The sequence below is a fragment of the Melozone crissalis genome, unplaced genomic scaffold (genome assembly GCF_028551555.1).
Source record: "Melozone crissalis strain CALT ecotype California unplaced genomic scaffold, PUWL_Pcris_2 ptg000004l_1, whole genome shotgun sequence".
NCBI lineage: Eukaryota > Metazoa > Chordata > Aves > Passeriformes > Passerellidae > Melozone > Melozone crissalis.
Window position 1 is genome coordinate 32,543,894 of NW_026535782.1, and position 144,179 is coordinate 32,688,072.

Consider the following 144,179-nt stretch of genomic DNA (forward strand, 5'->3'; position numbering starts at 1 on the left):
AATGAGATAATATGTATTAATGTGTGTGTTTTCTCTCTGGAATCAATTACAAGTGAGAAAAGAAAACTGTGAATTTAATAACTTTCCCATGGACTGAAAGTGTACAACTACTTCATCCATCTATGCAATGCAATTCTAGAAGTAAGCATAGTAGAAAAAATGCAAAATTAAAAGGTTTGGTCAAATAAGGCATGCCTTATGTCATATAATACTTTAAACCAGAGGAGGGGGAAAAGGGTTGCAATATTGTTGCAATCTTCTTTACAGAACCTGGTAGAGGATCTGAGAACAATATTCTTGAGCTGTCTTAGAAACAAGGATTAAGAATGGCTACTGAGTTTGTGTGTCTGGTGCAGTGGGAGAACAATTATTTCTTCCATCCTGATGTTATGCATGTATTGAAAACACCAAGAAAGGTGATTGTTATGCGTGCTATGGCTCTATGATGCTGTGCAAAAGGGAGTTACTCTCGTGCATATGTTTGCTCCAATTTCATTTATGATGTCTCATCTTAATCACATAATTTTGCCTCAGGTTTGTAGTCTGAAAGCAGACTTGAGTCTCTTTGTGTTCCATAATTTGCCTGCACACAGAAATTTAAGAAGGAATTACAAGTAGATTGTTGTGATTCAGAGTTTCTGTTCTTAAGTGTTTCTGTTCAAATCTAATTCTGAGTTTCATCACCAAATCTTACTAAATATGAAAGTCTGACAAGTCATGACAAGTCATACCACTGACATTTTGAACAACATAATAGGTTTTAATAGCAAATGTAATTAAACAGAAGAGTTTAAAAAATAGCTTAATCTGCTCAATAAAGTACAGGATGATTCCCATATGGAAACACTTCTTTTTCCCCTTAAGCATAAAGTAGAATTCTAGAAACAGTATTTTCTTCCTATTAAATTTACTTCTATTTCTTCTCAAAATGTGTTTTTATTTGATAAATTTCTTATCTATGAGGTGGTTGAAAGAAATTTTTCTTTTGCTAGGCCTGAAATTTGGTTGAGATCTGAGTTTAAATTTATATAACCCTTTGCAAGGTTTATATTGAAACTAAACTACACTGCAGTAACAAAGAGCACTTCTTAAAACTGAAATCATATTTGCACACTAGATAGTTGATAATTGGATCAAAGGGTGCAAAAGTATTTAGTCCTGTTCACAAATTTACAAAGTGCAAATTTAGATGTTATTTCAATTTTTTTATCCTCAGATCTTTACATTAGAGCTTAACGCTAAAGATATATTAGTAAGTAAAAAGTAATATAAAATATGTTTTACAAAGATGCTTGGATTGCCAGCCTTTCATACTGTATTACTAAGTAATTGAAACAAATCATTAAATGGATCAGCAGCTAAGCCTGTGGGAAGGGAGAGGTGTTGGCACAGATTGTTACTTTAATTTAATTCAATTTGTTAAAGTATTTTATAGAACATGCAAGTTCTAATTTATAATCGATGACAAACTTACAGACTGAGAGTCTTATTTTTGAGTGCATTGATTAACTTTCAGTAGAGTGTATGTGAAGTATTAACAGCTTGAACATGATCTCTTGACCTGGAATATTGGTTAAAATTATGAGACACTTCAAACTGACTTATTTCCATAGTTGATAGATTTACAGAATATCATGACATAAAGATGACTTGACTGGTCCGTTGGTAATGCTCTGGTAATGCTGGTAATTAAACAGCTGGAGAGGACAATACTGTTCAGTGATGGCACTTATTGTGACACCTCCTTTTGGCTATTTGGAGTCAATTTTATTGTTGCTGTTGCACCCTTGATCCAGATCAGTTTGACAATTTTGTCTTGCTCAACCCAAAACATGTTTAAATCTGAAAGTGTATCTTTTTTTCATATTGCACTCTTATTTTTAACTCCTCCTATGTATTCCCAGAAAAAATAGGACTGTAAACTGAGAATTTTTCTCTTCTCTGCTCCCTGTGTGTTTGCCTGCCAATGTGATTACTTAGATTGACTGAAGAAGCAACATTCAGAATTCTTAACTTCATCTATGGTTTTATAATTCTTTATCAGTGATACTACAGTATTTTTTTTAAAGAAAAGCAGAGAACCTAGTGTAACTGAGTTGCATACTGTTCATTTTTTAAACTTTCCTGTGTATCATTTCATATTTGACATTATATGAATACATAAAATGGATATTTTCAAACTAATTTAAAAAGAGATTTAGAATGCAAAGGCATATCTTGAAATTCAATAATGCTATTTTACAGATGTTTTTCAGATTTGAATTGAGACTGAATGTATTTATGAAAAAAATTATGTAGATTAATGTTCATTGCAGAAGCTAAGCTAATATTCTAATAAAAAGTGAAATCGTGCCTATTTTTAAAGTAATCAGTTATGAAATATATTTTTTTGATTTTGGCAAATAAAACTGGGTGTTGCTTGCAATGAACAGCAACAAATAGCTAGGGAAGGCAGTCTATAACTGTAGTGTCTAATGACCCCAATTTTTATTTCATAATAGCCTGTGAAATAGACCAATATTCTTTTTTTGTACGACAAGATTAAGGTACATTGATTATGATCTGGCACAATTCTCTAAATGAAGCAAGACTGAATCTTTCTCCATTTAGAATTGAAACAAAATCAGCTGTCTTTCCAGTTACCTAAGAACTGTTTGAACAGTTCTTGAGAACACACCTTATCAATGTGAAAGTGAATGGATCAAGACACAGAAATATTAGTAGTCACGTATTTTTCGAGAACCAGTTGAAACTACAGAATAATACAAATATCAGTGGAGGTGAATAACTTACAGGTTACATCCCAGAAGAAATAAATTCAGATAATTGTTACTCCTCAGTGAAAATTATAATCTTTTTTTCACTTAAAAGGGCTAAATTCTAGTGTGGGGGAGGCACCACAGCACAGTCATTAATTGACTGCTCAGGGTACAGTCTGAAGATATACAGAGAAATAGCTTGAACCTGCATCTCTGGCCCTTTGTACTTTTCTGCAGCTTCTACATTTTCCACTGGCTGTTGGGATTCTAGGAAGAACTTTTATGAATGCCTCCGGTTGAAGCACTTTTGTTGACATAAGAAATTAAATGTTCAGTAAACCTCAATGATTTTGGTTGACTTTGAGTTGGGGTACAAAGTATTCTGTTATATTAATCCTAAACAGTACACCAAAAAAAAAAAAAAAAAAAAAAAAAAAGCCTCAGGAATATTGTGCCTGATAAGGAGATGATTTCTCATACCTATTCAGAAATAGAGTAATTTGAAATGATAAATAATTTCTCAAAGTTTCTGTGTGTACATAGCTATGTACTTAAGAACAGATAAGATAGAAGTATTTCTGATGGAAAGGAAATACTGCTTAACCTGCTGTATCTTAACAAAATACCTTTTTTTTTTACCTCCTGACCTTTTCCTCACCTCTGGATTTTTCTGCACTGTTTTCTCGTTTCCACTTGAGTAAACCTTTAGCTTTTTCTGACTTTAAAGCATTCTTCTCAAACTTGCAAAGCAGGAGGTTAATCTCAGAGTGAGATGTGTTTTCAGCTTCTTTACACAAAGTAAGATTCAGTTCTTTTTAGTAGTCTTACAGGATTAAAAGCTCACAGCTTGGAAACTGCTCCAAAAGTGAGCTAAATGAGAAAACAGCACAAGGTAACTCAATGCATTTATCTAAACAGCTTTCCTCCTTTGAAAGGATTTAATTTTACTTCAAGAATAAATGAGAAGTGTTTCAAACATCCAAAGTCCCAGGGGAGCAGAAAAACTAAAGACTAAAACTAATATATCTTTTGATACTGTTGGCAGTGTCTGCAAGAGCAATGCCAGGAATGATCGTGTTTGGAGACTGAATCAACCTTTCATCACTAGAAGGGCTTGCAGTTTATTTGTATTATACTTCTAGGGAATCCCAGCTAAAAACTATAACATCATGTTGTAATTAGCCAAGGAATCAAAAACTATTATCAGTCTATCTTGTTTCACACATTTACATCTAAAACAAATATTATTCATAAATTTTAAACTAATAAATTAAGTAATGGTCTGCTACAAGACTTAATTGTTTTCACTTCAAAGCAGGACTGTACACCCTATCTTGGTTTTAAAAGTATGAACCATGTATACTTAAATATAAGAACCATAATAGGCTGGTTTTGGTGACTTTTATAAGTAGGTTAGTAGGCTTCTGCTGCATTCATTTCCCAGCATACAAGACTTATTTGCTTTTGGAATCTAATTTTCTTATAGTCACAAATAAATTTAAGAAAGGTCTCTAACAGAGGAAGCATCTGAAAGCATTCATTTATCTTGCTCTGAATTCTGTCACAGAGATTGAATATGTCTTAAGAAGGCCAGGCTCAAGAAGATGATGGTATGTTTCTGTAGCTCAAGCCTTTGACATAGTGTTGACAGTATGCAGAGTAAGCTGTCCCCAGGAGTCCACTTTTCAATAGGAAATACAGAGAATCTAATGTGCAGATAACACAGAGAAGTGTTCATGCTTTCTAATTTGAAATGATTTCTTTTTGGAAGCCTGTGAAATGAGAGGCATAGTTTTGTCTATTGTTACAATTAGAATCTTCCAATGATCAGTTTCAACATTGTTGTGGTGTCTTTCATTTACCTTATATGCAGTACAATGAGCATCTCACAGATGCTCACAGATCTTTCATCTCCACAAACAAAATGTTATTCATAATTCATTTCAGCAGATCTACTTCTTTTTTCCCCCCCTGAAACTGTATTTATACAATTATAATTGTAGAAAAGTTAGAAATAAAAAAGAGAAGAAAAAGGGGCGATGTTACAGATTCTGACAGGGAAATTTGATTATCTATGACAAATGTCTATGGCCATAAAATTATATCTGACTGTTCAGAAATACTTCGCTCAAGTTCAAATGCAGATGAATATCCAAAGAATTTACAAAGTTTATTCCTAGATTATTTTCCTAGTAGTGACATCAATGAAATCAAAACTAAGAACCAAAACATAAGAGTGTAATTTCATTTTTGAGATGACAGAATATATATATATGTTTGACAAAATAATTGAAAATTATTAAGCTGAGTAATCAAAGAATCAGTCTTATTTAAGACTTACCAATTCAAGCAAGTAGGACTTGCAGTTTTGCCTTCAAAAGGCTAGCCCCCTCTAGAAAGTAAGGGAAGTAATTTACTAACTCAAGTGAATCAATTGATTTGAGATTAGAGAATTAAACTAAGATAGGAATTTATTTAAAACATTAATGATAAAAGACTAATTAGAATTGGTATCTCAGACAAAGGGGACATACTGTAGAACAGGACTTCAGAAAATGTACTAAAAACCAGCAAAGAAGAGTCTGTCTTCAGGGTCAGAGGTCAAGAAGTTTAGAGGAGTCAGACCCTGCAGAAAAAATTAAAAGCAAAACCTCCTTAGCTTTAGAAAATGATTACAAAAACAAGAAAACCCATGGTAAACCAGCAGTTTTTAAAACTACTAAACTTAAAGGAAAAGAATTGTCATAAAAATTATAATATCTCAGTGCTCCTAAAAATAGAGGCATACTTTGCAAGAGATTTGTATGGAAATGTCCATTACTAGACAAAAGTGAAGAAAGCTACATGTAACAGTGGAAACTCAAAGAAAACAGTGTGCTTGTGCTATTAAAGTCAAGTATTCTACATCACAAAATTTCCAAGAACTGTGAGAAAAAGTTGCAAATATATAATATCTGGAAAATTTATTCAGTCCAGGTCTGAAGAGTCTTGTTCTTTTACTAAAAAAGAAAAATTATGGGGAAAGTGGGTTAAAAAGAACAGATTTTCCTGACCTCAATATGATATAATATTTCTAAATAGTGGGGGATAAAATGTAAGCAAATTCAGATAAAAATCCGAGTTTAATTTACAAAGAAAAAAACCCCTAAGCTACAGAAAACATTTTTAATTGAAGAAAAGGGGTACACTAGAAGAATTGATAAGAAAACACTTTTCCAAATCAGGTTCCTATTGTAGAATCTGGTCCTTCTAGCAAAGTAACACAAACAAGCACCCAACTTACATCAGCAAAAGCTTATCAGCAACTTTTACAAAACAAGTGGCAGTGGAAGATTACATAAGAATGGGAAACAACCAACACTTTTAAAATAATGCAAATTTTTTGCTGGCTGAGGACATGTTAGCACTCTAAATCAAAAAGAGAAAAATTGTGTGGATATTCAGACTGGGCATAATAGTTTGATTTGCACTGATAATTCAATTTTGATAAATGTAATAATGGAAGTAGAATTTATTATTTTCCTTGTGTGATAAATTGAATTAATCTATCTAAAGTACTTTTACCTTAGGAAAGCACAGCCAAATTGTCTTATATATCAACTCAAAGAAACCTTACTTGTGACTAAAGCTCTGTATAGAACAAACAATAATTCACACTATAGGCAGTTCTGGTAGATTGGATGGTCCCTCCTCATGCTTATACTTCAGTTTCAGTCAGAAAATGTCAGATTGAGACAGCAAATCTTCTCATGGAAAAATTCTCAGGTCTGTCTTGGTTTTAGTTTTGGTTTTGGTTTCGATTCTGGCTTTGGTTTTGGTTTCTGTTCTGATTTAAATTTTGGTGGATTTTTTCTTGCTTGTTTGGTTTTTGGTTTTTTAGGTTTTTTTGTTTGTTTGTTTTGTTTTTGTTTTTATTTTGGTTTGGTTTTGTTTGGTTTGGTTTTATTTCCTGGAAATGTCTCAAAGCTATGATGAATTTATTTTACTTTACTGTGTTTCTCAAGCAAGTAATACTTCAACAGGTAAGTTTTTAGGTCCCTTGCATAGAAGGCCAGTATTTTAAGTTTCTCTTTCTCCTAATTTGAACTTGATTTCTTTGACTTGCTATCCTAAGTGGAAACAGAATGAATTCACAGAATTCACAGAATGACAAAGTTCAACCATCAGACTGTTGACTGTTGAAGCTAATTATACAGCTCACTCTGCGTAAAGATATTGGAATTGGACTAAAAAAGCAAGCAAACAAAATATAGAAGATTTCAATCTTGCCTCAAAATAGAAAGAGAAAAAAATGTTTAGGCTGGATTATTAGTCAGATCTTACTACAGTCTTTTTTATCATTTGCTCTTGTTAAAGACTATAGTATGACTCATTTTCTACGGTCCTCTTTGAGTATGAGCTCACGTCCTTCCTAAAGGATAGAATATGATGATTAATTTTTTTAGTCACACAGCATATTTCGAGCAGTATGTCTAATAAAGACATATCCTCTCCTGGTCATCTGGTCTATTTAGATAGTGGCAGTTCATTAAATTGATGCTGGGAAAACCTGTGCCATTGGGACTCTTTTCTATTCCTGGGCAGGGATTTAGTGCCTGTTCACAATTTTTCTGTAATTAAGATCCATATCTAAGCCCAAATGAATTGTTAATAAAGAACTGCTTGCTCAGTATAAGGTGGGAAAACAGAAAGAATATAAAGAAAAGAATACTCTTGTACCAAAGCAAACTGTAAATACAAGAAAAGGATTTAAAGAGTTTTGTCATTGGATATCTTTACCTTGATTAGAACTGCAATTTTGGTTAAATAAGAAAAAGGAAAAAATAAGAAAATCATCTTGTATTAAGCATGCTCTGACAGAAATATTTGCCTTCCAGAGGCCAGATATGTAAGTCTGAATGCTTAAAAGATGATTACTTTTCTCACATCTAATAGAAACTTGGTACACATGGATTAAAAAAAAATAAAATACAACTATTTATGAAAATTTTAGGGGAATGATATTAAATTAGTCCATCTGGACTTTTTGTTTGTTTCATTGTTAAAATTCTGTTAATATCTTCTTTTGAATGTTTTTGTGATTAATTTCCATGTGGAGAAGTTTGAAACAGTATAATTGGGCTTTTAGATAGGATTTCAGAAAATACTGTGACATTCAACTACTATGGGAACTCTGATGACAGAATTTCTGTCCAATGGCTTCTAGAGATAGATGCTACCACCAGGGGAAGAATAACAAGACTAATTTAACAAAAAATTGTTTGTTGCATCTATACTGTGGTGCAGCTGCCTTCAGGTCTTGGATCAAGACTTGTCCGTTCTTCAGCACCTGTGCTCAAGTGCTCAACTTCAAGATCAAGTCGCATCCTCTTGCATATCAGAGGCAGAGGATGATGGAGCATGGAAGGAGGGAGTTTATGTTCAAATGCAGGCTTGAACCTCCCAATCCAGCAGTACAGAGTTCTGTGCTGCACCCAGGGACCAGACGCACTGAAATCAAGGCTCAGTAGTGTTTCTGAAGTAGTTCCAATTTGTCAGGTGCTGTCTCTTGCAAGAGGTCAGAAACAAAAAAGGAAGGAGAAAAAAAAAACCAAAACCAAAAAACAGCCTGCATCTGCACCAATAACCATCTAGAAAAGAAATGTCTTGAAAAAGACAAATGTCTCAAAAATGTCTCACAAATGTCTCACAAATGTCTCAAAAGAGTGAATATTTTCAATAGCTCCTAGCAAATGCAAGAAAATTTATTTTTCTTTTCTCATTCATTCTTCCACAGTGACCCTTTTCTCTTGCAGAAAAGTTCTACTGATATTATCTAGAGGTTTTTACTCTTCATATTTTCATTCTTTAATGACTTTGCAGTATTCTTTTAGGATCTCATTATCATGAATATTACGTTTTGTTTCTCTAGTTCCTGTTCTGATTATTACTGTGTGAATATCCCCCTGTGCATGAAATTCTCAGGTTACCTCAATTCTGTACATTGCAATTTTTAAATTAGCTGATGGAAGGATTTCACTGACTGCACATGAACTGTTCAGTATTGGATATGGGGATTTTTTTAGCACAACCTCATGCAGGACATTCAGCAAATATATTTTCTCATCTGGAATAAAGCTAATGTGATTACTAACATCTGTACTGGTTCAGGTGAGTGCCATAATTTATTTATTTTTTTTAAATGAAGATGGATCTCTTTTCCAAATATCACATCAGCCTAAGTCATGTCTTTGTGATCTTTTAAGCAGCTGCTAAGGTAATGAAAACCTGCTTTCTATGCTGCCAGCTCTGCACAGATGATGTGGACAACTACTTTGGGAGTAGAAAAAAATCCTTCAAATTGCTGAAAAATCATATCTATAGAGCAGTGAGGAGCTGAAACTTCACAGGATAACTGCTGAAATAACATATGTAAGAAGTTCAGGAAACACAGACAAGAAGTCTACTATATTCTTTTCTTGTACTGACTTCTAAAAATCTTTCTTTTGATCCCTTTTTCTATAAAGTATCTCACTGATTAACAAATATATGAGGTATTTTTAGTAGTCAGCAGACTAAATTCCAGGTTGGAAGCTCTATACGTACTTGTTTAATTTTTTTTCCTCCCAAGTCCATGACCTATTTTATCGAAGAGCTGTGAATTTGTTGTCTTTGACATTTATAGCTGTCTCCTACAAAACTTCATTCCAGGCAACTCATTACTTCTTGAACAAGGACATTCCACTTCAGCAGCTAGAGCTTCTCTAGCATTATCTGCAAAGATAACTTACTACTGTACCACACTCAAGTGTTTCATATTTGACAAGAGCAAAGAAGCATGAACCATAGATTTGGTGTATATGATCAGTGTCCCTACAAAATTTCTGAATGCAATACAAAATTATTTTGTTATAGCTTCCCAAAGAGATGGTCCCTTGAAGTTTTGTGGCTTTGTATTGTCTTAATAACAAACAAAAGAATCTTTGTAGGCATAAAAATTACTTACTGTGTGAAACTGATCAAAAATTCTGAAAAAATGATGAAGCAGTGCAAAGTACTAAGCAGGTCTAAAAGCTCTTTCACTCAATTTTTTACAGCAATGGCATACTGAAAGTGTACTTTGACTATAAATGTGTAATAACCACAAAAGTGTTTTTCTGTGCATCTCTGGTAGTGATACAACATGCCTTTCATAAACGAGATTTTTACATATTGGCTAATAAGGTCCAAGATAAAGAAGAATGTCTATAGAAAACATGGATATTTTGCAGCAAGAGAAGGAAACGATGAGCGAAAAAGCAAAGAAAAAAAAAGACAGTTCAGCTTTCTAAGAATAGATATTGAATTCTATAAATATTTTACAATTCTTTTTAGGGAAAAAAATGGATGAAAAGACAGTCAAAGCACAAAACAGTGCTTAGGAAAAGATGTTGTCTTCCTTAAATTCGTTACAAAGGCCATATTGGCTTTACATATTGACATCATCTGTCTAAAATTCAGTTTTATACATTATCCTGCCTGCTGCTCAGTGACAAAAATCATGTTCTGAAGCAGTTAGAAATTGGTAACATAGCAAACTTTTCACCTTAATTCACAAGTAAGCCACTGAGCCACAGCCTAATCAGTTGCAAGTGTCACAGTGCTAATATCTCATATTAAATGCAACTTGCCATGAGGAAGAAGCAGAAGAGGGGAAGTCGTAACTGGTAGTTTGGGTAGAGTTTTTTTAAAATGTCTGTGATGATTGTAACAATACAAAGCATTGTTTCAGGTTCAGTGAGGTTAAGTTTAGGTAGATGGAACATCCTTATCCCACTGCACAGTACTTCAGTATATTTCTGTCAGAACATAGTGATGGACAGGCTCACTGCTGAACATAATCATCTTTAAAATGGTTTTATACTGAAAAAAGGTTCAAAAGTTTCAGCTGCTGGCCTAATTTCCTGTGAGGAGAAAATGTTAGCATCTTCTGTCACCTCCTGTATAACTTTAAGCACAGGGACTTGGTATAAGCATTTCCATGACTGACAGCTTCTTTTGGATTCAAGGTTCTGTACCCAAATCCAGACAGGATATAACCTCTATAATGACACCCAATTAGTGGTTGCAGTCCTTCCCTGTGTTGAATCTGGTGCAGGCTTTTTTGCACTGTCCTGGAATGGTGTGTATTTCAAATATGTACTGTGCTGGAACAGTTTTCTGCTTTTGGCTGTGGAGATTCTGCACTTGTTAGAACAGGAGATCTATTGTAATTAGGGGTACTCCCTTTTACTGAGTAGAAAAAATGTATACATTAGCATTCTAACCAAGAGACATTCTTGCTTTTACTCCAAATCTAGAGCAGATGCATGTGAAGCATGACATTCCCTGCTCAGAATAATTCTCTTGAAACCTCATCAGGAATAATGTATGGTACTTGAATATATTATACTTGGAGCTCCATCATCCTAAGATTACAGTAAAGAGCATGTAATACATGTCTAGATAGCCACTGGAGATAATCTATTCCACATTCAGGAGTTTTGTTATGTTTATAAAGGCAAAGATTTTGGGTCAGGACTGATAAAAAAATCCTAGGAATTTTTGTCCAGCTTGAAACAATTTAATAGCCCTGATTTTTAAAAGATGCCAACTTGAAATGTCTCTCAGTATATATCCCATAAAAATGAGCACCTAAAGTCATTTGAAAAAAACTTGACATTGGTCCCTAAAGTGAAAAATTTTGTTTAACTCAGATGAAAAACTGAAAAAAAAAAAAAAAAAGCACTCAGGCTATAATGACTGTCTAAAGAAATATTTACTTGTTCAGATATTTCAAAACCATGTGTGAGTATTGATGCTTCTGATTTGTAAAATACCTTGGACAGTGTTGCAAAAATAAGCAACATTATTATCAACTTTAATATGCATAAATGATGTTCTAATGTTAGTATTTTAATTTAGCTCCTTATTTTCTCATAAAATGTGCCTTTATGCAGATTTTTTGCCTCACTTCCATGGGCTTTTGTTAAATTTCTAAAGGCAAAGAGTCAGAAAAGAGAAAAATTCTAAGGGGAAAAGAAAAGTGAATAGGCAAACCCATTCCTAAAATATTAAGAATTATTAAACACATTCTGTAGGGGCCTGGTAGAAAAGTCTTTAGTCTCAATTAAATAATTACATAATTAAAACAACATTGCAGAAACTGGGTTAAATCTCTTTAATGGTCCTTCCCATTTAGAATAAAATAATATTTAATGTAATTTAATGTCTTGTACTCAAGTCTATCCTACGAATTGTGAAGATCTCAGCCACAAGTAGAAACCTATCTATGGCTCCTATTGTAAATAAAATTTATGAAATTAAATACTAATATGTACTTGTAGATCCTCATTGGAAGTGAATTAAGTTAAAATCCTTTTAAGTAACTTTAAAACTGAACAAGAACATGATGTAAATAGTTAATTGGCTTAACTTAGCCACTCTGAAATTCATTAGTTTTTGTGACTAATTCTGTTAAAACAATTGTCACTAAAAGTTTCAGGATGCGACTTACACTGCTATTGTCCCTGAATTCGTGATTTCAGTTAACACATGAAGAAAAATAAAAATTCTTGTCAGGACAAAGCTGTGTAGTGGATAGCTCTGCAGTCATAAAATATATGGTACATACTGGAAAGTGGATAAAGTGTATTTTGACTTTGAAGAATGTAATATATTCTTGATAATGTAGTATTGTTAGATATATTACATTAATATATATATACATAATTTGAAGAACATTAAATATCATTCTATTTGGGTAATGGAATACATGCACATGGGCACTGTGATTTTTTTTCAGAGAGCTGAGGCTGACATCAGTGGTGACAACATGATGATTCCCTAGGAATGTGATTTATGAGCCTGTGGTACATGGATTCTAAGGGCAGTTGATTCAGCTGTTGTCTGAAAAGATTTACTCCCACAGAAGGACAGGTGGCCTCTGAACTCCCATCCTTTAACAGCTTGTGCTTGAAAAGGATATTTTTCAAGTGCACCTGCACATAAGCCTTAATTCAAAAGACATGCTGAGCTGCTGCATTACTTGATAGATGCTATTCATGTTTCCTCCTTTGTTCCTTTTGACTTAACAAGAGTTTGGTGCTGCAGGTATTTGCAGATACATTTTGCTGATTACTTTATTCCTTCAAGAGGAAGTGTCTTTCTACAATGACCAGACACAGAGAATATAATCTTCACAGCAGCTCAACCTGTACTAAAACAACAGGCAATGCACCCAAGGGAACCATAGAAAGGATTGAGTATTTTACTAAAACTGTAGGAAAAGGACACTTCCAACCATTAAACCAAATAAAGATAAACAACATTACTCCAACCAATTCCAAAACCAGGGGAGGGCAGTGGAAGAAGGGGAAGCACTTCGCCCAACCCCAGAGCTGATTTCCCCTGGAGAATTCTCTAATGCATGTGGGGTTGGGCTGCAAGTGATATCCCTGGGCTATGCTCCTCTGTGACCAATTTAGTGCAGAGCTATAGGTAGAATTAATCTGTATCTGTGAGAGAGATGTTAAAATGACAGCTGAATATGATGCAAGCTCTTTTTCTACTTGGAAAACATACTGAGCATAACAACTATATTGTTAAGGAAGAAAACAAAGGAAAAGCAGAATAGGGAAGACAAAATATGTAAAGCAAGAACTTCTACTTTATGCTCCCTTTAAAGAATTCGTTCATTTGCAGAACAGATTATATTTCTGGTCAGTGAACTAAATATGAAATGTCTAATGTTATATATGCAGATTTTCTATCTGGTTTCTTGCCTATCAAGCACAAAAAGTCACAACAAACCTGTATCTTTTTAAAACATTACATAATAATTCAAATGGTATTATAGGGAATGGGACAGAAAGGGTGAATTAATGTCATTTTCTTTTTCAAAACCAACACAAAAAATCTATAAAAGACATTGCCATTTTTAAGCAGAGTCGATCTTCCTTGTTGACTTCTAAAGGAAGAGAAACAAATAGGTAGCTTTGCCTAAAATCTTTAGCTCATTTTCAGAAGAAAACATAATTGCATAATAAGAATGTGTACTGGGTCTTGTAAACCTGTGCCAGACAGTGTAGAGAGCAGAACCAAGCTGCTGCATAGATTTCCCCATACACAGATAGTTTCTGTGATTTTTCTTCAGCGATTTTATAGCTTAAAGTTATTATATGCTTTTTAAGTAGATGCTTTATACATAAGTGAAAAAAACCCCAATTATTCCAAACAGAGAGAAGGCTTTAACAGAATTAATATATTTAAAAAGATGAGATTCTGTGAAAACAGCTGAGTGTGTAGTAGTCAAAAACGAAGTCCTTCTGTTTGCCCTAATGTATTGCACATAGCAAACCAGTGATGGTTATTTAACTGATGAGGGCACATATTGTGCGCTGCTGAGATTGGCAAAAGGATCAGAAAGGATTCCATCCTGGACAAGGAGCCCATGGGTACAAGGGCAGGCCCCAGGTGTGCCAGGAGTGCTGGCTGGTTCTCAGGCCAGCTGGCTGTGAGTGGCTCATCCATCGTGGCACCAATAAACTCCCCTGGCCCTTCCAGCAGTGTGAGTGCATTCTGCTGGGAATGACCTTTGCAATGCAGCTCTGTTTGGCAACTGCTGGGAGAATGGTGCCCGACATGGGCCACAAGTCTGCTAAGGACCATGATAACAATTTAAAACTACAGATGGTCATATTTGGGTACTTGATGACATTTCTAGATGCTATTTAATTTATTAGTGCAAATGCAGCCTCTAGGTCTCTATCCATAATCCACTACTCAATATCAGAATTCTCCATGAGAGAATTCAACTACACGGAAGTGGTGCTGTGTTCCTAAAGCTATTTCAATAAAACGGTATATTTGTCTTGGAAAGGCAAAAGAACATGCAGATGTCATTCATTCAGAATGTAATTTCTGGTAAGAAATATATGTGGATAATCCACTACATCTGCAAAGAGTCTTATATTTTTGTTTTCTCCATTAATGTTTCTTTTCAAAAAAATCAAAATACTTTTTCCCCCCAGATATCCATTCTACCCTAAAAAATAAACATCTCTGTAAAACTTATATATGTGAAATGCTGAATGCAGACACGTACATACACTGCAGCCCATACACACACTTACATGTATAATTATTCTCTATATGAAAAGTATTTTTTGCTACTGACACTAGTGGTCAGAGGTTTTGCACTTATGTGTTGGGTTCATTTCATTGCTTCTTTTTTTGTTTTTTTAATGGGAACTGTGCCAAAATATTAATCCTTCAGTTCCTTTCTACACCATACACCCATGTCACCACAATGTCAGAAGTTTACTGCACAATTTGTGGATTTTTATTCAACAATCTTTAATTTCATCATGCAGAGTAATCACTTAAAATATATTGCACTTTAAAATATTTATTCTATTTAATTAATGGCAAATTTCAAAAGGGTAAAAAAAACCCACTTCTGTTTTAGATCAAATAACCTTCATGGTGAATGTAGGGAATATTTAAATTTTAAAATATTTAAAAATTTTTAAGAAGCCTATAGAATAATATCATTTATAATTTTTAAATAGTCATCTTATAAGATTATTTTACCTTTTTTTTTAATTACTGAAAGTATAAAGTCTGGATTAAAAGATTTAAAAGTGGTTAGAGTCTTAATTTCTATCACAAGTGCTGTTAATATCTTCAAACACTGATTTTTTATTATGTTATTCTAGTTCATGTGAATAGTCATGCTTGTGCTTCTGTTTGTGTCATGGATTTAAGTACAACAAAATTAATCAAGTTCCATCTACATAAAATTACAACAATGATCTTAGTTGTGTATTTCAGTAGGTGAGAACAGGATAATTTGGATAATTAACACAACTTTCAGTTTTTTCACCTACGTAAATAATGTAAACCAGTGCTTTAGGTACATTAGTATTTGGAATGCTTTCTTAGCTATAAAATCTATCAAGTAATTCTGACTCTGTGATATGTGTTGCATTGGCTAATCAAATTAATTCCTAATTCAATAAACATTGTACAGAGTTTTCAACAGTTTTAAATTGTCTTGTGAAAAAAGTATTTTTCAATTTTTAGCATATGGGGTTTTTCAAAATGTCTAAGCATGCAAGCTGAAATGTGAACGTATCATCCATATATATTATATAGTGGTGTGTACTAATACTAAGAAATGAATGTTACATTTTACTGGGTGTATTAAAAATAACACTGTGGTTCTGATACAGACCTACATAAAGGCAGTGATTAATTGTCAGTGTGGCATTTCTAAATTTTTTGTGCTTTCTTTAACCTACATTTAATTTGATGCAAGAACTATTTCTTATTCTTCAAACAGTTAAAATACTTCAAAACAAAAAACCCAACATAACTGTTTTAGTCATTATTCACTGTTTTACTCTGGTTGTCATTGTAGTTCAAGTGTTAGAATTTTACACAATGGAAATAGGTCAGAATGAAACAACAGAGAGTCAGAGAACCAAAGCACAATGTAAAATAAGCAAACTCCAAGTTAAACATCTCTTGATAGTTAGCATAGAAGTTCTTAACCTTTGGAGTGTGAAATTATGACAGTTAACATTTTGGGGGGGCTTCTTAATATATGTTTGGCAATAGAATGGCCTATTTTCATAGCATCCCTAGTGCAAAATATATGCCTGTGGTGTTTTTGGTCCAAATCCAGACTTCAGATTTCATGATTCAACTTTCAACACCTCTCAATGTAATAAATCATAATAGGCAGTGAGGAATTTACTTATAGTGCACGAAACCAAGCCCTAACCCATGGAGACACCACAGAAATCTGAAATTTCCACATCTGAGAAGCAAAACAAATATTTTTTAGATTGCAGATTCATGTTAGCAAATGGTGTATTAGTAACACTAAAACAAAAAAGCCCTGTTGTACAACGAAGTACATTGAGCTGTTTTTACCATAGCTAAATTTGACAGGTTAATAGGAAACAGTGAAGATTCAATGTAAAAAAGTCTAAATTTACTCAAAATCTCAAAATTACTACAAGTGTGCACCACAGGACTCTTTTGGGAAACTCAAAAAAAAAAGCTTTTAAAGTTAGACTTTCTGAAGACATAATATGAAAAAAATATTACAAGGAAACCCCATTTGATATCAAAAGTAAAGTGAGTTTTTTTCTCTCAAAAACATTGGTTCAAGGAGGGGGAAAATTAAGACAAGAAACCAGATTTTGATTGCAGAAGATGAGAATCCATACAGGATGCAATGTGTAGTGTCTTCTTACCTATTCAGTGTGTGAAGTGCTGGAAGCTACTGTTACAAAAGTAACTTTTACATTATTTTGACTGCACAAATAATTTGGGGGACTGATAGGGACAAGCTGCCTTGAAAATTGTTGTCCTTTTCCAGCATTAGAGACTTATTCATCAGAGGACATTTTCAATAGCAGTAAAGGAAGGAAAATGGTATATACAGGGTCTCAGGAGAAGAGATGCTTGGTGGGGCTTCATGATCCAGATGCAAACTATTAAATATTTTAGTTAGAAGGTCTTTTTGGAGTGATGTCTGAAAGATATAGAAGAACCAGGAAGCTGTAACTCAGCATTTAGTATTAAGAGATAAACTTCATAAAGAGGCCATAAAGAGTCCTTAGTTTACTGGTACTAATGTGAATCTAAACAGATTGAGTATAAATTATAAATAATTTTAATTTTATGGCCTTCTGGCTAAGCGATACTTAGTTGTAGCAAGTACAAAGATGTGAAAACAATTATTAAGTGGAGACTGAATTACATAAGTAAGCAATTATTTATATAACTATAAATTATATTTTTTAGAAAGTAGAAAAGGACTTTTCACTCACAGTAAAAGGCAAACCAAACAACTGTAATTACACAGTATTCAGCAGACAAACCTTTATTTAAATCTTGCTTTGAAAGGACATTTGAAAAACATTTTGACAGTAACATATTGTTTATTCTTATTCTTAATAATACTTCTCATTTATGCAAGACATTAGGCATCAGAAATATGCCTGTGTTGGGATGACACGTACAAGAGGAAAGAAAGACACAATTGAAAGCTGTCCCCCAGGGATGAGTATTTTCATAAGGAACTTCCTTCAAAAAGCAAAGTAAGGCAGAACAGCTTCTTCTGTACCTTGCCTTCCATATAGCTGCGAGTTGGAAAATGATGAAGCTGTCAGGACAAAGCACCACACAGTTGCTCTCCCTCTTCCAATAAAATTCTTTCCCAAATAACTCCCTCACCCTGAATAAACCCTTTTTATGTGAGATCAAAATAAATCTCTGAAAGGACCCAACTGGGAAACTGAGATAGGAAAAAGGTGGTACACTATTGTCTGAGTGTTATCTCAGACCTAGGGGGAGGTTAATAGGCTGGAGGAGAAGAATCTATTACTGATAATGGACATAAAGAATGCAGAATTTATGGGTCACAAGGAAAGCAAATTCAGCAACTGTGCTGAAAACAGCTTGGACTGGGGAAGAGGTAGTTCCAGCAAGGGCAGATAGTGACCTAATCACAGTCCACTGACTCAAGAGAAAGATTGAGCATGGGACTAATTAGCCCTAGAAGCAGGGAAATCATTTAACCAACAAAATAAGAGAACAGTGTAGCCAATGAACATTAGTTCCTTGTTTGCTAATGTGTAAATAGTGAAAATTTTGAATCTCATTGGGACCTCCACCACTGAGAAGGCCAGAGTGGAGATGAGCCAAAAGAATTCTGCTGGATATATGGGTGATGACTCTCTTCTCCTTGATATCTCAAGGTGTCTCTCTCTCTCTCTCTCTCTCTCTCTCTCTCTCTCTCTCGCCTCCCCCCTCCCTTCTATTTCTTTATCTCTGATTCACATTTATTGTTTAATCTAATCCATGTCATTGACTTCGGTATATGATCCTGTTTGCACCTTGGTTTGGACAGAGGCATCTCTCACTAATCAAATCCTATCACTGGGTCATGTGACCCCAAAGGATCCTTGATTCTACCCACATAACTGGGGAAAATCCCACAAACTGAGAGGTTTTGTATTTATAGGAAGAGTGTTATTCACAGAGCTTTTGTTTTAGCTCTTGCAGTTTGCAAAGAGCTGAGGCCACTCTTTATTTTACATATCTTTTGGCATTATGTTTGTTATGAAACTATCAGTTTAATAAACAATGTGGAGTGCTGCTTGAAATTTAATATCTTGTCAGCTTTTGATGTAGATATCAGCAGTTACAGATTGTTATTTATACAGTTTCATAGAAAACAGCTATTTATCTTCTACAAACAAATCACTGATGCCTTAATAAAAGCAGGCAAGATTTTAGTACAAATTTCATAAAAATTATGCAATTTATGAGAGAGGTGAAACTCAGAGAGAAAGAGAGCACACATGTCTTTTATACATTCTTTATTATCCTGACAATCTTTGACATATTTTTTTTAATTATGTTTCTGGATTTCTGCATGGTGTATTTTTATCCTTATAGAAAGTATTGCATTTGATGGTTGATGTTTGGAGAGACCAATACCTAGATCTTCAAATGTATTAGCAGATATATAGGTCAAATATTAAAAGAATATTACTTCATAACTCAGATATTTGAAGACAAAGTGAGGAAAGAAAATAATAATGCTCATGTACCTGTCAAAATTAATTAAAATCCTGAAATCTTACGATCATTTGAGACTTTCACTATCTGTCTTTGATTATTTGGTAATTTATCCATAACACAATATAACTATAAAAGGAACAAGAATGTCAAGGGATTTTGAAAACTAACTTTGTGACCTCGAATAAACAGGATTTCTCCATAAAAAGGACTGAAGACAGGGCTGCGAGTAAAAGGAAAACTGATATTTGAGGAATCATGATTAACCAATCTAAATTTGGTTAAACCTAATTTTTTTTTTAGTTCACAAAGTATTGTTGAAAATTACTTATGTCCAAAGCCAACATTATAAAAATAATTTTGTCAAGGATATTATCATTACTGCTTATATGAATCCAGCAAATAAATGTGTTGTGGGCAAAAAAATGGAGGTATTTTCAAGCCACTGACATGCAACTGGAAATTTGACAGATAACTAAACACTGACTGCAGTGACAGAACCATGTTCAGCAATATGAGATGAAAATTATGACCAAGTCCCCCAGTATTACCAAAGACTTTCGCTCCAAGTCAAATTACTTGAGACAAGCTTTGGGAAAAGTGAACGCAGGTCTCTACTGGGAACTCCTGTTGAGGACTTTGCCCTCCTCTCTAGGAGGAATGTGATGTAGAAGCTTTTTTCCACAACACTCTGGAGTTCTGCCTGAGTCTCCCTTATACATTTCCTTCACAAAGGCTGCTTCCTACACACCTCTTACCTCAAAGGCTGAAAGAGTTTCCCCCGGTCTCAGAGGAGGCAAAAGGATACTCTTTGCTTTGCAGTCATCTTGTCTGGGTTTGCCACACCTTTGCCAAAGGCATTCACAGGTTTTCAGCTAAAATAGTCAGGGTGATAGGCACTTGGCAGAAGGACAGCAGATAAAGTAAGGTAAAACAAGGTCAAGCCCACTTAAGTCCTGAGAACCTGCACTCAGGAGCCCAAATGACCATAGAAGCCTGTGGCTATTGCCAGTAATGACAAAGGAACATTCACTGGGGCTACAAACAAATTATCACACTTTAAAATTACTTTATAGGAACTTTGAATGAAGACATAGAAGTTATTATCAGCTCATATTTTGATACAGTTTAAATTACAGTTTGTTATATGAGAACATCACAATTAGCAGTAGAGACTTGAAACCCAAGTAGTAAAATTAAAGCATGCTTTCATTCTAAATGTGAAGGAACCATCAAGAGATTTAAAACCATTTGTGTAACAACTTTTCATTAAAATCTTTATTTAATAGCATTAAAAGTCGTCTTTTTCTGTCCGTCCAGAACAGGTCTAATAGTTAATATTCTCAGTTGTGGTAAATACTATTGGGAGGGAAGAACACCTAAGTATTCAAATTGCTTTTCTGGGAGAGAAGTTTTACAAAATTTACCATTCCACTGAGGCCTAATGGAAACCTACCATACCTGACTGTGATTTTGTCAAGTGGATACTAGCGCCCCAGAAGGCAATAGATTTAGAAAGCTGGAGAGGAGCAGCTGCTTCTCAGTGGAGTGGAAGCCAGGCTCATTAAAGATAAAAGAATTACAAGAGAAAGAGAATCTGAGATTGATTGCTGCCATTGACGAAAAACATCTAATATACAAGGTCAAAAAAATACTTCTGAAAAGAACTAAGATACATGAATCCTAGAAAGGCATTAACTTGAAATGGCAGTATTAACAACTAATTTGTATCCTCCTTAAAAAAAAATTACTTACAGAATGGATTCCATCACAGCCAACATAAATTTAGGCTTTGAAAAACAAAAAGATGTTACATTTTTTTGTGTTATACTTTATATTCCAAGATGCCTATTTCTTCGTCTTTTTTTGATTCACCTCCTGAAAATAAAGCTACAACTTATTTAAATATAGATCAGTGAAAAAGATCTGACAAGAAATCCCTTTTTGAGGTCCTAAATATTTCCCTGCTTGGAATCTAGGAAGCAAATATCACCTACCTAAGCAAATTTTCAATAGCCATTTTGGACACAATATGGCACCCAATCTGGTCTTCAGCTGTTGCTGCAAAAAGACATGTCTTTATGTAATGCATCCTTGTGCAGGAAACTCTGGGACTCTTCAGGTGCCTAAATTGGTTCTAGAGAACTACTTTTAAGTAGGTGAATTGTCATTTGTGTTCAGGCCAGCTACACAGAGTAAGTCAAATATAGTTGTGTCTGAAAAATATGAATTTACTTCCACGTGTTTTAAAAGGTCCCTGGGCTACTACTCTTGATGTAGGTGTGTACACTGAATCTTTTTATTGATGTCCTTTAGCAGATTGAGGTCTTACGTCCTATAGATCATTCTGAAGAGATGCAGTTTTATTGACCATTCAAGAACTCCTGTAGGGTATTGCAGTGTATATCTAATGGGGATGTTATATGTTGAGTCTATCTATGAAAGATTCATTATGGATCCCATGAAAAATTCATTATGTTTTATGCATTTGTAAAAGTGGGACACAAAAAAACCCCAGACCAACCAAACACAAGAAAAAACAACCAAGCAAGAGAAAAAACAAAGCAAAGGCCCAAGCCTCCCCAAACTCATTACCATATGATTATCAGAACCCACATTATAATTGAAATATAGTGGTTCAAGATGAGGGAAATTCACAATTTCTGGGAAAACTCTTTGGCTAGCAAAACCTTTTTAACAAGGAATGTGAAAAATTAGTCCCACTTTTTTTAAAGTAAAAATGTTTCCATTGTTTATGTGTCTGAGTCAAAGGTATGTATATAATTTACTATAAACTAATCAGGTAAGCATTTGAAGTATTCAAAGCAAATTTAGAATACTGCTATAACTCAATGGCAGATACACTTCTTGGCATTTAATATAATTATTAAATTAACAGCAAAGGAGCATGAACAAGTGATTTTTCATAAAACATGGGATCTTCAGGTCTCACTGGTAAGAATAAATCTATAAACTACAGTCTGCTTGAAGTCTGAGGGATTTTATGCCTTTTTTCTTTATTCAAAACACTACTTTTTCATCTTAGACTGAGTCAAGGTAAACAGGACACAGGAAACTTTATCAGCCTGTTGAGCCACTATTGCTGAAACAGCATATACAGAGGAAAAAGACAGCATTTCAGCAACCTAGCAAGATAATTTAGAAAGAAACTTGCCCAAAAATTTCCTGGGGACCCTGTAGTAATGCTTACAGCTATAGCTTGGGTGTAAAACCTTTTCCTGTGGGTTTAAATGTAAACTCTAAGAGAAGCCAAGACTAGTCCTTTGTACTTTCAGCTTAAGTAAATATAAAAGAGTACAGATGTGCAGAATATAAAACCTTTCTAGACATGAGAAACAGGGGCAAATACTTATCAGGGCCTTGAGTGAACAGAAAGGCCTTAATGTCTCTGAGCGCTCCCAACCCTGCTTGTGATGCCAGGATCCCCCCTTCAGCTCAGCTCTGAGCAGAGGCCCTGCTGTCTCCAGCCCAGAGGTGATCCACGTTGCATCAGCCACGATCCTGTCTCCAGCTCTTGCTCACTGAGCTTCCAGTTTGGACCTTGGAGGAATGATGGACTTGATTTATCACTTCACCCTTTCTGGGGCTGTCATTAAGCACTACTGCCAGCCCCCAGCTCTGCTGGCAGTGCTCAGGCCCTGTGGGGGCCCATTCTGATAGTAGCAGCACAGCCTATGCGGTGTTTTCTGCCTCATTTCCCTCTTGAAGCAGACCTGCACACAAGGAGAACACTGCATAAATAGTCTGATCATCCTAAACTGTTGTTTATTGCCAACACTTTGTTCTTGTGTTTGGCTGATGCAACATTTTGCTGGTAATTATGCATATGCAGCAGAATGAAGGGTGTCACAAGATCTTTGAAAAACCCTCACACATTTTTGTGTCTTGTCTGCTGTGATTCCCAAGGATGTCATTAGAACCTGTGTAACAGGTAGAGGGGTAATTGTACAGAGTAGGTAGGACCAGAACCTTAAATGTACAAGCCTATCACACCAGCTGAAGCACGATGTGCAGATATCAGCTATTCTAGTTTATGCACAGAATCATGACCCTCAGTTTCAAAGAAAAGCAATTCTGTTGTGTCAGTCAGAAGTTGAGACACACAATTAACTCAACAGATTCAATGAAAGCAGAAAACTGGGATAATTACTGCACTTAAGTGAGCCAATGTAACTCATGAGTTTCTCTTAGGCCTGATGAGAACTTGCTTGCATAAGGTCTTTCACAGAGATTTTAATTAACAACAGGTTCTGGTCAGATGTATTGCCATTCAATTAATGGAAAGTAATGCTAAAATATCAAAAGTTAGTGATGAAAAGATAATTTCTACAGATAAAAATATACATGAACAATTTAACATTGGTTGTTGGAAACCTACTATCTTTTATCTTTATCATTAGACCCGCTTCACATATTTCAGTCATATCCAGATTTTTGTAACTGCAACAAATTATAATGGAGTCTTTCAAAATGTGGATGATTTGCTTATGCCTTTTTGATGAGAATAAAGTTCAAACATATAATAGTGTGACCAGTGGGAGGTGTTTAGAAAATCGTAAAGACAACTAGTTGGAAGGTGCTTTCCATTTGTCTCTTGACATAATAGGAAAAATGTTGTTGTACGTATCTTTATTTTTTATATATCTCTACTTATCTTTATGACCCATTCCTGTTGCATAAAATTAATATGGTTAGAAGCAGCACTTAGAAATATCCCCTGGTAAATCCTATGCATATCAATAGTACATTACTGAACACTTACGGTTAAAGGTGACCTCTAAAAGTCACTTGGTCTGTTCATCCACTCTCCACCATCAATGTCTTGGTTTATATGCTATTTCTAAATTTTAATTTAAATGAAACTATCAAGAAGTGTAGTATAATCCACGGGGTTTGCATCCAAACAGACTCATGCATACAAGATCAAGACCCCTCTACCCTAGCAAGTTCTATACCTAATGTGAGACTCCTAGTCCTAACTGTGTTTGGAGAGGTGCTTAGTTTTGAGGACCCAATTAAACTTGTTATTTTAAGACTTTTCAACCCTAAAACTCAGGAAAAAAGAAAAATGTTTGATGGTGCTTTGGTTCCATCTTTGATTTTTGATGATTTATACATTACTCCTATTTTGGCGAGTGTTCTGAGCAGTAATGGAAAGATTGGGAATAACATGCAAATTTCAAATACCAAGGGACAGGCCTGGAATAGATGCTTTGCTTATGGTTCCTGAGCAATTGCCAAAGATAATATGTTATGGGTTTCTCAAGCCAAAAAAGCAAAGAGGACAGCGGGAAGTGACATGTACAGAGTAAATTAGTGTGAGAGATGGTTTCTGCTTCAGTGCTAGTTTCAGGGATACCTTCAGTCCCTGAACTCTAGGCACAGCATGAATACACACAGAACTGAAATTGCTGAAAACCACGTAAGCAGAATTGTTGATTTCGTGGAAAACAACCTACATGGTTATAAAGAAAACAAGAAGAGAATTTAAGTTTTGGGCATTTTGCCTTACCATACTTGCAGTATACTAAGCCAGATAGCATTTTAGGAAAGAATCAGACGTTATTTTTTTCTAATTTTCTTCAAAAGAAGAAGGCAGAAAGATTTCTAATGTAATGTATAACCAAAGTGCTGTTACCTTTAGCCATCTGTTGTACATAAAATAGCATTTTGCACTTCCTCTGTATGAGAGAATTTGTGGTAAATTCTCCTTGCCATGTTCCTCTATGAATGAATTAGAAACATTTTTAGAGCAGGCTGATGATCCATAAACCTCCAGAGTTCTAACACCCATGGTATCTACACCAATATCCATCACTAGGTTGCTTACCTATATTCAAGACCAAATAAGTTCAGACTGAAAGAGAGTAAATGTATATATACTTCTTGTGGCAGTAAACTAGAGTACAGTAAACTGTGCACATAAGGAAAAAAATCCCATTTTTTCCATCTAATTCCACTGCCCATAGGCAGGAAGGATCCCGCTTTTTTTCCCAGCAAGTTTGTAGTACATGTACTGAACCAATTACAAGTAATTTGAAACTAGTATATGAAAATTGAGTAGCTTTGTTGTGGAACACACAGATTTCAATGGAGTCTTTTCAGGGGACCACTTTGGGAGACTACTACTAAAATTTAGTGACATCAGTTTAAGTCCCACCATTGATGACAGACTTTGGAACAGGTTCCTATCACCTTAATCCATAAAATGCTAAAAAATGGGGGGGGAAATATTGCTTTTTGAAGAAATTGGATCAAAGGAAAGATTTTTGAAAGCTTTGAATTTTCATGTTTTCAGATTTGGCTTCCCTTTCCCCCTCCTCCTGAAATTAGGCTACACCAAAATTTCGAGCTTCTGGCAATCATGAAACATAGAGTTCTTCATTGAAATACCTCTTCCTGGCCATGTTAGCGACAAACAAACTGCAAGAATATCTTTTTTAGCAAAAAGAATTTTCTTCTGTGGAGAGAGAGGCAGATATACAATAGTTTTTGCCCTTTGAGTAAACCTTTTAAAAATATAAGTCCTTGTGATTCTTTAAATGCCATGAAAGCTTCTTCCCCGCACACGCTGTCAAAACCAAATGACCCTCCAAACAAACCAATCTGCTACGTGTTTTAAACAAAGGCCCCAAATGAATGCATTTATCTGAAAGAGTTTCTCTAGAACGCTTTCAAGCAACCCCACTCAGAATGAATCAGACTGTCACGTTGAGAAAATTGTCAGAAAATGAGAATTGTATCTATGTATAAGTACAGCTATTACTTCTCAAAAGAGATCCATAATGCATAAGATTTTATATGCCTTTTTTTCTCTACTGATTTTAACAGTGCTTGGAGGCTATTTTTCAAAATGTAACTGTAATTGTACTTATAAAGATCACAAAAGCACAACATAAATTTGTTCTTAGATTGTATTTGGCCTTTTTGACCAAAATAATTAGATTGTCAACATTAAAAACATCTTGATAAAAGTCTAGGAGCATATAGAAATACTAGATATTACTTACAGTTCAAGATCCTTTATTTACCAACAGAAATGACATTATGCTTCCTGAAGTGCTATTGAAGTAAAAGACATAGTTGACTTTTCTGAATAAAATTTTCTACATCAGAATTATAATACTGAAATTTCTCTAGTCAGGTGACTAGAGTGACTAATAACTGGAATCCCTATCTGTCTTCAGGCTTTTTTTTATCTCACAAGCTGTCCCTCTCAAAAATATCAGTATGAAACATGCTTTCTAATTCAAATAATTGGGCAACTATTTTAAATTAAACTTTCAAGTAAATTTTTCCTCTTTATCATTTGTTTTAAATACAATATTCATGAAAAAATTATTCAAGTAAAGTTTTTTAAATAATTGTAAAAATATGGAATGCGCAGAAAGTATTTTAACAAAACAGTCTCTCACAGTAACAGACATAAATATATGAAGCCTGCAAGTTTCATTTAATTCTATTTAATCCACTTGTCTTTTACACTATCTTTAAAAGGTATTTTATCAAAAGTTATAGTGACATTATTTTGTTGAAATTATAAACCTATCAAAATCCATTATTTCTTTTTTTATCCTTTCTGACATACCATGTTTTGCTGAGCTTCCAGTTTTGGCTGGGTTGTTTGTTCTAACTCTAACATTAACTTTTACTTTGGAAAGTTTAATTGTTTTATGCAAAGAAAATAATCTCCACTGGGAGAGGCAGTAGTGCAATGCAATGAAAACTTGGTCATTCTGATAATTTAATTGCATCTACAGATCCAGCTAAAAGTGAACCCTCGGTGGAATAAATGAATCTGATTTTTTATTAGACCTACTTACTTATATTAGACCTACTTACTTGGTGTTGAGGGGTGGACATATATTTTCATTGGACTTTTGATCTGGATTTAGAAAGTTTTGAAAACATTTGTAATGCCAGATAACAGGCACAGTCTATCAGCTTATTAATATAATACGGGAAGCAGTTTAGAAAATTGTTATATCTCTATTTTCGGAGTGCAGTGCCATTAGTTATGTCAGATTGCATATTGCTTGTATAAAAGGTGATTTAAAACATCTAAATTAATATTAATTTGAAGTATATAGACTATGGGAACCTTCTCAGGCTTAGTAAAATGGCTCTGATCTCAAATAAGTCTGTGACACAGACTGTCTTTTGTAAAAACTTTTTTGGTTTTTTTTTTAATTTTCAGGTAACAGACATTAGTGAGCAGCATGTCGCAATATCAGGAGTAACTAACTCTAAATAAAAAAAAAAAGTTGCAGCAAAAATACCACCCAAGAATACATAAAGAGTTTGATCTCTGATCCCATAAAAAGCCCTCAAGTGGATGAATATCAACAGATTTGTTTAATAAGACTAAGAAAAGCATATAGATAAAATGGTTCCACTGGTGAGAATTACATTGTCTTTAATCATTAAGTGAAATATATTTCATTCATTTCTACACAAATCTAAGAAGATATTTTGAAAATTAGCAGTGCAGAGCAGCCCATGTTTAGGAAAGAAACCCTGCCTGAAGGCTGGTCTATATTTATCTGATTATTTGCTATATGTTGAAATTGCTGGTTGCTTGACAGTGGCAAAGGCTGGTTATGGAGTAACTCTGGAGGTCATGCAGCTCTGTACATTTTGCCTTAGGGTGTGTGTACACTGCAGGACAAAGTGCTTGAGTTGCATCCAGCTGAAGCTGCTCAGGAATTGGAGAAAGTGTAGGAGAGCAGTATAGTTCAGCATATTGCTGGGAATCAGGTCATTAGTGCTGCCTTCAGATGGAGTCAGTCAGCCTGGCCACTAACTACCAGGCTAATCCAGTTTTACTGTGGCCCACACTTGTACCCATATCCTTGACTTCCCTGGGTAAATATGCTGGTTGAGCAGGTAATCTTTAACATAACATTGAATTTGGGCAGTACAGACATGGCCAAAGGAGTGATTTTAAGAAAAACTTATAAACTATGTTTTATAGCTAAAAGTGAATTAAAGAGCTAATTAAATGTCCTGGGAAAAGGAACACAAATATTTCCTTTTCAAGGAACCATTACTAGTATAAATTAGTTCATGCCACCAAAGTCTCAGCAGTGGGATAGTTTAGGAGAGTGAATTTGTTTTAAAGATATAAGGTACCAGTTATTATATCAAATGCTTATTTTCACTAAAATGAAGTGAAAAAATTGAGACATTTGAGATAAAGAAATTAATCTGTGCTGAGTTTACACTAAAACACCTCCAATAGTCGTGTAAATTAAGGGAACTAGGCCCATGCAGTAACATTACTCAAAAAAGAAGAGGATATTAATGTCCATGTGATGTTGTGAGCTCTCACCTGGAGTACTGTGCACAGTTCTGGTGCCCCTAACATCAGGAGGACATGGAACTGTTGGAACAAGTCCAGAGGAGGCCCACAAAGTCGAAAAGAGGGCTGAAGCACCTTGTCTATGACAACAGGCTAAGGAAATCGGGGCCTTTCAGCCCAGACAAGAGAAGGTTTCATGGGCACCTCATAGCAACATTCCTGTAGCTGAAGAGGCTTACAGGGAACCCAGAGAGGGATTCCTTGTCAGGAAATGTAGTCATAGGATGAGAGGTAAAGGGTACAAATAGAATCAGGGGAAATGTAGTTTAGATATTCTGAAAAAAATATTTTACTATGAGTATGGTGAGACAGTGGAACAGGTTGTCAAGGAAAGCTACACATGCCCCAGGCCTGGCAGTGATCAAACCAGTTTGGATGAGGCCTGGTCTAGTGGGAGGTGCCACTGCCCATGGCTGGGGGATGCAACTACATGCTCTTTAAGGTCCCTTCCAACCCCTAGCATTCCAGGATTCTATGATCCCGCAGATCTGTGCTCAATTCTGTACAAAAGAAGCATTACTGATAATTGTTTTAAACAATAACGCAAAAGGACTGACACTCATTGTAAAGTGTCTTGAAGCTTTTAATCTTTCTGGTTTTGTCTGCTATGGACACTTTGTTTTTAATTGAGATGCACTCCTTCCCTATTAGAGCACTTTCCTCGTACCTGTCTTTTTCTTGATGTTTTACAGCTCCCACAAACTAAAAAAAAGTAAGAAAATCAAAATCAAGCCCCCTTCCAGACTCTATTTCTCCTCTGGTCTCTAAATAGGTAAGTAAGAAATTTTTTTATTTCATTTACATGACATGTGCTATAAGTTTGCATTTTTTCATAGATGATAAGGCCCTTGTGGCATTTTTCTGCTAGTGACACTAATTACGGTAAAATATCTAACTCTTTGAAATACCTCCCTTAGGATCCCAATCCATCTTGTGTTAATAGGGTTTCAAAGTTTATGGTTGCTACTGTTTTCTTAGATTTCTTAAGGAGCTTTCAGGTAAATCTTACTGGCAGCAGATTGTTGCATAAGCTGTAGATAAGTCTCTGTAAAGAGAGTCTACTCATAAACCATAGGTAGTTGTTTAGATCTTATGGCAACATACACTATTGGCTGTAAGTAAAGCCCATTTTCAAAAAAATCCATTTCTGTCAGCTACTTTGTTAACTGAGGGGTGTAGGACAATTTGCACTTGTAGTACTAAATAAAAATATGGAAGATGTACGTTCTGACCCATTTAAAACTGCAAAAATATGGTGAGGTCAACAAACTTGAATTTTGCCATAACTATATGATGAGAGAGAGTCTTCAATCATCTTGTTAGACACTAATGATGACTTAAGTGATGACTTAATTTTGCCATTGTTGAAGACTAATTGTACTATTTTGATCCATGTGTAATTCTCAGTAATTAAATTCTTCCAGGCTGTGTCTCAAAGAGAAACAAATGTGTCCTGGATACCTTTGCAGTATCTCTGATGTAGCTTTGCAGGAGAAGGACGTGATCTGTAGAAAGACTGATTTGATCAGGACTTCGAAGCAATGAAGAGACAAAACTTTTAACTGCTAGACTTTATCTGATCAGGTTTTCTGTGCCTTCTGCAATCAAAGAATTTCTTCCACTTTCTGTATAATACAGAGAAAATCTCTTGTACAATCATCTCATCAGCTTTTCTTTCCCACTGATTACTCTGTACTTCCATCTGTTGAAAGGATGTAAGACTTACATCCTGTAAGAATTACAATCTTATATTAGCTTCAAAGCTTACTAATATTCTTCCATAACTCACTGGAAGTTTAAAAAATAATTTTTCTATTGGCTTAAAACCTGTGTTTCTCCCAGTCTTCCAGATACATCTGTGGAGGCAGATCTCTGGAGATAGGAATCAAATATGAGTGGAAGAAGTGGAAGAAGTGGAAGAAGTTCCCTGCATGTTGTACATTTTCAGTATTTAGGACATTGACTGTAATAACATGTTTATGATTGGTTTAATTTGTTTCCTGTTTAGTCACTGGCTGTTTAAATTTTTAAATACATGCTATTAAATTTGGGAAACTGAGGTGAAGTTGGGTCTGCTTTAACAATTTTCCGATCTTTAAGAGAAGCTTGGGTCAAACACTTTTCTTTATTTGGGCTTTTAGGACATTCATTAAAAAATAGGGAAGGAAAAGAGGGGAGGAGAAGGCCGTGAAGACAGAAGTCTGAAGTACAATAAAGATATAAGTAACGGAATGAATAAACTATTCCTAAATTCTCCTGTCTGCCATAAATTGTCTGTTTCCCACTTGCTAATGTGCAATAGTTCACAAGTTTAAAAGCTCCCAATATTTGAAGAAATAAGGATAACAGACCACTTGAAATTCTTCAGAAGGACATAGTAATAAATAACCAAAAGCCCAAGTAGCAGAATTTACGGTCAAATTTGATTCCCTGGCTTGCATTCTTTTTATGATTTTCCACTGATTTACTTTTTGATCAGTATTAAATTTTAAAAATCCATTCTTTGAAGCATTGGTTTGGTGACTTTGAAATTGTAGTCTGTTGTCTATTAAAGGTAATTTTAAAATAAAGTCTTTTGTCTGTTATCTTGGATTTGCTTTAGAGCATAAAACACTTGATAAATGTTTGGAGTTATTCCTAAAAAAAAAATTCTTATTACAACAAATTGATAGCAGTGGTCAATCATGTAATATGTAAACAATAATGTCTACTCAGATGTTAATATTGAATCTGTTAAGTAGTGTCTCAAGCTTTGCCCAAAAAATACTATTGTTCACAACTGTAAAGACAACGACAACTTCTGTGAAAGCAATAGATATTCTTCAAAAATAAGTAAACTGTGTGATATATTTCAGAATTATTAAATTATTGGCTTCACTTGGGCTGCACTGTAATAAAAAATTGCTGAAAAGGCTGTTAGTGAGGAAATTATATTTATGCAACATGTGTCCAGTATTTAGACTATTCCAGGTACTAGGATACTTGCCTGTATTGATGAAGACAATTTCTCTGATTCTTTATCTGTCAGATTTTTTACATTTTAATAATACATAAAACTTTTGAGTTCAATGAAACTAAAAACACCATTCCATATGCTCATGGGTTTATGAAACAGATGCTTTCCTTTGTGGTAACTCTGGCCAATTGTACATGATTTAAAGAAGATAAGTACAGATCATATTTTGTATTATATTTGTGCGCAGTCATGCTGGGATGAGGGACAAGAGACTTGATTGGTGCAGAATTTTGCAAAATAATATTTGCTATTGTTATACTCAGCCTGGCCAGTTTACAATGAACTCCTGCCTATGTATGGTGCCTAGTTATATAGGGAGATTTTTGATGGTGAAAAGAGTTTATCAGAATATCTGCACATAAAATATGTGACTAGAACAATTCAGTTCTATTTCATTAAACAAATGAAAATTTTGTTTCATTTAAATTTTAAAGTAAAGCCTGATAAAATAATAAAATGAAAACACCGTTTTAGAAATAGAGACTATCGTAATGTAGAGTTTCTACACATCATAAATGCCACTGGTAAGTAATAATTGTGAATCCAGTTCTCAATTTTCATTTATATCTGCCCCAAAATGGACAAATACAGGCCAAAAGGGGATGGACTGAATAAGTTCAGCATAGTATTTTAAATAAGCTCATTAAAATATCAGTTCTGTAAGATGTCTTATTCACTTTTCTGTTTGGGACGGAAAGGGTAGGGAAGCTATATTAAAATGGTTCTAATCATGGTGTAAGCAAGGTTTCTTAATGCAGTCTTTGACTTTGCAAAATTTGCATGGATTCCCAGTGGGTGTTCTAAGGGAAGACACACTCATCCAGAAATTTTGAACTGGAAAGTTCTTGAAAGGGTGAGAAATTAATATTCTCAGTGACATATGGAGTTACCTTTTGACATGTACAGAGCTGGTTTCTATCCCTACAATTCCGTCATTCTTATAAGAATAAAATTTTGCCTGCATTCTTGGATTTCCGGCATTACAGTCTAAAATAATTTGCAATAAGTTGCAATTTCTGTTGTATACATTCTTTGTTTCACAGAGAATGCCACAGAGGAATTATCTGGCAGTCAGTAGAATATGCCTTGTCTTTTTGTTTGCTGAATTAAGAAAAAGCCCTATTGAGTACCTCAACCTCATCACCTTTACTGATATAACACTTCCTGTACTCAGATAAGAACACTTTTCTTGCACAGAGGAATAATTGGCAAGCTCACCGTTCTCATTTCTGTCCTGATGCTGACTTACAGCAATCTGGCATAAATGATGAAAAAAATAAAAGGAACACCCAAAGAGATCTCAGCTGCTAAGGGAGTTCATTCAGTGTTAATAGCAGCTTTGTAGAAGTGAGTGATACACAGGGTAGCTGTTGTGTTCATGTTGATATAATTATGAGAGTCTGACATTGATTCTCCACTCCTTAAAGAGCAGTGTCACTGTATTTGGTCTGCATTTCCCATTCTGAAAATCTATGTGTTTGAATGAGGATTTGTTTTCCCACATCAAAAAGAGTTACAGAATGCTTCATGTGGTTTATTAATTTAAGCCACAATCTATGAGGTCTTATTTTACAAATTTGTAGTAAAAAGACATAAATCAAAACACAAATAATGAAATCTGCATCTGCTGTTTAGCAAAGATATTTATTTATACTCTCTCAATTAAGAACAAAATTCAAAATTTAAGGATTTTTTTCTTATTCTTTCTGGGTAAAAATACTATAATTTTACAATGTAATGAAAGTCATGGTCTTATTAAGAATAAACTCATTACTGTGAAGGTGATGGTTGACTCCACAAGCCTTGATCCACTACTACATTGCCAAATATTCAGTTCATTATTATCCAGAATAAATCTTACTCTGTTAATTAGTGTACTTTTTAGAATGACTTATTATAAAAACAAGAAGCAAATAAAAGAAATTACTTCTAAAATAAATAATTTATTTATTAGTAAGAAAAGTAATAAAAATGGAGTAAGGGTTTTATTCTCTTGAGTGACACAAACATACAACTTTAAGGCTTTAAGGATATGATGTTGATGGGTTCCCACAAGTGGTCTTTTTCAATGAATTATATCTGGTGATTTATTTCTTTTTTTTTAATTACCTTAATGATCACCCTGCCACAAATTTATTTGTTATACTTTATTTTCCCACACGTGATAACTTTGTCATATTTGGGGACAACAGGGCAGAGAATGTCTTAATTTATTGGTTTTTTTTTTACAGAAGGGATCATGTTCATAAAACCTCCCCCCCCTCCCTCCCTCTCTCCCTCCCTCTTGTGTCCTTTCCCCCCCCATTTCCTCCCCCATGGCCAACAATACAAAACAAAACAAAACAAAACAAAACTGAAAACACAGCCTCTTCTGAATTTTGCTCTCCAGCTATGTCCATAGTCACTAGCTGGCCATTACTGTGTTATTCTTACAGAGGTTCCTTGTTTCTGTAATTCTAGATTTGTTATTGCTTTACTTTTTCTTTTTTTTCTATTGAAAGATCTTTCCAAAAATTATACAGTGTTCATTCATTAGTCTTCAATCTCTCTTTGGGGAAGTTTTCTGTTGGTGTTGGCTCTACATGCACCTTTATAAAATTTTCCCCAAGTGTTGTGAGTATCTTCACTGCTCACAGCCTACTTTACTGCCATTTCATTGCAGTGATTTTTCCTACATGCCAAAAGTTATTCAGTCTTCCAACATCTGACAAATGGCACAAGTGCCTAGGAGAGATCAAGTTTTACACTGTGACATGCTGGTAATTCTTCTAAAAAACAGGCTTTTCAAAGCATAGAATCCTGTAAGCTTTTTAATATTTTCAAGGAACAGTTCTTTTTCCTTAGCTTATTAGAAACTGGCTGATGAGTTTGCTGCACTACTGAACATAGAACTGCTTCTGGGACCATCTTGAGGACAGGTGGATGTGAGACCAGTGACACATCCTTTTATCATCCTGAATTACTTTCTCTTTCAGGTAATATTGTTATCTGAGGAATCCTCACATGGTTTTATATGGGCAATTAAGGCCCTATACAAATTCCACTGTTTAGATAGCATCCAGTTTAAAGTGTGGATCTAACATTTTACAGATAAACTATTCCTTGATCTTTGGTTTGGTTTTTTAGGGCTTTTTTCCTCCCACTATGATACAAGAACTTCATCCACGTTATCAGCAAATAACATAAGACTATAGCAGATAAATTTCTCTTTCTTTATAGTTTTAAATGGACTTGGAGAAAACCCACACAAACATGTCTACAAACAAAATATTGACCACTTGGGTGCTTAAATTATAGCTTTAGTGGAAAGCATGTTTATGTTTCCTTTCTAGGTTTAGCTCTGATCACCTTTTACAACACAAGAAGATTAAGGTAATTGAATTGGCATCTGCTAAGGAGTCTACTCTGTAAATAAACAGCAGTAAATACTTGAACATATACCAACAAAAACCTCAACTAACCAAATCAAACAAAATCCCTCCAAAATCCTGCAAGTATTTCTTTATTTCAGACCAAAGAATTAAAAAATATTATTTCGAACAGAAAAGGATAGAGCTGAACTCTATGGATTACATGTGATTACTATTTCAGTACTGACAACATTACTGATCATGACTGAGAACTGAAAACAAACTATGACAAAATTAACTGCAAGCTGTTCCAACCCAAAGAGAAGCAATGAGATGAAGATTTTCTTTTCTTGCATATAGCTGCTCATTCTAAAATTACACTGAACTAACACAGAGCAAAGAATAATTGATATAAGAAACAGAAAAATATGAGCACAGTTTAGAGAACATTTGGCATTATTTTTGTTATTATTAAGAAGCAGTAATGTAACTTGAAATGTTGCATAGAATGACAGGTATGTGACTAAAAACAAGTATATCCTTAAATATGTCTTATGGTGGATATATTTATATTTATTACTGGCATTATTGACAAAGTTTTTCACTGAAAATATTAATAAAATAAAATCAACAGTTATCAAAATGTTGTTCAGAAACATATTTTGGCAGTACATTTGGGCTGTCATAGTCATCTCCCAAAGTTATGTAGTAGTGAAAGATTACTGTGTTAGCAAGTTAGTGTAGCAGCCTTTCAATTTTTTTTTCCTTTTTTAAAACTGTGTGAAATCATGGGTCAGACAAAGTTTAAGGATTGCTTGAATTGCTACTAGAAATTAAAATGGTCTGACTTTCCCAAGTATGGCTGGCTGTAAGTCCTATATGCATTCTGCTCCCTGATGCAGAGTTTTCCCTCTATGTATATTTTCTAGTTGTAAATAAGCAATATATTAAACTATTATTTTTAATGGAAGCTATTATAGCTTTGGAACTTAAGGGAAATGAAATGTATAATTTCATTCTGTGGATAACACTAGCAAATTATCTGCCTCCCTGAAAAAGCAGTTACAAATTATTACCAATTTAGGGTAGATGAAGGAGCTACTTAATTTTGACTACTGTTTTTTCTAAAAGCCAACAAAATATTTCAAGGTTATAGGGGGTTATTATGAATCACTGTTTGTAGTAAAAATTCAAGTCTTTAATTTTAAATTTCTGACACAATTGTTCCACAATCTGCAACTCAGCTTCATTTACACTGGACCACTCCTAACTGCTGCTGACACCGTCCTCAATATGATATGGATTAAGTAAACATCTCAAAGACATATTTCTGAAACTAGTCCTAGGAAAAAAAACCATCTTATTTCAGACATGCTCTAAATTCCAGAATGTGGCATTTGCTGATAATTTTTCCATGGTATACATATTTGCATATATATATTTTCCTAGATATACTGCCAGATTCCTTGCTGAATCACACTAATTTTATCTAGACTAAAAAATTTTTAAAAAACCAAAAAAATCCCCCAAAAAACAAAAAAAAACCAAACCAAACCAAACCAACAAACAAAAAACAAACAAACAAACAAACAAAAAAACAAAACCCCAACCCTGAACAGAACCAGTTTGATAGAGATATATTAGCCTAAGACACCTAGGCAAAAGTGGGCCAGACTGAATTCAGACCACAGGAGTACTGTTCTCTCTGTTTCATTCAAAATCTGCATTAATTATCTGTTTGGCTCTCTGGTAACATTAACTGAGGTAAAGTGTTCTCAAAACTGGTTAGGAGATACTAGCAAAGTGTACCACCCTTACTAAAGAGACACTCCAGGAGATCAGTAAAGAAAACCCAAACCCAAGCATTCCAGTTTAATAGACTTTGCATAAAGGTGAAACTTCTGCACAGAACTGAATCTTTGAACAGGTTTGTATGTCCCAGTCTGTATGTTGAAGGGCACTCACAAAGGTTTCTCAGGCTGGATGGGATGAATCTCCCTGCAAATCTGCCTATATAGGTAGCTGACCACTTGGAATTACAGGATCAACGAGATGGGAAAAAAAATTGACATCATTGAGTCTCACTTGTGACATTGCACCACCTTGTCAACTTGATCATGGTACTGAGTGCCACATCCAGTCTTTTTTAAACACCTCCAGGGACAGTGACTCCACCACCTCCCTGGGCAGCCCATTCCAATGTCTCATCATCCCTTCTCTGAAGAAATTCCTCCTAATGTCCAGCTTCATCATTCCCTGGCATGACTTAGGACTGTGTTCTCTTGTACTGTTACTTGTTACCTGGGAGAACAGCCCACCCCCACCTGGCTACACCCTCCTTTCTGGGAGTTGTAGAGAGTGATTGGGTCCCCCCCAAGCTCCTTTTTTTCAGGCTAAACATCCCATCAGCTGCTTCTCATAAGACTTGTGCTCCACACCCTTCCCTAAGTCCCTTGCCCTTCTCTGGACCCCTGAATGTTCTTGAAATGAGTAGCCCAGAGCTGGACCCATCACTCAAGGTGCAGCCCTACCAGTGGTGAGTACGGGGGACAACCCTTGCCCTGCTCCTGCTGGCCACACCATTGCTGACACAGGCTGGGATGCTGCTGGCCTTCTTGGCCACCTGGTCACAGCTGGCTCATGTTCAGCTGCTGTTGAGCAGCATCCTTGGACTCATGCACAGTGCCTGCTACTAGTGTCATAAAGAGCATGCTAAAGCACCTGGGTAATCATTGCAGAGCCTACAGGAACCGTTCCTGCTGACTGTTCACTAGTACTCATCTCTGCTTTGGATTACTTAAGCTGGGTTATATCACCTGAATGAAAAATTCATTTGTTGTTCAGCAATTAGTCAGACATATAATAATGTAAACATAAGCACAAATCACTTTCTGGTTTTTGCCTGTTTCCCTCAAAAGGCCTTATTTCTTTCATTCATTAAATAACAATAGCTGAAAATTAATTTCATGTCAGCATGCATTTGGATGGGAAAATCTTTATTGTCTGGTCCTAAATGACGTTATTAAGGCATCAAATGAAGCTGACTTTCTTCCTGCTTTTTGGTGAACAGATGAGCAGAACAAGGGAAATAAATTAGCACATCAGATGTGAATGGTCTTTTTTGTAGCCTAAAACTCCTTAGATAAGTGTTTTATGCAAGCACCAGGCTTTTAGTGGGAGGCAGAGAGGATATGGAGTTTTGTGAGTTGAGATAATTAAATGAATCCAAAAACTTATAATGCCTATATGATCCTTGCAAAATTTGGAATTATGCACAGAGGAAATTGACAAATGTGGTATCAAATTAATTTTGATAGTTAAAGCAAAGCAAATTTCTTAAGTATTTCCTTGGTTTTGCTAAAGTTAATAACACAAAAGGAAACTCAGTCTCCATAGGGAAATATTTTCAGCACATTGCTATTGATATAAATGAGGATAGAAGAAGCAGAGGTAGAATATAACGCAATAGCACAAGGGGCAGGGTCATTCACTTGGGGACTAAGAACAGTTTCTACTAGAAACTGAGTTCTTACAATTTGGAAAGAGAGGAAGACAGAAACCTCAGCTTATTAGCTGACCATGAGCTACCAATGCACTGTGTCTGGAAAAAATGCAAATTAGATATCTTATAGTGCATCAAACATGGGGTTTTTTAAGCAGTGATAAGATTTTCATGTTGAGAGACATAGAGTAAGTATATGCAGGACTGATCAGAGGGATAAAGATGAGATAATAGAGAATGATTTTGTATAAGGTTGCTTAAATTTTTGCTCTCCTGTGGGAAGCGCAAGAGTGACAAGGAAGAATCTGAAAGTTTTTCAAGAGCTTACCTTTCACACATCTGAATGGATCATGCAAGTGTGATCTTGGGTGGAATGAGACTGCAAGGACACTAAATGTCTGCTGCTGTGGTTGTCTTTGTTTCTACCCAAAATGAAGAAGCACAGAAGCACACTAAGATGAATAGTATTCCTGTGTAACGTATATATCATATAGATTTCTTTGTTCATGACAGAATTTTATGTGGGAATCATGAAAGGAACAGATGTTCTGAAGATTAGCAAGGTCCACTGGAAACAATCACTTCATAGTAATATCTGTGACAAAACATGCACACGGATTTATCACTAAAGAACCCAGAATACTATGCATACTGACTCCAAAACTAGACACTGTTTTCCAGTTCATATATTATTAGGGGTACTAATTGTCCTGTGGAGAAAAAAAATCTGAAGGTAGATAAAGAAGTACAAAATACAAACAGACAGAAAGAGTAGTACAGAGGAGATGGAATAGAATAAATACTGTTTTTCTTCAAACTAGGTAAAAGTTTTTGAGGTAACATAATGTATAAGGAACTTATCTGAAATAAGGAATTCAGTTAATTTTCTTGCAGTAAACAAAATTTTAAGCCAAGATTTCACGGAGTTCTCAAAAACCTTTTGAAAAGCTATCATGTATCCATGCAATATTCATACAACAAACTGGGGATATAAGTGGTTAAGATGCTCTGGCATGTCCCCAAATGCAGAAGAAATTCCTTTTCCACTTCTCTTAAATATAAAACTTATGTGAAAACAGTCTAACAATACTTTCTTCTTATATGAGGGGAAAAATTACAGCTCACCACTTCTGATCAGGGCTGTGAGTGTCCCAGTCTCAGAATTATCCAAAGCTATGTTGGATGGAGCTCTGAGTAAGCTGATCTAGTGAAAGGTGTCTCTACTCACAACAGGGTGGTTGATCTTTAAGGTTGCTGTCAACCCTAGACACTCCTTGATTCTATGACTGCTTTGATTTTATTGCAAATTCTCTAAAAGTAAAAATTAATGTCAAAAAGTGGTTTGTTGTTGGTTTTTTTAATCCCATCTTGAAAATATTTCTTCCTTCCATTTGAAAAAAACCCCATAACAATGGAAATTTTTCTAGTTGTGCCTATTCTAGACTGAAATGTACTTTTGACATCTTGGTTTTGTTACTAATACATAAACTTAGAAGCTAAAAATGTCAGAAGCTGAGGAGAGGACAGAGCAAATTAAAACAAACTGAAGAATCTATTATCTCAGAGTGAATGTCCAATATGAAACATATTCTGGAAAGAACTACAAAGAGAATACTTAGCTGTTTAGCTATGGAAAAATTTTGCAGCCTCATGGAATATAAATAGAGTGCTAAAAAAGTATAATCTGTTTCACATCTAATACTAGAAGTTACGGGGACGTAGTACATAACTATGGGAGTTCAAGGAATTGGGGCTACTGAAAGGCCTGGGTTGGGCTTGCCCCAGATGGGATCCAAATGCCCAACAAAGCTGCTCTATCCTTCCCCTCCTCAGCTGGAAAAAGGACAGAAAATGCAAGAAAAGGCTCCTTGGTTAAGGACAGGGAGAGATCTCTCTTTATCTATAAGGAGAGAGCATCTTTAGGTTCCGTTCAATGCAGGGAGAGCTGGTAGAGCAACCAAAAAGATTCTGCCTTCACTCTGCACTATGCCTTGTTTTTGTAGAATAATTTTTTCCTTCTGAAAGGAGGCATACATGGTTTCAAAATCCTTTAGTTGAGAAAGTGGTTTGCAGAATTTCAGAAATCCCCATCTAATTAGAAAGGTTAGATTTTTTTCATTTACTACAATAAGTTACCTCGGAATAACAGAACATCTGATCAAGCTCCCAAGAAGCTATCCCCTTTAAAAATAATTTATTCTAATTGGTAAGATTTCTGTTGCTCTATGGTAACTATTTTTTCCAGTCAGGTCATAGGCAATACCTCTAGTCCTTCCATGTGCTGCAAGATTTGGCTGAGAGAAGGAAAATTTATTACAATTGTAAACAGGGGCTAACGATAAGAAAATCTGTCCGGCTGCATAAATGCAATTATGTCATAGCCTGTGTAGGAGTGCATGTTTCAGTGACCAGTGCTAAAGCAATACTTTTTCCTCTGATAAAGTCAAACTAGTTTATTATCTTAACCATGTGTGTACATTGCTACTATCTGCTACTGATAATGTTACTTTAAGATTCTTGAGGGAAAGGGTCTTTGTAGAGTGCTTTACAGATAGATTAAGAGTCAATTAAATCCACATTTCAGATTAATAAATCAACTTAAAATACTCTGTTATTCCATGCCTCACTGGTTCAGTTCAGAACAAAAAATATAATCCCTAATTTACAAATATGAGTTGGTAGTTATTTCTAGCAGCTAAACAGGTTTGTTCTCATCTCGCACTCTGCTTATAATCATTGCTCAAAAGACAATAGGAAAAGCTGTCTGAATGCCAGAAACTATAATTTATATAGAAATGCTCCCTGGTCTGTTGCCAGACACTTGGAAAAGCTAATAAAAATATTAATAATATACTCTACTAGAAAAGTGTGTCGTGTATCTCGAATTATAAACTTAACTTAGTCATAAACTTAGATTATATTTTTTAAGTAACAACAAAGTTTAACAGAGAGTTCAAAATAAAAAATTATATTCTGACAAGGAAAGAAGAATTTATTGGATTGAATTTAATTAAAAACTGCAGTTTTGTCCTCATGGATAGACTGTAAAATAAGAGTTCTGTTTATATAACATAGAATAAAAAGTAAACCAAGAGAAACTAAGATTCTGCACAGTATATACAAATGCTCTTCAACACTTAGTGATATTTTATATGTACATGATACCTGCAGGGAGCGTTTTTAGGATAATTTGAATCATAGATGGAAGAATTCCATCAAGGTCTAATGCAGCTCATCTTACTAATAATGAATAATTATTCCCTAAACACAATTTTAAATGCTTTGTCTTCACCAGTTTTAAGTAAGTTTCCAAAGACATTGGTGCTCCTGCAGTGCTCATCAAGGGAGTCCACACACAAGAGAATCTCACTGTCTGTAAATGTATTCCACCATTCAACTTAATTATTTCCCTTGTTATTAGTTAAAATGTGTTTCCTAATCCTAAATACTTCTTCAGGTGTCTTGGTGCTTAAATATTAGTAAGAAATGGAGCATGTAGGAGTCATATAAACAGCTGACATACTCTTTAGATTTATGCTTTGGAGAGTACAATTTATTTATCATTGCTCAATAGAAGATTTCTGTGACTCTTCAATATACTGCGCAGTTATTTTCAATAACACTACTGATTTCTCCTGGGTGTGGCCTTTTTATAGGGAGGAGACTAGTTTAAGGTTCCTTCATGTTGTCCTAAAATAAACCAATTACTCTGAAAAATTTTTCTCAAGTAGTGAGACAGCATGGCCTAATGAACAAAATACCATATAGTGTGCACACATATAGCTCTTCATGCCACATATCTACCATGCCACATAAACTACCCTTCATGAAGTATAGACTTTCCTCTCTATTAATGACTGTGACCTAGAAAAATATCACCCCTTCTTTGATGCCACCCTATTTTCTACACAGCCTAACACAGGGGCTAAATATTTTTAAATTGCTGCAATTTAACATTATTCAATAGAGTTTGGATGTAGAAATCTGAGGAGCAAGTAGCATTTAGATGGGCTAGCATATATGTATATGTGTCACATATAAGTTAGAACTGTAACTCTAAGAAGCGTGCTCTTGAGCACCTTTTCCCTCAGGACAAAACAGGGAAAGAGGGAAACCCAGGCAGGGTACAAGTTATATGAAAGGAACTTCTATATCACATTCCCCCCAGAGAGAGGAGGGAGAAGTCATCACCATGAGGTCACAGCAAATATCTTAGCATACTAATTGCTTTTAGTGACTTCTTCTTCCTTCTCTTTCAACAAAATCGAAGTGACAGAATTAGGACCAGACAATTTTTGGGAGAATGACTTTGACACCAGAGAAAGGGGGTATATAACTGGAAGTGTTTATACAACTTTTACAGTTGTATAGGACTCCTACATATTATATCAGAAAATTTGATACGTTTAATTAGGCCATAGTTGGCCAAATAATGATTCTTAGTGCCATGTCTTCTCTTTTACCCATAACAAGACTTTGACTATAACATCTATGAGTAATGGAAAACTCAAACATGCTTTAAAGAAGGATATAATCAAATAGCTATATGTAACCAAATAGGAAAAATGGATCAGGAAGAGTCACATTGAGTTTTTCAAAAAAAATATCCAGGTCGAAGAAATTTAATTACAATCTATGAAGGGAAAGTAGGGTTTGTAGGTTGAGACTTCTGATAAAATAATTCAGTTTAAAAAGACACATAAAAGAAGCACAGAAATTTGTGACAGTGGATATTGCAACAGCACAGCAATCTGTCTGGGCTCTGTGTGAGTGCTTTCCTAGGTCTGTCTGAACATATTTCCCTTTGAATGCCATGAGATGTTTAAATCTAAATGGGCTTTTGAGGCTAAGGAAGGGAACAAGCAGGGGCTCACAAATCACGTTTGTGTATGTGACCTCACAGGGTGCTTCCTCCCTGGTGTGTGGATTAGTGGGTTGTGGGGAGCAGCATGGCTGCACACAAAGTTAGAAGGCACCCTTCCATCTCTAACAAAAAATGTAGGTAAGTAAGGGAAGGTACTCCTGGAGGTGGTGGGTAGAATTAGTAATCCAGGTCTCCTGCGAGACAGTAATGGAGAAGGGCGCATAACCAAGAATATTTGGTGAGTGAGGGAGCAGATGAGGGTGAGGATTTCTGGGGATTACTTATACAAGGCTAATGAAATCTGTAGATGTTTACAAATATTTTGTGATGTACCAAATTGATTCTGTATGTATAATTCAGAGATTGCTGGTTAATTGCTTTTGGTCAATGGTTTGACTTAAATCACATGAGGAATTCATTCCAGCATTGCTGATGCTACAATAAGAAACAATAATTTGCTATGGCTGAGACAAAAAGCTACAGGTTTCAATGAAGAAGAAATTCGAGCTATTGGGAAAATCTTTCCAAAAGTAAGATAATGAAACACTGGAGTAGATTCAGATAACTGTCATGAAGTGGGAATTTCTAAGCATTCTGGAAGATTTCTAAAAAGAGATTGCATAAATATGCATTGGCAAAACATAAAGAAAGTGTCTTCAAAATGGGAAAAAATTCCCAGATTCACGTCAGAAGAATTTATACAATGTGTATTCATTTAGCTCACTGTACCTTATATATTCAGGTAAATATATTTCAGTGAAAATAAACAGGAGAGTTGAGAAGTGACTGATAAAATTCTGGTAATCCACACAAGAAGGAATAATAAAAAGGAGCAATTTAGTATATGTAAGAAATTGACAGTGTCCTTGAGCTCATATCAGGGCCATAAAAGTACAGTATGGTTTTTTATCTGTTTTAATGCAGTCAGCATTATTTAGGGTCTTTATCAGTTCATTAGCTCGTTTTAGTCATATACTTTGAGAAAAGCAGACCCTGTCAACCCATCATTAATCTGATGGGCTGAATAGGGAACAATCTGAGAACAATTGTATTCATTAAAATGGTCTTATAACATCATGGTTTCAATTGCTGCAAAGCTGCAGGATGTTTCTGGTTTCTATATTGGTGCTGCATGTGTGAATGAGATTGAAAGTAGCAGATATTTCTAGTGCAGCCATTCATTCCATACTGATAAGGTACTCTAACAAAAGATCATGATCCAGGGAAGTATCAGCTTTAAACTGAAGAGAGCTCACTCCTTTAAGCTGTTCCTAGCATCAATTTATATCCAGACAGAGTAGATAGAAAGCAAGATTACTGTAGAACACAAGTTCAGTCTAGCCCTTGGAGAATTACACACTCTGGCTGTGCTGCTTCCAGTGTTGTTCACACGCTCACAGAACTGAGTAAGAAACTTGAGCTGTTTTAATTTTTCAAGCAGTGACCCTTTTACCTCTTTTCAGTACTATTCTTGATTTTCTTCCATATGCCAAATCTTTCTCAGTCCTCTAGAGTATACAATCACAGGAGATTTTAATAAAGTAATGTTTTTATAGATTCTGCACCTGTAATGAACTTAATTCCATTTCATTAGTGGATCATTTGTAAAGAATATAGGGGTTTTTCCTCTTCATTCAAAGAATATAGATAATTTGTGTGATTAATCTGGATTCTCTTTCCAACTTTTTGCCTTATTTATTATCTGTCCATGCTAAGTGCTTTTGTTGAGGACTCTCAACTCATACACAGCATGAGGGGAATTGGGTATTCTTTTTAAAAGATGATATTTCAATTAATATTCTTCCATTTACTGTTACCTTAAAATTTCCTGCATTTTGTACTGTCAAATCCTTATAATGTTTTTTTGTGCACCTCAAAAATCTCCTGATCCAAATTTTTCCATAAATTTATTTCTGTAGAATCACATGGCAATCTCAACATATAAAATTATTATTTTCATCCTTCCTCATTTCTCATTAGCTAAAAGTGACTGAAAGATGTGATCACACCTAGTTAGATGCAAGTCACGTCACCTTGACTTCTGTAGTCACCTTACTTCACAATGAATATGTTCCTACTGCACAGTGCAACACATATCTTTATTATGCGATAGTATTATATATTTATTTTTTTCCGTTATTATTTATTTCAATACATGATTTTTCATCCACAATGCCTTCCCTGTTCACCTGCTGTGTGGCTGAAGAACTTCATAGTTTCAATAGCAGGAAAATAGCAAATAGTGACAGCAACATTTGCAGCCCAGCTACAAAGTTCAGTGAATAAAAACAATCCAAGTAAAGAACCTTTCAAAAACAAGTGGCAACAGAATGGCAGATTGTGGGGTGCCTGGTGTAAAGTGTGTATTAAATTATCCTCAGATCTGAAGAGTCTTTGAATTCTTTTAAATATCCACTTTTGGCAGATGTTCAAGCCATGAACTTATCTGATCATTTGGATTCTATGTTGTCTATGAAAATTTTATGCAATGTTTCAGTCTGAGGGAATACATTTTAATATTTATTATGTGTTTCTTTGTGCCCTGGTACTGTCCTAGCTGATTATTTTGCACCAGATGACATGCACTGCTAGAGCAGGTTGTTGTATTTATTTTGTTATGAAGCAGCAGTCACAGTTATCAGCAGAATTATGGGAAATATTTCTGCTTAATCATTTGAGTTTCTGGGTTTAGGGATCTCTGGTCTTAGAGGCAGCAGGAGTTGTGTTTCTTGAGAGGTGTCTTCATTGTTCTAGTCATGGACAAATGAGACATACTTGCATTTTATCTAATGGAAATAATTATTGAGATACTTTCACATTAGGAATATTGAGCATACAAAATCAATATGTATTCTGCAATAGTTATCCATTTTTCTGCCTATGTATGGTACAATGAAATAATTCTGTGCTTCTGTTTTCCTAAAGTAACTGAAATTAGTGATTTGCTATGAGTTATCCTCTTCCTTTTGGTGACAGTTAGCAAATGAATTAAAAGTGAAAATTCTATTTAAATCCTAAAAAATAGCTGAAGACACTTTTACTGATTTCGACTTAAAGGAATTGGGGAAATGGCTTAAGCTGAACACTTAAGCTGAATTTAAGAGTAACTCTTAAATTCCTGATTCTTTAAGACTCTTCAAAAAAGCTTCCTTTAATAAATAGACATAACATAACAGTCCTAAACTGTTCTCTGCAAAAACTTTTTCTTGCATGAGGGAAAAAAGTTTTGGGTGATCCCATAAAAGCTATTTTTAAAAAATGGAAGTGTCTGGGCCTCATTGACTGATTTGTAGTTCTGCTTCTAAACTGATATCTTAACCATGATACTTAAAAAAACCCCAATTTGTCTAATGAATTCTTTTATGCATCCTGAACTGTTCTTTTATTATTATATGTTTGGATTTTGGCATACCAAATTTATATTTTTTAAAAATAAAACTAAGAAAGTGAAGTTACAGGTAAACCTTTAAACTGTTTCCTGGGGGGTGTCTTGCAGATAGTATTTTAGAGCTATTATCACTGAAGCATATATTTGAGTAGATGAAGAATTAGTGTGTTTGCCAAAAATGTGATGGTGGGCACCACCTTTTTCAGGTAGCTGTCAGTGAAGGAAAATAAAAGCATGAATGACATAAAATAGGCAGAGATTATATCAGTTAGTAAAATTTTTCTTTTTTATAACAATTAGTTAAACTGAAGATAAGTGAAAAAATTAAATAGATTTTAAAATGACCAGTTCCACTTTGGAAAGAAAATATAAAGATTCTTGGTTTGTTTGCTGCCCAAATCAGATTTTTCTTCTACAATTTAACATTTATTTTCTTTTAAATTTGGATGTATTTGATTTCAATAAGTTTTGGAAAATAAAAATAGGAATATCTGCAACTAAAAGATCTTACATTTTAGGATAAACTCTTTCTAAATAATGAGTTAAGATACTGGTTAGTAAGAGTAAATGGGTGCCTGAATTCTAAGATACAATAAATTGTCAAATGTTCTATATTTAGATCATTTAGATTATTTTTTTTAATCTCTGAATGTGCTTCTAGATTTTCAATATCAAATTTAACAATCACTCTTGAAGTGACCTCATGTAAGGATCTTGTTGACAAGGCATTTTTTACTAGATAAGCAGATGCTTATTAAAGATTTTCAATTATTTGTTTTATTCTTTTACAACCTAGTTGGTAGATATCCAATCTTCAAAGTAAATATAGTCTGTGAATAACCTAATGTGGCCATCTAACAAATCAAAATTTAAACTTTCACAGAGTTTTCTGTGGGAAGCATCATCTGACAGATAGGAAGGAATTGAGGAGCTGAATTTATAGTGGTGAAGGACCATTATGTGAGCAATACCATGTAAAGTTCCATGATGTAATACTCATCATAATAATAGTAAGCATTTTATCAATATATATAGCATATTATATAATATAATTATTATACTATTATATATTATATAATAGCATAATTTATAATATTAAAGAGACTTCTAAAGTCTTTGACATATCATCTTTCTCAAAAATGTTAAACTACTTTTTGTCAAATAATGCTGTTGATAATACCAGTTGATGCAATTTTGTACTGTTAAAAAGGTCTTTATAATTTTTTTTTTAAATTTAATTTATGGTAAGCTTTTTACTTTTCCAAATAATGATGCAAAGTTAGTTAATAAGTAGTTTTAGGGACTAACCATACTTTGAGGTTGTCTTTACAAAGAAGTTAAAGAGGAACTTCTCTGCATGACTTAAACCTTTGCCTGGTTTCCAAATGATCCAGCGTGGTAATTTGTGTTGGGAAGTTAAAATCAGTAGATTATGATGCAAGTCATCCTATATCCCTGTATGCTATTGGTTATGAGGAACAAGTATCGTTTAAGTTTTCCATGAGCTGATTCCATGATCTTTTGGACAGAAGCACTCCATCTTAATCTAGTTTTTCTGCTGAAAAAATCAAATGCTTTTTAAATTGCACCATATTTATTTCATTATATGATAAGAATTCCACTTGATGTTCTTGCACCTCGTGGAAGTATGGTAATAAGATATTTGTGTATATTTGCTGTTCCCCATAACAAAAGCCAGATAAATGTAATAGTGAAGGAAGTAATAAATCTACCTGAGTTTATGGCTTGGCCCTGTTCAAGTAGCAAAGTTAATACAAAAGATTTCTTCAAACATAAAAAGGATAAAATGCGATAAAATGAAATAGCTAAGTGAACCTAGAGAAAAAATATGTCATTGCCTGTTAATTTTAGACAACATATTTTTTCATAGAACACCCTCACTGGGGGTTAATACTTACTGTTTTCTTGAAAGCAATTACTCCACTGTGCAGTACATTAAACTGCAGAAAAACCACACCAATAAACAGGAATAATAACAATTCTTAAAAGTGTCCCCAGTGTGCTGTGATGTATCTATTGCTAACTCACATATTAAATCTAAACTGTTCAACAAACGCTGTAGAATGCATCTGCAGGGCTTAATCCAGCTTTTCTCATTTAGAATTCTTAACAGCAAAAAATTGGCTGCAACACTGCAGTTTCAACAATAACTCTCACAAAGTTTATTTAAATTCTCAGGAAACAATTTTAGAAACTAAGCCCATGTTGAAAGATCAGATACATGACAGAATAATAAAACATCATAAAGCAGAATGGTTGGTCTTTGTCTTGAAAACTATTTTGTATTGCTGCTACTGGGTCATCTGAAGTAAGCAGTCTTCACATTTCAGATTTTTCATTCTAGACCATGAAAAATATTACTATTACTATTTAAATCTGTTAATAAAGTGCTTTATCTTTAATAATCACATACTGTAAGAGAAACTTTCTGGAACTTATTAGCCTATTTGACTAATATAAATTACTTTATTTCCATTCACTGTTAAGAGGAAAGATCTCTATTTTCTATGGTATCTAAAGAAGAGTAAGGCTATTTAGTCTTTGATGATTTTGGATTTCTAAAAAATTGTTGAAACATTACCTCTTTGAAGGATAGATTAAAAAAAAAAAACACCTTCATAAATTCTGAGATCCTCTAATGATTTCAGTATGATAAAAGTACATATGAACTTTGTTTACTGCATTGAACTAGACTTGACAAATAGCCAATAATTGACCATTTTATGGGTGAATAAATTTTTCCTAATATCCAATCTAAACCTTCCCTGGCTTGACTTGAGGCACTTTCCTCTTGTCCTATCACTTGCTACCTGGGAGAAGAGACTGACCCTTACCTGCCTATGACCTCCTTTCAGGTGGCTGTAGAGAACATTAGGGACTCCCTTCAGGCTGGTTTTCTCCAGGCTAAACAACCCCAGCTCCCACAGATGCTCTTCATGAGATTTGTGCTCCAGACTCTTTGCCACCTTCATTGCCCTTCTCGGGATATGCTCCAGCACTTCAGGGACTTGAGGGGTCAGAAATGAATGTAGTATTTACACATAACCGTATTTATAAACTCATGCAAGTGGCCTTGGAGCATTGATCCAGCCTGTCCATATCACTGTGTTGTGCCTTCCTACCCTCCAGCAGATCAACACTTCCACTCAATTTAATGTAATCTGTGAACTGACTGAAAGTGCATTCAACTCCTGATCTGTACCATACAAAGATGCTAAACAGAACAGAGCCCAGTTCTGGACCCCGGGGAATAGGGTCTGTCTCTCACTGTCCCCAGTATTCCCACTCACCTCCTCCTGGGGCAGAGGAGCCCCTTTACATGTGCTCACCCCCACTCTGTGCTGTGTGCAGCCAGCAGGTCCTGGCAGCACAGCCAGGCACACCCTGCGCTGTGCACACCCTGCACTGTGCACACCCTGCACTGTGCCTGTGCTGGCAGCTGCAGAGCCCCGAGGTGCTGTGGATTTCTCCTGAGGGGGCACCATTGCTCACTGCTGGGGCTGGCAGGGCACAGCTCCTGCCCAGCTGTGCACAGCGCCATGCCCTGTTTGCTCACCCTGTGGGTGGCACTCCTGGTAGCTAAACACCTAAAGCCTTCTACGCATGTGGGGGACTCGGCTGCTGCTGGCTCCAGCCAGGTCTCATCCAGCGCGCTCATGTTAGCATGTGGCTCCTGACAGCTCCCATGGCTCCTCCTGAGGTCCCCCCACCTCAGGAAACCCCCTGAGTACACCATGCTAGAATGCTCTGCCGCTGATCATGCCAGTACCTGAGGCACTCATCTTTGGTACTAATATAATAAACATATTTATATAGGCTGATATAGAAAACCCATTTATAACTCCAAAGATGCTCCTCAGGGTTCAGAATTAATGCAGTATTCTACTGCATGCTATAATCCAGCCCTTTTGACTGATTATGTAAAAAACTGAGCATATCCTGAGGTTGCTACCCATCCACAGAAGTTAAAAGTGTTCAGAAATTTTGCATAGAAAATTCTGGTCTGGGTTTGGTTTTTTTGGGTTTTTTTCCTGTTTGTGCACGTGCTTTATAAAACACCAGTGGTGCAGCGAAAATAAAGAAAGTGTTGCATAGCAAAGAATTCATCAATGTCATTTTCTTAGGTGACATTAATTCACTTTTCAATTGTTGTTTTAGGTATTCCTGTACCATTACTCCCTATTGCTGTTTAGGTATTTCTTTCCATATTGAAGATTTCCACTCCTGAATTATGTCAAATATTTGCATGCTTCCATTTACCTGGAAGGCTAAAAACTGATAATGAACAAGTTAAAATATTAACTAGCCTTTGTTTAAAAGGAATGATTTATGATCCAAATTGTAGTTACTCTGAAAGCTGCATATTTTGGTCAGAAAGAATCTGTTTAATAGTAGTTTTCCTCCTAGGCTGAAATCGCACAAGTTTGTCACATTATCAAGGAAAAGATACCCTGTGAAACTCTTTCTTAGGTGTATTCTTCAGACAATTTAACTTAAATTTCATCAATCTATTTCCAATGTCTTTTTATAACTCTTGACCAGCCTCTAGGGATCTCATTAATAACTACATATTAGGTTATGACAATCTTCCTCCCTTTTTTAAACTTACTAAATTTAAAGTATGTAATTGTATAGTCAGAATTCTCAGTATAAGAATCTATATATGATGCAAGCTCAAAGCTATATATAGTGTAGGAGAAAAAATTTTATATATATTGCTATAAGTCTTCAACAACCTTGAGAGTGTGAGTAGAATTATATGATATGTCTCACTTTGAAACAACATTACAACAATAACATAATAAAAAATAATTTTGCCAATTGATTTCTATTGGCATTTTAATCTCAAAATTATCCATGACTAATTGTCTTATATAAAATACTCCAATTTGTATAATTTCTGTGTTTTCTTATGCTTTTGCTTGCAATTCCCTGCTGCTATACTGTATATGGGTTTATGTCACATCAAATTAAAAGAACTGGAAAACTTTTTGTGACTTTAATTTCTTCTCAGATCTCAAATTAGTTGTATTTTATTTACATGAGGCCTGAAGCAAAGCCACTTTCAGTTAGTAAGAGCTGACTTATTATTAAGAAAAATGGGTTTAGATTAAGGTTTAGTTTTTAGGCTAACCCTAGGTTTATCCAGGAATCAATAACCAAGTGATATCATTGATATGAAGGAAAAAAATTCCACCTTTCGACTATATTATGAAAGTCACTCTTTTCCCTCCCAGACAAAATTATTTGGAGCTAATTTGCAATTTTTTGTAGCAGGATCTCACAGAATAACACAGAGTACTAAATATAAGTTACATAAAATTTCTGAATATATCAAGGGGCAATTCAGAAGTTTCATTTGTGTCAGTATTAAATCTAGCTGCTTCTATTTGCACAAAACCCAAGCTTTTTGTCAGAATTGCTGTATCCACCTCACCAAAATTCTCATAGGTTTTGAAAAACAGTTTTCTGTGATAAGGAATAAAGCAGTAACAGCACAATAGCTCAATCTGTGAGGGCAAGATTAGTCTCTTATTCACTGAGTGATTTCCAATTGCCAGAAGGGACTGACTGCTGTAAAGTGCATTTATGAGCAACATCATCAGCGAAATTGAATAGCAATCTTTCTGTGGACCTTAAGCATTTTGTGAAGGATGTGTGTTTTTCCAAACTCATTTCATTTTCATAATCATCAATGAAGTGTCTCAATACAGTAAAACCATTCTGTTTTTACAAATGATCCTGGGCACCTCCTGGGAAACATTTCTTTACACAGAATGTATAAAGAAGCCCCATTCAAGTAAGGAATCTAAGAAGAAAAGGTCTGACATTTTCATAATTTGTTCTCATTTCTGTTCTGAAAAGCTTGAAAAGTAGAAGAAAGAGAAAGCAATCTGAGCACACATGGATTTCTGTGATTAGGCATTTTATATACACTTTTCAACTCCTATTCCTTAATCCTGTTAAACATTATTTGCACTGCAGGTATTTTCTGAGAGTAGCTTTCATTTTAGCTGGAAATTTCTCCAGGGAAAGCTCTGAAAACCTGAAGCTCCATTTGTACCATTTTTTATTTTGTACTTCTCAACCTATGGAGTTGATTGAAAAAAAGCATCTTTTAATGAACACATTCTATATATGAATATTTTAATCCCTGTTGTGAACATTCATTGTCTTCCATTTGATAAACTTTTAAAATATTAATCTGTATTTTTAGAATTAGCAAGCGACAGTGTTCATAAAATCAAAGAACCTCTGGGTTATCAAAGGAAGATGTGAATTAAACTTTATTTAAAATTTCATGTCTGATACACTTCATTAAATAATCATTGCGTTTGTCAGAGGTAAAGAGGAAAAAGAGGATGATATCTTCTAAGAAAATATCTTAACAGATTTCTGGAGTATTCAGCCACAGTTAGATTTTTGCTTCTCGGACTTTCTCTTGCTTCTACATTCGTGAGGTGGTGGAGCACAAAGGAGGGTTTTGTTTGCCTTGTGAATATGTGTAGAACAGTGTCTTCTGGGCTTATGGCAAGCTGAAATACAGGGGAAAAAACAAAAAAAAAAAAAAAGGAATGTCCTGTTTCAGTTTCAGGGAGGAAAAGTTGTCCAGAAAGCAAGGTAGAGTCTCTTAAGTAGAATTTCTGTGTTGCTCTTACAGAGATTGTTCATACTGCTTCCAAGGATTTACCATCTTTTGTGGCTGATTTTCATTGTAAACAACCTGAATTTGGCCTGACAGAAGAACTCATCTGCCCTTTTAGCTGATTAAGAGATGAAACCTTGCAATTTTAGCTACATAATGTCAGCCTTAAAGCATCACAAGCTGAAAAGGGAAGACAAAGCTTCAAGTGTGCTGGCTAAACCTAGGTGTAAACATAGGTTTTTCCTCCCCAGAAGAACAGTATGCTCTGATATTTACAATGGTCCCACATGAAAGCACATTCATTGTATGCCACTGTTAGCCTTCAGTAAATTGTCTAAATTCACTCTAATTGTCCTAAACTAGAGTGGCTTTCATGCAGCCAGCCAGGTTTAGGCTAGACACAGGATTGTTGATGGATAAAGGACAAACAATAGCAGTATATTATAAGCATTAATTAATTTGCTTCCAACACATGAAGATCCTGAAGATCCTGTAACTGGCAGGTGCAAGACTATTCATTCAGTGATTGTGTCTTGCTAGAAAAATGCCTAAATGCTATTAGTAATGGATTTTCAAAACTATCATCTTTAACTGTGCTCTGTTGCTGCAGTTGCATTTGTAGGAACAAACTTGTAGGAACAGAACAAATACTAGCAGCTGTGGTGATATTCTTGAGGTTTCCTGAAAGTTTAAAAATTTATGTTGAAACCCTAGCTGTGCTTTGTTCTAAACCAGGAGTGTAAAAATGGAAATGACAGAGTTGTAATAGTGGTTGATGGTGCAGCTTCAAAATGAAATCCCTCTCCAGTATGCCCACTGTGTTTAAGCTGTTGAGTCTGTGAAGCGAGCAGCATCACTCACAGAGGTAAGCTTCCTTGCTGAGCTCCCAGCAGCATACAGGACCCAATTTTGTTTTATGCTACAAAGCATAGATGAAAGATATCTATCTTGAGAAAGAAGGCTATCAATTGTAAAGGATTTTTGAAAAACATGAATGAAACTCACTCTCCAATGACTTTGAGAATCACTGCAGCAGCTAAAAACCCTGCCTCGGGCATAATACACACAGTCTAGTGTAAGCTGTAAAAACTCCAAGCAAAAAAACCCAAAACTGTCAACATTGCCCAAATCTAACACAGATACACACTGATAGCATCAGACAAGATGCTTCTCTGCTCTAATTTTGCAACTTTTTTCCCTTTGCACTTTCTGCTCTGCTGCTGTGGAAAAACATTACTGAAATGCCTTCAAAGCTGAACAACTGACATTTTTCACTCCAGAAAAACGAAAAAATAAAAGAAAAAGTTGTTCTTTTACGCTTGTCGATTTCTGCTCAATTCTGCTGCTGTCTGCAAGTCATCTGCAATGGTAATTCAGAGCACTAACCAGCCAGTGTGAGCAAAAAATGTCAAAAAGAAACAAAGCCCATCAGGTTTTGTAGCAGGTAATTATTGTACCCAATGTAGCAGTTAATTATTGTCTTATTTTCCATCTAAGCCAAACAAAAGGCTATTGTTTTGAGAAGGAGGCAGCAATTTGAAAGCCATATTTTTTGGTCAGCTTTCTGATTAACTTTTCAGCTTCTAAACCCCTGCCTGCTCTTTTGAAGTGCTGTTTTTCCTAGCTCTTGCAGTTATGAAAATATCTGCACTTCTGTAAATTTCATTTTGCTTTGCCTCGGAAACAGAGTTCTATAGGGTACTAAGTTAATATGAAATAAATCAAATCAAGAAACTGATGAATTTTTTGATCAGGATGAAATTGAAATAAATTAAACATTCTGAGGTCATGTTAGTTTTCAGCATTCACAGCTGCCAGTGTTCTCCAGTCAATTTCTTCTGCCTGTAACAAACAACGAGTTTTTCAAAAGGATAAATCATATCTAGAAACTAAATTATTGGAAGAAATAAATCTACAGAGACATATATAATAATTGCTTGAGTAGGAGCATTACATACTATAGATCAACTTATTAGCAATAAATGTGTCCAAGCCTAATAAAAAATAGATGTTGAATTGTATAGAAAAGACAGCTGGTCATAGCACTCATTTCTGTGTTGTATAGTTTTTATAGGATGGCACTAGGGACTCTCTCAGGTTGCTGTCAGATGCACTCTTGTATTACTTGTCCCACAAGAAGCTTATAATGAGCAATCTAAACCATGCCAAAACAAAGAACTATGTACTAGATAACACGAGAGACCGAAAATGAGGAAAGCTTAGGTTAAAAGATCATCTTGTGCAAAATTTGAGTGATCTTGCTGAATTGAGCAACCCACATGAATTTATTTCCCCATTTATAAAAAGGAGATTATGTTTGTCTAGAAAGTTATGAAGTTCAGCCTAACCATCTTTGTCAAGAATCTTTAAATTCTTGTATACCAGACACTGTATTAATTATTGTATTCCTTCACCTTTTATATATTTATCTATAAAACAAAATTTGAAATGTGAAAGAGTGCAATTTAGATGCTATGATGTATATTATACTGGTTAAATTAATGCTAAATCAAAACTCTTTGACTGATATTTATTATGCCAGGACTAAAACAACTTGGAAAATCTCTTTTGGAATACTTTTCAATGGGAAATGTCAATAAAATTGATGTTTTAAGTCTGCAGTTTTGAAGCCTTTACTCTTTTTCTTTGGTCACGAAAATAAAAGTTAATTGCAAAGGGGTAGTGAGCTAATAGGGACCAGGAGTACTTTTTTTTTTTTTTCTGCCAGTGAGGCTTTCAGCAATTTCACTTGCCACCAGTAAAACTGGCAAGAATTTTGGGCCGGAGTCAAGCCAAAATATTTCTCTTTATGGTATTTCAAACCCAAATTTTCCTGGGAATCCCTTTTCTCATAAAAATTGTATTTTTAGTTTATATCCTGAACCTGAATGACAAAAATTTCTATTATTTTAGAGAGATACTTTTAATTTTTGGTTTCTGTTAAAGAAAAACCCATTAAACAAGAGAGCAAATAGACCTAGGTATTTCTGAACATTCTGCTAGAGCACTATACGTGCACATGTCATTGAAGAGCTTTGGTTTAACAAGAGAAACCAATTTATACCTCTATAGCAAAAGGCAGCAGCTCTGAATAGTGAATTAGAAAATCCAAGCACTTTCTATGTGTGTGACATCTTCAGTGTTTGAATTTCAGTTGCAGAAGATCACAAATGTAAAGTGTATTTTAATAATTCCAGTCACTTTGCAACATATTCTGTTGTCTCTAATATCTGCTCAATATCGTGGGACTTTGTGAAAGTAAGGGAAAATGTTAGAATGTAACAGGATATAACTCAGAGAACATTCACTAATTCATCTTCTTCCAGTTTACATTAAATTGATGTAATTTTTCTAGGAACAGTTGATGAGAAAATTCTATGACATATTATGTAATTGCTCTTTACTTTCACAATATTTCTATTTCTTAGACTGGAAGGACAAGAGGAAAGGTGGCATCTTCTAGTAGCTTCATCCTTGGATTTATGAGACAATTTAAAAATTATTTTAATAGGACCTAAATCCATAGAAAAACTTTTGCACTGAAATCTTATGACAAGGAGTTATATTTGTAGAAAATGCACAGTATTTTATAGAGAAACAAAAGAGAAACAATTTTATAGAGAAACAAAAGACTGTTCAGTTGCAGAAGGTCATAGAAGAACTAGTTCATTTTTTCAAATATTGTACCATCATGGAGATAGGTTTTCCCAAAGCTGAACTTCTAACGAGTTATGTTGCTATGCTAAAGAATATCGGTTCAATTCTCCAGCAGGCACACATAAACCTTGTGTTTTTCAAACTGCAACACTGAAGTCTGTGCTTATTATGAAATCAGATGTGGTCTGGAAAATGTACTTTTGTTATTATAGCTGGGTACTTTGAGGTTTCCAAGGTTTCTTTTCTGTTGAATAGGTGCTCTAAGAAAGTAATTCCCCTCAATTAGGTATGACACATCAGTAGAAAAACAAAAAAAAAGAACAAAAAGAGGTGAATTCGTGGATTGATGGAATATGTAGAGAAATGGGAGATAATGGGAGATGAGGACACAAAGATAAGAATATAAATGTTCTGCCACATGGAAAATACTTTGAACTTCTAGTCCTACATTTACTTTCTGCTGCTGCTCCAAATTAACCTCTTTTGTCTTTCTTATTCCCAGTATCCATCCCAGATACTTTGAGAAGGTTTAACTGCAAACTAAACATTGAACATTACAGCTGCAAAATCCAGGTGCTCTGCAGTGATATACATTTTTCTAGCGAAAGCATCTGGATGCTTGGCTGGCTGCACCATGGAAAGAGCTGGCTCTAGCATTGCTTGTGTTGGCATGCAAGGAAATTGCCTAAGGATCAGTCTGCTGTGGGGCTGGCTGGGATAGGCTGCCCAGCTGGAGGCTGTGGTCCTTTGATAGGTCTGTCATTGTCAAGAATTTGATCAAGTTTATATACTTAAGAAAAGAATCCTGTTCAAATTTCTCATGATCTCTTCCACATGTAAAGCCTTATTACAGTATAAAGGATCTTGTACAAAATCACTGAGTGGAGATATAAGCAAATCTTAAGGACCCACTAGTTTGGCCAGCTCTTTCACAATCCATATACTGCACAATATGTCACAGAAAACTGCATTTCTGCGTTGTGTCAAGCTTTTTTTTTTTGTTTCCAAAATAAAACCATTGTGAGATAACTTATTTACATTTATATATTTTAATCTGAAATGTAAATAACCTCCACCAAAAAGTCCTTGAATTGTTAAATGAAATAACCTGATGAACTAAGTCTGGCAAAGTCTTTCAAACATACCTCTTATGGCCATACAGACTGAAGACTGAAAATATTTCCTTTCATTTAGACACTCAAGAATACAGACAAGAAGTTCAGGAAACCTCTGGTAAAGACATGAAAATAACTGTGACACTGAAAGGATTAATAATATTGGTTCTAGGCACATAATAAGCCTGGAAAATATTTTTTTTCTTCAATCACTAGTAAATTTTTAGAATTTATTTTTCTATGTTTTTCAAAATAAAGACACTCAGTAACAAAAAAGACCAAACAATAGTTGTTAATCCAGAATGAGTGCACAACTAAGAGCTCTTTGTGTACAGTGGAAATGTTGGCAAAACAGCTGAGTGGATAAGATTAATGATCATGTATATGCTTTTCCCCTTCCTCCAATGATTGCTAACGTTTCTTTTTTTCTTCATGTGCTTTCTTCCACCTTCAACAGCTGGAAACTTCTTGTGTATTATCCTAAATCCAGCAAAGAGATGCATCAAATGCAGTTCTACATCACTGGTTTGGAGATGCTCCTCTATAAATCCTCTGAGAAGGCAGAGAAAAGGATACAGAGATCATTTGAATACTCTACAGCAGTTTGCCAGGATCCCAGTTTCATGTAGCCTGTAAGGCAAGTGAGCCTAATTTTAAATTACAAAATGTGTGAATATGGAAAAATATCTTGCTCTGCATATGTTGATGCTAGTAAAAGTATTTTCTTTACAGTAAAACCTTTTTCTTTCCTCAGAAAATGTTTTATTAATGTGACAGGGAATGAAAAAACATCACTACCTAAAGATGATTCCTTTGACTTCCTTTGTTGAAAATCTCCATGCAGATCAGAAAGACTTCCTTCTAGGTCCAATATTATTATGACTTTGAGAGGAGAAACAACTTGTACAAGTTGCCAGACCAGATTTATAAACAATTGCAAATTACGGCTGACTATTTTGGTAGCAAATAACTAGGAACAGGTGCAGGTACTACCTACCAAAATTGATTAATGTTAGGGTATTCCTGGTCTGGAATTATTTATTTGCTGACAATGGGCAATTCTTCCTTTAGTTCACACATTCATATGGTCACTTCTTTTACTTTGCATTTCCGTGATCAAATCACCATAAAAGAAGGCAGGCACTATATTTAGGACCTCTGAATATATACACAGGGCTTATAGATTTCTCTATTAAGTACATCAAGCTCTTAAATTCCTAACAGAATTTATGCACTGCAATTGTCTAGCTAGAAAAGGTATACTCTTTCAGACATTTCAGTATCTAGGATATTTCTTGGTAATCTGAACGAGGTCATAACATCTATTAATTTGATTTCTTCTCAACACTGAAGAAAGAAATTTAATTTGTAGAATCAATGACATTCTAAGACTTCATGCCATGACATTCTCTGATACACCTATAAAATATGTCATTAATTTTTTCCTGTTAGGTAATCCCATAGAAATTGCAAATACTACGTATTATAATATTAGTTATTATTTCTTCCTCTGCTTCTGAATCTGCTTTGAACTTCTCAGGTGAAAAGAAAAGAAGTCCACTCAGCACTGTGCATGGTGTCTTTGATTAAGCAACCATGTGATAATGAAAATATTGTCACGTTTTCATCACGTTAGTTAAAACTTTCTTAAGCTCAGGAAGCAGGGGAGCAAAGGCAAGGGTTTTTTTCTCATGTATTCATATACCCGAAACATTCAATTGGGAGACATATTGAATGCTTTAATGATGCAGTCAGTTGCCCAGAAAGAGCCCAGACCCCCCCCAGTTTAATGGAGGTTCAGAGCTGTGTGTGGGCAGCTGTACTGCTTCCAAGGGTTTTGGGAGCCTATGGATATTCAGCAGGAAAGTGCAGCAAGGAATAAACTCGCATCACATGAAGACTGTCCCTTTTACACCTTGAGGTCCTGGATCTAAGCCTGCTGTGGCAGAGTGTTCCAACACAGGCTCATCCCAATTGGACTCTCTGAGTTGTATAGCCAGGCCAGCTCCCAGGAAATCAATCTTTCACGCTGATCTTTGGTGCCCATTAAGGCAGAAGGAGTGTAATGGCACTTTCCAGATGGCATTCTGGTGCAGTGTTATATATCAGCTGAAACCCTGTGCTGGCAGGGCCAGAGCCTTGCTTTAATGAGTTACTTCTTCCAAATGTGGGTAAGTAAAGCAGAAACCCAAGTGCCTCTGTAGGAGCCAGACTAAGTCTGGCATGACTGTTGCTGACATAAAGTTAACAATCCTGCCTCACCCAAACTGTATTTTGCAGACACACAGAGAACAGAAGCTCTCCATATAGCCCTTTCCAGTAGCCACATAAAGTTTTCTACTGCTAATGGTCTGTGCCCCACAATTACTGGCCAGCTCTTCCAGGGATTGCCTGGCACACTGCAATTTGGAGAACAAAGGCATGCCAGGAGCCATTTGAACAGTTTAATTCAGCAATGTAATTCCAGTGCATGGCAAGGGTACCCATTGCCGCCTAATGTACTACTTTGGATGCTACATGTTTTCTAGGTTTAGTCCTTAGCCCAGCTCCATATTATTCAGGTTAGTGGAAAGTTGATGGCAGTCCACATTAGGCAATAAATACTACATCCATATGCTAATATCTCACTGTGCTATCTTGTTTCTATATAACTTTTAGCACATGCTTCCTTTAGGTCAAATATACTTTCCAGAATTTCACAGGGACTATGGATTTAGAGAAAAAAGAATGAAGGATCATCTCTACATACCTTGTTGCTAGAAAATGCCCTTTTTACTCTAGTCGCAGAGATATCATCAATAACAATATTAAAATACTTTATCCTTCCAAAGTGCTTTACAGAAATACTTAGAAATAGAGTTCAGCAGCTTTGCTGTCTAAATTTGCAGCTTTCTTTTTCCTCCCCCTGTAGAGTGGAAGAAATAATGTGAAAACACCTTATCTGATGTAATCTGTTGACACTTAGTCTTTAACTGTTTAGATACGCATATATTTTTCTGTTATGCTCTTTCAGTATGATAGCAATGGGGAAGGAATGTAAGATCTGAGTAGTGCTTGTGCTTCACTTTCTAGCTTCTTGTAATTAAACAGAAAAAAGAGTGCTTTTCCTATCCAATTTGACAGGTCTTATGCAAATTCTGTGCTCAGCATTCAGTCCATCAGACATGCAAGACTGCTTCAGAATTTCTAAAGGGTGTTGTGCTTTCTTTTTTGATTAACATGATATTTTAGTTAAGAATAATTTCTTGAATGTTTAGGAATGAGAAGAGCTTAAAAAGCACGAGATACTGCAAAACTTATTTGAAATATACATAGGACTAATTTTGATATAATACACAATGCAAATGTTGTATCCAAGGCAGTAAAGTTTTAATGACTAAATTAAGAACTTTTCTATTAATTCTTCAGTAGTTTATAGGATTAAAAATGTGAATTTATATGAGGCTTATTGAATTACTGGTGCAAATTAAAAATGGCTTTTCTAAAATCCTGCATTTACAGATCAATGATGAAATAACAAACCATCTGTCCTACCAGAAGTCTTTTTTCTATGTTTTCTATGTTCATAGTAAGTTAGAGACTTGGCAGCTGTCGACACTTAAAAATTATCTGCAGGAAAATTCAATAATGCATCTATATTGATTTCCAATGAAAAATCTGTAAGACTTCCCTCTGAACTTTTACCAAGAAAGTTATACGGCTGTGGTTTGGTTCACATATTTTAATGTATTTTTGTTGTTGTTGTTTTCTTCGAGTATATTTGTCAAGGTTTATTGTTTGTTTCAGAAATGAGATCCAATTTTAAAAAGCCTAGCCAATGGAAAAATCGTGCAAATGAATGCAAAAAAATTCCTAAGACCTTCTATAGAAAATGAAAATGTTGTCCCATTATTGTGCACCTAATCCCTGCAGCTTTCATCTGGACTTTTGTTTAAAATAACCCTCCATATCTGCATGGGTGAATTGTTCTAAAAAGTAGGTAGAAATTAACATAACAGCAATGGCATTTACTATGTACACAAATACTGACACAGATTATACATTTGTGGAATGTTGAAATTCGAAGAAAAACAATGGAAAGAAATTTCCAAAAAGTACAAATTACACCATGCCTATGTATGCAGCTTACATCTTGATAAGTGTGACAGTGCTTAGAAGTTTTGCTGGATTAGATGTTAATAAAATTATCTTTTTTCCTTGGCTTTTGTTGCAGCAAATAATGAGAAAATTATCAACAGCATGCAGAAACATGGGAAGGCAGTTGAGGGATTGCTGTGTAATAAACCACCTTCAGCAGAGGCTGCTCCTCCCAGGGAAACAGTGTATGAACTAGAGGACATGATGGGACTGATTCTACTATAAACCTTAAAATCATTCAAAGTGGGAAATTCCCAAGCTCAAATCTTAGATTCTTGTGTATAAAACTGCCAGGACCGGTTCAGTCTTCTAAAACATTTTACGTACAAAGAAGTATTTTGCATATCATTTTTACATGGAAACAGAATAGTCATTTTGGTTTCTGCTGAATAAGAAACACATTCAGACTTATGCTGGGTGGTTGAGGGTGTGAGGGTGATGGAATTAAATGAAGAAATAAAATCTTCCCTGATGGAAGATTTCTTTCGGAAAAGGATCAGTCCTTTATATTTAACCTGTAAAAGGATGAATGTAGAATAGTTTATCACTGTAACAATTCTATAGAAAAAATTATCTGCTTTTTACTTTAAGCTGACAATCTGCAGCAGCAAGGAATTTCTCAACCTCAAGGAATAACCTTGAGAGGCATTCCTATTCAAGGGGAGGTCATGGGATGCAAGATCTTAGGGAGAAGGGAAGGGGAATCACACCACCACAATCTTCTAATTGCATAGTAGTACTCAAGATTCTCACTTTTCTATATGTTACTAGATATTGATAGAAGCAGTTGGGCTAAACTGGCAAAAGCAGAGTAAGAGTTGACTCTTAAAACAGTGACATAATTTTAAAACCTGGTTTTGATTTGTGGAAACTTTCATAAAATATTTGCCTTATCTTTTGCATTAAAAAGAATTTTGATGACTTTATATCGAGTATGTAAAAATAAAATCCCTTTTAAAGAACTTTTCAGGATAGAATTAAGCAGATTTTTTTATGTCTGCCTTGAAAAAACTGCAGGAGAGAAAGCTGAGCTTGTCAAAATAAATTAGTATCTTAAGCCCCAAATATATAATATTCTTCTTACAGAAAATAAATTTGTGACAAAGGATCATCACCCTCTGCTGCCTGTGAACAAGATGCAAATATTTCCTTTTGAAGTTAATCAGCTGCATTACTCAGTTTATCTGACTGTTAGGAGATTTCTGACCTTGCTAGCAATGATCTAATTCACTGCCTGTTTTTTAAGGTTTCAGCCATGAATGGATAGCAGTCACACAGGAAGAGAAAGTCCTGGCAGCCATGGAGGAAGCAGAGACTCTTAAAGTTCTGGGGTTCTGACCCGCTGGTTTGGAGAGCAGGTAAATCACTGAGATCTCAAAAGCTTTGATTAGAGGTTTTGGCAGGATTTTGCACACTGTTGTTTGGCAAGGCCATTTCCTCATGGTGCTGCCCTTTCATGCAACAAAGCAAGAAGAAAAGAAAGTGACAGTGTCCTCAGAGATTGATATATTTGGACAAAAGCATCTGAAAGACTTTGTATGTGCTTCTGGAAGTAATCCAGTGGAGTCAAAAGGGTATAAAACTCAGTGCCATCCTTTATCTTTGTGGGTTTGCCAGTTTCAGTGGTTTTGGGCTGCTGCTACTGTTCAAGCTGTTCCTTACACCAGTTAGCTAGAGGCAAGGACAGGTCATAAATGATGTTATTTCTGACCTCTCATCATTCCAGGGCCACAAGTGCAATGCTCATATAAGGATCAACAGTATTTTCCTCTTTTGATTTGTTTTGTGTTTTCTTTAAATTGAGGAATTTGTATTCGGCCTCAACTTTTGGTCAAGGTGATGTGTGATGGGAATCCTATGCTGCATGAGTGGGATTTGTTTTGGAAATTGAGAACAATCTTCAAAACGTTCAAAATTTAAATCTATCTTGAAAAAATAGATAATGATAGAATGATATCAGAGTGACACATATTAAATATACATTTAAAAAATATGTATACTTTCCTCTCACTTTCTGAACAGGAAACTAGTCCTAAATGTGTCTCTTCCTGAAGAAAGAATGTCTCTAACTTTAAAGAAAATGTCTATAGTTTTAAAAACCCACTTTACTTTGAATTTTCCTGGAAGCACTGTGTTTTAAGTGGCTAATTTTCTTCCTTCCTAACAAACTAAGCAGAGCATTTTCAAAAATGCATTTTTTTTCCTTGCAAAACCAGAATAATTAGGTGTCCGTATGTCTATATTTGTATGTAAATGCATGTTTATTCTTAAAACAAAGATGCTGGCTGCCTACTAATGTCCTAGGCTTCATCACAGCACCCCAGTAGTACATATCTGTCCACTGGTTTGAAGATTGCAGTTGGAGTGTTCCAAACCTCTTTCATTTGTTGAAAAGTTGACAGCATGTTGCTGGTAAAAAAGGCCTTTCCCGTCACTCAGCCTCTACTTGTACATGTCTGTCTATAATTTAATTAAAGAAGGAAGATGCCTGTGTTTATTTTTCCTAGTAACAATATTTTTATGATCATTTTCTGAATCCATATTCTCCATTTTGCTTTATAGTCTCAGCTCATTTGATCTATATAACATCAATCTGCCAGAAAAAAATCAAAGTCTAGAGTTTAGGTTTAATCTCCTTTTTTGTTCAGAAGGCCCTACATTTTTCTTCTCATCTTTTAGAAAAGATCTTCACTCAATCTGTGATAAGGAATTTAAATTAAAAATTTACACTGCAGTTTTTAAAGATAGCTTATTTTGGTTCCATTTTAGAAAATTGTTACCTCCTATTTTTATCCCTGAGGGGGAAAAAAAAAATCTTCTTTCAATTTATTTTTATTCCTAAGTGTTACTGTAGAAGTGTCAAAATAATTAGGTCAAGTGGTGGTAATAAGCCCAACAGAAATAAATAACTCATCTTGTTACTTGCCCTAAGATTATTCAACTGCAGTTTGCAGTTTAAATTTTGTTAAATTTATGACAACTAGTTTAATACATTGAAGACAAAAATAGACTTAATTTTATGTAATGCATTCATTAGAGGTTTCTGTCTTTGTTTAAGAAGATATCAAATCATTAGCTCCATCCTCCCTCCTGCTTTTTTCCTAAAAGAGCTGAGGAGGAAATCTGTCTAACCTCAGCAGCCTCTGAAAATTAAACAGAAAAAAAGATGTTGGAATGACTACAAATTTGCAATTACCCTAGCCATAGGAAAATTTTTATTAATCAGATAGGATAATACAATCAGCTAGTATAAATCACACAGCTTTATTGGCATGTATGTTTTTTTACAAGATAATTCTTCATATTTACACCATTTGCTATTAACAATCTAATTCAAAATGGTTTTTTAATAATACATGTAGACATAGAAATGTATGCATATCTGCAAACACACATATTGTGTTTGGCTCATATTTTTAATTTAAATGGCATAAAATTCCATGATGATAAATCACAGTAATGAAGACTATGGTTATACCATTCAATTTTTGACAGGTACCAATATTAAAGATATTTCATAAGTCTATAATTTCAAACTGTGTTCAAATATGAAATAGATACCAGGAATGCCATCTTCTCTGAAGGAGCAATCCTGAAACTGCTTCTCAAACTGGGTAAAGAAAAGACAAACACAGGCAAGTCCTTGCTTTGAACAGGAAAGCTTGATCTTAGTATTTGAAAATCAGAAGGAAAGAACAGGTAGAAAATTTTTTTTCTTGTGGTCTCAGAACCAGATTTTGCAGAGGTTTTATCCATATCTGGCTTGAGGTGTATCATAATGTGAGTCCTATGCCAAACCATTAACATCAAGATGAATTTCTTTCTGTTAGAGCCAACAGGCTTTGGATCAAAATGCAGCAGAGTCAGCACTGCAGATTCTCCACATCATTTTTCTTCACCACTTGTTGGAAGCTGCTGCAGGTACTCTAAGACATTGTTACTGGGATCTACACCTAGAAAAATCTATAGGAGACTACTTTTCCCTCACTCCATCTGTACAGAATCACAGAATATGCAGAGTTGGAAGTGACCCACAAGGATCATCCAGTCCAACTCCCACGCATAGCACCATCCCTAAGAGTCACACCATGTGCCTGAGAGCACAATCCAAACCCTTCTGGAATTCTGTCAGGTTTGGTGCTCAGACCACTTTCCTGGGAAGCCTGTTCCAGTGCCCAATCATCCTCTGGGTGAAAAATCTTTTCCTAATGTCCAATCTAAACTACCCCTGACACAACTCCAGGCCATTTCCTTGGCTTCTGTCACTGGTCACCGCAGAGAAAATATCAGTGACTCCCTTCCCTTCACAGGGAAGTAGTAGACTACAATGAGGGTTCTTCTCAGCTTCCTTTCTTCCAGGCTGAACAGACCAGGTGGCCTCAGCTGCTCCTCATACAGCTTCCTGTCAAGGTCCTTCACCATCTTCATTGCTGTCCTCTGGAAACTCTTTAATGGTTTAAGATCTTTTTTAGATTATGGCACCCAAAATTGCCCCCAGCACCTGAGGTGAGGCTGCCCCAGTGCAGAGCAGAGTGGGAAAATTCCTTCCCTTATCTGGTTGGTGATGCTGTGTCTGACGTCTCCTAGTACAGGGCTGGCCCTCCTGGCTGTCAGAGCACTGCTGACTGAAAGTCAACTTTCCATTTACCAGGAATCCAGGTCCCTTCCCACAGCTCTGCTTTTCAGCATCTCATCCCCCAGTCTGTCCATACACCCAGGGTTGCCCCATCCCAGGTGAAACATCCAGCACTTTTCCTTGTTGAACTTTATACGGTTGGTCATTGCCCATGACTTGTGAAGGCCTCCCTGCAGGGCCTGCCTGCCTTCCAGGGTGTCAACAGTTCCTCTCACTTTTGTATCAGCAAATTCACATAGCATCCCTTCCAGTCCTGCATTTTAAGTAATTTCTTAAGACGTTGAAGTACACAAGGTCGAGAATGGAGCCCCGTGGAACCCCAGTAATGACAGGGCCCCAGTCCCATGTCACCCCTTTCACTGTGACTCTTTGTGGCTGACCTGTGAACCAGTTGCTATCCCATCACATGATGTGTTTATCCAGCTGTGTGTTGGATGTTTTTTTCAGAAGGATACTGTGAGGGACGCTGACAAAAGTTTTACTGAAATTCAAAAGATTACATCAACCAGCTTCCCTTGATCAGCTAGGTGGTTTACCTTGTCATAAAAGGAAATGAGGAAATCAGTTCTTGTATCCTTGCATGCTTACTCAGCTTTTGTATATTCTTCTTAGATATTTTATTCTGGATGATGTATGAATATGAAAAATGTCACCATTTAGTAAAACCACTACATACTTTTTGATAAATATGATTCATAATGAGCCTCTGTGTCAGCAAGTTTCATCATTATTCTTTGCCATGAACTTTTTGCTGCTCAACAGAATTTTGGGTGATGAAAGGGGCTAAAAGGAAGAAAGGAAAAGGAAATAGAAAATTTAAATTAAAAGTGGCATCTTAAACTCCAAAATCTGTTTGAAATTCATGAGTATCTTTGTATCACACTGTGACCCTTCAATATTTAAGCAATTATCTGGTATTATACCTGCATGCACTGCCCATGATTCCTTAGAAATGCTCACATGAGTAAGCATTGACATGGCATTAAGTGTTCTCAAGCAGGTGGCATAAATCCAACCAATTATTGGTGATTGATCTGCATCCACACTCTTCTTGCTGATGGTGGTAGTGGTGTTTAACTGATGGTAGGGTGGGAGGAGATGTGCATGTGGTACTGGGCATAGAGGATGTAGAAAGGTGAAATATTTAAATAGTCATTCAACCTACCAGAAGGCTAGATTTGATTTGTTTTCCATCATTCCTTTCTGCAAAAAGATTTTATAAATATTTTAGATAGTAATCAACGAGTAAGAAAGCAAAAAGTAAATAATATAAAGTAACCAGATGACATTGTTGGAAGCTTTGGAAATGTCCCATGAGCCTCCTATTTTAATTTTAACAGTAAATAAATATTGAGATTTGAGAAGAGATTTCTCTACATTAAAAGAAATGCACTACTCTTCTAAGAAAATATAAGCTGATTTGCAAATCATAGCAAAGAACCAGTTACTATGACATGAAATAAAACTGTATGAAAATTTTCTTTTTCTAGTTATTTCTCAGAGGTTTCACCTGTATGACCTCTTCTAGAGTTTTTGCTCCCTACAAGAGTAATTTTACTTTTTCTTGTGAAAAAGAAATAACCTCTCTGTGGTTGTTATTTCATGAAATGATTAATTCAAATTGTAAAAATATATTAGAGTAATAAGTCTTTCACTGTTGGAGCTTATATCCTCTGCTCTTGAGACCTACAAGTTTCTGATCTGACAGTCTAAACTACAGAGAAAGTCACTTTCCCCACTTTCTTTACAGTCTGGTCACTACCCACACATAAATAGAAATCCTTTATATTATTTTTCTCTTGATAAAAGTCGAAAAAAGGGGGAAAAAAGGGAAAAAAGCAAATATTGCTCCAGACACCTGGAGCTTGTTCTGTATTTTTTGGAAATGGCAATTTATCTGGAACACTTCAAGCATGCTTGAAACCTTGACTAAATAATACATACAAATAATTATAGCACTACAAAGAAATAATGCTAATTCATAGGAGAAATTAAAATGTAAGTACTTTCCTCACAGTTTTATTTTTAATTGTTGTCACTACAAGTGAAAAATATTATTAAAAATATAAATAGGCTTCAAAGGACTTAGAGTGTTCAGCAGCCTATATTTTCTTCAATATTCTCATTATACTCAGAAGACTTTCTGAACCCAGAGTTTTTTAGAAAAAGCAGCCTCCTCTTTCTGGAGTGAGGGGCAATATTTAGAAGCACCTGCATGTATGCCTGAATGAAGAGTGACTGTTAAACAACCCACAGCAGACATATAATTGCAGATTTACTGATGCCTGAGAATTCTGAAAGTTATACTCATAGACTTCTCAAGATTTACTCTCTTTTTGGAGCTCTATACTTGAAAAGGACTGGTGGTGTAACAGAAATGGGGAAAAAACCAGGCCTTCAAGAAATTACTTTAGTTCCTGGAACAAAACAGAAAGCGTCTTCAAGTGCTGTGAGATATCCACCGTGTTCAAGGGCATGGTTGGACCTTTGTGCATTTCAGGTGTGAACTAGGAAAGGGATAGTTGCTCTGAGTCAGACTGTCTCAAAAGGAACAGTGGGGATATAAGCAAGATCTAACAGGCAAAAGAATTTATAAAAGTAATTTAAATATAATGGTAGATTATTGAGCTTCCTAATTATATTAATAGTCAATTAATTCCTATTTATTAATATTAACAGGAAGCTCAAAGTTTTATTTGGCATTTTTTTTCTCTCTTTAAAATGAGAGGCCACAAATAAAATGCCATAGATTCATATCGGAGTGGAATCAAATTGCCTTGGAATCAGACTATCCTAGGTATGTTTTCTGTCTCTTCGATGGAAATAAAGAATTTTCAGTGTTTTATTTTGATACAGGCAATCTGGAAGAAGAAAAAATGGCATGTGAGTCATTCTGAATTATTGCAAACATAAACTTTGTCTCATTTGAGGAATGGAATAAATATGGCAGAATTGTCCTTATTTCAACTGAAAAGCTCACTATCTTCTGAACCATAAAACAAGTGTGTTTTTTTCAACTCCAAATTACACTGCACTAAAGTAATTCCTTCAGAATACAATAATACTTTTCCCTAAGCTGGCAGTCTTAGTCATAGTCATAACAGATTTTAGTACAATTTAGTGAGATGTTGAGACTAGTGCATTTAGGGACTGAGATAACTAGTTTCAGAACTTTAAATCGCTGCTTTGTGGTCATTTGTAGCTCTATAATATGTATTTTATGAAAAAGATATTGCTACTACTGAAATGTTTTAAAACAGTTGTCAAGCTTGTCTCTCTTCAGTTTGAGAATTGTCAACCTGACCACAGGGTATTTCTTACAATATTTTCACCTTAATTCTTGTTAAATTTGCCATATTTCAACTAGGCTAGAAGCCTGCACTCTAGAGGAAAAAGTAGTCATTGTCCTTCCTTTTCTTTATTAATTATTCCCAGCAGCAATGATGTGCCATAGTGGTGCACATTATGCAAATACACTCATTGTTTTTCATAGTCCCTTTGCATTTCAGAAATTGTTGTGAATCCTCTCCTTGACTATTGAGTAAAGGCTACTTTACACGCTAAGTTACTTGGTAATACATATATTTTTAGTTTCATATATTTAGATTTTTTTGTCATTTTAATAGTCTTTAGATGAATTTAATACTTGTATCTTTAATTGTGGAACAAAATGTACATTTAATTTTATTGGTATTAATATTATATTTCTGTGGAGATCTACCAGAAATTCAAGCCCTTTTATTAAAAATTTCATCTGAGAAATTCAAATCACACTTGATATATGAATATTTATTCAAGTATTCATATGCTCACCCAAAAAAAGTAATTTTCTAGAATATAGCTAGTCAAAGTGGAGCTTTTAGCATGACACAAACTTCCATCAGTATGCCAAACCTCAGAAGGAGTGAGGTTGAAGCATTCTGTTCATATATCATGCCAGAAAAACACCACAAATCATCAGTAAATTTTTTTCACATTACTTGTTGAAAAACTCTATTCTTTTTGACTTCTTTCCATAAAATGAAACTCAAGTGGAGAGTAAGGTTTAGTAGCATAGGTCTTTGTTTTGCTAATTGATGAAAAACATGAGCTAGAGAAGACAGATTTAGTTCACTACTTTTACACTCTCCCTGGCAGCTGGTTACAGCTTAGAGCAGTTCTGATGCTACTCTATTGCTTCAGACAAAAATCCCAGGCTGACCAAGGATCAGGAGAGGGAAAACCAGATTTGCTCCATGCAGATGCTCTGAGGTAACTCCATACAGCTGAGAAGTTATCTCCTAGTTTAGGTACATGAGTCATGTCAGTGGCAAGAAACAGACAAGCACCTAATCTCTCTGCAAATCAAAAGACAGTTGCAAAATGTTATTGATTTTTTAAGGCTATTCAACTCAGGTGTCAATGATGGTGACAAATTCAAAAGACGTGTTCTGCACTCACTAGGTAGAGAAATTTTAACTCACCTGTCCATGGAACTATGTTCCACTAAAAAGTCCATCTCCTTATGTGATGCACATAAACTCCCATTTTTATCTAAATGTATTGAAAAAGTCAATACATGTGAGTCTCTTCTGGGTCTTGATTAAGAACTTATGCTGGTGATCTACATTTTTGGGATGATAACTGGACCCAGACTGCTCAGCTGAAATTACAGGTACTGGAGGATGCCACAGCAAGTGTGACATTTTCTCAGTGGATACCTGCTTTAGAAACCTACTGTAGTAGAAATAGAAATGCATCAATTTAAATCAGGACTGTAACTTGGTTTCTGTGCTTATTTTTCATTGTGACACTGGAGTGAATGGTACCTTACAAGAATATAGACAGGTATTTATGAATCCCTTACCTTGGCTGCCAATAAATAACAGCAGGGAACAGCAATCTAAAAACTAATCCACAAGAAAACGAAATGATGAATGCTACTAAAATGAGTGAAAAATAAATCAATATGAAATTTTATATCTTTCCTTATGTCCTTTTTTTGAAGGAATATATCCTTTTTCCAGTCAGTCATAGACAAAAATTAGACTGCACTAATTTTTTTTTTAATAGCTCTTTACAGAAGAAATTGTAGGAGTGAAATGGATGTTTAATGAACAATTCTGAGTGTCAATGCAAGGTATATAAAATTAGACAAAGATTTTGTCAAACATGTCAATTACATGTCTTTTCTAGACTTAGAGATTTTGAGTGTTATTCTGGGTTCCTAAAGCTAAAAAATTTTAGAGAGAAAAATATTTTACAACTGATTAATAGAATTTCTTTAAGATGTCCATTGTTATTTGTAGGCATTGGATTCATAGAGGCTTACCAAATCTACTTTGAAAGCTGTTTAGAGCATAATATCAATTACCCAATACCTTAGATTAGATAAATATGGGTGTGCAGTAAGCAAGGATGAGCACAGGTCTGAGAAGACAGCAGCAAGCACAGTCAGTTCTGAAGGTCAGAATCAGTGCTGTGGTTAGAACAATAACTTGGGAGTGAAGTTGCATCTTTCAGTGTTGCTTTTTAAGTTGTTTAGAAAGTTGTTTTTAAGTGAAAAAATGAAAATCCTGTGAACATTCACAGATTCAGGACTTGTCTAGATGTAATCTTTTTTTCTGCCTGACCTTCACTTCACATCTAGCTCTTTTTCCTTAAGGCTAAAATTATTTCACAATAATTTTCTTGTGCTGATGAAAAAAAGCAGCCCTCTAATAATAATCTCCTAACTAAAATCTATATGTTTGCTCTAGAGAAAAAGATACAAATATGAAATAAATAGTCTTTCAGAGAAAGAGGAAGAGAAACAAGTGTATGTTGATGGTATTTCTCTTCTGCCAATGGACATTTCTTGTAACATTTAAGCCTTGAGCAAAGTCAAATATTTTTATTTTCTGCACTTGCATGAAAACAATAGATCTCACTACTTAACTTTCTGTATGTATGAAATTTATTCATATGAGCGCCAGTAAGCTCTATTTTAAACTTGAACAATAGTTAACATACTCCTTCACTTCTACCCTCTCTCCCAGTTATTAAGGTGATGATCATATATGTCATTAATGCAATCTACTTAAGGAAACATACAAAGTAGATGAAAAGAAAAAAAAATCAGTTAATTTAGGCCAAAAAACTTCAGTGAAAATAACAGAATTGTAGGTAAGTAGGTCAAGCCAATGGTTTCCAACACATTTACAGAATAGACAGTTTCAGTTTGTTGTTTAAAATATAATCAGACTTTAAATAATCAAAATATGGGGAAAAGATGATAGATGAATTCTGTGCTTGTCCATTTATTCTGATTTGTGATAGGTACTAGACAGATAAAATAAAACTCAGACTCTCATGTTGTGGAAGCTGACACAATGTTGAACAAACTCACTCCACCTCCAAAGCCCATCAATACACTGCATTTAACATGAGCTTCCACAATGCAGAAATCAGACGATTTGTTGAATTTGGCCTGGAGGTATTTACTGTATTCGATTTTTAGCAATCATGATGTTATCATATCATAGATTCTTTAGCTAAAAATAGAAGTCTCATTTTTCTGCAGTTCTCTATTATATAGAAACCCCAAATTCCAAAGCAATGATTTATCCTCATTCAGACCCAGAACTGAACCCTTTTGGAACTTTCTGTTTAATTTTCTTTTTTTATTTTTCAAATACTTACTGTCCTGCATATTGGCTATATATTCAAATACTTACAATCCTGCATATTGACTATATATTACCAGTCTTTCTATACAGTATTTTTGTTTAAGTAAATAGCTATCATCTAATTTTTCCTTAAAGAGAAAATTAGCATAGGAGTCTAACTTTCAAGTTCCCTGTCCAATAAAATATACATGTGAATTACATCATAATGAGGCTTAAAATTATTAAATTACCAGATAGAATTCAGAAGAGAAAGCAGAATGAACATCTTTGACTACATGACTTCACGGAATAAAAAATACAGGTGAAAATTAAATAAAAATGAGTTCTGAGACAAATGAATCACAAATGTGCCAGGAAATTTTCTGTAAGCATTATCACTGGGAGTTAAGGGTTAGAATGACATAGTTGTAGAAAAAAAGATACCTCAGGTTTCATTTCCAAAAATACGCCTCTGAAAGGGCAAAAGCAATTTCTGTTTGTATTATTATAGTAGCATTAAAAAACCCTAAAGTGATTAGGCAATAATATTTGTGAATAGAAAGCAACATGGGATTATTTGGTTATTATAAAGAGAGAGAAATGGAGGGAAAAAAAGTAAATCCATTCTAACACACAGTAACCTCAAAGGGCATGTCTGCCTCTGCTGAGACATCTCATGGACTGCTTTTCAGCTAGTCTGTCCCATAGGAACAAGGCCACTACACACTGTCCAAGAAATGTCTCTAAAGAAATCTTTCAAATTTTCTGCAAATGGAGAAATTCCATTTAAGAAAAGCAGGAGGATGTTCTATTTCTCTTCTTCCAAGCCACTGACTGCCATGGACTATGGCATTCACTGTCAGATTAAGACATCTAGACCCATTTGTTCTCATGTGAACTTGAGCTATATGTGAACTAAGTATCTTTCTCATATATTCAAGAAAGATTTAGTTAGTGAAGTTGACAGACCCTGCAGAATGACTTCACTGATAAGAGAAACTTCCTGCAGGTTTACACCAGTGATCCATTTATGCCAGTGCCCTAGCCTTGGTGGGAGTGCTATTGCAGGCTAATAGGGAAGTGTGACACATTCTGCAGCACACAAGTCTGGCTGCTTTTTGTTTGAAGTCCATCTCTCTCCTGTGCCCCTGCAATTCTCTAGTTTAGTATTGCAGGTTTTAGAGAGTGCATCCCTGCCTAATCTGTTGCTATCCTCAGTTGGACATATTGCCCTTGAATTTACCACTGACTTAGAAGTCAGTAGGTGTAGGAGCCCCTCTATAATAAATATTGCAGTTTGCATGCCACCATTTAAGCTCTAGGGACACTTGAGATGCCCTAAAGTGCCACATTTTCTTCTGCTGCTCCAGCCTACTTTGGTCTCATGTGGGTCCACTGCCACATATAATCCCATGTGGAGAATTAATTAATCCTGTGAGCATCTGAAAGGACATTGAACATCTCTGAGATCACTGAACAGTGAGAGCTTAAGAACCTGGCTCAGTCACAGATACATCTGTGCAGACATGAACATTTCTGATTCACTGACACCCCACCATCTGACATATATAATCTTCCCTCAAATATGATAGCTCTGTAACAAATCTGTGAAAGAGCAGATTATTTTTGATTGTCTTCTCAGCTGTCAGAGATAACCAAAAAGTGTGAATTTGCAAGTTTGTGGGACATTGAATACATCATAATGTACTGAAATAGTCCTGGAATGGAATGAGAGTTCATACTGCAGCAACATTTTTCATTGTTTTTAGTTTCCAATGGAAATTACTCCAATGACAGAATATAAAAAATATAGAAAGAATTATACTACACTGTATAATATTGTACTGACTTTTAAGTCACTCCCATCAAACAGTCTCTTTGAAAGGGTAGATTTCTTCATGGAAATTGCAGGTTTTGTTACTAAGTGCTTTCTTCATCATTTATAAAACTGATCTCCTTATTATTTCCCTCCTATATTATAGCCATGTTATCCCCAAAATACCATAGGTCATTCTGCCAGAAATAAATGGACTTCTGTGCCACACAATATATACACTAACCAGGGTGTCTATTCTTTAAGAGAAAAGAAAATTTTGGTCTATGATTACTATGTGGTAATAGATTGAAAGAGGGAAATGAGATTAGTTTTTAAACCAATGTTTTTGGAGCCATAGAATTCTCCAAAACTTTTATTTAAGGTTCACTCAATTTATAACTAAAGATAGAAGAGGGAACAAGACTAAAAAGAAAATAATATAGAAGCTGTCTTATTCTACTTAAAAAATGTTATTTTTCTGAAAATTGCATTTCTGCTGCATAATCATTAACCCTAGTAATCAGTATTCTGTTAGTCTGAAGGCTGTGGAAGTTGAACCTTTCTGCTAAAGCATTAAGAGCCCAAGAATATTAACTATATGCCTCAGTAACTATGCAAATGTGTTTATATCCACTGAAATTATGTGAATAAAAATTGGGCTTTAAGGATAAAGATTTCAATTTCTTTTGCAGAACGTAGCATATGTCCAATAAAGGAATAAAGCCTCCGCTATATATATATATTTAAGATGAAACAAAATATCTTTACTTCCTACTTGCTTACATTGTTCGTATGTCCAGGCTTTTCATTTGTAGTTCATCATTTAATAGAATGATGAGGATCTAATAATGGTCAAATTTATAGGAAGAGGGAGTCTTTCATTTTCCTTCTTAATTCAAGGATGCTTTTGTCATTAATACATGCAGTGCTCCTATTTGCATGTCTTCAGATGCAGCTCAGGATCCAAGGTGGGATGGAGACTGGATCTGCCTGTCTCTGTTGAGCACTCAGCAGTAAGCAAACTTGCATTCTGACCACCAGATCTGGAGTTCCCTACAGGCCAAACATTCTGAAACTACTTAACACTGTGAAACACTGGGAAATGAAGTAAACTTATGCTGAAAAGGGGATTGATATGTAGTCTGTGAAATTTAGTTGTCAGTTATAATTTTATGAAGTAAAAAATAAACATTAGTGTACAAGTTGTTTTGAACAAGCTAGAAGTAAATTATGTACTGAAGGACTGAAACAGAAGACAACTATTTAATTTTCTGAGCAAGATACCTATAAAAAGTGACCCACCTCTCAACTCCTTGTAATTTCTGTATGCTTGTACATAATGATGTGTTACTATTCCAGGAAAGAATAAAAAATAGCTTAAGCTGTCTGCATAAGAGAAAAAGATTTTTAAAAAGTCTTCATTTAAAAGACACAGTAATGCTTATGAAAGTACTTCTAAATGTGAACCATCTGGTTACTTTGACAATTAGGAGGTAATTTTTATTTTAGCATAGTAAGCTCAGAATTAACCATTCTGATCATTATTGATAATAGTAGAACTTGATGTACAGAATTTGCAAAATAAGCTCCATTCCTAAAGTAATCATTACTCCTTTAAGTAAAAGAACTATAATTCAGTGGTGTTAAGCAGTTCAATAGGTAAAATTGGCTATTATAAATATATGCAGCATTTATTTCAATGTAATTACGTATCCACCCAAATCCACCAAGTAGTCACGTGCCATATCTCACAAATTAAGAGCTATATGTCTCCTTCAAGAAATATAAAGGAAACTGAAATGTCTAGAGAAGAATTTTAAATCTCCTTTTCTTTACTGTCCTTGATACCCATCCAAATTCCTTGGTTATTCAGGATCTAATCTTGCAAAGGGAATTTTATTCACATGGGTTGTCATTAACTTCAAAAGGATTTTGCAAAGAGACAAGATAATTGTTTTCTAGGACAGTCAACCTAAAGGTCATTAGAGTCAAAACATCAGAAAGAATAATTGGAAATTATCCAGATTTACAACAGAGAAAATGTTTATAGAGTTAGACTTCTGCTGGTATCTAAATCTCATCTCTGCACATTTTAACAAGTAGGGTTTAAAAAGAATTCCAGTACAGTTCATCTTTACTTAATAAAATTGATTCATGTAGTTCAAGTCCTTGCCAGGGCTCTTAGAGCAGCTAATTTGAAGATAAATCTCACTTTTAAGGAAAGATTTGACCCTTGGATGTACACATGCAATTTTCATTACATTAATGGAAGCCACATTTGTGCATCCAAGGGCAAAATTTGCTTCTTAGAAAATATGATATAAAATAAACAGATAATAAACTGCATCAGTGCAGTCAGGGAAGCTAATTGCATAGGAGGAATTTCCACTGGGATGTGTCTTTGAATGCTGAGAAAGGAAACTTTTGAAATAATACCTATAAAACTCACTAGCTTATAAAATCTAGGACCTTCTAAATATAAAGTGGATTTTACTCTCATCCAAATAGATAACTTTGTAAATAAAACAAGACAAAACAAGAAAAAAATTCAACCCCACAACTAGAATTTCAATATTGTTTTCTTTTCCATGTGGAAGAAGAAATGTAAAAACATGGGAGAGGATCAATCTTTTCTTTTTGGAGACATGCTCAAGAATAAAGAGCACTATGAAAAGACTCATAATCTTTTCTTAAATAATGTCAAAATTACATTTACTCATACCACCTATTTCTTTCTGCAAGGAGTAGAGCATAATCACACAATGATCCAGCATGTGCTAAATTCTGCACAGAAAAATACAGTAATACAGTTTATTTGCTGTATCAAAACAACCTGACATCAGTGGAATGACCCTACTACAAAAGGAGTGTTTTCACCCATGCAATGAAAAAGTACAGGGAAATTATACTGATTGTCTCAAAATGCCAAGGGTTTGCTCTGATTTTTCAGATCAATATTTTTGTTTTCACATAGTATTGAAAGCAAGGAAGTTTTCCTATTTTTTCCAGGATACTCTATCAAAGTCTTTTAATGTTGTTTTTACCAGTTCCCTTCTGTAATGCCACTGATCTACATCTCTTCAGCTGGGCCTCCATTTTTAAGTGAAGCTATTATCCCCTTTCTTTTGGGATTTTTGTCAAGATATACAAGCTGACTTTGCTCAACTGAAACCAAAAGAAAATGAGAAAAAAAAAGACAATAATCAGATTGTTAAAAACAAAAAATGAAAAAGGAAAAAGAAAAGAAAGGGAGAGAGAAGGAATTAGAGAATGGCTTGATATTTGTATTATTTTCATTTCTTGGGTTTTAGCCAGTAGACTACTGCCCCATATCTACTGAGAACATCTTTATTCTTTTGGTCACAAGGAAACTTTCCCCAATAATATTTATTTTGCAAAGGTATACTGATGTGAAATAATTCAGAGGATCAACAGCTACCAAAGAAGACTACAGTAGAAAGAAATGTAATCCAAAAGGAATAAACTATATAGTTGTTTTATAGTTATATATTTTGTTCCTCCAGGGAACAGCTGTAAATTCTTTTTGTCTGGCCAAAGTAGGTAACCTGTTATCATCTTATGCCAATAGAAACTAACACAGAGTACATTCTATACTATATAGTAGAAATGGATAAGGATTTGTTTCTTCCCTGTGAATTTTTTTGAAATTACTTCTAATGTGAGCTCCAATATGATGTTCCTCACACAGCACAAAGTTTCTTAGTCACACCTCTGAACTGCTCTCTTGGGACATCTAAAGCACAGTGAGAATGACCAACATCAAGACCTAGCCCACCAGGATTTCAAATTTTTCTACCAATATCAAAACTATAGCAAAACATACACTTTCAAATCACCCGCAGATTCTAGTAATTTTAATTTTAATCATATATAATCATCAGTGTGATTTTGGTAGTGCAATTAAGGAATTGCTCACTACCATGCTATTATATGTATATCTGCATACTGTTGTACACCCTTCACGCTTTTAAAAAGCTATTTTTTCAGTGAGGTGCTCTGAGGCATCCTCCTGAAATATCTAAGACTAAAATTTATTAGCTGGAAAGTGCTCTCAGAAAGAGCAGCTTTATTCAATGCTGAGTTTCTCCTCCAGGATCCCATAAGCCCTCTAAGAGAATCTTTAAGTTTACTGAAAGAAAATCTTTTCACTTCAGGAAAAAAACTCGGTTACAGTTAGCAGGTTTGATTGAGACCTTGGAGGTTCTCTTTTCTGCCTTTCCTCACATGATGTCTTTTACAGACAGTTAAAAATACTCTCTAGGCAGCTTGAAGGAGTTCATCCAAGTGGTCAGACAAACTAAATATACCAAACCTAGCCTTCTAAAATCTAGTCAGATGGGAATCAAATATTTTTTTCCATTTCTGCCTCATCCTGTTATACAGTTAGTTAGACAGATGCCTTAGAACCAAACAATATTTCTAACAAGATCTTTTTTAGTACTTCATATTGTCTAGGGGACTCTAATCTAAAATCTTGGTCTAGAAGAGTTTTGAACACTGGGAAATTTGGGGAAAGCATTCCTTTAAAAAAGCCAGACTATTTCCAGTTTAGAAAAACAGTTCTGAAGTGATTGAAAAGACTTTTAATGTGTTTGGTTTTGGTTTGGTTTGGAGATTTTTGTTTGGTTGATTGGTTTTTTGGTTTGTTTGGGTTTTTTTCAAACTTGATTTAAATTGTTTATCAGAAAGAAAATATGCTATAATTCAATAAATGAAATGTCTAACTTATATAGTAGTCTTGAAATATTCTTCCATGAAGTCTGTGTGGTGAACTTGATCTTCACGTTTGAGTTACGAAAAGGATGGTTAGACCTCAATCTGTGCATCATTAGCTACAAGGAAGTCCTACATTTTAAGTTATCATCATTTATATATTGGTGCCCTTAACATCTGAAGTGAGATTATAAATATCTTGCCTAGCTAGCCATTTAAGACTTCTCCAAACAGTTTAAAAATATTTAACAGTATTAAAAAGTTATATGCCGTGACATACTATAAAATAAAATTATTTTCTTGTTTATACATGCATATACATATTAACAAATATTTATTTAACTTGTGTTTTCTGTAATGAAGAAACTTCAAAAATCTTAAAGCTGGATTTAAGCAGACACATAAACATCTGTTCTCTTGACTTAAACAATGTAGAGATGGGGTCAACGGCAGATTTTGGCCTAGGCTTTTCCTGAAGATATGGATGCCAAAAAATTAGAAAGTTGGCTTTTTGTCATTTGCAGGTGTGAAAAATTTAATGCATGTAACTATGGTGATTTAATAAATAACAGAAAAATATGGAAAAAGTGTAGTACAGGGAGTTTGACTGGCAGTGTGCCAACAGACTTCCCCTTGTTTAGACAGGGAATTTTTATTATTGTCCAAAATTATAATGGAAAGTAGCTCTTGTAGATCTATGAATATAATTAATTCTCATAGGGAAAAAAAAAAAAAGTAAGAGCTAACATAAATACACTCGAAGAGATAAGTCTAAAGACTTCCTGCATGGTTTTACATATCCAGCTGCTTTAGGAAAGAAGACAAGTGAGATCAGTCCTGCCTTTGAAATGTCACTCTCACACATCCTTCAAAATATGCCCTTTAGGGCTAATGAGTTCAGAAGACATTTTGATCTCCTCACATATACCTCAAGACACTTTCAAAACCAAAGGGGTAGCATTTCAAAGTCATGCCAAATAGTCCAACAGTCAAATAGTCAATATTTGTTTGTCCTGGGCTCATCTGCAATCACCATGCAACGATTAAAATGTAGCACCCCTCCTTTGTCAGAGGAAGGGTTGTCAGTCTGTTTATGGTGCAAGCTGTGTGTTTTCAGTCCCAGTGAAAGGCCATCTCCTGAGCTACTTGATTGTTTCAGATTCTGAGTAGAGAATCTCGCTGAAAATTGAAGATGGAGCCCTGTAAGTGGCATAATGAAAAGCCCATTACAGATGGAAATATCTTCACATAACACTGTTGTTTTGCACTGGAATAAATTAAGCTGGCAGAGATTGGCAACATACTGTGTTACAATTTGAGTTTCCTGCTTTTTAAAACCTTTTTCTTTAGAAAACACAATTTAAATGCCTGCTGCTTATTATAATTTCAAAATATTCATATGAGTAAGTTCACCCCAATAGAAGCCCTGCAAGTTTAAGCAAATTATACTGAAACTGATGCTGACTGAATACAAAGAGGAGAGGATATTGGACATGGTCTTTTTTCAGGTCAATTTTTAAATACAGGAATCATAACATTAGCATGCATAAAGATACTCTAGCTGTGATGATAACACTTTGCAGTTTTTTTCACTGGAAAAGTGATCCATCGATAGCAAAGTTGCTAGAAACTTATTATGCATTAATTTTAAACAGAATTTAACTACTATTTGAATTACAATTACAGAAGGTTTACTTAAATATGAATGACTGCTATCTATCACAGTTCCACACATGGTTTGTTGAATCCAGCTCATTTACGGAAATCTTCCAGTGTTTATTCAGAGAAATATTTGGAGAGGGATTTCTGCAAACAGCTGTTACAAACAGATACTCTCATTCAGGAGAATCACATGCCTACCTATAATTGACAAAGCTGTATGACATTAACATAAGGAAATGCATTCATGATTTTTTTTAAAAAAAATCTGTTATCACACCAAACAAAGCTTTTCATTTGAACCTTTCTGGAACCAAAATTTGTTTTTCCTGATTTGTTTTTTAATTTTGCATTGTATTTCAGTGCAATAACAAACCAAAAGGATGAAACTGAAAAAAGCATTTTGATTGCCCTGAAATATACACTTGTAAATTGCTTCTGCAATGAAATTCTTTTGTTTTGGGTTTTAATAAGGGATTATTTTTCAGAAACTTTTTTTAATTCAGAATTCTCCCTACATTTATGAACCCTGAAAAACTTTAAAAAATGAATTTCTGCTCTGATAGCTGTTTCAGGTTAGTGCTCCAAACCATATTATTTCATTAATATTATTGTTTGTCAAAACAAAAAGGCCATTTATTAGCGACACAATAAAAAACAGCTTAAAAAAGGGAAAACAGAAAGATGTTAACAGATGGGAAGGCACCCTATTTTTGTTGTATACATACTCGTGTTTCTTTCGTATAAGTTGTTTTGCTTGGGAGAAGTTTGATAGCTTGGAGAACTATTTTTATTTTGAGCAGAACAAGTTAGGCCACCATTGTCATCTATTAAACAAAAAACACTTTATCTATTTCTTAGTTATATGCAGCCCACCTGTTTTAATTCAGGCAAAATTCCCACTTAAGTTAGGAATCTTTATATATTAAGGACTTGATGACTTGGCCTTCATTGCCAGCCCAAATCAACATTTATGGGAGCTTCAGATTGCTCAGACTTGTCCTTCTGCACGAGAGGGTGGGGAGTGTTTAGTTTACGCTGATTATATACAAAAGCTGTACTTAGATGTGAAAAATGGCTCAGATTTCATAACACAATCACACCCTAACTCCAAATGTAATCCTGTTAATACCCTGTTCATCCTGTTTTACCACTGCTTCCATAGTTATGCTGTTGAGAGAAATTGGACAGATCAGTAAAATGCACAGATATTTTTAGATGGAACCTGTTTCCTGTTAGTGTGGCTACACTGAACATGTCTCTGGAGATACACATTACAGCCATCTAATACGCCATGATGTCATAGGATAAAATCCAGTAAAACAAAACACAGTAATATTTAAGTTACCACATAGGAGCAGCTGAAGAACTAGTTCCCAAGAAATCCCATATAATTCCTCTATTCAAAAGGCGGGAGGAGAGAAGAGGATCTGGAGCAGACGTGTGAAGAGTGTCAAAACTCAGCAAGCACCATCACAGTTACAACAAAAGATCAATGTACAAAGAATCAAAGCTAGTTAACAGACAAAGCATCTGCAGAACAGCTGGGTTTGCAGTGCTGAGGCGTGTCATTTAACATGGAAATGGGAAGAAGCTGGGCAAATTCATCCCTCCCAAAGATAGGGAGTCTTCCCTGGAGAAGAATTGTTTATTTTGCAATTAAAATGGGCGTATATTTGTTGATGCATATTAACATGAACTTTATATTCATATTTACTTTAATCAGTAAACTGAGAGAAATATCTGTAAACAATATAAATTTACTTTGACTTCATTTAAAGGAAATTGCCTGCTAATCTGGAAACTATCAGAACAAATTTGTCAAGTAACATAGCTTCCCTGTTTCTTGATGGCAAAAAGAGTAGATCACTGCTAATAAACCTGCATTTTCATTAGAAAAGCCCAAAGAACTTTGTGGTTTAATAGTTCAAATCATGTAAAAATTTTATATTTTATTTGTCCCCTTTGATTATCTGACCTTGAAAATTTTGAATTAATTAAACTGTACCTCTCTTGCTCTATTAATACTGTCACATTATTATGCATATCTTTCAGTGACAATATCAGTCTGCTTATTAAAAAAACAACCAACTGAAAAAAAAAAAAAACAACAGAAACAAAATCTGCTGGAAAAATAAACTCAGGAGAAAGGAGAATAAGGCAGTTATGCACACAGTAAAATATATATTAAACCAAAAGAGAGATTCCAAATACAATTTCAGACACATTAGCTTCAAAAGAAAAGCAAAAAGCTGAACCCATAATATGATTGAACCAAAATAAAAGGGAAACGAAATTTTATTTTTGTGAAGGATCTCAGTGAAAATCAATCAAATTACAATCTGGCTTCATAATCTTTTGTTTTTTCTTGAGTGTTTAAAGGAAAATTGGAACATTCTGTGGGTGGAAAAACTTAATTTAGAGGTTGAAATAAAGATAAAATATCTGATTCATTGACTGGGTAACAACAATAGTCATAAACAAGAAAAAAACAAGAAATGTTTAGAGTAGCAGGGCAGGAGACTTGCTGGCCTTTTCTTCATCTCTGGCTAATTTATTTGAGGAGACAGGTGCCTGGCTTCATTTGCTTCAGGTTTGGGCTTGCAGGAGATGGTTCAGGTCACATGCAACAAAACAGAACATCCCTAATGGACCTATAAAGTCTGTTAAATTCAAAAAACAAGAGAAAGATGCTTATCTATTCCTCCATCTTGCCCATCAAAGAACTTAGAACAGTAGCCTCTGACTTTTAACAAATTTTATTTCTAAATTATCATATTTTTTATATTGCTTTTTAGTAGCAGGTGTGATTTTCTTTCCATGGAAAGCAGGAAACTCAGGACTATAGTTATATAATTTTGCATCCAAACAACATAGTCTTCCTCTGTCATCTTTATGGCTGAAGGCAGGTTCTGTAGTCTGTGTTCCAGCATTCATCACCTGTGCAGCTCTAGATGAACTACAGAATAACCAATCACAGCAGTAGACACAGAGCAGTCAGGATCCAGCAGAATGGGTGGAAGGAAAATACCAGAAAGTTCCAGAGAGAGAATGCACGTTCAAGAAGATGCTGCTACTTTGACAAGAGCAGATATCTCTGCAGAAGGGAAGAGCTGGGCAGTCATTTTAATGGTTCTTTCAGCCTTGGCTGCAGGCTAAGGACCATGCTCTTTGTACCTACTGAACCCACACCTCCTGCCTTTGCATCAGCAAAACCTTGTATTAAAAGACAACCAGAGCACCAGCTTCAGGGGTCAGCAAACTCAAGCACATACATCAATCAGTCTTCTATACCTTATAATCACTCAGAAATATGTGTAATTCCTGGTTACCTATCTAGCGACCTATTGACACATGAAATATGAACAACTGGTGGCCAGTATAGAACCTTGTCTCATATTAGCCTGTGGTGAAAGAAAGACTTGGCCTTCCACATAATGAGAATGAAAACAGCAACTGGAGGTTATAAAAGCTGCCAAATCTCTACCTCCCTGCTGTCAGGAATCAGCTGATGTTGCCTTTTTAAGTTTCCAGGCCATCTGCTTGCTTCATTAGCATTTCCTCCCAGGTGTCAGCATACCAAATTTTAGAGCTATATTTAAAGTGGCACCTAAAATTATTCTCCGTTTTCTTTTATTGAAGATTTAGGTCAAGGCCATCATGATCAGTTTACTATTTTCTGGCGTATCAGTCTAATGCATTGCTATGGGATTACCTAATCAAATCAATCATATTCACCTTTCATTTAAAAAGGCACTTCATCAGTGTGACTGTAGATCTATGGCCAATGACAGTTTCATCCATACTGGAGAAGACAGTAGTTTAGACAGACTCTTGCTCATTGCCCCGTGTTCCCTGTAAACTGAAAATTTATCTATCCTTATCAGACTTGTACTTGGAAAGTACAAGATATTTTGATTTGTGGCACGGAGGATACAGATAAGTATGTGTTGAAGACCAAAGACACTATAAATCATTAACACAGTTGACCACACCTTGTCAATTTTACACATTACTAATATAACCTAAGTTGAACTACCAGCTATCTTTGCATTTGGGGTTCATGACAGATAGAATATTATTCATTATTTATTTTATGCCTTTTTTTCCATCTTGGTGCTATCAAAGGTTTTTTGTCAAGAATATTGAAGCTTTTAAAATCTGAAAACCTGGAAAATTGCTTAAGGTTTCAAATACATAGGAAAGTTATATGGACTTGAATTACGTCAGTTAAATTATTCTGGTGACATGTGATTTTAAACTATTACTCCTCTTATGAACATTCTTACTCTGGGCTAAAGAGGCTGATGTCACTTATGTTTAAGCTTAGCCAAAAAGCTACACACCATTTAGTATAAATGTGAATCCACCCAGGAAGACTTACTGAATCTGACTGGCATGAAAGGTCTTTTTATCAACACAGACATGTTTTGCTCTCCTTCTGGAGGCTTTGACACTAATGGATTTTATAAAAACAGCACTTTTCCATTAACGCAGCCTTCCTGGTTTGGTGGCAAGATAAACTCTGTCACTCCTGTTGAAGTCACCCATCAACTTTTTTTTTTAATCACCATTGTCTTTTCAATAATACAAATGACAGTTGGCAAATTTATCTACTGAAACATTTTGATGACCACTGACATGACTGTGTAGGAGAACAGTGTATAATTAGTCAGTCAGTAACAATAAAGATGATTTTTATAGCTACCAGATGGGTAGTTTATGTATGTTTAAATGTGTCCAGAATCTTTTGTAACAAACTGAACTTTGAATTCGTGTTATCCTTTAATATCATCAAGCGTTTTGCAAAATTAAACTAAAATACAGAGGACGGTAATAGTCTTCTGAGATAAAACAATAGTGATCACAATGTAACTTACAATGTGTTTGAAACATGCATCTCAAGTTTTGGCAATGACATGGCGCCTACACTGGAAAAAAATAGGAATACACCTCATAAAAATTGCATTTTCATTGCCTTTACCAAAGCAAAGCTCATACAGATTGCAGTTCTGCAGTAGTATTTTATTCATGTAATTTTTCAGAATATTAAAAGTTAATCTAATACTGCCAAATCTAGCTAAATATTAAGCCTGAGAAATCATATTTCCTTCATGACAAATAATGCTGATTTTACATTTTGCACTGCAAATAAGGGAAGTTAACTTTACTTTTCTTCTTTTGCAACAGGTACAACTAGAATTTAAAAGCTGTAGCCCTGCTCCAAGATTTTACTGAGGCTTAAACTTCCAAAAGATTCTTTAAACTAATCTATTTCTTTTTCATTTTAAACCATTCTGTCACTGTTTTAATATGATGAGTATTATTTTGTGGAAAGTCTGCAAAAATAATCACATAGGGAATTATCTTTCCAGTAGCTTATTAAATTCCCCAAAAGAACACTATTCTGATTTTCATTATCAAGCAGTTTGCTTTCAAAACTGAGCATTTATTGGCATGTAAAAATGAAAATAAAGTTTTTATACAACTTGAAGTATATATCTATATATGCATATTTTTTTTAAACAAGCATGAAAACACCAGGAGTGGCACACAGACTAGCTGCTTGTAATATAACCCAAATTATTTTCCCCACATGAATGCCTGTGTTGGAAGAAGATCTAACAAAAATGCGTTGATATCTATAAATCATAGACAGATGAGGAGGATCTGTCCCTGGTCTTCCTAGTGCCATTTCTATTTCAATGGATGATATATATTATGAGCCCAGTTTTTGAATATCAGGGGTCACAATAATGCATCCACTAGTTTTGGAAATATATTGAACATTATATAGTCAGATTAGCATCTGAGATCTTCTGAGGGAGGAATTTGTTTTCCTAATATGCTGGTCTGTCTTGGAACTGGCTTGCTTTAACAAAATATAAATACAATGTGGAAGGTCAATGGTTTGGAATATGGATTTCTGTCTTATTTTTTCCTTCATAATAAATCTCCATAAAGGTTACAGCTCACTTAATACCAGATACAGGCCAGAAAATCTTCTAAAATAAATTAATAACAATCAAAATGAATTAATAACAATCATTCCATTTTTTCTATGCTTTACTAAACTATTATCTACTTCAATCATAATACATTAAGAAAATAGTAATGATAAAAGAACGTATCAAAATAATAAAATTCCTCATCTTAGCATGAAGAAAAGCCAACATACCTCCCGGTGAGGACAACATGCAATATCCCTCTGAATATTAGCAAAAAGTGAATAAAAATGAAGCCAATATCATAGCAACAGCAAATACGTGTGTGTGCATGTGTATGTATATCTATGCACCTATCAACACACATACAATAATATTTATTGTAGGAAAACATTAGTGCATGGTGTTCACTTATGGATTAATGATTGCCTGGTGTAATTAATGCCACTGACTATACATGCTTCAGTGATGATGTCATTTATGGAAAGCATATGGGATCAATGGTGCCTGATTGATGGAATATTTGCAGATTCAAGTATTCTTTTTTCTTTCAGTTTTAATTTACTTTGAAAACAATGAAAACAGTGTGTTAGTTATATTTCTATTCCATTTATTCTTCATTTGTATGAATACATTTCTACAGAACAATAATCAAGTTCACATTCTATGTCTGGAGTATAATTTCCTTTATATGATAGAAATTAGAGAAGTGGAGTAAGTTAATGCACTAGAAACGTGTCAGATGATTACATTATATACAGGCCTTAATAACATTCAAACACATATAAAATTCTTTTCTTTCCAAGTGAAAATGTGGATATCAAACCAAAAGAAAAATCTCACATAATATGCATTTAAAGTGTCCCTTAATGTATGCCTTGAGATGGTAAGTTTGAAGTGAGAAAAAAGACAGTTCAATATTGGATTGAAATGCATGTAATTTAGGCACATTTTTTTGTTCTAAGGGGAAAAGGGACTCAAATCTTCACTTCTTGTTGACATTATCTGGAATATATGTGAGCCAGTTTACAGAGTGCATGTTGTCCTGGCACATATATTTTTAATACCATTTTTAAAAGGATGTGGAGAGTTGCTGTCTTGAACTCAATGAAAAGAAATTAGAAATAGAGTCAGGGAATGGAATGTACATTCATGAATTTCCTTGAAAAACAGCATTTAGGAGAGATGTCCCTTTCTTTTCCCTAAATAGGATGTTTGCCCAAACCACTGACATAAACCTCTGGCTCCTTCATGAAATAAAATTGTATGAACTTTCCAATCAATAGATCTAAGAGGGCATACTGAGTGCTTCTCCTCAACAATAGACTTAGGAACCTTAAATATCTCTACGCTTTTTTTTTACTGAAACACTTAAATTTGTCCATCTTGTCAAAGCAAGTTTTTTTGGGAGGAGGAAAATATTAACACAGCTGAACTGATCTATTTTTTATATCTTCTTTAAGTGATGCAAAATATTTCAAATTGAAATGCAAAAAAATTTCACATATATAAAACATTCTGTATGTCATGTCTCATATTGTATCTGATATCCAATGATACCTGATAATATATAAAATAGTTCTGTCTTGATTTTTATTAAGTTTTGATTCCTAATGCCAATGAAAGAATTAGGTGTGTTTTATATTTGTTCCCTAGCTGTGTTTTGGGCTGTTTGCTATTTGTTCCCTTAGCATGAGGTCTTTAATTCCAGTAGTTGATCACTATGTTCTAGGTGCCTCACAGAACATTTCAAACACCCGTGTGCACTAATTCTGCTCTTTTATCTGATTTTAGGAACTGTAAGGACAAACTGATCAAAGAACAAAAGGCTTGTCTCTCTTCAATGCAGTCTGCCTGTAACAATGATTAAGAAAAGGACTCAGTAAATATTGAAATTTTCTGAAAGAAAATGAGACTGATTAAAAGTTCTGTGTAAATCAGGACCTCAGCCTCATAATTCTAAGCACTTTTGATTTCTTTATGAAAAAGCAGTGCTGGTGGAAACGCACATTAAGGCTTTTTGATTTTTCATTTCTACAGAACACACATCCAACAGTAAAGTAGCTTCATGAGCATGAGTTCAAATTTGGCATCAAGTACAGTTAGCTAATTATATTACATAGTTTGTGGTGTAAAATACAAAAATTATTCTTCAGTTTTGCAGTGTTCTTAATTACTTTAAAAAACCATAATATTGCTGCAGAGCTACACTGTCCCCTCTCTGCTATCACTGTATAAATAAGTACTAGAGGATGCCTCACAGAAACTATATTTTAATGAATTAGAAGAATAGAATTATGAATTTTAAATTCATGGTCTATTTTTTCTCTCGACATATTTTAAATGCTGTCTGTAATCTAGGGGATTTCAGCTTTTAAATGATTTCTAAACAGTTTCTATAAAAGGCAGCAAAACAAGAAATGTCTGCTCTTGCATTCCAAGGATTATGTTTTGACTTTTAAATGAAACATGGCAACAAAATCTGAAAATCAATTTACATGTATTTGTGGATTTCAAAAGTCAAGGGATATTGTCATTATGTGCCTTAACACAAAGGGCTTTGGAATAAATTCAAGAGAAAAAAAAAGGAAGAAGTCAAACCAAAATGTAAATCCAAGGATAGGGCATGGAATTGTTTTGGTTAAAAAATTAGAAGTATTTGTGGTAAACCATTCATATTATGAAATTATGTTTGGTTAGGAGAATGTTTTTACTCTAGATTAAAATCCTGTCAGCCTTTCAGTGTAGTAATTTGCCTAGATGCCTGGATCCAGCTTGTCAAGTTTCATTTGCTTACAAGGAGAAACTAAATTTGTCATCCATCTGAAACAGCTAACTGGCAAGAAGCAGCTGAATTTGATGGAAGGATAGAGAGCAGAAAATCTGAAACACAAAGGAAAAAAAATTCTTCTTCCTTTAGCAAGTCTGCTTCCTCTTCAAGAGACCTGACCCGTCATAAGGCTTTTGTAGCATAATCTTTGGCAATAGACAGAATATAAAACTCATAAAATCCTCCCATACAAGCAAGTAGAAAACTGCAAAAATACAGCTTGATTATGTTTTTTTTTCCTGAAAAGAGCATAGCATGAAATAAAAAAATGTGTCTTTCTGGGATTTTTGTTTCGTTGCATTCTGATTTTACATGTAAATTTTTTCTGTTTCAGGAGAAAAAAACAAGCAAAAACAAACAAATAAATGAAAGTCCCAGCAAAATCAGTAGGGACCATGTCCTACACATTTTATTTTCCGAGAAAAGACTAGTATTTTTTATGCACATCCTTTTATTTTTGTTGAAATCAACAATGGTTACCAAAGTGTATCCGGGAGAAGATAGCACTTACTGATACTTAGAACAAAATTAGACACTTAGTACGAAAAGGATTCTCCCTGCTGAAACAACTTTGTAATCGTAGTCTCCTCACCTGAGATCAGACCTTCTCTGCTCATTTTAAAGTAAAATAGTCTTTTCCACAGCTCTTGTGGGTTTTTTTGTGTTCAAAAGCTGTGTTAACTTATACTACGTCTTAGTGCACCATACTGTATCTGCCATTCATAATATCTTGCATAGATTTGTCTCCACTTCCCAAGGCTTTTAGAAGAATCTCAGTGTATTCAGTTTCTCTTCATGTCAGAGCCGTTTTTTTGTTTTGAATTATCTGTGTCTTCTTACAGATCTTCATTTCTCTCTGCAATATCCATTTTGAATATATAGCCCCAGTGAATTTTCTTAGTGGTATAGACCTGAGCTTTCAGAGTAGCATTTGCTCAGCTGAGGGTCCTGTCATACACAGACTTGACTATACCTCTGCAGTATTATCTTAGTCTGACACAGAATATAAAAAATAATCCAGAAATAGTGAAGTATCAAGTACAACATGATAAAAAAAAGGCATAAGAGTAATTAAAAATATTCTAATATAGGCAAATTTTCTATGCAAAATATTAAACACAAATATTCAATAATACATCAGAAAGCAGGTACTGGGTATTTGCACCATGCTTATATTGATCAAAAGGGTTTATTTCCAAAAGCAAGTAATACAAATTGTATTAATTCCTGAGATGCTACATCCATGGTTGTGATCTAATAGAATGACTCGAGCACTGTGCTAGTAATGCCAAGATTGTGTGTTTAATCCTTATTTGGGCTGTTCACTTAAGAGACAGGCTTGATGATCCCTTTTGGGTCCCTCCAACTCAGAATACTCTGTAATTCTGTGACTTTTCAGAGATGTGGCTGGGACATGTCAGCCAGGCCTAGCTTATGAAATTGCTTAGGAATGGTAAATGTAAAACTAGCTGGAGATAGTTCCATAATATTTCTTGTTCCATTCACAAAGTTACATGCCAAAAGACAGTAAGAAATGATCAAACTGTTGGTGAATATTTGACATAATGCACAGTTCCTTCGTATGTTGCTCCAGTACCAGATCTTGGCTCCTTATCGAGGTGTGAATATTTCAGTTCTGATGAATAGACACTTTCATCTGATGTTTTTGGTTGCTTCATGCTGAAGTGAAATGCATGACTGAACATTTGCAAGATTTGGCATCAAGAATATAAAGGTCTCCCCGTGCAATCAACTAAGATACATGAAACACAAATGACATCATTCTTGAGCTTCCAGCCAGTTTCCAGATAAATCTTGTGGAACATATCCAGGAAGTGAGTGCCTATGATCAGCTAAATATTCTTTCTTGCCAGTGTTTTTTCTCTGACTATAAAACTGGCAGAGACTCAGGAAGTCTTAATGTGGTTTTCATGTCAGGTGAAGAGAAATAAATAGGCTGTTTGAATGTTTGAGTCAAAGGGCATTATAATGATATTTAAGCAGACTATCTGGGCTATTCCATTTTGCTCCAACTAATGGAATGTTATCTTGTATCTTGAACAGTTATAAAATGTCATTCAGGGACCTAGAGGCACTGATGTACAGATAAAACCTGCTAGGATTCTGACCTCTAAGAACAGGTTGGAAGGAGTCTCACAAAGGCCACAAGAACTTTTTTTCACCAACACCATATGAGAGCTCTTTAAAATAAATGACTTCTCTATTTTCGTCTCTAAACTGAAATAAATGCATTTATTCCTAAATTTTTTACTAAGCCATGTCATTTAAAATTTTGGCTCTTCTTTAAAAAATTTCCCATTTTTTAAAATATCTGTGAGCAATAAGGGTCAAAACTAGACACTCTGGATGACCACACCTGAGAAAACTTGCAGACTTCTTTCTGTACATGCATGTTCTCCAGTAGCGTTATGGAGTTGATTTCATGTATCCCACTACTGGTTTTTTGTCTTATTTACACATACACAGATATTTTCTCTTCTTTGTATTAGTTGATTCAAGTTCATATTCTTAAACATAGCTCTTTAAATTCTCCTTTATGTTGTATATTGTTGGTTCTTTTTATTTGAAGTCTAAATTTTAAAAGATCATATTATCATCCTGTCTTCAATAACTTAGAATTCTTCTAAAATCAGCCTAGTTTGATGCAAAAAGGTAAAATTTTTCTGTCTGCTACAACAACTATGGAATTGTCAAAAATGTTGACCTAAGCATGACCTAAAATACATCTTCACTTTGCCTCTCTGTCTTCTGTGCTTGTGAGGGATAAACTTAACTGTCCTTTAATATTTCAGATTTAGTACAAATCTTGACTATCCTTTACATCATGTCAGTGACTGGGCTAAGCAGGGACTTTCATACTGAACACTCTTGAGCAGTCTGTATTGACTTTGTCCTACCGTTACTATTTCTTTATGGTTTTGGTAATTGCAAATTGTTTAATAACTTGTTCCAAAAATACTGAAGAAAACAAAGTTTTGCCAGCTGGTCTGTTACTTCCAGTGTTCTTCCTTGTTCCTTTCTTTTTTGCTTTCTCTTTCCTGTGAAGGTGGAAGCATGAGGATTTTGAATACTTCAAACATCCTGATTCATTTGTTACCACTTAGGAGTCATAGTAATTAATGAACTTTTCTCTCCCTTTACTTTTATCTTCCTTTTAACATATAAGTAGAATTTTTTCCTGCTTACTTTTTGTATTCTCTATTAATTGAAGCTTAGGTTACATTTCAGTGTTTCTGTTTTTGTCTCTATTTCCTGGAAAATTTGGCTAATTTCTTTTGTATCATACCTTTTTGATCTTTGTGGTCCTTTAACAGCTCCTGATGTCACTACATTTTATTAAAATTTCTTGTGTGATTAAGCTTATAGGTTACATCTTCCTCCTAATGAACAATTTTGAGAATGCCCTGTCACAGATTCAAATAGTTCAGAACTGGATTTGAGGTTTTTTCAAAATTATGAAATATCCTCAGTCTCCTGTTTGGAAGAGCATGTTTGTTTGATGTCTGTGTACTCTGTTGAACAGACAGCAGTGAGTTTTGCAGTCTGCTTACTAAATTTTATTTGCTTAACAAATATTAGCTGCAGAAGAGAAGCACACATCAATTTCAAGTACTTTGATAAGGTCTCCATAGCTTTGCTCCTGTAGACGTTTATAGTGCATTAAAAAAAAACCTAAAAAAAGTTTTTATTGTAGAAATTTATACTGATATAAAATCTGAAAAATGCACAATTGGATTGTTCTTTTCTGGCACAATTTCTTTAAACTAAAAAACATTTTAAAACTTGCTTGATTGTTTGAAAGGGATTTGAGGAGAGCATTATGTTAAAAATACTTAAAATAATGATTAGTATATGTCTATAAATAATAAGAATTACCTGCAGAGATTTCCTAATGTATTTAAACCAATTTCCAGGAAATTCCAGGTAGGAGAAAGCAGTATTTTTTACCGACTTTTATTATTCTGTTCTGCCGTGTACTCTGTGTCAGCAAACAAACACAGATCTATCTTCAAATTATTAAAACAATGCAATCAATAAAAGCTCTTGAACTCCTTTTTGAGTCACCAGTGCGCTTCATACCCCAAATCATATATCCCTCTCAACTGTGCAGACTTCACTGCCAAATTTTGTGAATAAAAGAGCAGCTATTAATTTTACTGTGTTTATTTGTTTTATTATTCCTCCTGAATAAATTTGAAAAAAGAGAAAGAAAACAGAAGATGAACTGAGAAGCAGGTGTGCTCTCTATCTTTGAATGCAATTAAATTAGCATTTAAAAATACAAGGATATGGCAATGTGCAGGAAATTAATTAAATGTGGATCTCTCAAAAGCAATGATTCAGGAGTCTTGAACAAATTTAATAAAGCATTAAATTTTTTTTACCCCTAAATATTGATTTAGCCATCTTATTAAACCATGAAACAATGTACAAGATTTACAGACTGTTTTTTCCCCTTTCCTCACTCCATTTACAAAGTTTACATTTACAAAATTGCTAGAGGAGGTTCCATCTACATAGCAAGTCAGTGCACTTGGTCTCCAACATAAGAGTACTGATCCATATTCCAATTCTTTAAATCCTGATCTCATATTTCCAAAGAGATCGATCAGGTCAGAGTGTGCTCCAGAGTTCATGTCATTCTCCCTCTGTTCTTAATACTGAGGAGTAAATCTTATCCAGAGGAGGAAATAGCAGTTTCTAGAAACATGGATTGAAAGCAGCTGCTTCAGTTCTTTGGTGAGCGCTGTTCCTGAGGCTGGCTCCGTTGGTGAAAGCATGGTGCAAGGCTGCAGGTTTGATCAAGGGTCATTCACTGAAGAGCTGGGCTTCAGGATCCTTCTGTGTCCTTTCCAACCCAGGTTAATCTGTGCTTCTGTGGTGCTAACTGCAAGGCTAGTCTTTCTCATATACATGATTTCTGGCACAATGGACATTGAATTAATTATATAAAATGGGAAGAGTTGGGCTGACATTAGAATTAAAGTATTCATTATGTCCACATTTGAAAGCACATACGGCATGATCACTCTCACATATCTGCAAGTTAATATAACTGTATGTGACCCTCTGTTTCAGAGGAAGAGTGTTTCACTGTTTTATATGTGTGGTGTGAAACAGAAGATGTTAACACAGTGCTTCAGGCAACTTAACTCAGTCAGTTCTGTCCAGGGAGAGATGCAGGTCACAGCACTTCAGGTAAAAGCTGAAATCTAGATTTCCTACTGCCCTGTTAGTGGTCTCTGGGTGAGTGCACTGCAGGAGTCAGACCTAACAGAAACAAACTTTCTATACTCTCTTAAGGAAGAGAACAGGAAGAGAGAGGAGAGGAAAGATTGTTACCTCCTCTCCCTTTCTCTCCACTTTTCTCCCTTCCTCCATAAATATAATATATAATATAGTATGTATAGTATACTATGACTGTGCTTACAAACTGCAAAATTATTTACAGAGAGACATCCTTTTTTGAATACCAATTTGTTTCACTCTTAAATTTACATCACATTCAGATCACCAAACTTGTAAAGGTGAAACAAGAACAGCAGCAGTGCGGAAAAATTCACTTTAAAACCAGAGACTGTACTTCTGTCTGTCTGATGAGGGATGGGGAATGCAAGACCCTTGGATGCTGGTTCCCTTTTCAGATTGAATATCTGGTGCATAAAGTCATGCTTTGCATCTGATACGCATCTTGTTTTGCTTCAGGGAAACTACAGGCTGAGGAGGGCTTTGGAGTACTTCTCTGGTTCACATAAAGCAGAATAATCCACTGGCTTTCTATTATGACCCATGCTATTCCTCAGAGGAGAATATATGTTGTTTCTACACAGGTTTTTCTTAAGTTCAGGTACTGTTATCTTATTCATCAAAAAACCACAAAAAACCCCAAACAATCAAATAAAATACAAATAAAACCATCACTCCCTCATTACCCAAGTCTAATTTATCACATCATCATTATCATCATCATCAATCATCATTTATTTAATTTCTTTTTCATTTTAAGGACTGGAAAATTTGGAAATTATAAGAAAAAAATAATTCCCAAAATAGGGATAAGCATAAATATAACTAACACTGAAATGCATGCTTAATTATGAAATTAATATCCTGAGTTATACTTTTGAACACAAGTTTGACTTTTATTTAATTATAAACAAAAATCATATTGATTTAATTTTATCAACCTAATGGGAAGCATTCTCTGATTCAAGAAGTTTGATCAGTTTTTTGAACGACCAGATCAGCTAGAATCAGATAATATATGAAGACAAAGAGAACACGGATGTAATTTTGGATGCTTCTTTTCTTTTCCATTTTTTTCCTTCAAAGAAAATAATTTTTTTTTTAAGAGAGTGGGCCAATAATTTTAAAAGGCTGAGCTAATAACTTGCTTCTTACTCTGAGCTTAAGTAGAAATTCTGGAGAACTTTTGGAAAAGACTTCTACTGCATTACCTCTTCTCCTCTAGTCCTTTGTAGCTTTCCATAATGTCGCAACAATTCATAGGTATTTAAATGATGAGAATGTTCCAGGTGTTCTGACTAACTTGCAGGCTCTTTGAACATGTACGTACAGAACTAAACCATTTCTATTAAATAACAGACTCTGCTTGCATAGAAAGAAATCTATTTTAAAAAAACTGCCACTGAAGTAACAGAATTTGAAAACTCACATAGTTAGGGATTTTTAATAATTCACCATTATGTGTTTAATTGCAATATATTAATGGATTTGAATTCAGCTTTTACAACTGTTAAGGCTATTTTTAGATAGTACTGGCTTGTAGAACAGACATAAGATATATCCTGAGGTTTCTTATACACTGACATAAACAGCACTCTGATCATCTAACCTTTCTCAGGATAACATATGTCCCATGACAGCTTTCCAAGCTGATGAAGATGACCAGAGCAGCTTTTTCCTCATGCCTGCTGCAGGTGGTGAGTCTCATCTCGTTCCTGCAGCCCTGTCTGCCAGTGCAAGTACCCCAGCAGAAAACAGCTGGGTAAATATGTAGGTGTTACTGCTCCTGGACCCTTCAGGCTTGTGTAACGGAACATAAGCTCCAAGTGGGGGACTGTTTCTGCCAAAGATGTATTTCTTTTACCCCCAGCTTTGAAAAAAAATTTAAAATGTCACAGTGAAAGAGTGTATACTTCCTATTACTAGACTTTCAACTCCTTGTTTATTTGCTTCATATACACATTTGGAAAAGGACCGGACAAGAATAATTCCATTACAGTGATGCAAATTAAATGTAACTTTACTAAAGTAAATGGAATCATGGTATGGCAAAGCCAGTGTAACTACTGAAATCAGGCCTCAGCCAGTACTTTTTTATTGCAAATTAAAGTACAGAGGGAAAAATGAAGGAATACTTACATAAATTTAACTTTTATTCATTCTGAAACCAAACAAACTCTTCAGAAAAAATTTAAGGGCACAAAAAAGAACTTACATATATGATTTAACAACACAATTCAGAAGACAGTAGATTTTGAATGAAACCCATCTCAAAGGAAAATCTTTTTTCTATACTTTTTATTATGCACATGAAAATGCCATATTTCTCTGAAAAGGTAAACATGATAAAAGAAAAGGGGTTTTATGTGTTTGCAGCTATAACTTGGAGAAATGGTGAAAGATCCCAGATGATTCTATTTAAATGTCCTTATCTTGTTCCTGAGCTACTAGCAAGTCCATGAAAATCTTTTTTTATAGAACTAAAAACTGATTTATTTTTGTTTGGAAGAGGATTTTGATACATTGCCAATTTTTTTATTCTACATTTAGACAGTGAAATGTAGAACAGCGGAAAGCTATGTGGACCAGAAGACCCAGATGGTTAGGAAAGGAGAAAGATTTTCACTTTGACAAGGCAGGTAATGCTGTCAGTAGTAGCTGGCAAGAGGATGTAGCATTCATTGAGAAAATTACAGTGGAAAGAGCAGCTGGTTTTATAAAGCAATTAAAGCAATTTCATAGAGATTGTCAGCTTCCTCATCACAGGGAAATAATTTTCACTCCTACATGCACTGTATTTTCTGTATCAGGTGCAAACTTTAATGTTTTACATTTCCTTTTAATGTAAGTTTTGAACCAACTAAATAAAAGGTAAAAAATTACCATGTAAATATGAAAATAGAAATTTTTTACACAGAAAACATTCAGACAGGTACTACTATTTTCAGTGCTGCATGATAAATAGATTTTAGGATACATGTAACTTATGGGCTTACTTAAAATTTTTATGAAAATATTATTTCTGCATTTATATTTTATGAAAAATATTTGCATATAACATTGAAAAATTTTGGACATAGTAAATCCATTTGAATTCTTGACCTTTTTGTGTGGAGATCCATCTTCTAAAGATGAAGAAGCCAAAGGCAAGATGTTGCCTGTAATGTGAAAAATATCAACAGCTAGTTTGCTACTTTGCAGTGGTACAAAGACATGCTCTGATCTAAAAGAGTGATTTCCAACTAAAAAACATTTCTCATTTGCCAGGTTCCTTGGCATTATTTGCTGTTGCCACTCCCTCTGTGTACCCCATGCTGCTGTATTGTCCCTCTACAGTAAATGAGCTACAGCACTCCCAGAAAAACAGGGAGATGTGGCACCAGCAAGCACGGGTGGGGGAATATCTGTGGTTTATATTCAAATACAAAGTAATTTGGAAGATAAAGAACAAGATTATAGTTCTGAAGTTGGAAAAGAGAATTGAAGCTTCTTTTCCTAAGACTCTTTTCATTGGGTGGGGGTTGATGAGCTCAAGATTTATAGATTAGGAGGTGAGCTCAAGATTTATAGATTGGGAGTAGGCGGAAGATACAGAGGACATAAATGGCCCTTAAGGAACACCACCCCCTTGAGGGATCAGAAACACCTGGTCTGGGAAAAGATTGATCAGAAGACCAAATTAGCATCAAATGTGAAGGGATCGATAACCAATAGGAGATCGTATATTAACAACTGTGTAAGATCAATGAACAAGAATTTATTTGGGTTTTTATTCGGCTATAAATTTATTTTATATTTTATTTATTGTATTTGTGTATAAATATGGGTAAAGAACTATGTGTGATGGACTAATTTTCACTGCCCAACCCTGACATATGTGTATGAAATAATTTCCATTGCACATCCTGGCCAGAATAAAGTAATGACTGAATTCCCTAACACTCTGGAGAAGAAAAAAGAAAAGATTTTGTTGGTGAGTCCCTATTTTTCCTGCAGTTGCAGTGACACCATCACACAGAATGTGTAGGAAAACGAGGGAATCAGGCCCGGACAACACAGGGTTAGAAAAGAAGGATTCTGTTTGACCTGCCTGACCTTGATGACAGGGTGATCTGCTTAGTGGATCAGGATTGTCTCAAACAAAATCTTTCACATAAAATTTTTATGAGCTGTTAATACTAGCATTAACTAAACTGATTCCTATTTCAGTGTACTTCAGCTGTAACAATTAGGAGAATATGTTACAGGAATGCCTATTCTTGGATAGGGCACATAGTTAGATCTAATCAGCTCTGAAAAAATGTCTAACTTTGACATTAAGGATTAAAAAAGACTGTTAAAGGTGAAAAGCTATCACCTGTTAATAATTTTATGAAGATTTTCCAATTCCATCATTTAGAATAGAATTGTAATGTACCTAAATTCTTTGAGGAAAACTTTAGATATAAAAAGTGAATTAAAATATAAAACCTGTGGTGGTCTAAATGACACAAAACACTGAGAACAAAAAAAAATTCATAAAGTAATTTTCCATTAATGAGGAAGCATTTTGGTAATATGCAAATTAAATTGATGGATTGTGAAACTGAAATATTAATAGTTAATGGCTCAAGCAATCAGCCATTTGAAAAAGCTGTGTGTATTTTTCTGAGGATGTGCAAAGTAACAGCCCAGGTGCAGAGGGCTGAGCACCTGAGGATGATCAACAAATAAACCTTTGTTAAGCAACAAGCCAGACAAAGACACTAAAATACACTAAAATGTCCTCCCAGTCCACAGACGTCAGCAAGAACAGCAAGGGTACAAAGACCTCAAAGCTGCACAGGTGTACATTGGATGAAAGAAAATTAATCAAATCAGCCTTCACACATATTTTGATCTACAACTCTGAGTCTAAAATGCATTATTCTGTAAGGCAGAATTAAAAGAATTGTGCATGGATATAAATTACTTGAAATTTTCTTAGTAAATAAATGAACAGGTATTTTGCACAAACGTGGGGGGTTTTTTTCTTTTTTTTTTTGTAATTAAATATATGTATAGGGAAATCCATAACATTAAATAAATCTCAATTTGCCACTTGTACCTGTGTGTGGTAGTTGACATTAAACCACCATACTTTAAAATTGAATTATTCTCTGAATTCTCCTTGGTTAATAAAAGTGTCCTTAAAATTCTTGTTATTGCTCAGTTGTACACCCACCCCACCATACTTGTAATTTCTTTTTTTTTTTCCCTAGAGGCCAGCTCAGTTGTATGTCATCTATTGTACTTTATTTGATAATTTAGTTAGTGTATGATTTTTGTCACCCTACTACAGGCAATATTGAAGACTGATTAAACTAAGCAATTCCAGAAGAGCTTGGAATTAATCTAGGATACTTCTCCAAACGGATTGTAGGTAGTATGAAAGCAGATATCTGGGGACAAAGCCTTCCTTTGGCCTTTCTTCTTCCTCCTCTTTCCCAGTGGTCAGCCACATGCTGTGCAGCTGTCTTCTTTACACGATCATAGATGTTTTACAAGTGGTTTGCACAGCATGTGTTCTCAGCTGAGGTTTCCAAGAAATTTTGCCTGAAAAGTGAAAACAACGTACTTGGGACTTCCATCAGTTCCAGAAAAACAAAACGAAAAAACCCCAAAAAACTGAGGAGAAATTCTTTTCATTAGGAGATCATAAGAATTTGTCATGACAAAAAATTTGAAGGGTAATATTTTGGGTTTGGGGTGTATAATCCCAATGGAAGAAACTGTACAGATCAAAATGTAGAAGGGTATTTTCACAATAGATTTATGTTAACTACGTATTATGTTTAACACACAAAAGTGGGGTTTTTTACTTGTGTAGAAGCAGTAGTAATGAAAGAACATTGATGATGTGCATTGTGAATTGTAAGCTTTTGCTTGTATTTTTTGTCTGTAAATTGACTAGACAGATCACCCTCAGAGAAGTTCCTGAGCTCCATTATGATATTATTCCCACTGAAGGAGACATTTTTAATCTCTTTGATCCAAAGTTTAGAAAAGACAATAGAAGTCTCAGTACAGCAACACTTTCCACACAGGAAAAAGTGACATACTGCATATATGCTTTTTCAAAAGATAAAATCTGTCTGTGATAGCTTTCATAAAATGGCACAGGCAAGGATAAAAATACGTTGATATTTAATTGTGGTTTAGTAGATAATTTTCTTCTTCAATAATAGAATTCTCTCTTTTCCATTTGTTTAATACTTCTTCAAGATTTTCAGATAAATTAGATAATTACAGAATAGATGGAGCAAATCAGTATGGCATTTTTCATGTAATGATACGATGCTAGTCATTTCCCTTAGTCAGATGATGATTCTGATTAGCTTCCTTTGAATTACAGATAAGCAAACACTAATTATTGCTGATTTTTAATAATTACAAAGTAAAACTTCCAAGGGAAGATTTTGTAAATATGCCATTCAGGAAAAAAGTTTTAATTTTTTCTTACCAATTTAGTGAATATACCAGTTTAATGAACTTTGATTTATGTTGTTCCTAGAGGAACAATGTTCATTTAAATAAAGATTATTATGAATTGCACTACCTCTACACATCCCTGAGCAGACATTCATGTTCAAGTGACATTAAGATATGTTAGAAATAAGGATGCCCCCATGGCAGTTATTGGGATACAGTATCCTAAAACTGTGAGCTGTCATTTCTGCTTGTTCTAAATAGGTAAACATCAGGTCTTTGTCTGACATTTGCACAAAATAAGGACAGACAACACATCATCGAATAATATATCATCAAATAAATCCTAAGGAAAATAATATTATATATAATTAATATTATCCTAAACAGTTGAATAATGTTGTGGATATTCCCTTAACATTCTTCTTATGCTGGTATTACCTCATCCAAGTTAACTGTGTTTCCCATGCTCACTAGCATTTGGTCTGCTCTGTGCAGACACTGGGACAAAAGCAAATGTTCCTGGTGTCCTACCTTAAATGGCTCTCTGGGGTGACAGTTTGATCAATAATTTTGTCTTTAGATCCCCTCTTCAAAAACCTCAAAGGACTGTTGCATCTATTTTTTTTTATCAAAGCCCTGTGGATTAAATGAGATACTTCTCATCTGCTGTTTCACTGCACTTGGACTTTTATATTTCCTTTAAAACTTCCCTTTTATTCTGTTGCACATTTAATGAAATGCAGCTAAAATAACAAAGCATACCTGATTAATTTATTGTTGCCACACAAGAACTGGAAACAGCCTCTAGGCAATGCATTTTTATCTCTTATGGGTAATAAAGCATTCATACAGTGATGTATTTATTTAACCTCACACATGTTGTTGAGTAACCTTATTTACAGTATGCAAAGTTCATTTTCTGAGACACCACAGAGCAAGCACATTTTAAGATGCTACAGAAGAGTTTTGCCATGTGACTCCCATAAAGATAAGTTAGAGCTTTGTGAATATCCATTAAAACATTTAAGATCATGCCTTTATTTGAAAAGTAACTACAAAAAATTCATCACTAACATAAGAAATAAGATTTTGACCTATTTAGTTTTAAATTTTATGTTCTGATTTCTTGGTTTATTGAAACAGATTTATTGGAAAACCAATTGGGAAAAAAAGTTATTCTTCTCAAATAGTAAGTTGGAATGTTGAATAGTAAGTTCTAGTTTTTATTTATTACTTCCTTGAGTAAGCAACCTTTTTAGTTGCAATATTTCTCATAACATTATAAGAAATTATAATGACATAATCAAAGCCTGTCCTCAATTCTCCAGAAGTCCTTTCCTTTTAGGTCATACCCTCAAGCAGGGAAGAATCCAAGATACTATTCTGAGATGCGACTATTAATGTTTGAAAAAAACCAACCAATCTGACATTTTCTAAAATTAAAACCATAGTATTTATTCCTGTCTATGTGGTTCCTTACTTGACTCTTACTCACCTTTTTGAATTGTGAAAAGTAGCCTTTTGATGAGATGAAGTAATAATTTTCCTGACTGAATCTAGTAGGTGATTTTCCCATTCCCTCTAAATTTATGCAAATTTCTTCCTTGTGAAATCTTATTTATTTATATCTTTGTCCATCACCTAATGTTATCTAGACAGTAAGACAAATGTTCTTCTATGTAATCTCAGACAAAACTATCAGATTCATTAAGATCAGACTGCTAGCTTTAGATATTTCAAAATCCTCCATCAGAGCATCTTTTTTCTCTCTAATACAATTGGACACTTTGACTTTACACATAGGTACTTACAACTATAATCAATGTCTGAGTTTAGATTATTTTCTTTAAAAAGAAAAAACCAAACAAATGAACAAATAAAACCAACCGAACCAATAAAAGAGCAACAGTTTCCTCTGCCTGTGGAATCCAAAGTTAATTTGAAAGTGTTGGAGGAAGGGAACATACTTTTTCAGATATTCTTTGGAAAAAAGCAATCTGAAATGTCACAGAGACAGCTAACAGCCCAAAATGCCAGAATTCTTCCAAAAAAAGGTACATGGCATAAGAACATTCTTCATAGAACAAGAAACATCATTGTAACAATAAGCAAACCAATTTTTACAAAGATTTTACAAAGATTTTTACAAAGTCTTCAGTCCCTCACCCACTGTAAAAAAAAGGCCCATTGATACTTAAATCAACATTTCTTGCAATTGCTGGAATAGTGTTTGTAGCTTCAGCATTAGACAGGATTACATCGACATCTCTTAATGATAGCAAGCAGTGAAACCTGAGGCTGAAAGTATATTTACTTTTCTTAAATGGGCAGGGAGGAAGAAATGAATTGTTTTCATCCCTTCTGACAGACATAACCATAAAAGAGGACTGTATAACAACTAGAGAAACAAACAGAAGTGCCTGACTGAAGCAGAGAAGCTCAGGTTCTCTGAGCCAAGGTTCAGCACCCAAAGCCAGGGGAGCTCTGCAGCAAAGGAGAGGTCTATTAACAAGCAGAAAATGATCCATTGGAGACTAATTGCAGCAATATCCCTCTGAGTGTGGGTCATTCAACATAACTAAAAGTGAAAGTGCAATGTATTTTCCTGGGTAATTGTTCCCAAAGGGGAACAATTGGGGATGTAGAAATTTGAAAGTCGAATGAAGAATAGACAGGAGGAGAATCATGACTTCACTTCTGACGGAAGGATGAATTTTTTATCTTCTTTTCTGTTTTATTTTTATTCACTTTAATTTTATTCCTAAGTTACAAGCATGCAAATGTGCAATATTTCCTGAGCTATATATGGACTTTTAATTTTAAAAGTTAATTTTAAAGCAACTATTTTTTTTTAAATTTCTACACAGCTGCAGCACAAGCACCTAAGTGGACTTATCTAGTCAAGAACTAAACAATTTATTTTGAAAACAGCTTTCTTTGATGGACATTGTCATTGTCCATCAAATGTCATTAAGTCCTCAGAAAATATAGAAACAATTTTCTTTACATATAAAAAATATTTTAAAATGCTGTTTTGTTATTTCATCTGTTCTTAATTATAAAGTGAATACAAGAAGAAATAGTGTCCTATCTATTGACCATAATTGCTACAACTCCTGTTAGTTTATGATCAGTGCTTGTGATACTTACAAACATCAATATCCAACCTTTTTTTTCCTATAATTTAAAAATTCATTTTAATTTTAGTGCTTGTCCCTGATCAGCACAGAAGTACTGGGTTGCACTTTTGAAACTCCTTTATCTTCTTTGTAGCAGCATGTAATTATTAAAACAAACTTTATTAAGGAGTACTTCTACAAAACAATTGCCCAATGCATAGCAAGCAGAAAAACAGCACATGCAGTATTCTAGCTGCTCTTAGGAATATATATTGATTTGTGAAATCATCCAGGGGAAGGGAAGCTACACTGAGTATTTCTAACTTGCTTACGTGGCAAACAGCCAATAGTCTGTAAGTCTGATCTGCAGCAAATAAGGTAAAAAAAATGGGCAATTTAAATCCCCCCATATTTCTGCACAGCACAGCCTATGCAATAGACTTAAAATTGTTTGTAGGCTATATTAGCAAAATGCCACTATTAGGATGGGTCTAATGGGAGAACAGCTTTACTGAAGATAAACTTTTAGGGAGGTTTAGTGCCTCAGCACTTTCTACTTCAGATTAACTATTCTCCATGTGGTAACTAAGAAAGTAATAGGCAGAAAATTATTTCAGTAAAGATTATCAATATGGAATCTTGTGGCTCACAAGAGATACTGCAAATACAATCAGAGTTTTCTCTGTGTAAATATGTAAAGTTGTATTCCTAACTCACCTAAAATCATTTAGTCATGAGAAATGCCTTCCTTTCCCATCTCTCCGACCCGCTGCCTACGCCTCAATCCTAAAAGGAAAATATGACTCAGTGGTTCCCTCTGCCACATGGGATGTGTTTGTATTGCTCTGATGCCAGTGGAGCAGATTGGCACAGAACATGCTTTATATACTGCAGAGGGTGCAGGAAGTACTATGAAAAACAATGTGAATTATTTAAGCCTAAATTCCAGAAGTAAAAGATTTTAGGAAAAATTTCAATTTCCTCTGATCCCAGGTAACACAGTTTGAGAGAATTATGTAATTTGTACTAGTGTTACTCCCTGTCACAAGTTATGATGTAATATGCTTGAAAAAAGCCAGTTATCCTAAACTATTTTCCTCCATTCAACCACAGAAAAAAATCAGCTCTGCCTTATTTTATAGAGAAATTAGGTGGTAGAAGAGAATGTTTGTTAAAATGACTAGCTCAATTTTCTTTCTTGCAAAATAGGTTTGGTTATTTGCAAAACTTGAGTACATCAAGGTGTTCATTGACAACTAACAGCTTCCTTGTGTCTGCACAAGGAGTTCCAGTGCAGCTGCACTGTCGGGGTTGATGGAAGTTCAGTCAAGTACGTTTGAAAGCAGAGGAGAGCGTTCCAGATTTTAAATGTGAAAAACAGCAGAACATGTGCTGTTTAGTCCAGAGTATAAGAAATAGAATCATTTCCCTCCTGTCCCCCTCCACTTGAGAATGTGCAGATGTAAATTATGTCAAAATGGGGGGAGAAAAATGTTGGGGGGAAGGAAGAATCATGAGCATGCAGAATATTTTCAGATAAATGGACACCCACCTTTTATGATTTTATTTTTAAAGGAAGGTAAGAGGCATTTATTTGAAGTAGAACTGAGAGAGCACCTGGTGAGCAAACTTATTTTAAAAAATCTGTAATGAAAAAGTTCTTTTGAGTTGGCCAAGGCTTGCAAATCTTGAATGAAATGGATTGAAGTAATTGGAAACATTTAAGTAAAGGGGAACAAATTATTCCACTATCAGCAACACTAGTAAAACAGTAAATCAGATGAAAATAGTTAAGAAGCTCAAATGTCTCAGTCATGATTGGTTGTCTGTGAGGTTTGGGATTACACTGGAAAAGGGGATAAAATGAGGATTTTAAGTGACAGGTTTTTGGAAAGGAGAGGATTGCAGACACCACCAAAAGGAAGCTCTTTTCCAAAGAAAATTCACATTTTCAGGCAAAGCTGCTGTTCTGCATGGAATATCTCCATTCTTGCTAATGGAAACCTGTAGTATTTATAGTCAATCCTGGTGTTGGTTTATGGGAGTACAGCTCTGCCATAGCCCACCCCTATGCAGACATTGCACTCCGTGGCCATTCTTTCCTCTATAAAATCCTGAGGGAGATTTGATCTCTCCAAGTATTCAGGCTTGCAGAAGAAGATTACCCTGTATATTATGTCTCCCAATCCTTTCTTAACCTTCCTTTTCTCTTCAGCAAAAGCCAAAATCAATTGCATCTTTATTTATTTTCTCTCATCTAGGAGCAAAAGCTCCTTCAGAGATGTTTAACAGAAGTGTTCAACGCTGGTCATTCCTCTGATCTTGTTTATATCATTTAGTGCTATGAAGCAGTAAGTAAACTATGCAAAACCTGTCAAGGACACAGCCAAACGAGCTGTGAGTGAAGGTGGGATAACTGAATCTTTTTAGTACCCAGCTTAGTCCGACCTCAAAACCAGACTACCCAGCTGCAGATAATTGAAAAAATTCAATCCATACTGCTGCTGAGCTAGAGAATGGAGTCAGATAAAATAAGGTGGGCTGCCTGGCACAGTAAATCATACACAAGCAAGTTAGCAGCTGTAGTTCAGCCACCTACAATTCTGAGAGTGAACACAGCTTGAATTTAGATTGCATCTTTCCTTCTGCTTGTGCTGGAAAACATCAAAGCCCTTTTAAAAGGGCCCTAGAGTCATGTGACATGGAAGGTATCACTGAGCTGGGAAAGAAGCCTGGCCAGGCTAAGCACAGATGTCTGCATGCTTGATGACACATGACTGGTTAATAAACCCAGTTTTGCCCTTCACATGTGTCTCTACAGAGTCAATGGATAAAAATACAAGCAAGAAAAGGTTGAACATAAATGCTTGGATTCTCTTTCACATGGCTATTGCGGAAGATGTGATGCCAGAAAAAGATAGCTTTTCTCATTTTTCCTTTAACAGACTGCAAAAGAGAGTTTGGAACTCCTGCTCCTATTTTTCTTCTTTCACTTCCCACTGTGATTCTCGTGACCCTCTTAGAAACTTTTACTCATTCCTCATTATCCCAGATCTTCCAGTGTCTTCTCTTTTGTTATCAGCTTTCCCAGAGACTGATAGAATGGTTTTCTGAAATCAGGTCTACCTCATCCACTCCTTTTGGATCTATTTATCCGTATCAAGATTTCCTTGCCTTTGAACCTTCTCATTGTATAAAAAATTTATTTCTTCATTCACTATGATCCCTGTACATATTCCCAGTAGGCTACTTCCCATTTCCATAAGTTTCATTCACATGTATTTATTGTTTTATGTTCTTCAGTTGTATTTATTAATTTCTTTTGCTATCACTCTAACCATCAAATGAAGACATATTCTTCATACAAAAAATGGCATCTTCCAGCTCTCTATCTAATAATCCTTCAGACACACTTTTTTATCCCACTAGAAGTTGTGCAGTATTACCTGGTTTACATAAAAGGGTCAGAGAAAAGAAGTCGTCAGTAATGACTTAAATATGGACTACTTTTAAGAAAGGGCAGAAAAGCCTGCTCCTAGCAGATCTAGTAACTAGTGTCACAGTAAAAAGAATCCAGTAGTGTATATGAATCTCCAAACCTCCATGTGGTCTTTGTGTTACGTGTCCTTATGTCAAAAGGTAATAAATCTTACAATAGTAATGCAGTAGTGGCTATAGTAGCAATGCAGTAATTCATTGGACTCCAAACGGATATATTTGCAAAAGATTATTCTGTTTTGGTCATCTTACATTTGACTTTTGAACTCTGAATCTTAAAATATAAGGAGTAAATTTCACAAGCATTAATTTTTGTTATATTTTTTTATTACATGCTTTCCATTATTTTTGGATGATAAATCAAAGAATTCTTTTTAGTAGTCAATAGCTGTTGAAGGAAATTATTAACATTTGTAACTGTTGGATCATTGAATTGTGCAAAATGAAATTTTACAAGAACTAGTACCAGAGCAAGGCTTTATAGACTGCACAAAACATTGTCCAATTTAAAATGAAATCTGCATTTTATCCCTGTTTTGTTTCACTATCTTCAAGTAGATGTCATAGGCATTCACCTCTGCCATGACAGCAGCTCTGGGTAGGCTTCAGTCCTTTATGTGCCACTAATGTCCCTCTTGCATGCCAGCAGTGGGAAACAAGTTCAAGGCAGCTCTACAGCAATTTGTGACCGCACAAATATTCTGCATACCAATAAGCCCATTGTGTTATATTTCAATGTTTTGCTAGGGTGATTTCAAAGATCAGCATCTCATGTGGTTCATTCCATTTCGCAGTTGAATATATTTACTATTATTTTTACAGATGATGTCATATTATCAAATAGATGGCCCAGCAAGGTCAGAACCCATAACCCAGTAGTGCTTCCTTGAGAGACCTAATTTTCCTGTTGCAAATTGTCTTTTACCTAGAACAGGGTTATGCTGGAGGTAATAAATACAGAAAAATAAATGTAGTAAATTTTGCACAATGTTTTTGTCAGAAGAAACAGCAGCAGTTATATTTACCTTGTTTTATGTAGAGATTGCTGAAGACCTGAGCCTTAGAAAGATGACTTGGAAAAGGGCAATGAATATAGTTATATGAATAAATAGCATTATTGTCCTTTCATTTAGAAAGATCGAATTTAGGGAGAAAGGCTTGTTAGAGTAGTAGAGCTGAGTAAAAATGAATTAATTACAAAAAGAAAAACATTTCAGAAAAGATGTTTCTTCTTTTTGAACAGATTCACTTCATCTCTGTCACATGCACCTTGGTCTTTGTGCAAACCTTTTTTCTCCCATTGTTCTTCTGTTTCTGTGTAGAGAGTTTGTGCTCAAAAGTTCTAAAGCTTGTTTGATACTTTTTTAAATGTTATACTTAAAAACTGTTGATGACTAGTCACATATTCAAGTATTTTTTGGTTTATGTGTCTGAAATTTACAATTGTTGTTTAATCTATTTGCAGATTACTTTGTTGTCATACTGTCACTGGAAGTGTTCTTTAGATCCAAAACTATATCTGACATTGCTTCTTTCCTTCTGATTTCCATATGAGTTGATTTTAAATTGTTCATTTTAAACTATAAGGATGATTCACAGCAGGATGTTCCAGAACCATAAATGAATATGAGGGTCATGCCATCATTTCATATTAAAATCTTAATTTCTCAGCAATTTGGGATTTTGGTTAATGTTCCTGACTCACAAAGCAGCATGTTTCTATTCCTGCTATGATAAAGGCTCATTAGAAGCAGAGCACACATTACAGACTCACAGTAGTTGCTCAGATTTATCCTTAAGGACTATAAACTCTCTGGCATAGCAATTCTACAGTCATTAGATAAAAAAAAGATACAGCAAGGAACTAGTAGACATTACTCATAAAATGGCTAAAGATCCTCAGCAGTATCAGTTACCATTACCATTGGAGATGCAACAGTTTTAGGATAACAGAAGCAAAAGGAAAATACTAAGTAGGAAATATTTAGCTTTTTAGTATCTCTTAGGATGAGGTCCATTGGGTTCATAGCCAGTTATTAAAATGCCTAACTCTGAAAATTTTGGAACTTCATGAAACATGTTCTGTATCATCCAAAATGCAGAAGAAGGGAAGATGGCATGCAGTCATGTTCTGCCTTCTGGTTTTGATCAAAATTCTATATGAAATTCATGTATATTTTATTCTGATGCTCTATTAGTTGCTTATGGTGATTCACCACAGAAATGGGTAATTATAGGACATAAAGAATTTTTTGTTAAGTGTGGTAGTGTTTGGTTTTAAGGTACATTTATTATTCAGACTTTTAACAGACTAATATATGAGACACAAGAATAGAAGATAAACATAGAAAATACTTTCTAAAATTAATTTTATTATATAGAGTTGTTAAAGAGTAATAGTGACCAAACCCTGGCCTTGGAAATAAACTCACAGATTAAATCTTAATAGTATGGTAGGAGAACTGTGTGGAATTCTGTTCCATAATCAGAAATGTAATTTAAAAGGGATTAAGACTGGTGTGATATCCACTCACTGCAAGGAGGGCAAGGAACAGCAGGCCAAAGGAAAGCTCTCAACTGTTAACTTAAAACCCACACAGCAAGTTTCCACTAATACAGAGTGCTTCAGCATATTCACATAGTCACCATCAGGCAATAAAACCTACTCTATGTAATATATCAATCTTTAGTAGGAAGGGTCTACCTTCCACTCACAAGGCATTACTAAAAACCTGACCTCAACTTCCATTAAAGAAGCATTTCTGCACCTGAGTGTAATTAAGATTGGAATATAAAATTCCTTTTTCTTGTAAAAGCATTTCTAAGGAATAAAACTGACTGTTTTGAGAAATATACATTTCAATATTTAAACTTGTATATTATAATCTATCATAGTGGACAAGAATGAAACTATTAAAAATCATGACTTTCCACCTCATTTTTCTTCAGAGAATGAATAGATTAGGTGCGATACACTTCAAGAGATTAATTCACTCTAGTTCAAGACAGAATCATCAAGACTTAAACCATTTGCAACAAGCCTGTACATTCTGTAATTGCCATTAAAAAATCTATTCTTGTTTCTCACAGAAATGTCTTTCTAATATTTGAACTCAGTTTGCTTCAACCCAGGAGGTTTATTATTTTTTATTGCATTCATAGTGAACTCACAGCTAATGAGAATGAGACTATTCATGAGATAAGAAGTCACATAAGAAATGACAAAAGAACAATAATTAAAGGAAAGAATCATTTTAGGCTGCATCTGAAGCTATAAACATAGGGGTTATTCTGAAAATAGATATCCTCCAGATTATCTAAATCTCAAATCTGAAAATCAACTTTGATTGAGGCAGAATGTCATAGAGTTTTTGTCTCCAGCAGAGATGTACCCTATAGTTTGCTGGTAGGAAGAAAGAAAACATGAGATTGAATTTTCTTATCGTTTATTGTGAAGAAATTGATACCTATTTTTTAAAAATCATTGACAACGATCTAATCTGCTTAGATTTTCCAGACTTACTTGGTATTTGGAAATTCTGTTTTTCAGCATCCTGAAATGCACCTGAATTCAGGACACCTTAAAAGATTTAAGAGTAAATAAAATCAATCCTATTAAGAATGATTCATGCATTCTTTTGCATTTCTCTTTGATTTTTATTGTGTGCTACATGCTACCCATCTCTATTACCCAAAACGGTTTTAGTGTTTTCTTCACATTTTAAAGTAACTGACATACTTTCAAAGTAGGCCACAGGCTTGGAACAGCATACCTGATTCCAAGTTTTTAGGGATAAGCACAAAGAGTGATTATAAATTCTAAAGCCACCATATGATACCATGTTTATCTGCAACAGCAAAACGATGTTTTATGCATGTATGTCATTGTGGTTTGGCTTGAGACTTAGTTAAGCAATTGGTAAATGTGTCTCTTGGAACTAGTTCCTGGCCTTGAATGCAAATTGCTTGCTTCACAAAATTAAGATTTCCTGCTGGGAAATTTGGTAGTTTCAAATGTGCTTTGCCACCTTAATGGCTATCGACTTACACTCGGAGGAGAAGAAAAAGCATCCATTATAGAATGTATTGTATATAATACAAAGGGTAAGCTTTGGAAGGCCATGTATATCTCTGAAATTAGCAAATTTAAGCAATTCAGAAAGACAAAATTAGAGGAACAGGAGATAAACAGTGCTGGTGAATGCTTTACTCTGTTAGAAAATAAATTAGTTTTAGTAAAATTGATATCAAAGATTGCTATGATTTTATCTTTTACTCCTGGGTACTGCCATCAGATTTAAATGTACTTTGGTGAGAATTCCAGAAAAGAAACCAAAGATTTGATAACACCTCTTGCATTACATTTTTCTCTATGACTTTTGGCAAATCCTTTATCCATCCAAAGGTATGAAAAATGTCTTCTTATCCATGCCATGAGGTTTGAGACAACTTACTCACTTTCCATGCTCACTACTAGCATGGAAAAAGAACAAAATGTAATATAAGTGGCGGTTTATAAATGTCTTCCAAAATACAGTTCTTTGAAGGAGATATTCTAAGATTCTCAATTTTTATAATTTTAATACTTTAACATTTTATAGATGGATATGTCAGAGGCTGTAAAAATTGCTTCAGAAAGATTGGTTTTATCTGGAAATATTTACTATATCTGCTGTACCTTGTGTAGTATAGTTGTCAAACATTCATATAGTGGGAAGGGCATGGTTTTTTGCTGTATAAACCACGTGCTACATAAAACACAGACATTTGAGAATGTTCTAGTACTTTGAATCTGTTAAAGTCAGTTTTTCTTTCCCTGTGCTATATTGGTTGTACCAATATGAAAACTTCTATTCACCACCATAACTGCTGATGGTATGAAATATAGCTTCCTAAAAAGTATACAATGGAGTATTTTGTTTCAACATCTGTTATATGTCAGTGCAGAATTTCAAGGGTACAGGATTGTGTAATCTTTCCTTACAGAAGACATCAGTCATGAACAAGTGAGACAGAGTTAAAGAATTAGCCTTTCTTGGCTCTCATTTCATCTAATTCAGGCGTGCATGACCCATTGCCATCATTGTTGTATTTATGCCAGCTGGTTCTGATTATTAAGAAAAGCAGCTTTGCATGCCGAACATATAACAATAAACTATTGTCATACAAATGGAGCACTTTTGCTTCTAAGGGGTATAAATATCCATATAATAAAAATAAGGTGGCTCAAACTTTTCATGTTGCAGGGAACAAATAATAGCTCATCAAGCATACTACAAATGGAACTTGGATATGGAAGGTACCCTTACTGGGACCAGTGTGATATTCTTCCCCTTTTTTGAAGTGGGAAATGGGAGGGGTAAAAGTTTTACAGCTCTTACTCTTCTCAGATGAGCTAATTCCAAGAACAGATACTTTTGAACAGATCAGGGTAAATTTTTGTCACACTATATGTTGTAACCCTGTCCTAATGTCAGATACAATGAATTATAATTCCCATCATCTCCTCATTGATTTTAAACCAGACACCATGAAAATCCTGGATTCCTAGCAAATAATAAACTACTTTAATATTTCCATCAGGGAATAATAAAATCAAGTATGTATAAAAACATACCCTTTAGCATATGAAAGCATAGAACATGTGAACTTATACAATAACCAGTAGATACCTCATTTTGAGTACATTTACATATTGACTCAACAGTGTATGCCAAATAAAACTCTCATGAAGCCTGGAACTCCATAAGACAGCGTAATAAAATCTGGGGTACAACTTCCTGAAGTGGGGTCAAAATCATCATGTTCTGCTAGGAATTGGTCTGGAAGGGTAAATTCCATAGAAAAGATAACTGGATGTCTAAGGAAATAGATGAAGTAAAAAGAAACTTCATTTGGCATTTGGCACATGCATGACATAGGTAGGGGTGCAACTTTTCTAAACTTGAAAAGGAGGGGAAAATATACAAAGATTTAGCAGTATACTGAAAAAACATAACAATCCATTTTGCAAAGTGCATATTCAGTTTCTCATATTTCTGTAGTATTTTTGGCTGCACAAATTTTTTGGCTGTTTTTATAGAATTCATAACTGAAATGAAGGTTTATTAAAGGTCACAGAAAAGAAAAAATCTAATTACTGTTAATATGGTATTGATAATTTATGTCAACATTACTGTAAAAACTGCAAAGTGATCCAGTATTTGGTCATAATTCTGACACCAATTGTTTCCACAGAGGGAATTAATCCTATGAATTTAAAGCCAAGATGAACACAGCATAAGCCAGAGGAAGAAGTGAATGAAGGAAACATAGAGTTCATTTGTGTATTCCCATGACTGCATGATGTTCCCCTGGCTGACCATTTCACCTGGAATTAAGGTGTCTATGTGATCAGTGAACATCAGCCTGATGGCTCTTTTCTAACCTCTATCTGAATCTTCCAGGCAAGAGTCCCAGAGCGCAGGAACTGAAATCCCTTTACCTAAGCTTCACTTTCCACCAAAAGATGCTTTCTATTACTTTGAGCTTATCATAATTCTGGGGCCAGGAGGAACCATCATAACGACCTTGCTGGCCGTGGAGTCTCTGGAGTTTCACTCCCTGTCTCCTATAACAACCCCAGGATTTTATGTTTGAAATAGACAATAGTGTATTACATTTGAAATAGATCATTTCAAAGACAACAGTGTTAATTGAGGCTCAGAATAATATGAACTCATAGAAAGGAATCAAAGACTAATAGACAGACTATAGTTATAAGAGAGCCCTTGGTAACCCCTTCTAATAGCTGGTTTCATGGATTTCCTCTCTGCACCCCTTAAGACAGAAGAACAATAAGTGATTCTCTCCCCACAGTAATCTGAGTGTCCATGATTGCAGTGTGCTAACAGTAACAGCACTTAGGTCCACTTTATCCACAGATAATTGACTTCCAGGATGTTTTGCTCAGACTATAAGGTAGTTGTTGCTCAGGCAGTAAGCACCCTCCTCAAACTTATCAGGTAGATAATTTTAAAGCAAGATTGTCATTAAGTGCCTCATGTCACTGGGATAAAAGGCAAGAAGGAGACACTTGCAGCCAGTTTTGCAAAGTTCACTCCTCTTGTTTTCTCAGCCAGCCAGGTTTGAGCCCAGTCCCAGGAAGCATCTGCATAAGAAGTTTGGTGACACATAGGATAATTCCTGGATTTTACAGGGCTTGCTGGCAGAAGCAGCTCACTGTACAGCAACCTTGCCATGGGTGTGCCCTAATGTCATTCTGGCAAAAAATCCTGCTGCTCATCCTCTTCCTGACTGAAACATCTGGGAAATGGAAAGGAAAGGAAATAGAAACTAAGACTGATGCCGGAGCATAGGATGGTTGCAGCACACAGGCTACTCTCTATCATTTGCAGGAAGAATAGGGAGCTGTTATGTTTGGCACTTGGGAGCAGAACTATTTCACTGTCCAATACTTCCTGGATATGTTTTTCTAGTCTAGGACATAAGCCCTTCACTCATTGCTCTCCTATATAGCTGACATTAGAATTAAAATTATTCCTTCCTTACATCATTGCTAGAAGGCAATTTTGAGGAGTGGGAGAACTTTCTCAGACACATTGTTTCCTCTCTGAAAAATATGATAAATGTGGTATTTCTCTTTCCCTTACCAAAGGCTGGTCATGTTTCAAGCATATACTATAAGTCAAGGAGAGAAGAAAAAGAGAAATTAAAAGGAAAGGGAAAGGGAAAGAGAAAAGGAAGGCAAAAAAGGGAAAACAGCACAAAGTCAACTGTAAATACAGTTACCCCTGTAAAATTTAGAAAAAAACCCGTAAAATTTAAGAAAACCACCAGAGATGCAAGTAATTTCTTAGGCAAAACTTCCTCAGAGAAGTAGAAGTTTTGCCTTTCTTTCTCTTTTCTCTCCTTTTCCTGTCTGTTTTCTTCATATAGAGTAAATTATAAATTGTTTATTTAGTATAAAAGTGAATAATTACAGCATTTAGCCTTTGGCTTTCTAACTTAAATTGCCAGTTGTAGCCCAGATTAATTTTTTTTTCTGAAAGAAAAAGACACAGCCTCCTAGGGAAATAAAGTAGTATGAGAAAGGGCAGCATAGGCTTTTGCATTCCATTTGCATGTGCATCACATGAACTGCATATATAACACTCCTGATGCTGCCAATGAGAATTTTTAAGAGGATTTGCAGGTTACTGAGTGTCTGCCCTCACCTTCAGGATTCACAAACACAGTGAGCTCAGTAAGAATGGTGCCACAGGATTTAATTCTATCTCGGTTTCTTTTGATAAAACCACTGAAGTTGCTCATCACAAGAAAAAAAAAAGAAACAAAACAACAACATAAAAACTACTGGCAGAACCTTTAAGATGGCTGTTGTCAGGTTTGTGGCTCAAAGAGGTATGGAGGATTTATACCTGTCTCTGTGCTAGGAGGTGTAGGAAGTTTCTATTTGAAGGTCTTGCTTAGGCTCCTCTGCCATTTTATCATGATCAAGAAACAGCAGAAATGTTTGCTGTTAAGTGAACATGCAACTCTAAGTAATATATCACGGCATTGGGCCAAGAAGGGAGGGACCTGGTTTCCCATTTCATCTTCAGAGTCTCACACAACTCAAGGCTGCCTTGCCCATGGGACTGCAACCTGTGCAGTCATCATCTACAGAAGAGCAGGCATCAGCAGAAGAGCAACTAAAGAAGGAAACCTTGTGGCTAAACCACTAATTGCAGAGTATGAGCTCCTGCTTCCAAAATTGCTTTCTTTTTAATTAAAGTTGTGCAGAAGATGTGCTGCCAAGGAGTAGAAGCTGCAACCTCAGATGCTCCCCCGTTTCCATTTGAACACAATGAGGGAGACCTTTCCCAAATTCCCCTACCCCCATCAGCACTTCAGTCCTAGCTCCGCACTGGCCACCCTTCAACCAGCAGCAGAATGCCTTTACTCCCAGCCCACAGAAACTCAGCACCCTTACAGTGTGAGTATTGAGGAGAGTCACGTGGAAATCCCCAGGAAGACCCTCCTGATGTACCACAGATCAATTCAATGCCATTAGCATGGGTCTCAGTGTACTTACTGCAGAAGAGTAAGGCATGGAGAAGACTCTTTTCTGAGTGAGATAATGTCTTTAATGAGTCAATTAATCATTTCTAAAAATCATATCTTAATGAAAAAATTAGATTTTAAATGTTTTTTTACTCAGTTCAGTGAAAGCATTTCATTGCCTTAAATTTCAGGGTCTCTGTAAGATGCTGGCTTAAAAATTTTCAAATACAGTTAGATAAAAGAAGCAGGACCAGCTTTCCTTCAAATGCATTCAAATAACACACAACCTCTGACAACCTAGGAGAGTTGAATGGAACTATATTCTTTTCTTTTCTTTTCTTTTCTTTTCTTTTCTTTTCTTTTCTTTTCTTTTCTTTCCTTTTCTTTTCTTTCTTTTCTTTTCTTGTCTTTTCTTTATCTTTGCTTCTTTTCTCTTATTTTTCTTTTCTCAAAGGCTTTTTTAAAGGATTGTGTGCCACACTAGCAATATTATTGAAATATCTTCAATAATTTAGCTTCAGATAAGCTAAAAATTTCATTACAAAGTATAGAACCCTCAAACAGCCAGAGATTTTGTAGATTATAAATATATGGGTTTTTATAAAAACTAATTTTGTTTCATGTAAATTTTTTTGTAATTTTCGTGGTTTAAAAGATTACTCAAAACAAACAACAAAAAAACCCGCAACACATAGGGCAGCTGAACATCCTATATTCTCCATAAAATTGTGTTCTTTTATTGCCAACTGTTTTTATAATGCAATGCAACTGTGACACAGAATATCTATCATCAAGACAAAGTAACGACTCAGAGAAAAAGTTGTGTTGCCTTCTCTCAAGTTTAACTCCAGGAAGTGATTTTGAAACCTTTGGGATTGAACTAAGCAGAAAGATGCAGCTAACACATCTAATTCAGCTGAACAGAAACACAAATGTGGTCTTAGCAATGTGTCACTGACCTTCAGAGGGACTATAAGGCTTGGTTTGAGTCAAAGGCCACTGAAATCATGTAAGGACTTGTTTTGAAACCAAGGGCAGAACTGTGGAGTTATGCCAAACAGTAGATAAGATATAGGAGGTGCACCTGGAGCTCTTCCTCATAAAACAAGAACAAAAGTAATTTAGGTTAAATTGAGAGACAGCCTAAAATCATTTTAAGAGACGTTCTCATTAATTTAGAAAAATGATTAGTTAAGGTTCATTGAAGCCAAGACATACTATTCAAAAGGAAAAGAAAACCCAAATTTTTTCTAATAAATAGTTTTGTGAAGCAAACCCCTAAAGAGATAGTGATATTTAATTTCTGCTTCCCCTCCAACTCCTCTTTGGTCTTGGTGGTGGTTTATTTTCAAAGACAATGAAAACAGTGACTAAGAATTTGAGAGCGATTAAGAATCCAGAAAATATGGAGAATAAAATGGAATCTGTGCCAGAATATCACTTAAGACAGGGTTGAAGTGAGACTCAAATGTAACACCTTATAGTGATAAAGTTCTTTTAAATGTAACAAATAAACAAATGTATACAAAAATGGAAGAGCTAACTTTAAAAACCTGACAGATCTGAATGTAGGACACTAGAGAGTTAAAGACAGAAATGCCTTTAAGAAAATTAAAATTAAAACCAAAATAAGCTCATAGAAAACAAGGCCAATATGCATTTCCCCAGAGGGGACACAGACAAAGGAAGAACTGAGAATTCCCACATATGTAGCGAAAATAAAGGAAAAATAAAGAGGAATCTAAACTGTACATTTTCATACAGAATTGGACACATTAAAAGGGTTTGTTGAGCAAGGCTTTTTCCCTTGTACTTTACACTGATGGGTTTTTTGAAGTGACACAGCTGACTATGTATCTTTTAAGTTCTGCTGACACAGCTTGTTTTCTCAGGATCACTTGCCCAGAAAAAAAAAGCTTCTTTGGAAAAAAACCTCTTAGACCTTTCCAAAACCCCCAAGAGTTTGCCTGTAAGAATGTCATTCAAAAAAATCTCAGGCAAAAAATCTCTGCCTGATTTAAAAAAAAAAGGCAAGCAAAAAACAAAACCAAAACACCCACCACAGTTTTCCTTACTGCAAAAACGCTTAGGTACAGATATTTTTCATAGGTTCAAGACAGTAGAAGTTTATAGGAAGGCTGGGGTTTTAACCCATCTGTAAAATGTCAGTTCTAGGGGGAATTAATGTGTGGATGTCTTGATTTTGATGCCACACCCCTATTTTTTAGCAAACATACCAAGAGAGGTGGTACCCCATGCAGTCCGCATTGCTTTGACTGGAGAAGTCCAGTGCTTGTGTTTGAAGCTTTTGTAGAAGCTCAAAATGAAAAAACAAGTACACTTAGAACATCTTGAAAAGCTGATTCAGTAATAATTCCCCTATTACAGGTGACAATTAAGGTAAATATAGTCCTCTTAAAGTGGAAACAAAAACTGTCCTACAAGAGATGGACAACTGTATTATAAATCATCGGCTATAACTAACAACATTATGCCAATTTAGCTTTTCCTACCTGAGTGAGAAAATAAATAATCAACTGCAATAAACAAGTAAGAAATCCAGAGAAGTCATTTTTAAAGATATTTTCAAATACTGAAACCCCATTATTTTATTAAGAAGCGTAAGCATATTGTTTTCTGAATGTAGTGTTTTCAACTATAGATATAACCATTAACATTGTGTGGAAATGAACACTGATATTTTTCCAAAGCTAAAATGTCCCAGCAGGTAACAAAATCCAAATTTAAATCCTAAGATATATAAGCATTTTTTAAACAAATGCAGATTATTCTATTACTGCTTCACGAAATTTTTCCTTTTATTTGTCTTTTCTTCCTGAGAGCAGTGCAGCATAAGCTACTTTATTGATTGCTATGCTGGAAATATTTTAGAGAAAAATTAATACTTTGGGGTTTGTTACAAATTGCCATAACTTATCATCGTAGGAATATTGTGTGTTGTACCCAAAGCAAAATGCAAAAATTGCTAATAGTAAATACTGATTTCTCTGCATAAAGTCATAGGAAGTGGGCCAAAAAAAGTTCCATGGAACAAAATGATTGTATGTCATTTTCTATAATAACTGTAACTATGAAAATATTCTTATTAATAAGGAAATTATACAAGAAAAACTTCTGGCAAAGCCTTGCCCATGCATTTTTTGACATGAAAAGGCATGGCTCAATTTAAAAAATTTTTGTTACATAAATAATAAGATTTAAAAATTCTTGTTAAGTAAATAAGAGCCTTGCCTTTCACACAACTGATGTTCTTTTCTTTTTACAGTTATGTATATTTTTTGCCTTGTTGGAATATGTCCTTGATAATAACTCTTTAAGAAGTATAAATTGATGAATTTTGGCATAGTTATTTTTCCTGGCAAGATTCTCCAATAATGAAATATAAACAAAGAAGTTTCTCTGCATGGATATGATGGTATGTCTTGATAACAATACTGGTAAATGTGCATCAAAGGAAAGACCATGTCATCCTGGATCTGTTCCGATACACCAAATGATTTCTGGAAGCCAGTTTTAAGTCTCTGTTATTTTTGCTCTTTAGTAGAGGTGCCATTGAAAAAGAAATGTCAAGTCCCTTGGGCTGACAGCAGAAAAGCTGTACAATGCCTGTCCTGTTTGTGAACTCTGGTAAAGACCAATTAAGCCTTCAAGCAATACCTTGTATGTTTCCCCAGATGTAAAGGATTGTATTGTATCTGAAGTTTTCTTGTTTTTTCTCTTTCCTTTCTTTCTTTTTGCCTGGTAAAATAATTAGATCTTGGGAGACGGAGCAGGAAGTCCATACTTTCCTTTGGCAATCTTGATTCTCTCCTTGCATTTTTGAATAGTGGAAACACATTATAGTCCTACCACAAAAAAAATATAGTGGAATATTTACAGTTTCTAAAGACAATGTAACACATCAAATACCTGGCTGCACGAGGGTCAATCCAGGCTGAGGGATGGACAGATGGACAGCAGCCCTGTTGACAAGGACTGGGGGGTGCAGGCAGATGAGAGGCTGGACATGGCCCAGCAATGGCACTCCCAGCCCAGAAAGCCAAAGGTGTCCTGGGCTGCATCCAAAGCAGTGTGGGCAGCAGGGAGGGAATTCTGCCCCTCTGCTCTGCTCTGGTGAGACCTCACCTGCAGGGCTGCATCCAGATCTGAGGTCCTTAGCAAAGGAAGGACATGGACCTGGTGGAGGGAGTCTCAAGGAGGCCACTAAGATGATGAGAGGGGTGGAGGAAAGCCTGAGCGAATTGTGATCATCCTGAAAACAGAGATAGTACCTGACGAGTACTGTACCTGGAGAGGACCCACAAGAAGGGTGGATAGAGACTATTTACAAGGGCATGCAGTGACACAATAAAGGGGAATGACTCCAAGCCTAAAGTCTAGGTTTAGATCAGATATTAGGAAGAAATTCTTGACTGTGAGGGTGTTGAGCCACAGGAACAGGTGCCCAGGGAAGCCGTGGATTCCCCATCCCTAGGAATGTTCAAGCCCAGGTTGGACGGGGCTCTGAACAACCTGGTCTGCTGAAAGGTGTCTGTGGTCATGGCAGGGAAGTGGGAAGTAGGTGGTGTTGAAGGTCCCTTCCAATCCAAGCCATTCCAACACAATTTTGTGATTCTCTGAAACATAGGTAGCATTATCACCTTGAACTGGGAACTATGCAAGTCCTGCAAGGTGTGTATGAATATTACATGCAGGTTTCATCTAGTCTTTGGGAGAACAAAGGTTTTAAGGAGAGTCTGCATGCAATAAGGGCTGGTGCACATTTCGTCTGATACTATTTCTTAGGATTTCAGTCAGTCCTGAACAGCTGGCACACTGTGCTCTTTCTAGGATGCTAGGAAGAACATTGTGTGCCAGCTTGGGTTAACTTAACTTTCACTGAGGAAGAGAGCTGAACTCCACACAACCACCTTATGGAGAACATATAAAAAGTGATACTTTGGTGCACATAAACCTTTAAGTGTAGTAGCAAAAACTCAGCAGTAGTCTTTAGAATTTAGAAACAGCATTATTTGTGGAGGGCCTTTTTTCTACTGATTTTGCTTTCTGGTAAGAAAACCAGAAAAGACAACATATTCTTCAGGTTTCTCCTTACATAAAAATACTTCACACCAGAAACCTATCTCTATGGAAAAATGTTTTGTTCATCGCATCCTCTATATTCTGCCATCATTATCCAACTGAGTCTTCCTCCCTCAAATATCCCCAATTTTCTTTTTCTTGCCTTGAACCAGTATGTGTAACTCTCTCCTTAAGATTCACATTGTTGAAAAATCATTCTGTTTGTTCAATTGGGGTTTGTGAGTTTTTTCCCATCTGGGTTTTGGTGCTGCAGTTTTTATTTTTTTGGTGGGTTTTTTTCCCCAATGACCTTTTTTATTTTAAGCACTTGGAAATGAGAAAAAATGAGAACTTTAATTATGTTGAATGCCACAGGCGCCACGAACTCTCCAGAATAAACAGGGATGACCACTGTGTAGTACAGAGCCTGCCAAAATGAAGCCACAAATCACTCTTTTTTTGAGCACTAAATGTAGCTGAAATGGCAACTTTTCCTTCAAATAACTCTGATGAGAACAGAAGATAACTCATAAAATCTTGGACATGTGTAGTGGAAACCAGTTGAGGTATAAAATAACTAAATTATATTTATATATGACTGGATGTCCAAAAATATCTTCACATTGACACATGCAGACAGGTAGAGTGAGGGTAACACATCTACCAAGCTGGTAAATATTTACTTTCAGCTTAGACAGTGAATCCTACTGATAGCTTTGAAATACCTAAGCTTCAGGAGATGAAATGCAGCCCAACAACTTCTTTTGCATGTGGACAAGTGTACTAAGAAAGAAACAGTATGTTGCTTTCCACATTAGCCTCAGTTGCAAATGCCAGTGACTTTTAAACACTTCACTGATTATCAATACAAGAAGCTTGGAAGCAGTGTACAGTTCACAAATTATGGAAAAAGGAGCACAGCATTTCATCATATGGTGCTATATAGATTAGTAATTCCTATGCCCATTTGCTCCTTATATTTCCAAATAAAATCTCAGGAGCAGTCACCTTAATTGCAAAATTACACAGTTTGTAAAAGCATTTTTGCACTTCACACATAAGTGTTCTACACAGGTGGAGTGTAAAATTCATAAAACCAGATTTTGGATTAAACAAACATTTGCATCTGGATATATAAAACCTTATTGTGAATACCTTAAGGGTGTGTACAATGCATGCTTTTCATTTACATGGGTCATAAATAGCAGGCTGAAACTTTTATGAAAACGTGTTTGAAATTGATCACTGTGTCTGAACAGAAAAATCCTTGAAATTGTTTTCTTGTGCATTGCAGGAACATGACTCCTGCAATCTCCAAAGAAATGTAAGCAAAGAAAAGATAATAATCCATCAGAAAACCCCAGCTGCCAGGGGTAAAATTGCTGAGCTCATGCCCGTGTGAAAGAACACATTTTGCAAGTGACCTTTTCTAAGAGAACATATTAAACATAGCTTTTTTCTTTCTTGCCTTCCTGTCAATTAAATGGTGACAATCTCACTGTGATCTTGTTTGGTACAGTGACAAAGAATGTCTTCTAAATCTCCCTAGGCTTCCTCTGAAAAGTACAAGTTCTGATGGGAATTGCATGCCCTCAATCATTTAAGTTGAAACTCTTGGTGAAAACTCTTTCACCAGAGCATGTGCATAACTTAATCCATGTTAAAATCTGAGAATAGAGATTATGAGTTACTGTAGCCCCCAGTTATAAGCTCTTAAATTCCAATTCTAACAGTTAAAGGGGTTTTCTTTTCCTTTGTTTGGTTGGGGTTTTTTTCCTTTTGGAACTCCCTTCAGCAAGAAGCTAGTTTATAAGCTGTTAGTATTACAGCGTTTAAGCTTCAGCTTATAACACAGCACCTACTGCTTTCCCTTGTTGAGAAAGACGAGAAGCCACAATCTACTCAGCCTTTCATTCCCAGTGGTATCTTTGGAACATCCCATTGCAAGTTGAATAGCTGCCTCTGCAGTGCCACTGGTAGTGAGTGGGGATTTGCAGCTAAAATACAGCATCTGAAGCACTGCTGTGCAACAGAGAATGGAAGGCAAGGAAGCAGATTGTGGCTCTTTAAAGCAATCCATTATCACTTATGTGTCTTGCAGAGATACAGAAATAAATGAAACTATTTTTGGAAAAACACAGCGCAGATAAATGTGCTTAAAGTAAAATAGATCTGTCTATGTATTATCCTGTGCAACTCAACAATCTGCAAATGTATTCATTTGTGCAAACAGCTTCATACACAGCCAGACTCATAAGTAAATACTTAGACACTTCAGCTTTAGGGTTTTAAATAAACACTTCAAGGTAATGCATTTTTGATTACTATTTGTATGGGGGAAAAATGAAATGGAAAAACATTTGAAAAGATAAGGAATTGTGAGCTAAACAAGATTAAACCCTCAATTCAGTTTCAATACAGTAGAAACAATATAATCCAGAGATGAATATGCCTAAACACAAGGAAAAAAAATCAACACATTTTAAGAAAATTAAAATATTTAAAGAGAATTATGTTAAAATTCTTATAAATTTCAAGTTTTTCTAGAATGCAATAATCTGTAAAATTTGTAAATCAAAGATTTTTAGATATTCCAGTTCTTATGTGTCCATATTGTGCTCAAGTCCCAGGGATTAAAAAAAGAAATGCTTAAATGCAAAGTTTAAACATATTATGTGCAAAAAGATTAAAAGAGTTCTATATAACATTTCAAAAATTAAAGGTGACAGTCCTTTTAACCACTTTGCATTGTCATTGTCTACTTTACTGTAATTGATAATTTAGGCCTTTTTTTCTTTAGGTGAAATAGTAAGAAACTCCAAATATCAATACAGATAATTACTTAATGATGTCACTTTAAGTATACTGGGAATATTAAATTAACTGATGAAGCCTAAGACAGAAACAGCTGAAGGTACTGGTAGTGTTGTGGATGGAAACCCTACTGCTGCTTATGAGATGGAACAGAACACTTCCATATCCTTCTCCAGTTACTCAGGATATAACAAACATCTCTGACCCCTCTTCTGATCTACACACTGGCTTTCCATGGAATATGAAATCACAATCTTTATGTTCTCCAAGGAAACTTAAAATACATTTTTAAAGATATGGAAGTGAAAACCACAATAGGTGTTTTGATTTCTGTTGAAAACTGAACTCTTTGTGGTATGTATCACAGTCATCTGTGGTAGACAACATCTGTTACAGGTTTAACTGAGTGCAAAATAAATATTCCATTCCCCCATGCCCCCCTCTGTTCTTACCACTCTCACATCCAGCCAACATGCACGAGCAGACACACAGACACACAGAAACACACACAGAACATCTCTTGCTCCTGCATTAAGGGGAAGGCACGTTGCTCCAGAATTATTAGAACATAAATTTCAGGAACACGCACACTTATATGTAACTAATTTGTTGTTACAGGCTCTTTAGAAGGAAGAGGCAGGGCAGAAGGGCAGGAGGCTGATGTGTATGTAATGAAAATGCCAGAATGTACGGAGCTCACAGCTGGTAATGGCACAGTTGAGAGCTGCTGAGTAGCAAACAAAGGACAAACAAATGCTGCAGATGTCACCGTGGAAGTCTGCTATAGACCTCCCAGCCAGGACAATGACACTGACAATGACAAGTTATTCTCCAAGGAATTAAGGGACATTTCCAGGGAAACTGCCCTTGTTCTTATGGAGGACTTTAACTTGCCGGAAATCAGCTGGGAACATCACACAGCTGGTCCAACCTGGGCCAGAAGATACCCAGAACACCTGGATGACAACTTTATGGAGCAGGTCTTATGAGAGCTGACTTGGAAAGATGCCCTCCTTCATCTACTCCTTGTCAACAGAGTGGATCTTGTAAACAAAGTGGAGATTGGCGGCCGTCTTGGCCACAGCTGGTGATCCGGATTAAAATCTCTGTGGACAGGAGGAAAAGTGCCAGCAAAACTTCAGCCCTGGACTTGGACATGAGGAAAATTGAATTCAGGCTGCTCAGGGAACTACTGCGTGAAATTCCCTGGGAAAATGTTTTTCAGGTGCTGGAATCCATCAGTGCTGCTCCCTTTTAAATCACCTCCTAAGAGCCCAGGAACAGGCAATTCTACAGCAGGTGAGGGAGAAGAAAGGCTTGGCTGAACAGGGATATGTCTCAGAAATAAGGCGGAAAATGAAGGTGTAAACCCAGTGGAAGCAAGGATGGGTTACATGGGAAGAATGCAGAGATGTTGTTTTTCAATGGAGGGAGAAAATTCATGCTGCCTAAACTCAACAGGAGATGACACTGGCCAAAAGCAGTGTGAAAATGCTTCTGTTATCCTTTTATGGATGAGAATGGTCACCTCACAAACAGGGACAGAGAGAAGCCAGAGGTGTTTAATGCATTCTTTGCCTCTGTCCACAACACTGATGATGGACCAAGGGGATCTCAGTACCCTGAGCTGGAGGATCATGTCTATGATAATGATAAACTCCCAGCTGACCCTGTAATTGCGTGGAATCTGCTGCTCCAACTGAATTCCTTCAAATCTATGGGGTCTCATGGGATTCATCAGAGAATCCTCAAACATCTTGTTGATGTCATTGCAAAGCCTCTCTTGATGATTTTTGAATGGTCTTGGGAATCTGGAGTTACCCTGGCTGATAGGAAACTGGTGAATGTTGTCCCAGTTTTCAAGAAGAGCAGGAAGGAAGACCTATGTAAACACAGGTGTGTATAAAACACACTCTAGCAACACCCACGCTGTTTGTCCTTGTCTCTTGTGTGACAGTATAAACAACCTATGACTGCACTAACAGTGCAACTTAATGTGCTCTTGCAAGATAGGTGGTGAACGCTGTAAGAAAACAGATATGAAAGAGATAACAAAGGTAATCTAGTTTTTTTTAAGACTTCTGGAAGCTCATCAAATAAAGATGCTAGGTCCATAAACACTGCCAAATTGGACACCACATAGTTGAAAATTGTAAGACAGCTCCTTTCAATTTCTAAATGTTACTCAAAGGAGCAAATATTACAGACAATTTAAATTTCTGGGTTGTGAGTTCAGTAATGTGCTGGCATTTCTTCTGGAAGATGAAATAGTGTACCTTTACAAGGTTTCTAATAATTCAACTGGCTGAACAACAGACACATAATAGCTAGGAATTTTTGTGCGAATCCTACACAGCCATGGTTTAAAAATGCTGAGAGTGCCAGCTGGATGAAAAGAGATAAAAACCAATACAGTATTATAAACCCTACACTATAATTTTCATAGAGAAAATACCCTTTCAGACTTTGAAAAAAGGAAAAATTACTGTCAGGTGACTTACTTAAAAAAATTCAAAACCAACAAACCAAAAAAATTTCTGTGTGTGTGTCCCCTGGACTTCAGAAGAGAGGGCAGAGAGAGCTGTGACCACTAATTCAATAATCTGAATCTGAATGAGAGCAGCAGAAAGAAAGGATCACTGAAACAATTTATTGCAGATACATAATACATGTTGAATTTAAGAGTGAATAGCTAACTCAACTATTATGATGCAAAAAATCACTTAAATTATCATGATTTTATTTATACAATGCATAGAAATATATGCTTAATGAAACATCTGCAGTAACTTTCTAATTTCTGCAGCACCATATCTGATACAACTAATCACCAAAGATGCATTTCTAAAATATGTAACAGAATATCTTCCTTGTTGTACAGACCACATTGTTAATGGTGGAAGTGCTGTGACATTTCTTTCAAGATTTTTTGGAATATGATATATAGTAATTCTGTGCATTTTAAAAAATATTTGTCCATTTGAAATCAAACAATTGACTGTATCACATGTCATATGCTGTTCAGAACATATAGTGCAATATAGAACTGGAGAAAAGAAATTAAACTCAAAAATATCTTTCCATTATTAATTTTAGTGATAGAAATTTGGCAAAATAAAGCACCATCACAAAAAAAAAAGACATTTTTGAAAATCTACTTCTGACTCACAGTATCAAGAGATAGGAATTATTTAAGTAAACCAGATGTATGACCTTACAAAATTTTAAAGGCGAATTTCCAGCCTATTTCCTTTTTAAGAAATTTCTGTTTCAAGAAAGAAAGGTCTATTGTATCACTTAAGAAAAAAGGCAGCCAACATGGTGGAAGTTAAAAGCTCAAACTGCATTATTGGCAAGTGATAGTTTCGAAAAGAAAAGTCAGAGATGCTCAGCATCTACACTAAATTATTTTTCTAACCGCTGTGATCTTCAGGAAGACCTGTTACAGAATTTTCTTTGTAGGTTTTTCTTGAGAGCTTTTCATGTTGCCAAGACAGCTAGGATTATCTTAGTGTCCAGTCCAGTTTGCTAAAGTAGGATAAGGTGCCATAACTACTTTTTGCTCAAGAGTTAGCTGATGTCAGCTCAGTGCCTCCATAGGCTGCCTCTTTGGTCAGAGAATGCAGAAATCAAAACAGCAATTTTTCTAACCCTGGAGTTTTTTGGTAAAACACTCAGTGATTAACGTGCCTCTAAAAGGCATGTGTCTAACCCAGTTAAGTCTTCTGGGAATATCTATGCACTCTGTCATTCAAGGTTCATACCAGTCCTCTTTTAACTAATAAAAGAATTTAGAATACTGTGATAAAGCACAGAAATATTCGTGGTAGTTCAGATTCCTGTAGAAAACCTGCTATCTTGGGCTTATTTACACAGCTTTTTTTCAGCGTATGCTGTCTGTTCTGTAGATCTACCATGAGGAAGAAACAGACATTACACACAGCTTTTTCTGTCACTTCTTCCCCATTTTATCACATAGTAGATTTTTTAACAGCTTAATACACCTTGATTATATTTTTATTCTCCCTAATTTAATCTGAATGTGTCTCAATTTTCTTCTTCCCTCCTAAAAGTATTGTTCTTACTTCATTGTTTAAACAAGAATACCTTTATATCAAGAAAGCACTTTGGTAATATAAATCAAAGGAGGAAAATTGAGGCTACCTCAGAAATTCAAAAGTAATCTTCTGAAACATGCTTTTTTAATCATTTTAACCCCTTTCTATTATGGCAATAGTAATAATCATATTATTATGAGTGTCTTTCCATTTTTGGAAAGCAAGCAACTCTGAATGTATATCACCTCTTCACAGAATGCAAATTTCATCTCCTGTCCGACACCACTCCCCTGATTAGGAATCTTTCAGTAGATTTTATGCATCTGTTTAAATTGATACCTTCCATTACTTTCTATTGCATTAAGATGTTAGTTATTGCAGAGGAACACAAGAGTGATTGAGCTCTTAGCTTCTCTGTCCAAACCCCATTCAGTAACAGCTAAATGTAGGCACATTTATATTTTCAGCAGCAGTTTGTATGATGCCAATACACAAGAAAATTTAGCCACCCCCATAATTAATTTACATCAGTAAACTGTCTTGAAGCTCTGGGTGATTAAATATGATTTTCATTCTGTGAATAATGGACTTAATATCTCACCCCTGAACTAAAGGGAAAATCTAAATTAAGGCATTGATCCTGCTTTTATTTCTCTGGATCTGTATGTATAACCACATTTTCTTCTTCCTGCAGCATTCACCTTTTTTTGGTACAATCTAGAGTTCTTCTAAGTAATGTAGAGTTGGTTTTTTTCCTCCATGTGGCTTTCTTTGCAGAAGGGATTTGGTAATGTCTTAAGGCAGTTTCACTGTAGATTATCTTTTGAGTCATCCAGTTCAGTGTTCTGCACAGATGTTGGACTGCAACACTTCCAAAACTTGTCTAAGCATATACAGCCTCTGGGGCAAAAGTAAAAATATTACTGTATTTGCTGTTTTTTTAGTAGATATAACTATTTCTCAAATAAGTTCTGATTTTCCACAACAGATAAACAGTAGATATGAAATCTCCTCTACTGTTGGAAAATATTTACCTCATGTTTCCTTTTTTTACAACATAATTTTTAAGTTAAAAAAGCAGTAATGTATGCCATATCATCTATGAAAATTTATGAAACATTTGAAACATCATCTATGAAACATTTTACTTTAAACTATTGACTGGATTTGCGGTTTTTTACTACTTGCAAATTATCCAGACTCAGCATTCACCCTATAGATAATCAGTCTGTTGAGTAGTAGTTGATTTTCTGTAGTCTTCAGTTTAATCATTGTTTGTTAATCATCATTTGTGACCTTATTGTCATGGTTTTGCAGAACCAAACTAGCTGCCTGCCAAAGACTGGCCAGCCCCATTTTTGTGTAACCAAAAACTCCCTTGTGAACATACAATTAGTGATGGTAGGAAACTGGAGTTATGAAACCATGAGGCATTCAAATACCTCAACATTTCATAAGAAGGCAACTTTGGTTTTTCCTTCCTTTTAAAAATAGCAAAAAAGTTATCTTTCTCTTTTTAAACAATGTGTAACAGTTCCTCTAATGGAAACTTTCTAGGTACTCCTATGGAGGAAGTTCTAGAACATCCATTTGGACTCAAAACCTGTGAAGAACAAAAGAGGGAGATGAGACAGAGAGGAACTGGATCTGAATGAGGGCAATGAGAGATGAATGTGAGACTGCCAGAGTTGGGTGAATTCCACAACTGATTTGTTTTTCTGGTCTTCTTACTTTAGAAAGAAATCTCCTGGCTCTGAGGAATGTTTTCTTACTGAAGATCCAACAAAACTGGCAGGTGCCCACAAAAAGCTTGGGTTTGCCAAACCAGCACTTTACAAAAATATACTGTTTAAAAAAAATCTTAACCAGCTGACATCCTTATCACCTGGGTTTTGCCAAGAGTTTTCATTTACTTCAACCTCAAATATGCAAAATTATAAAAAGAGAGCCCTCTATCTTAAGGCTTAAAATTAATTTTGTCCAGTCCTGTTGTTTGTTTTAAAAGTTTGTGCTCAAACTCAAATAACTATACCTTTTATTTGTTCCCTGCCTGGAATACACTTCTAGAACTAAATGTTTCAGAATAATATGATTTATATCCATACATACAGTCAAATGCATGTGGGAAATAACAGTGGAGGAATATCAGTGAATTGTAAGCACAGGTTAATAAAGACAAGGAAATTATCTCTGCCTCTCTGGACACACTAGAGTTAGTAATTTAGTATTCAAGGGGAAAAGATATATATATACATACACATTTATCAGAAGTGCTTTGAGCCACGGAGTTTAACTTTGTCAATCAATAAAAAGTGGGGTGTTTTCTCTTTCACAAAGAATTGTGCTTGATCTTTCCATTTGCAATTAGTTACATTTGAAAGGCCAAAAGCAGTATCAGTAGAAGAGCAATCTTATCTAAGATTAAAAAAAATCTTTAAAAAAAAAGGAAATAAGTAAATAACAAAAAAAACCCCCAACAATACAGAAAACTTTTCCTGAGAGGAGTAATTAATCACTTACATGGATATTTGGCTATATAACCAGTCTCAAGCTTCAGGTGTAGGGGACTGGAATTAATAAAGCTACAGCATGAAATTCACAGTATCCAAGATAATCAGAGTTTCTTCCTGTACTTTATTTATTCAGTAAAAACCTAACTCCTGGAACTAACAGTTGGAAACTACATCAATAGAAATATTTTACAGTAAGTAGGTTCACTCCAAAAAATAAAGAAAACAGGAAACAAATTATTGGATTTTGTAGAATGTTTTCATTCAGAAGCATAAGCATGGTAGTTACAATTGTAGAGATTTGAGCAGAACCACTTAGTACTTAGGGCCAACAATAAATATAGTGATAAGACCTGTATAATCAAGGATCAACATGTTAGATTCACTCTAAAGATGAAAAGAAATTATTCAAGGCTTTTATGAGAAAAAGATTAGAACATGCATCACTTGTGCCAATTCAATAGTCTAATAAAGTATTCATTTATCTTTTTATTTTTTCTCAATGTGTCTGTTTGCTTGTTTTGTAGGTACATTATTAAAAACAGTGCTACATTTGTTACATTCTAAACAGATGTTGATTTCTGCTCCTAGTAAAACAGAGATCTGGAGACCAGTTACTGAGATTTAGATGACCAAAAGAAAAAGAAGTAAGAGGGAAGTGTGAAACTTAAGAAACACAAGAAATTGTGTTTCTTGTCACCTTCAGTTCCCTGGAGTCTTGAAAGGCTACTAGAATTGCATTTAAGTAGCAGAATCTAGTAGACAATGAAATTATTGGACTAATTTTATTTTTTGCATAATTGGTTTGTTCTCCCTCAAACTGTTTAGCTGGATCAAGAGCAGATCTTGAAACTAAAGTAGTTTCCTCAAACCTTAAGTGGATGTGGGAAGCTCAGGTAGATTATCCCTTGAAAACAACAGACCTAACCACAAAGGCTTAGGGCACATGAACTTTTCATAGACTGTAAGGCTTAGTCTGCCAGCTCAGATGTGTTCAAACTGTTCCAGGAACTGTCTCAAATTATTTCCCTATTTTCTACCATAGTCCTCTCTGTACAATAGGAACTGTGCTCTGCTGCTTGACCTGAGAAGTTGGTCTTGGCAAACTCAGTAGTTCTTATTTTACATTTTGGTGAGGTGTAAATGTACAAAACATTGTAGAAGTTTCCTGTTACTTTTTCATTTCTACATAAAATCTCATTGAAGAAGCAATGATCTTAAAACAAAACATTCATCAGCTTTCAAATCATCTTTCAGGGTGATGATTACATGAAGATTACTCCTCATAAACTGCAAAGTAGACAGCTTTAAAGCATCATTATAGTATGACCATGATCACTTGGAGCTCATTTTGGAAACAGTGTGATGAATGCCTCTGAGGAATGATCATGTTTTGAAGAACTGCTATATTCAGAATTGGCAAAAGTAGCAACTTGAAAATGAGTTCACCTTTGAATTGCTATTATTACACTTCTAGTAAAACATAAGTGTCTTGTATCTTAATCACAGTATCTGAAAGCAAAATGAAAGGGCTCTAAACCACCCATTCAAAAAAGAAATCATGAGCAAGTTTGCAAAAATCCATTTTTTTCAGAGTTTAAAATACTTTTAACACATTCCAGTAATATTTTGTGCATGAAGTCATGGTTGGAAGGTTTTATTATTTTGGTTTTAACTTCTATCTTTGTTGTTTTGTTTACTATTTTGGTTTGCATTGATTTGCTGGTTATTTTTTTTTGTTCTTTTTATTTTCCTTATTATACATCAAATTTAACACTACAATTAGAAAATGACACTTTCTGAAGTGCATAAGTTCTAAGTCGTCTTAGAAAGATGTCAGCAGGTTATTAAGTGTGGGGATGGTATTGTGCAAGTGTGATAGATAACGTTCTCAGCTGTTGCAAGTTCCTAATGTCACTATTTTCAAGGAGCCACTAAGTCATCTATTTACATGAATAAGGAGTTAAATATCACAAATGTTCTATATAACAATATTAACAATATTATGGCAATATTCTATACAGTCTACTAATTGCTGGCAATTTAAGCAGTCTGTTAATTATAACAGTAATCCTTAATTCCACACAGATACTGGTTGCCACTGTGTCCAATCTCAGCCTTTGATAAGTGGGGAAAATATCAGCACCAGCTGCATGGATCAGAATTGGTTCATGAAATCAGCCCCTGCTTTATTTATATCAGAACACATTTTGTTGATCACTGTCATGCGTAGAATTGCTGATAAAAAATTGTGCTAGGAGTCACAGTCGCCCTAAGTGAGAGTCAGCCTGAGTAGTCCCAAAACTGCTCTAGTTGTTGGTAAGTTGTACTGCAGAATCTAAGATCTCACGTTAGGAATGCTTGCACTAACTTGGGAGTTTGTTGTCATACTTCTCCTTCTGCCAAGATTTTTTAACTGAAAGTCAATTTTCTGTCCCAGTACACTAAAACAACAAAACTCTGATTTATTTCCCTGAAACTGGAGTCTGACAATAAAACAAAGCTGATATGATTAAGCATATCTCCAGATGATGGCCACAAAGATAAACAAAAACAATAAATAGCATAAAGAGATCAAGATTTGATGAAGAATATACCAAAAGAGATGATGTTGCTAAAAAAAGCTTTTCTTAAGACTTCAAAAACATTGAGCAGATTGCAGTTTTTCCAAGTAATCAGTTCTAGAAATCAGTTCCCAGGGTAAAAAAATGAAATGGTGAAAGATAATATACTGTGAAGCCAACATGCCGAGAGCAATCAAATGAAGACTACCAATTACCTGCAGAGTGCATTTCTTACAGTAATAGAGGAAAAAAAATTGGAAATTATTAGTCAGGAAGTGAAACAGAAAACCAGAAGAAGAAACAAGGAGTGAAACAGAGTACAATCTCAAGATAAATTTAAAATATAAACATTTCTTATATTGCTGAGTGTAAGCATATTTCAAACCCAAACATCCTGACATCTCTTAAAATACTACTATCTTGGATTAATTTATTTCATATGTTTTAATGAATAGCATTTAGAATGCTAATGCTATACTAATAAATTTCATTGGAAGTATTCATTGGAAGTATGTTAACCTTATTTGAAGGGCAATTAAATAGTTGGTAAGCGTATTGCATACTATGTGTATGCAATTATCAAATTACTCTGCATATGCTAGGGATACTTAAAGAGCTATTTATCATATCACATTCCTTCATTTTGATCTAGTTCTAAGTGAAGCATTTAGAAAAAAACAATTGTTATTCAGTGAGCAAATAATTGATAAACTTCTAGTTCTGTTGGGTTTTTTGGTTTCTTTTCCTACTGGAAACTGAATAAAAATAGGGAAGAGAATAATAAAAAGGACAAAAAAAATCCACCTCCAAAGTCAAGCAAGCAAGCAAGTAAAAGCCTACCCAAAACCCCATCAAGTCTGTGCTTAGCTGTAATGTAACACCAGGAAATTCAAGGAAATGCATATGAGCTAGTGGAACAAGTGAAGATTAAGTTCCTTTCAATGCTGTTATTTAGCTAGATATGTCACAGGTTTAAAAGCTCATGTAGTTTTTCTGCTGTAACAAAACAAGTGTAACACACAGAAAATGTATTACCAAATAAAGTCTGTTGTGATATTCTCAATTTCATTTTTTCCAACAGATTAATAAACTGACTAGGATAGTGATGTCTACTGGGTTAGGAAAAGATTGAGGACTGAACTACACCAAATGTTCAGCTTAGGCATCATGTGAGTTTTTATTCCTTTTAATCTGGAGAAACCCAACTGTTCTATGCAAGTTCAGAGGATTTCTACAGTCAAGAAATAAGTGATGTAGTATTCATGACAGTTTCCAAAGAAAAAAAGAATAATACTACATTGATCAAAAGGATTTCACCTTTTTCCACAAAGGTAGCAAATATTCACTTACTTGAAGTCACATCATCCTTTTTACAAATAAAATCAAGTTTCTTTTTAATTTCTGAAGGAATAGTGTTCAGTGGAATATCATTCCAAGACATCCACTTTTTTCAGCTGCCTGCTTGCCTATTAACTCTCTGAGCAGCCAGGACCAAAACCCTGCAGAGACTTGGGCTCAGAGGCCACAGGCTCCAAGCTCACCATGCCCAGATGCTAGGTTTCCATTCCAAATGTCCAGTCCTGGTACCACTGAACCTGGACATCTGAAAATCCTTGTGGAGATCCAAGAGTTACTTACCAGGAGCGTTCAGACATTTCAAACTAGAAGTTTACGGTTCTCCCTTTAAAAAGGATAGAACAAAGCCTAAGAATTTAGATGTTAAGGTGATTTCATTAAGAATATTTTTATGCAAACCAGTTTGAATTACTGTTTAATGAAATGTTTGCTGTCCATAATTCATTTTTTCTTTAATAGATCGGTTCTTTTGGTTTTTTAATAACTTTTTAATTTCCCACACAACGAAAATTTTGAGTTATGTTGTTTCTGGTCTGAATGCATGAACAGATTTATATGTAAACAGTGAAGTGTGTAACAAAGTAGAACCTTTACTACTGGAAAAGCTGAATGACACCTTTAACAAGAATAAAACGCTTCTCAGATATTTAGCAATTAAATTAATTCAATTTTAATGTACCTACAGGATCAAGAGACTTGACTATGTGCAAACAAATTGATGTTTTGCCTCCTAAACCTGTAAATTTTCCTTCAAAATTTGTTGTCAACATCAGGCCAAATTTGAGTCTTTTACTGGAACCAGCACATAAAACTAGTCATTCCTCTGAAGATGGACTCTGATCAATCTAAAAATCCTTGGACTTGACATTCTGTGACAGAAAAGGAAAACTAAGAAATATACTTTCTAAAATGTGTTATAGCTTGATGGAGAAGTTCTCTATCAATGAGTGTTTCAGAGGTTTAGGTACAGCTTTAGTCTTCAAGTAAGAGGAGTTTTACATTTTAGAAATCTGCAATCAGCTCACACTTGGTGGATCAATGGAATAGAATCAGAAAAGGCTGGTGGAGCAACAGAGAGAATTTATATAAACCTGCAGGTCATTAACCTGGCAATTGTATTTTAGCTGAATTAATGGAAGAGGGAAACAAGGTATTAACACGTGTATGTACATGCATTGCAAGATTTTACAATTTAAAATAACCCCCTCAAAATAAAACACTGAGCTTTAAACTGATTCTTCACTAGGGGAAAGGAGGAGTAGGATTTGTCAGTCATTAAAATGGAAGTCATATAGTGCTGGGGCTGTCTGGAGATGAAATTGGATTTTTCTGTCTGGACTCTTCAGATTCCTTTTCATTCCACAAAGCAAATTGCTTTGCCTTAACTTTGTATTAAACAGGAAAGGATTCATCTGGCATAGGTGGTACTAAAGGCTTATTAAGAACCATACAGTGCCCCCAGCCACTGAACCCTATGCATTTCAACACCAGCTCTTGTAAAATGCTGGATTCATTAAACAAATATTTTGTACAAGTTTAGCTCTGCTTGTTTACAGTTCCTTTATTTTCTCTGCTGTGGAATTCTTTGCACTATTTATTTTACTTTTTTTATTATTATTTTCTTCACTTTCTGTATTTTACTGACAGCGGCTATATTTTTACTGCAGGAAAAAAAGACAGTAACTGCAAATTACTGCATTTAAAACAGAATATTGCAAAAGAACTTGAAGCTATTTCAAGCCTGCTTTTTGCTATGGAGTTAGCTAATAAACTGAAACCCCCTAGCATTATACATAATTGCACTGTCCTTTTATCTATTCAAGTGTAACTGCTGACACATTATTAAAAACAATTACTACCACATACACAAATTCAAAATGTGAGATAATACATTCATTAAGGATCTTTTGCAGGTAGAAGTGCCCACATTATTTCCTCTTCAGCTCTTTTTCTAAAATACCTTATCTATATCTTCCTCTTTCCACATTATAAGGACTATTATCATTGTTACTCTTTACTAGTTCACTGCTCTAACTGGATCATCTTTGAGCATGCTGATTTCAAGAAGTGATAAAATACTTTATTTCTTCTTAACTCAAGATGTTTCCTAGGGTTCACCTGTGGCATGCAGGGAGATGATAACCCCTTAATGACATTTAGTACAGATATGTGGCTTTCAAAAGAGAATTCCTGTGAAGGCAGGGCAGTTCAAGAGAAATTTTTTTTTCACTGAAAATAGATTTTGTGCTCTCTCTAAAGTGTGAAAAGACATATAACTCCCATAATTTAAAATCTAGGAAAATTTAGATTTTATGCCACTAAGCTATCTTAAAAATACAAACATATTCCATGTATGTGTTTACTCCCCTTGTAAAAATAAAGTCTAAATTTTAATAGTATAGAATTTTACATTTTTGTAGAAATTCCTTGTAGTGCTGAAATTTGTGTTTTATTCTATTTTAAAATATCTAACAATGAAGATACCTTCAAGAAGTAAACATTTTAATATTTTCTTCAGTTGAATCCTCTAAATAGATTCTATTCATCCACTTAAAAGGATGATACATAAGCTTTCTGAATTCTGAATATTTCCAGTGAGCAGACAGTAAGAAACAAAAGAGGATTTTTTCCCTTCCTATGAGTAATGATCCAGCTATTTCCAGCCTTTATCTGACATAATACAAAACTGTGACAAGAAAGACTTCATATTTTTTATCTTTGATCATATCTCACCACTATAATTTACAGTCCCACCATCTCAGACCTGCAGTCTTTATTTTGATTTCACATTTTCTTCTATTTAATAATTAAAGTATTACAAAAGACTGAGGTGAGAATTACCCTCAGAAAACCAAATGAACAAAATCCCTAACTGGATGATATTTCCCAGTAAGGTGTTGTGGTTTGTAGCCTGACTGTACTTCAGCCTCTATTCTACTTTCATGCATCCTAGATTTATTTTTTTTACTCCTCACTTTTACCTTTAAACCATATTTTTATAGATCAAGCACCTTGTAGGAGCTGAAGAACGTTTCCAAAATGCACTTATCTTTATCAGCAGGATTTACAACCTCGTCAAAGAACAGCACCACCTTTTTAAGAACTCACTTCCATGGGGCTCAAGATGCCTGAATGATTCCAGCTGGAGGGAGTTTGTTTACACCCATCCAGCCAAACAAGAGGCAACCAACAGCCCACCACTGGAATAGGCCATGCAGCAGAAATGTGCTCAGCTGCTGCTTCCTACCGGCTCCCCACAGCCTAGGGCATCCCACAGCCAAAGACAGCCAGCACAAAAATAATTAAATCTGAGTATGCGATGAGCCCCATGAGAAGGCTGGAGACATGGCATGAGCCCTAGTCAAAAAGCACCTAGGGTGATAGAAAGAAGAAAAAAGGTTGAAGAAAGGCTGTCAGGCCGTTAAGTTTCGGTATTAAAGATTTAATGGATAATGTACCTTTATGCCATCTGGATGTTCATCTCTACACTTTCTGAATTAATAATATCTAAATAAATTGAAACTTTCTATTCCAGGGTTCAAAAAAGGGCCATGCTAAAAAACAAAGGCTTTATTGTATTTCACAGAAAAGTCCCATATTTTTACACCAAATCTGTCATGACATATATGACATGTACGTCATAACATTTACAGAATAATTGCAGAGAGATAATATCTCCTATTAAACCAAAATATATAGCTAGAGGAAACAGAGACACAAACAGGACACATAAGCCTTTCTGCTGAATGAAGTGTAGGCAACATAAAAATGCATGTTGGAGCACACTGAACAACTGCTTGTGCCAACATACCTGAGCAGGGAGAGTGGGCTGGGACCACTGACAGCCCATTGACTTGCAGTCAGGACACAGTGGAGGTATTTGCTCTGATCTACAGACAGGAAAGTGCTCCCAGTCTCTGTATTTATGGGTGGCCTCTATGCAAGAAACTGTGCAACTGTGAGATTGCAACCTGACAATACTTTTTCTATTTTATGTTTACATTGAAATTTGATACGAGAAAATTTTTCGCTGTTTATAAAGACTGATTAGGACTATCAGTACTGGTAATACTGATGATATAATAATGTCTTATCTTATGTGGACGAAATTGATAGATAAATCACACTCCCTCAACATACATCTTGTGTCTCTACTCCACAGTCTTCCCTAGTTTTATACATCATTCTGGATGGAATATCACTGCTCTCAGCAGTGTCCATGGCACTCATGGGGAGTACAGAAATATCTCTGTGTGAGAATCCAGACCCAACTGAAACAGCAGCTCAAAGAGGAGCCATCTTCTTTTGGAATCCTGTATATGTCATAAGGAGTTAAAGGACTATCCAAAGCCTTTGGTACAAACAGAGTTCACTGTCTCTTTGCCCTTAAAAGAAAATCACACAAGCTACTACAATGTCTGCCTTTTGCTATCTGGTAGCTATGTTACAGAAGCCTAACTCCAGTCAGAAATCTCTGTAGATGGGAGCCTCTCCTATCGTGGCTTTATCTTTTCTAGATGGTAGACTCGGTTTTCAAGTACATTTCAAAGAATTTCTATGGCTTTGGATAGAGGCCAATTTGGCAAGAGATTTCTTCAGATCTAACACAAAATGAAAAAAAATTAGCTCTTTGAGGTCATTGCCAGCTGTCTTAACTGGTAGCAACCTTTTGGTCACGTGAGAAAACACCCTGGAGCCAGGTGGATTGAGATCAGAAGGGCACAAAAGCCATCTTACACATTCCTTCCTAATCTGCAATTTGTAGACCTCAGAAAAATGTAGCTGACAGCTCAGAAATTCATGGATTTTTTTTACCATCTTAGCCAAAGTGAGGCCACATTTTTTGGGAGGGCTCTGAGAATCCCTTTGCAAAGATTTATTAACATCATTTACAAGGTGCCTTCACAGCAAGTGCAGCCTAAGGATGATGAGTCAGCTTGGGACAGATGTGAGAGTCCTGGAAACAAAGAGCTATTCCAGACAAAAGGGCATGTGGAATATTCCTAGCATATGCTTCATGGAACTCATAGTCTGCTTCGATGGTGGATAAATGAGGAAAATAAAGTGGGAACGGTGGGGAAGAAAAATGGAGCTCTGTGAAGGTGTTAAAATGAAGCCTTGGGCAAAGAAACCTGGGAGTCTTTGTTGCCATTCTTGTTCTTTTCTCAACATGCTTACACACCATCTGTCCTTAAGGGAATTGTTTATCTTAATTTGAACAAGTTAATGGAAATCCTAACCACAGAGATGGTACTGGAGAAGGGAAGCAGACTGTAAGGCATATTTCTGGCTGAGCAGATGTCAATACTGTCAACCCTCTGAGAGTGCACTGAAGTCTGTACTAAGTGCTCTGCCAAACTGATCTTGCTGAATTGTAAAGGCTCAACAACCATAAGTTATGTCCTGGAGAAAGAGTAGTTAACTTCCTCAATTAATTCTTAGCAATTATTCTAGAGTCTGGTTGTCTTTCAAAGACATTGGTAACCGAGCAAATGAATGAAGCATAGGAAAGACCTTTTGTGAGATTTACAATTAAAAAAACAGGGGTGTTGTCAATTTCAGAAAAAAGTCTGGTACTGGAAAAAATTGTAGAGTATTTGAATTTCCATGGTTAGTTTTATTGCTATGGTAATATTACCCCCACCTGTGCTTCATGTGGTACTGGTCAAGTTATCAGTCACCTAGCAGATACGTTATTTCTATATTATTTCCTCTCCTTTCTTGGCCACAGCGTCTTTAAACACTTAATTTTTCTTCACACACCAAAATTTTAGCACCATTTTATACACCATTGGCAGGACAATTCATACTGTTTTTTCCTATAAAATAATTGTACCTGAAAATGTACATATTTTAATGTAATTTATTGCCTGCTAACAGAAAAGCACTTTTTGTATAAGGGTGATAAAGAATTAGTCAAACACATCTTCCTGATACACAAATTAATATGAAAGTGTGTTAGAAATAAGTATGCATCTTGGTAAGAAAAATAATAAGCAGTATTTTTATCTGATCAAAACTTGAAAAATCAATGGGCTGAATGAAATTTGTCCTAGTGAATTGAACTTCAAAGATTTTATGGTGAGTAAGAAGTGTTTTATGACTGACTAATTAACAAGAATTGAGAGTGAAAATACATCATTGTTCCCAGAGTAATCCTGCTGGGAAACTTTCAATTAACTAAGCCTTGCAAACGCGCTTTTCTAATTGATAGTGGGTAGGCTTAATCTTGTATGAGGCTTTATTTTTAACTGGTATTGCCTTGGAGTGAAGCAATTTATGAAGTGCTCAACAGAAATTATATAGACCTGTCTTTTGCACAGGGGAACAACGGATCCAAAGGCAAAAATATTTAATCTGACGGAAGTTTTCAGAGCATAACCTGATAGAATATTTAAAGCAGCTATAATACAGATAGCATTAGAACTACCCAGAAATTTTTAAAGGAGCAAATTTTTTGAAGTCCAGTGATCCTGAAAAAAAAAGGATTTGAGTACTATCAGCAAGGCAAGATGCCAACAGTATTTATAGCTGACTTGTGCAAGAGAATATGACTTGTGTGAGGATGGATGAACATCACACCAGGAGAGAGGAGGGACAGCAAATCATGTTACTTATTTATGAATTTTGGACATTAGCCATAATAATCTGAAGATTACACCCCATCAGCTATATGTTCATACAGAATGCAGTCAGAAGGTTTGGTTTGTATGTTTATAAAATTGACAACGTTTCTTTGCAGGGATTTTTCCCCCAAGGTGTGTGTGTGTGGAAAACAACTTCCAGATTTTCCAGCAGCCTAAAACAGAGCATGTTTATATTCTTCTTTTAATAAAGACATCTGGGAACTTGAATGTTCTACTCAGCTGGAAAGCATTTTCCCTAAGCCAAAGCTATATTTACCAATGAGATAAGCATCCCGTCCAATATCACAGATCATACAAAGGAATATCTGCAAATGCACTGGTCTACTGTCTAAGTCCTTTTGTGCTGGTCTTTCTAATAGTTCAAATGATTTTTTAAATAGACTTCTGTGATGTCAGTTTTCCAAAACACTTTTGACATTCAATATAAGGACAGTACCATATGTCAGTCAAAATACTTTCAGCAGCTGACCAAAATATTTTTCTAACCACAGAGTTACTAATTGGCAGACAGTGTTCAGTCCTTGCAAATATTGGTCCCATGCAAGACAATTTGGTAGCAAGACCTCTGGAAATGCATAGAGAAGATGTAGTTGAACTAAAATACAGAGCAACAGTTTTGAAATCCATTAAAATAATTTAACCCTCAGGATGGCAGAGGTAAAATGCAAAATTTTTCTATTCACTCATTAAGAACTTTGACCACTTTAACCCTATCCCAGTTGAGAGAAATTGATAATGCTGGGCATGTTAATCATCCAACAACCAAGGTTTTCAGTTTAATAATTATACCACCACTTTGACAGTGATTTACTTTTAATTGAACCCTCTCCTCTTAGTTGCTACCTGCTCACATGAAGGTGAAATGTGACTAGAAATTGTAAAACAAAATAAAATCTACATATATGAGATATATCATGCAATTGGATTAAATTTCTTTATTTATTGTATTTCTAGTTCTAGTGTTTAATTTACAATTTGGATTTAAATTACTTAGGACAAAAATGCAAAAAATTTAATTGCTGAGATTTAATGTCAGAATTTCAGATTGAAACGATCCATGCAAAATGGTAATTTTTGACTTGTTTT